A 144,179-nucleotide genomic window follows, 5' to 3' on the forward strand; every position below is an offset into this window, starting at 1 on the left:
AAAACAATAAATTTTTGGGGTTCCCCATACTTCGAACTGAAACTCAAAATTTTTTTTTCATCAAACCCATACGTGTGGGGTATCTATGGATAGGTCTTCAAAAATGATATTGAGGTTTCTAATATCATTTTTTTCTAAACTGAATAGTTTGCGCGAGAGACACTTCCAAAGTGGTAAAATGTGAGTCCCCCCCCTGTAACTTCTAAAATAAGAGAATGATAAAACTAAAAAAAATATATGATGTACATTACCATGTAAACTTCCACCGAAAATTGGTTTGAACGAGATCTAGTAAGTAGTTTTTTTTTATACGTCATAAATCGCCTAAATACGGAACCCTTCATGGGCGAGTCCGACTCGCACTTGGCCGCTTTTTTTGTGAAGCGCTGGTGGCCTAGCGGTAAGAGCGTGCGACTTGCAATCCGGAGGTCGCGGGTTCGAACCCCGGCTCGTACCAATGAGTTTTTCGGAACTTATGTACGAAATATCATTTGATATTTACCAGTCGCTTTTCGGTGAAGGAAAAACACCCTATGGGTTGGAAGGTCAGATGACAGTCGCTTTCGTAAGACTAGTGCCCACGCCATTTACTGGGATTAGTTGCCAAGCGGACCCCAGGCTCCCATGAGCCGTGGCAAAATGCCGGGACAACGCGAAGAAGAAGAGAGTATTTTTTTGTGAAAAATCTTAACGTCTCTGTACGTACCTACTTTTAATGACATTTGCTTAGTTGTTGTTATTCCTATAAGTATGTTGTACTTGAATAAAATTAAACCTAGTAATCAAATACCCTATTCTGATTTAAAAAACACCTGAAAAGTAATCGCTTCGCGTATCAATTAAAAATAATTCACGCTCGCATTCAACTTACTTAATTAAAAACTCAATCCAGTTGATCGAATAACCAACCGGTTAAGCCCGAATTAACGGCCCGTTAATTACCCATTGATCGGCAAATGAACGTTAACGAATTCCCGATTGGGATCAGGGGCCAATTCAAACTTACGTTGTGACACCAAAACGATATCTAAATTAAATCAGTCGTCCGTGCGTTTTGCTAGCGCCAATACATGTACAAGTACGAGGGCAATTTATATTTAAAACCGTACCCTTGCATTTTAGATTTTAAATTTTTATATGTTTTCCATTCAGAATCACTAACACTTTCGATGCGAATTTATACGAGAACAAAAGCTAGTGATCCCAAATTTCTTTTTTTTCTATCCGTTTTGTTACGGTCATAGAAGGATGTACTTATTGAAAAAGTAACCAAATGGACTAAAAAAAAATTAGGCACATTTTTATTCTCAGTAAAAATGGCAAAATCTCGTGATTTTTTTACCTCACCTACATGGAAAACTTCCATGAGTCAGGATCTGTGCTCATGCCCTTACTAGGATTCGAACCCAGGACCATTGGCTACCTAGGCAGAGTCACTACCAACTACGTCAATAGGTTAGGTAGTAGGTACATGACTGTATATACGGACAATTACGAGCGAAATGCACGCGCGGCTGATGATATGGCAATCAAAATTTTCAATAAATTACCAGACGTACTTAGAAACGAAGAACTAGATTTTACCTTCATAAGACGCCTAAAACAATTACTTGTCTCAAAATGTTATTATACCATAACTGAGTATTTTGATGATAATTTAACAAACTATAACTGTAACGACTTGACATTTAACTAATTTTTTTATTATAATTCCAATTTACTATAATTATTTCTTGACGATAAATCATCAATGTTCTATATTTATTGTGAATTGTTTATTACTTATTACTGTTATATTTCTACTACAACTAACAATTTTAAAAATGATCGTGTTTTGTAGGTATAATAAACTTTTTAGTTTTAAACTAGTTTTTAAGACAGTGCTACGCCCTTGCAGGGCGACCATGTACCAAATGTTTATGTAACACCTTATTATAACCATGGTTTATGCATAAAATAAATGAAATGAAATGAAATGAAATATCATTAAGATATCATTTTGAGGTAAGTTTGAAATTTGAATTGGGCTCGGGGTCGGGCGCGGCGGGGACCGCGCGCTCTAACTCTAATCCGCGCCGACCAACAATATTTGTTTTGGATTTCGATTCTAACGGAGTTCAAGCCAATAGTACCATCATCATCATCATATCAGCCTCAATCGCCCACTGCTGAGCATAGGCCTCTCTTCGAGTAGGTACGCCACTTATCCCGGTCCTGAGCTAACCTCATCCAGAAGTGACGCGCAATCATCCGAATATCGTCCACCCAACGAGCCAACGAACGCCAGGCACTACTTTCGTCTGAAAGCGGCCACCATTCCGTAAACATTTTGGCCCACCTGCCATCACTCTGCTTGGCAATATGTCCCGCCCAATAGTACGAAATCCTGTTAATTAGGATTTTAATTTAAAAAAATAAATAGAAAGAAGATTGTAGATACTTGTTTATACTTAACCATCACAAATTAGGTTCACAAACACTTGCATAAAATCGACGTCTTTTAACTTATTGTCCATAGGTATTTTTCCTTAGTTATAATGTACTAAAACTGAAATCTTTATTAAAACATAATAAATCCTTAACGTTCGACGGGCGATTTAATACTAAGAGGCATTCTCCACCGGACGATTTTAAGACAATGCAGAGAATTTGTGGGCAGTGCTACTAATTTCTTTAATCTTTCATTCTCATCCTAAGTAATTGTACCTACTAAATACCTAGTCATAAATATAAATTAGTTGTATATCGACCTCGGCCCGCTCACCGCCGGCAGTTGACATCCCATAATTGTTGAATGGGCGCATTAAAGTCCGCACTTGATTGGACAGGCCCACGTACACACACATGACACACACAAGGTACTTGTGTACACATGGCAGCCGAAGCGGCCAAATATACGTTTATCAGAATTCGCCATCGTTAGCTCACTGTAGAACCGACAAAGAGCAGTGTGCTTTCTTTGCAAGTGACAGGGACAGGAGTCACAGGACAGTGTAAACTGGTTTTAGTAAGTTATCATCATGGATTTACAATCATCATGGATAAGTTGCCGAAATGTATCATCATCATCATCATCATATCAGCCTTTTATCGCCCACTGCACTGCTGAGCATAGGCCTTTCTTCGAGTACGCCAAGTCATGTTTTGTCAGTACCTGCTTGAGACTCAAATAAAAAAAACGCGATATAACTTAGTCTGCCTTAGTGCATGTCTTAGTCGTTAACTTTTATTGTATTGTTAACAGAAGAAATCTTTTCCTGAAATGTGTTTGAACTTGGACTAATAATTGTGGAACTTAATGGACGATTCCAAGGAAATACCTAAGTATCTATGTAATGTACTTACCTACGTTCAGCAAGAGAAATAGATCGGTAAAACATAATTAATAGTTGTAGGTTTTTAATTATTTATAAGATGAAATTTTGTAAAGAGTACTTTCCATTAAAGGTCGCGGATTAGGAGGTCGCGGGTTCGAACCCCGGCTCGTACCAATGGGTTTTTCAGAACTTATGTACGAAATATCATTTGATATTTACCAGTCGCTTTTCGGTGAAGGAAAACATCGTGAGGAAACCGGACTAATCCCAATACGGGCCTAGTTGACCCTCTGGGTTGGAAGGTCAGATGGCAGTCGCTTTCGTAAAAACTAGTGCCCACGCCAATTACTGGGATTAGTTGCCAAGCGGACCCTAGGCTCCCATGAGCTGTGGCAAAATGCCGTGACAACGCAAGGAAGATGATGAGTACTTTCCATTTAATTTTTTTATCATCCAATCAAGATGTCTTATTTTAATGAGTCTTGGTAGACGGCCTAATAGAATAATATTTAACCCGCGCGGCAAATCTGAAAATTAAATTATTTCCCTTTTATCTTATCTTTATTTTTTTATTATCCTTTCCATCAGTTGTAGTTGCGATTAGGGATACCATTAAGCATTACGATTTTTCTTGACGTGGCAGAAATTTTGGTTATTTGTTGGAACTTTTGGTGACGAAATTGCGGAAACAAAAATAAAAATACCCCACAAAAAAATTGTACGAGAATGTTTAAGTACTAAAGTACCATGTAGGTACTAATAAGTACGAAAAGTGAGGCTCTATCGGGACTTTTTTGTACAAGAATCTGGTGATTTGTTTGAAATTCAAAGGAGACATGAATTCACAACTGCCGAATTTTATACAAAAGTACTACGTGGCGAAAATCGACAAGTATCAGGAATTTTGTACAAGAATCAGGTATTTCGTTACCGGGTAACCCTACGCGGCCAATCATGTGCTAGCCTGACCTTGTCAGCTTTGATCTTTCGCCGCAGCGGGCCGCTAATTGTGATTGCCGGCAAAAGAGTTGCTTTGAACTGCTTTGAACGTTATTGTCGCCAGATTGGGGCTGCTGGTGCCACGGGGTAATTGATTTAGAGGCTTTTTTTGTGATGTCATTAATATATAAGCTATCAAGCGTTTTATTATAAGTAGGTGAATATTCGTCAAATTACACACTTTTTATAAAAAAAAACTTCTCTTAAAAGTTTTTAAAAATGGGACACATACTTGCCTTTAACTTAAAATCCGCAGGTAGGTATCCTAATTTGTAATCAATTTCAAACAATTCCAATAATCAACAAATAAAAGATAATATTTTATGTCTCTGTTCAATAACCCTACTATGAAACATGCAAAATAATCGTTAATGACTAGCAAATCGCCGTGATACAAAAAATCTATTAGTTGTACCTAATGGAATTGTGGAGTAATGAAGCTACCTGCACACAATTAAATTAAAAGTGCCACACACAGAACTTCTATTCACAAAATAAATACGTGCGATGGGTGACCAGAATAATTAGAACCGGTCACAATATCTTACTTCCAAAGTGCTGCTAATCATTCTAATGGGGTATTTCAGGCGCAGTGAGTTCGGTCCTTCTCCGAACGTACATTTTTAAGTGTATGATATCGCCTGACCTTCTGAAAGACGTTTAAACGATTGTTGCCCTTAAGATGGTTCACCGCCAATGAGCCCGATTGTACCTAGCTCGCTGAACACTGATCGGAGTGCGCGCACAATTTAACAAAAAATCTAAATAATCGATGAGTTCGATCAATAATTGTATTACACACTTTAGAAGACATTTTCATGTTTGCGTTTGTGAAAATATGGTACAAAGTTTTTAAATGTATTTATATATACATATCAGACCTATGTTCGTATTTTTTTTATATTGAGCAATAGTCTAACTGTGGTCTCAAGTTAAAAAACAGTCAAATAAAAAAAAATGTTTACGAATTCATGTGCTCGTAAGGCCCACACACTGACAATCACTCATAGAATCTACTCGTAACAGTCGTAACGCCGTATGGCGCAGTAATTAAACGACCGCCAATAATGAACCATGCAGCGGTATTAGCTCACCTCACTGTCGCGATGTAGGGTTCCGCGGGAAGGGGACTAAGAAAAGAACTGACTTCAAGTATGAGGCGTAGGTATACGACAGAACTAGCCACTAAAAACAATTAAGAGAAGGCTATTAGCGCTAAATTGTAGTTATATTAAAATGCCATTTAAAAAATCACACGGAAACTAGACTATCTGATCAAACTTTCGAATGCAGTTTACCTTAGTAGTCAGCAATATACCTTACGTATAAATTGCATGTAAGTTCTTGCTAGTCTATTACGCCTCGCTTTTTACTTAGATCAAAGTACATAGATACAATATACCTAAATCAATATTTGTCTAGGTAGACTGAACGGCCGAGCGAACCCGCAGCTAAAAGCTCGCGTTGCACCGTGCAGTGCACGGCTGCACGGCGTGCACGCTAGCGCATGAAATATGCAGGCCAATCACCGAAGTGCCCATCAAGGTCGCTAATCTTTACGGGCCTCACGTGTGGCGAATCGCATGCATCACTAAATTACATTAAAAAAATTCAAATGTATTGGTGCCACCAATTTGGTGGGTGTTTAGAAAAATTATACAATAGGTAATACAAATTATATAGATAGGTATAAATACACTATTAAGCTAGTTGGTTTATTATTATGGGCTGTATTATGTAAAATAAACTTTTATTTGTGCTATGCAGATCCTATGAGAAAGTAATTATGTTTTATTCATTTTTACAACATATACCTATTAATACATACAATAATAACTAAATCTGAAAACAAAAGTTGTTAAACTAAAATTTAAATAGAACTAAGGAAGTAGATAATATTAATCTAACATTTAAGTGGGAAATTCATTCCCACGAGAATAATTTACGACTCTATTAAAATAGAAGATAAATCGGAAAATCCCATATTCCGTACATTTAGGTAACGAGGGTTAAATGCACAATGCACAAAACAAATCCAAAACACGACAGCAACTAATCGTAAAAGTTATCAAAAACTTGAAGTTCGTCAACTCGCAACTTCCAGTGAAGTCAACTATGTAGTTGACTAACAAACATACAAACATGGCGGCAACAATAGTGCGTCGATAAGTCATTAGCGCGTAATCCGCTTACGGCTGGCTGTTACGGCTACCGGCACAAAAGAAACGCACGAAGATCGCGCAAAAAACGCGCGCGCGCCATTGGCCCGCGCCCGTGACGTCAGCGCCCCGCCCCTAGCAACCGTCTCCACACCTGAGATGAGAGCGAGACGACGCTGCCTACATGTGACAGGGATGGGTAGATATTGATGTGAGACATTCCAAATCCAAACGGTATACGTTATGTAGTAGGGTCATTTGAAAATAGACTGTTTTGAGTCGGAATAGGGTAGGTTTTGGATTGTTTTAAAGTTGGCTCTAAGTTGTAAGGGTTAGTGGATGTGGTCAGTTGGAAAAGCTGTTATTGTTTGGTTACGGGTTAACCGATTTGGTTAAATTTGTGTGTTAACAGCAGATGTCCGGTGCTGCGTCTCGCTCAGTCGCGAGCGGTGTAAGCGGGACGTAGCAAACTAATTAGTGGAGTATTGATTAGTATGATTGTTTGAATTGAGTTAATTAACATTATGTCCGACTAATTACATTGAAAAACAGTTACTGTGAACGATTGCTTGATGAATTAAGGCTTCAATTTTGTAATTAATATAATAAATGATTGCCTATTTCAATTACTTATTTAACGTACTTATTTGTAAATTATTAGGTAGCTACTTACAACGTGATGGTCTAAGTTAGTTCCAAGTTTTAAATTTTTACATGTATGTAATTCCCAAAACAATTACCTTGGGTACCTACTGTAAAAACTTCCAAAGAAAATGTATTTCACATCATATTCACAATAAAATTAATAATTCACGCTATAAGAAAGAATGTAAGTTAACAAACCGCTATGAAAGGCTGCACCGCGACACCTCGCACAATCAACCCAATCAGAGGAAAAAACTATTCAGGCGAGGGGGCTAATGCCAAACAAATCTCGACCCCAAAATTCGCACTTTCCCCCACCCGAGGCCACGCCCCGTGCCTCCGTGCTTCAGTGCTCGCTGCGCCGCGCGCGAAGATGGACGCTCCCCGCTACGGGAGCGAAGAACGCGACACGAGCAGTCCCGCGTCCCGCGTTAGCACACCATGTTCGAACTCCTCCATAAATGTGACAGAGCCCATGAGCTTAACGCAACACCAACAGAATTTAGAGACTTTAAATAGGATGGGGATGTTCTTCCACGCGCAGCAAATGCAGCTGAGTCAGTTGGATGCGGTGAAGAGCAGGCTGCTGACGCCGCCGGGGCCGCGGCACACCATCGACGCCATCTTAGGGCTGAGCGGGCGGCCGCTGCACGAGGAGCCGGTGCCCGTGTCGCCGGATCCTGACCAGAGTGCCGGTGAGTGCTTTGTGGCTTGTGTTGTGTGTGTAGTCAGGACAAACAGGTATAGGTCTGAGACAGCTGGACGCGGTGAAGAGCCGGCTGCTGACGCCACTGAGCCCGCGGGGCACTATCGACACCATGTTGGGGCTGAGTGGCATGAGGAATCAGTGCCGGTGTCACCGCATCTGGATCGAAGCGCCGGTGAGTGTGTGCCTCGTGTCGTGTGTGTAACCAGGACAGATAGGTAGGTTTGAGATGAGACAGCTGGAGGTGAAGAGCCGGCTGCTGCCGCCGCCGCGGCACAGCATATACACGCCAACCTGGGGCTCAGCGGACGGCCGCTGCATGAGGTCGGTGCCGGTGTCTCCCGGTGATCAAAGCGACGGTTAGTGCTTTGGGTTGTGATCAGAAATCAGGACAAATAGGTAGGTATTTTTTTGGTGGTTGTTCATTAGGAACCTATGGACCTACGATTTGCATGTATACGCGTGAAGCGCGGTCAGTTAAGGCATAAAGAATAAGTAAGCTTAGATCACTATATACAATGTACCTACATTTATAATTTAGTTTTCATAATAGAAAGAAAGAAAGAAAGAAAATACATTTATTTAACGCCACAACATATTACATAATTGAAATGAAAACATACAGGCATAAAAAAAACATTGGACGCTAAAATAGGACCCCCACTCAGCATAATAGTAAGGTGCATTACATATAAACATTCAAAGTTCACCAAACAATAACTTTTTGCAGCGAATAAATAATTAAAAGTGGTAATTTAAAAATTCAGTAAGCTTAATTGTTTTTGTTTAGTGTAACTGTAACCATTATCATCTACATGAATATATAAGTGAGAAATTATTTCCCAGTGTACCTCCTATAGGTACTAAATTAGTGTTCAAATCGTTTTTCAATCAATACCTAACCAAGAATGCCTTGTCACCAATTATATTATGAAAGTACCTATGAAGATATTGTTTTAATACATTTACCAAATAAAAATAATCCGCAAATCTACAATACCGGTGTGTGGACAGCGCGGCGCGGCGCGTCGAAGTCTTTCGCGAGACGCGACGGCGCGTGCTTGTACCTATAAAACGGTGTCATTTTATATATTTCCTGGAAAATACATAGATTATTTTATAATGTTTTTAAATTTAAAAAAAAACGTCTTATTTAATGTTTGTTTATTTAATATATTGGTTAAAACTTTATCAACATTTATTAGGTAGGTAACGTACCTACTTCCCAATTACCATAACTGTTTGGTAACATAACCAAATTACCTACCAAAATGTCATTTCAATGTTCCGCCTATGTATCGTTATTTAATATTTTAATTTAAAAATTATTAGTACTTAACCATACTAACTAGTAGGTAACTATAGCCTAACCTAATCAAAGACATTTCAATCGCTGTAATTGTTGTTTATTTCACAAAGGTAACCACACTTACAAGGAATTTTAAAATATTAAATCGCAATGAAAACATACAGGCTAATTCGAACTTACACTGATATTATTATTAAATTATTAAATTAAAATTAAAAATTAAAAATGTTTATTTACTTTCACAATAATCATCTTAAACTTAGTGATTGGAACCTCCTTTTAAGCTTTAAAGCCTGTGCCAGGAGGTACCGCTCTTCCTTATCTGGAGAATGTTAATAAAAATTGTGCTACATTTATGAGTAGGTATGTTAAAAGGTAAGTATTTCATTTGCTTAATTTAAGTTACAATTAAAAAGAAAAGCTATCCCTAAGCTAGCTAATCCCCCGTGGTGTGTGTGTGTGTGTGTGTGTGTGTGTGTGTGTGTGTGTGTGTGTGTGTGTGTGTGTGTGTGTGTGTGTGTGTGTGTGTGTGTATAAGTAAAGCTGTGCGTATTTTATGTTGGATAGGTTAGTCGAGTGAGTAATTCTTCGGTTTCCTCGTAGGTATGTGTCATAAGCCAAGCCGGTATAATCTTTTTGCACTCATAATAGTGTTTACTGTATATATTGAGTTCTTTATTAAAATAGTTATATAAGTGTGCAGAAAGTACTACGTAATGCCGTTTTGCAAATTTAGTTTTATTTTGGGGTGCAGTAGCAACTTTATACATTCGTCTTTTATGTGTGCAAGTGTCATCATATGGTAATAATTTGTGTTTTCTCAGAACTATGTGAAGAATAAACAATCTTCTTATGGAAAGAAGATTTGTCATACTATATAGTCTTTCAGTGGGAAATCTTATTCTCTTAAAATACATGACCTTTAGTAGGCTGCGCTGCGCACGTTCTAGTTGCAAGAAACGCGTTTTGGCCGCGCCTCCCCAGATAGCTATACAGTAAATTATGACAGACTGTACCAAAGCAATATATATTTCTTTTAGTAGATCTTTGGCAGAGTCTCTAGATCCATCCACTCCCCTTGGCACCACATACCTCAAAGTTTTGAAGATATCAGGCTGATATCTAACTGATGACGTTCAAATATAGTGCATTTCGCTCGTACTTGTCCGTACTTGTACATGTATTGGCGAGCGAGACGCGCGATACCTAAATAATATTTTTGATTCAAATATTTCAGTGTATGTATGTATAAATACCTATTACAAATTATTAATAAAAAAAAGCCTTTTATTTCTTGCTTGCAAAGATGCTTACAAATTACTATCAGATTCTAAATGTTGGTTTTCTAACTATATTACGTTCTGAAATTTATCATCATCATTTAGCCTTCTGTTGCCCACTGCTAAGCGTAGAGCCCGTACCATGAGTCACTGACAGTGTCAAAACTGACATATAGGTACGCTATCGAGAACGTAATTTACTTTCTTAACATCTCGTTCGCACTAATATGCGAGTACGCGCGAGATGTATACAAAGTAAATTACGTTCTCAATGGCGTTTATGTCAGTGCCAAACTGATGGTAGCCGTATAGGGGCCCGATTCGGATTTTGTAATAGACATCTATTAGATATCTTTTAGACATAGCCAAGATACGATAACGATATGTTTAAGATCTAACCTGTCAAATTTGACATTTCCGCGATTCTGGAGATACTCTTGAACGATTTCCACAAGATATTACTTAGAGATCTAATTCACATCTAATAGATATCTAACACGATCTATCATAAAAGTGACATTGGTTGCCCGAATTGCGCTGCAAAAGAGAACTAGTTGAAATTTAAACTATAACGTATCTAGAATGGATCTAGTACGTGTCGTCTCTTGTGAATATCTTGAAGTTCGAATACGGCAGTTTGCCTGCGACGTCGCGTAGCTGTCGTTAAGTTCTTAACCACATTTTCACGCCCTCACAGCTAAATGTTTAAAAATTCTCACTTTCATTCTAAGTCTACCACACTACAGCTGATGCAACTCAGCTGAAACGTTGGAAGTTAAGGTAAAAAAAAACAATGAAACTATATCGTGGTAGATCCAATTGTGTAATGAAATTTTAACTAAATTGGTTCAGCGGTTTAAGCGTTAAGAAGAATAAAAAAAAGTTTTTTTTTGTTCATTATTTATACATATGTTTTTACTTCGAATTGTGTCAATATCAATATGATAGGTAGGTATATCATAAATGCCAACGCATCGTATTGCATGAGCTGCAACTACGGTAATTAATCGTTAATTCACCAATTAAGATTTTTTTATATTTACTGCAGATGACTGGTATTCTCTTTATTATTAATTTTAATTTAATTTCATGTTAATCTCAGTGCATTAAATCTCGTTCGATTGTTTTCTGCATTTATATATGTAGGTATAGTATAACCACAAAATATTAGATTACCTATAAACTCAAATCAGAACGTAATGAAATTAATATTATTAAGGTTAACTGGAAGAAATCCCTTAAAGGGATAAGTTAGCCTTTGTACTACCTATCCTGTGCCATAAATTTGTGTTTTGTGTTTTGTACAATAAAGAGTTTATACATACATATTTAGGTATACATATCTCTTCATTTTTGGTCTGATGATCCATCACTTGATTAAAAAAAATAAAAGCTGGTAAGTACATATACAAGACCCATCGCCTTCCATTCTCAGGAAATATCAAGAGAGTAGCATTTTCAAATAACATTTCCCTGAAACATTCCAAAATTAGGCTGTAAATATGGCACTTCCTGTACGGGCTGGTAATGTCTATCTTTACGGCGGTGATCGGCTGCTTCCCGCCGGCAATCACTTTGCCTGCCTGCGGAGAACGGGAAACCGCCATGGAAATATACCTCATTTCCTGTCACACCTGCTGTAATATAATGTATTTATAGCCTGTGGATTGTTTCAATGACCTTCAGACCTCTCATTTCCCAGTGGCTCCAATATGAGTCGGATTTGTATGGATTTGAGAGGTCCTGGGAAATGAGGGGAAATGACCTTCAGGCTGAATCAATAGCAAATAAGAATATCAGTAAATAATAAACAGCCTAAACGGCCTATCCCATTGACGGACCTAGATTGGAAACATGTTTTTAAAATGCTGTAGAGCTCTATAAAAAGTTTATTGTAATTTATCCCCTAACGAGGTGGAAAATGATTAATGGTTACTTGTTTTACAACGAGGGAAAATTTTTGTTAAATCCCTCGTGCTAATGTGTGTCTTTAGCGATAAGACCGCCTGTTGTCTGTCTCTACATTTAATCAATTGTTCTTTTCCTTTGTACCTTTTTACTGAGGTGAGCCAATAAAGAGTATTCTACCTATTTATCTATCTAACCTGAAAGAAAAATTCCAAAAATGTTACCACAAGTGAAACACATTCACCATACTAACCCGAGGAAAACACGAAGAAAAGACCAGAGGAGTCAATTCTACCAGCCATCATGAAGTAAAAACTCAAAATTTGCATCAACTTACTTAGCCACTCTTGTGGATAAAATGCAATTTTTTCATTAGATATGAGTCTTTGCGAGCCGGTGTGGTAAAACGTTTTGAATGATTTGTACACGGACGAAGTCGCGCGCAGAGGTTAAAGTTACCTATAAGTACACACACAGTGGTACATTCGTATTAGAATCTCAAGCCTTCTTCTGTCGCAACACCGGATCAATAATGTTGCAACTGCATTACTGGCCGGCGCCGGCGCTGACAGCCGTTTCCTGCGCACACGCATGTTTGGATACTCTGGCTACATTAGGTTGCGAAGTATAATTATTGTTTTAAAGGTGTTATCGTAATGAGGCGATTTTGAAACCAAAAGGGATGCCTTTTGTTTTAAGTTAATTGAGATACATTCGATTTGATTAGCCTTTTTGTCTTTCTTTTGCTATAATGGTGTTTTGTTTTAGAATGAAGCAATACCATTCTTCAAATAAGTCGTTTGCTTTTTGCGATATAGGTATTTCATTCTAAATTTACTTCCAGAGTAGTATTTCATTGATAAAATAAAATATTTTATACGGAGACTACTTATTTATTTAGTCGTATGGCATGTTTTACAAAATAGGCAATATTTTACATATATACAATTATCGCGAAACAATAAAAGATGTCCAAAACAATACAATTATAGGTCAACATTTAAACAGTTGAGCCTCTAGCTCCAGTGTATGCGTGCAGAGGGCAGCGTTCGATTATGTGTTCTATGGTTTGGATGTCCTCGCCGCATTCACACAAGGCCGAATCCTTCCATCCCCACTTATTTAAGAAATAATTGCAGCGGCCATGGCCCTTTCTTAATCTGTTAAGGCGGCACCATATTTTTCGGGGAAGGTCGAACCCTGGAAGCTGATGTGTAGGGTCCACGATTCCCGGGCGAAAGTCTGCATTTGAAGTGGCCCATTCGTTTTTCCATGCCTCGAGAATGTTGAAGCCCTGGAGTTTCTGAGCAGCAACACATGAAGGGCTTCGGGACTTCAGGCGCTGAGGTGGCGGGTAGCAGAACTCAGTATGAATGGGTAATGAGGGAGCGGCCTCGATCTTTGCAGCTTCCCTTTTTAGTGCACACTTCCTTCGCAGGTGCGGCTGGGCTATATGGCAAAGTGTCGGCAACCAGTGTGTAGGAGTGCTCTTGATGGTACTCGAGATACATCGCATCGTGTCGTTTAGCCTGGTATCAACCTTCGCCACGTGTGCGCTTTCTAACCAGACGGGTGCACAGTATTCTGCTACCGAGTATACCAAAGCTAAGCCAGTGGAACGCAAGCAATCGGCAGATGCTCCCCAGGACGTACCACAAAGTCTGTGCAGGATGTTGTTCCGTGATGCCAGCTTCAGCGACAGTTTGGTGAGGTGCTCCTTGTAAGTGAGGGACCTATCCAGCGTGACTCCGAGATATTTGGGACATTGGTTGTATCTGAGCTTGTCACCATTGAAGTATACAGCTGGTTGGTAGTTTGCCAGTTGGTTGCTTAGGTGGAAGCACGATACCTCGGTCTTGCTTGTACTAGGGATTAGACGCCAACACCTGAAATATTCTGCCAGCCTCTCCAAGTCCTTTGATAACGCCATTTCCCCGGCGGAAAACTTAGTACTTTGGGAGACTAGTGCAATGTCGTCAGCGTAGATAAACTTAGTAGCCTGGGTAGGTGGTAGGTCGTGGGTGTATAAATTGAAGAGTAGAGGGGCCAGAACCGACCCCTGCGGCAGGCCGTTATTGAGCTTCCTCCTTTTGCTTTTACAGTCGCCCAGAAACACCTCAAATTCTCGCTCGCTCAGCATGCTGGTAATAAGGTCCGCTACCTCTCTGCTTGGGATTACGGATAGGACCTTGTAAATCAGGCCTTGCTTCCACACGGTGTCATATGCAGCAGTTAGGTCTATAAAAACTGCTGTAGACTTGAGCGCATTCTGGAAACCTGCTTCTATGTGGGTTGTAAGGGCTAGGACCTGATCTGTACAGCTTCTTCCAGTTCGAAAACCAGCCTGTTCGGGAGGGGTGATGGAGTCTATGTATGGTTCTATTCTGACCATTAGAACTCGTTCTAAGAGCGTTCTAGGAGACTACTTAAAAAAATGGAATATAGTGAATATAGTAGTAGTGTGACTACTTAAAAAAAGAAATCAAAACATTGTCATAAAAATTATTTGAATCGACTTGAATTGAATTGAATTGAATTTGTTCCCTAGTTGGATTTTATAAGTACCTATGCGAAAATAATGTAAATTTATCAGGGTAAAGCAATAAAATCAGAGAAATCAAAAGTAAGATTGTAACTAAAGTAGATTGTGAAACATATGACAAAAGTAACTTTAATATCTTTTTGATAATACGTCTCATAACAACCTCCTTATTAGACTACGGAGAACTTTTACATTTTAAGCAGTATTTTTCTACCTTTCATAAATTTTATTTTTTTCAATCTGCTTAAAATTAATGAATTCTTCACAAATCAAAAGTTAGGCTTGTAGTGCAGCGTAGCGTTTTGCTCTCTCTTTTGACTATTCATTGAACAAAGATGTTATTGAACAAAGGTAACTGGTGGCCACGGGAGCCGTGCGCCATATCAAGATCGGGTCCCATAATAGACGCCATCTTGTAATTAAGGTGCAGTGGGTTAAGCAACCAGAGTTTTTGAAAAATTGCAGCGCTTTTTTAGATTATAATAATAAAATACGAATAGCAATATTCAAGACCTTTGTCTAGTAATTTCATAAATCCTTAATTTAATTAACAAATTTCCGCTCCATAAGAAAAAAAAAGCGACCAAGTGCGAGTCGGACTCGCCCATGAAGGGTTCCGTATTTAGGGGATTTATGACGTATTAAAAAAAACTACTCAAACCAAACCAATTCAAACCAATCAAACCAATTTTCGGTGGAAGTTTCCATGGTAATGTACATCATATATTATTTTTAGTTTTATCATTCTCTTATTTTAGAAGTTACAGGGGGGGGGGGGACACACTTTACCACTTATTAGAAACCTCAATATTATTTTTGAAAAGCTATCCATAGATACCCCACACGTATGGGTTTGATGAAAAAAATTTTTTTGAGTTTCAGGTCTAAGTATGGGGAACCCCCAAATTTTTTGTTTTATTTTTTATTTTTTGTGAAAATCTTAATGCGGTTCACAGAATACATCTACTTACCAAGTTTCAACAGTATAGTTCTTATAGTTTCGGAAAAAAGTGGCTGTTACATACGGACGGACAGACAGACAGATAGACAGACAGACATGACGAATCCATAAGGGTTCCGTTTTTTGCCATTTGGCTACGGAACCCTAAAAACACGAACATAGGTCTACAACGCACCATTAAACATTTGAAACAACTTTTGCACAAAAGCTCAAAATAAAGAAATTGCTTTTAAAAATGCGCATTTTTTTTTTGTTATAAAGTACTAATAAATATAATTTTGATATCCTCGATCCCGGGCACTCATGGTTGTCCGCTCAGTCCTGAGCGAGCTGCAATATGAAATCACGACGCCTTAATACAAAGTCATCGCCGCTATAGGCGCTATACTTTCAAGTCATTTTGACCAACTTCGATGAGGAGGTTCTCATTAGGTACTTCCAAGGCGGCTTCAGCGACTTAAATTATTGTTTGGCATGAAATGATATTTATTATTTACCTACTGTTAGTCACGTTGTCTTGAAGTCAGGATCTGGTGTTGATATCCCCGAAAAATCATATAATTTAGTTATATGTCTGTCACTCTTAAGAACACGGATTTGTTGAAAGTTTGGATTCAAGCTGCGTACAGCTGAGGCAACGCTAGCTTTATTGAGCTTGTTGTCGGATTAGGTCGACTTGTGTTTCATTTCTTAAAAATTAAACACCAATAACAAAATTAACCTCCAAGTCCAGACCATTGATCGCCAAAACGGGGTCACTCTCGGTATAATTTGTGTGAAATTATTAATTAGCCCATTAATTTAATATTATCGCCGATCTACAATCAGCATACAGTTGACTGAGCGAACATATACCTTATGCAGTGGGAATAGGGATTGTGAGTGGTCAGGTGAGGGTGACACGCGACCAGGTCGCGGCTAATTCTGGTTGTTATTCTTTTATTTCCGACACAGATTACCTATTTACTAGATAGCGCACTCGTCATACCTATACACCAAAAACAAAAGCCGAACTCATCGGGTAAGAAAAAATAACTTAAACTAATTTTGTTGCTACAAACCGACACCTGTTGACCGGTATACCACATTAAGTAGGTAGCCCGCATGTCCCAAAACAACATAAAAAAACCTTTTATGCAATTATCAGTACCAGTAATTTAACCAAAGTTATGCCCCATCCGTTTTTTTTCTTTCATTTTTGTAATTATTATAAGAGTTGGAAGCTTTTCAAAATTAATAGAGAATTAGTTTTTCGTCCCCAACTCTTAAAATTATTAAAAATCATATTTATGCTATGACAAAGACAAATGAGTACCTAATATACAATAAATTGTGTAGAAATATTTTCCATAATGTCAATGTCCAGGGAGGAAATTGGACTCTGCGTTTGTATGGAGACGCGGTCGTCCACTATCGTCATAAAAACGCAGTGTCTATGGGAGGCAGTCTTTGACTTCCCCGTTCCAGATTACGAAGCTTATTTGTTTGTTATGAAGTTAATTGGGGGAAACGATAACCTGAAAAGGTTATGCTTATAACGGAATGAGTGTGGATGTGTCACGAATGTGTACGTATAATTGGGTAACCATTATAATTAGTTCCACTTAAATTATAAACTGATTTATTTAGCATCACACTTTAAAAAAAACACAATTTTGAATTAGGATGATTAAACACCGATGACCTTCGAAATTGTGGTTTCAACATCTACTTTTATGTAGACGGTATCTTTTAATCTCAATTACTCGTATATTGTAAAATGTAATGTGTTAAATTTGTAACAAAATCATCATATATTGTATACTACTGCTGCCATCTGTTAATGGCTAAGCAACAACTTTTATCTTGGATAACGGTATATTTGAAAAATAAATTTAGTCTGTTTGCAACTGTCAACACGAGTTTTATTAGGTTATGTGTCCAGTGCAATTTTTTCACAAAAAGTAAAGTAAAAGCGATCAGATTAGTCCAGAATTATTGTTCAGTTGTGCAGTGTTAAATTGTTAAAATATGGCTACAAATTTCATCGCGAATGTGCCAAAATTGAAGGGCCGTGAAAATTACGATGAGTGGGCGTTTGCGGCTGAGAATTTGCTCGTCTTGGAGGGAATGACTGATGTCATCCTAAGCAAAAAAGAAGACGAAAGTAAACCGGCTACGGCGGCAGCGACTGCGGCAGCCGAAACGTTGGACGCAAAAGCCAGAGCGAAGCTAGTTTTAACAATAGACCTGAGCTTATACGTCCATATTAAAAGTACGAAGACCACGAAGGAATTATGGGACAAGTTAAAATCAATGTTTGATGATCGAGGTTTTTCCAGAAAAATTACCCTTCTTCGTAATTTAATATCAATTAGGCTGGAGAATTGTGATTCAATGACGTCATACGTAACCCAAGTTGTTGAAACATCTCAGCGGTTGAAAGGTACGGGATTTGACATAAACGAACAATGGATTGGATCGTTACTGTTGGCAGGATTGCCGGACAAGTTTTCGCCAATGATAATGGCGATCGAGCACTCAGGCATTTCTATCGACGCAGATGTCATTAAGTCGAAACTGCTCGATATGGAATCGAGTGAACCGCAGTCTAGCGGGGCGTTTGCAGTAAAAGGTTTTCAGAAGCAGAAACCTGGCAACACTAAAAACGAGTCTATGGCGAGAAACGTCAATGTCAATGTCAAGTCGTCGAACAAGAGAAATATTGTTTGTTATTCGTGTCACCAGCCGGGTCACTACAGAAATCAATGTAAAATGATCGACAAAACTGAAAAACGGAAGCAATCAAACGCATTTAGTGCAGTATTTTTGAGTGCGCAATTCAGCGCGTCTGATTTCTACGTGGATTCGGGAGCGAGTTCAAATATGAGTCCGAATAAAGAATGGTTGACAAATGTGTCAAACAATCCTCGAGTTAATGAGATCGTGGTTGCAGATAAAACCGTAATACCAGTTGAATGCAGTGGCGATTTGTGCATCACCACAGAGGCTGAGGGTATTGAATACGAGATTCCAGTTAAGGACGTGTTATATGTACCGTGTTTAGCAACGAATTTATTGTCAGTTAGCGAACTCTTGCGCAAGGGCAATACAGTTTCATTCGAGAAAACCGGATGTCGTATTTTCAACCAAGATAACGTATTTGTGGCTACAGCGGACTTAGTTGAAGGTGTATATAAGCTGAATTTACTTAAATCGAACAGCTGTTTTTTGTCATCGACGACGGCAAGAATTTGGCATCGTAGATATGGTCATATTAATAGTGACGACCTTAATAAAATGAATGAAGGTGCAGTTACAGGAATGTCAGTGAAAGACAAGATAAATATTACCAAAGAAAACTGTGTGGTATGCTGTGAGGCTAAGCAAGCTCGGCTACCATTTTCTCACATTGGTACCAGGAGCACGGAGGTTCTTCAGAGGGTACATATAGACTTATGTGGGCCTATGGAGTCAAAATCTATAGGAGGCTCAAAATACTTTATGCTTTTAGTAGATGATTATAGTAGAATGACTTTTGTTTATTTCTTGAAAACAAAAGATGAAGCTTTCGAACACTTCAAGCAGTTTAAATTGTTGGTTGAAAACCAAACTTCAAAGAAAATTCGGTCCATTAGGATAGACAACGGATTAGAATTTTGTAATAAAATCTTTGATAAATATCTACAAGACTCAGGCATAGTACATCAGAAGAGCAACCCATATACGAGTGAACAGAATGGCCTTGTTGAACGGCAGAATCGGTCGATCGCAGAGAAGGCTAAAAGTTTGGTGTTTGATGCAGAACTAGACAAGAAGTTTTGGGCAGAGGCCGTTCATACATCTGTGTATTTAAAAAACAGGTCTATAGCATCAGGTTTGAATAACAGAACACCATATGAGATGTGGACGGGGCAGAAGCCAGATGTAAGTAACTTACGTATCTTCGGAAGTAAAGTTATGGTCCATATACCTAAGGAGCGTCGTCTGAAGTGGGACAAGAAAGCAAAGCAGTGTATACTTGTCGGCTACGCTGATAATGTCAAAGGCTATAGAGTGTATGATCCTAATAGCAACAATATAATTACAAGTAGAGATGTAATTATAATTGAAGAGGGAGTCGAGAAAGAGAGCAGCGTGCAGATTGATATTTCATGTCCTGAAAAGAAGGTGGATTCGGCAGAAGTAGAGGTTCAAGCTGAAATGGAGCAAAATGCCCATGCCTCAGATCATGGCGGACAAGAACTGAATGCCTCAGTTGAATCTGATGAGGCAGAGTTTTTTGAGGTTCCAAGTGGCCCAGATGACCATGGGACTAACCCCATTGAGGTAAGCGTTTCAGCGACTGAAGACGCACCAGTTCAAGATGCATCCAGTGACACACCTACCAAGAGAATAAGAAGGAAACCAGAGAGGTATGGATTCACAAATATGTGTGTGGAATCAAGTCAAAGCTCAGTTGAAGGAGGTATTAGTCTTCAAGAAGCTCTGAATGGCCCTGAATCTTCATTTTGGAAGGAGGCTATGAGAGAAGAATTAAATTCTTTTGAAGAGAACAGTGCGTGGGAATTAGTGGACTATCCTGAGAATAGCACAGTGGTTCAGTGTAAATGGGTGTTCAAAAAGAAAATAGACTTAGAAAATAAAGTGAGATATCGTGCGCGGTTAGTTGCAAAGGGCTTCACCCAAAAGGAAGGTGTCGACTTCCATGAGACATTTTCTCCGGTGCTTAGATACTCTACATTAAGACTTTTGTTTGCTCTTGCTGTAAAACTTGATTTAGATGTAAGTCACTTGGATGTAACTACTGCTTTTTTAAATGGGTTTTTAGATGAGACAGTGTATATGAATCAGCCTGTTACTCCTGACTGCAGTGATGATAATAATAATAAAGTTTTAAAATTGAAAAGGGCTATCTATGGACTGAAGCAGTCTTCTAGGGCTTGGTATCAAAGAGTAGAGGAGTACTTGCATAGTCTTGGCTATAAAAAGTCTAAATTTGAGCCATGTTTGTTTACTAAGTTTGAAGGTGATACTAAAATTATCATAGCTCTATTTGTTGATGACTTTTTTGTTTTCTCCAACAGTAAACCAGCTACTAATCAATTAGTACAGGAGCTAAGTGTTAATTTTAAGATCAAAAACTTAGGTCAATTAAAACAATGTTTAGGAATGAGGGTCAAGGTCAAAAATGGCATGATAACAGTAGATCAGGAACAGTATGTAACTGAATTGCTCCATAGATTTAATATGACTGACAGTAAGTTAGCAGAAACTCCTATGGAAGTTAATCTACAGTGTGAAAAATCTGAAAATGTATGTAAAGATAAGAAATATCCATATCAACAATTGTTAGGTAGTTTAATGTACCTATCAGTTTTGACCCGACCTGATATTTCATATAGTGTGAGCTATTTAAGCCAATTTAATAATTGTCACAATGAAAATCATTGGAAACATGCTAAAAGAATTTTGAAGTATTTACATAAAACAAAAAATTATGGTCTTGTGTATAAAAAGGACAATTCATCTCTGGAATGTTTTGTAGATGCTGACTGGGGGTCAGATGTCAATGACCGACGGTCATATTCTGGGTTTTGTTTTACATTGTCAAATAGTGTAATATCCTATGAATGTAGAAAACAGAGAACTGTGTCACTCTCTAGTACTGAATCAGAATTTGTAGCCATGTCAGAAGCGTGTAAAGAAGCTATCTATTTAAAAAATCTCATTACAGAAATTTTAGGTAGCTGTGATCCCATTGTTTTGCACAACGATAATCAGAGTGCACAAAAATTGGCTGCAAATCCAATTTTACACAGGCGGTCAAAGCATATAGATATACGTTGTCATTTTGTCCGAGAAGCTGTGGCAAATAATTTTGTTAAAATTAAGTATATGCCAACAGCTGAAATGCCAGCAGATGTTTTAACAAAAAGTTTGACTTCTGTCAAACATCATAAATTTGTTAAATTATTAGGCATTACAGCTGTATAATAAATATAAGTTTATTTTTTGATTTTGTTAGGTGGTGGTGTTAAATTTGTAACAAAATCATCATATATTGTATACTACTGCTGCCATCTGTTAATGGCTAAGCAACAACTTTTATCTTGGATAACGGTATATTTGAAAAATAAATTTAGTCTGTTTGCAACTGTCAACACGAGTTTTTCGAGTTTCAAGTATGCCAGTCTAAGAAGTTCATTTAAATATTTGCCCCTGTTATACGCCACCCTGTATAGTATACAGGGTGGCTTGATCTATTCTGTTCTATACAGTGACACTTGTTTACTCAAGACTAGCGTAGATGTAGATATACATACACAAGAGCTCTCATGAGTCCAGTATTTGTGCAGTACTTGACCCTTCGAATCAATCTCCAATAAAATTATTGTACGAATGTTAGTACTTTATAAACCAATGATTAGGTTTAAATATTTACTTCTGTTAATCGCCATCCTGTATAATACAGGGTGGTTTGATGTTTGATATAATAGAAGAAATACAATATATCCTCTAATATATGTACTTAACTTGTTTACCAAGACTTGCGCACTCATGCACCGAAAATACCAATATCTGAGTCGTCCATTCAAATATTTGCTCCTATTACACGCCATCCTGTATACCTACAATACAGGGTGGATTTATATATTAGTTTATATACAAATGTAGGTACAGTATACCTACATATAATATATGCAACTTGTTTACCTGAGACTAGCGCAGACATAAGAGCACTCACAAGTAATATTTGTCCAGTACTTGACCCCACCAATCGATCCCCAATCAAATTAGGTTAGGTTAGGGCACAGACCATAAATTAAATAGATCTAGCAAGCACGGTACTCTCCAAAGTAAAACTTTTTTCTTTCATTGTAGTGTTATTGTTTTTGCGTACATATTTTAATGTCCTCTTGTTGTGTGACATTTATATCAATATACCTACATACCTACCTGTCGGAAAGCGTTTTAACTTTAAAAGGCAAATTTATCTTTTAGAATTTGTACAATGAAGTATGGCGCACTGAGCGTATTCTATTTTAGCAACAAATATCTGATAAAAGGGACCGTGTCTAAGCGGTTTCTGTGCATTGCACCGGACCTGTAAAAAAGACCGGAAGATCACACTCCGTGATTGTTGAGCCATTTAGGGTCCTAGCTAAATTGGTTGTCCAATACTTAGTAATACTTACCTGCGCTATAGAATATCTAATTTAGCTAGAACCCTAAGTGACTCACAATCACGGAGCGTGACTGTACTTTGGAGCACGAGCATTTTTGCCCCGTCTAGTTCAGTGTATGATCTATGGTACCTCCGGTTTACAGCCTATGGGCATCTGTTGTCAATGTAGTGACATGTAAGACGTACGTATGTGTGCGTTGATTAAGGCTGCGTCGGTGACTCGATTGCAGCGTATTACCACGTACTATAAGGCTGCGGCTAGGGAGAGGGATGTGGTGAGCGCGGGAGCGGTAAGCTGTATACATGAAATCAACTTGTGTTCGAGTTACTGCGATGATTTTCCAACCGTTTTGACATTATAAATTGACGCCAACACAAAAATCGGCATTGGAGTTATGTAATGTGTATTTTTTTTTGGTATTTACAACTTGTCGTATTGTACTCTACTGTGAAATGTCTATTTAAGTAGCTCTACATTTATATCTATATCATACGTATTATATTTATCTCTATAATAGCACCCTTGGCGTATAAATTTATACCTATGTACAAACAACAAGCGAGTCGGACTCGCGTTCCAAGAGTTCCGTACATTAAGTTCGACTCACGCTTGACTGCACATTTCTAATAAGTTTTCCTGTCATCTATAGGTAAAGAACTATTTTGTATATTTTTTTCAAAATTTTAGACCCAGTTTCGGAGATAAGGGGGGAATGGTCATTTTTTGCCTATTTTCTTGAATAACTGCTAAACTATTAATCCTAAAATTATAAAAATATATATATTTGAGATTATTACAATGAGCTCTTTCATTTGATATATAACACGATATGGTTTGATTTACCCCCCAAAATTTAAAATTCATTTATTTACGTTACACGTCAATCTTTGGGTCACAAACTTACACATGTGTGCCCAACTTAATTGCTCCAGTAGTTTCGGAAACAATAGGCTGTGACAGACGGACGGACAGACAGACGCACAAGTGATCCTATTAGGGTTCCGTTTTTTTTTCCTTTTGAGGTACGGAACCCTAAAAAGGCAAAAAGTACCTCTTCAAACATTGACAATTGCCAAGGCTAGTTTTAATTAGATACAAAATCAAATTCTCAATCTAAAATAAACAATGTTTCAGCTGTTTAAACGAAATTAAACAGTTCCTGATCTGCTTATTCAATATAAACCATAAACATCCGATGACTTGCTAGCAAATATTATTTATTTCCTGAAATAAATTGAGTCATGTAATATCTAGTTACCGAGGCAATATGGCGATAGACGCCATAGTATCTTGGTGAGAATAACACGTTGAATACCAGCTACGCCATCAACAACTACTTAAACAATGTGTTCTATTACATTTCCAAGTTCCCGTAACAGCATTCAAAGCGACGAAGATCATCAAAGTTGTGCGATCAAAGTTCCCGCCGCCGCAACACCGCAGCCTTATCCCATTCTATTATAGTCCGAGCGCCCCCATTATAGTCCGGGAGCCGGCCCTTGCCGATGATTCCTCATTCGCCTCGGTTTTCGATCATGATTGGCTGCCATCATTCGAATCAAGTCTGTAATGAAGTCAATCCCAATTCGGTTTGATGGAATCGAATGGTTACCCAGTGGTTTCAATTATGGGAACAGGCAGACACAAACAATATCAAACTTGTTTACATGTTGCTGTATAATTTTTGAGCCTTAGTTGTAAACGACTAAAGTCGTCTAAATAGATATGTATGTATTTTCAACTATCTTTCAAAAAATTAGCGAACTATTAAGTTTTTTTTTTCAAATAATATTTTTTTGTTACTCACAGATAATTGAAACTCAAATTACATAATTTTTATTTAAGTATTATACTTCACCCTGTCGATAGAAAATTAAGTATTTAATACTTAAACAACAAAAACTAGTCTTAATATGACTTACGAAATTAGTTGATTGTCAATTTCTTAATGCTGTCAGTCGTTCGCCAAATCATTACCCAACCTCGGCTCTAATTAAAATTATATTCAGTACTCTCAATTAGCCGACGGACAGACAATCAAATTACGATTAACATGTCCAGTCATTAAACTGTCAATAAGCACTAGCTAAGATACACTTTAAGACGATGTGATATGGTTTAAATTAGAATGGGAAGATTGATGTGAATAATGATTAAAGCCGAAGAGCTTTAATATGTAGCAAAACGACAAATCTGACACGTGATTAGGGTTGGCCGTAAAAACGGCCATTATGCCGAGTGTTGCCAGATTACCGATAATTATTACAAAAAATAGATCCTATCATGATAATGCACGTCTTAATGCGTTGCCCATAATATTTTTATTTGTTTTGTCGGTCGAACAGTTGTAATCGGGCCGATCTTAATGCGTAAGGCTGTCTTGCTCGCACAGTGGGTTTGATTATACGAGCGAGTGAGACAAAATAAAATCAAGTTTGATCGCTCAATTTGTTAGTAGTTGTCGCTTTGGTTTTGTTAATCGGGCTCGTAAGTGACAGTTGACATACAAATACATGTGTTTGTGAAACACGGTTTTGTTGTTGGTTTGTTGTAATTGCCGATGCTGCGGCCACTCAAGTGTGGGAGTGAGATTTGATTAGCGATAATAAATGAAATTATAGATACAGGTGTTCTACTGCGCACTTTGAGGTTATACGTTTTAAAAAGTCATCACGACATACATATTTGGTATTGGCTGCCTTTCATAAAACTAGCCGATAGTCATTTTCTAAAAGCCTGAATTGTTACTTTCTCTTACCGGCTCAAAAAAGCAAATGCGTGGGTGGGCACTCAATAAATTAAATTTCAATCAAATAAATGGTGTTTAATTACACAAACGGGTCTACCCCGATATAGTTTCATTAACATTATTAAATTATACAACGGGACTTAATCGCGTATCTAAGTTTTAAAAAGAAGGTCTTCTCCGAGACCACGGGGACAACGCCGTCCTCGAAACGTCGGATGTAAATCTTAAAACTTAGATACGCGATTAAGTCCCGTTGTATACTAATTTCGGGTAGTTCAGTGTTGTTTTATTTATATCTCCGTTGACGTTTGCTGGGACGTCAGTCTTTCCGTGACCACAGCTGGTGCAACTCAGCTGAAACGTCGGAATTTAAGGTAAAAACAATGAAACTATATCGCGGTAGACCCGTTTGTGTAATTAAAAATGTGTACAAAACGCGAGAGTTTAAAGTGTCAAATTAATGTTGTATTGTCAAAAAATATTTATATCCATTGTATAATCTACATATTTACTCTAATCAACATACGATCTCTGTTATCTTTTCTTATTTAGCATATGAGAATTTTCACTCTTTTATTTGTTTTGTTTAAACTTTGTTTGGGTCCTTTTTACGTCGTACATTATTGAGATTCATTGACTAAAAGAGTAGGAATAGTGTATACAGATATGTACTTATAAATAATATCTGCTCACTTGGTGCGTCTGTTTAAAGGTGCAACACAGTTGTGCAACTGCAGTTGTGGAGCAACACTATGCAACACGGTAACATTAAGTAACTTTACCTAGTTCCTTACTATTGCACAGTGTTACTCCACAGTTGTTCCATAAAAGTTAACTGCAATGTGTGGCAGCACTAGCGTAGACAAGACAATTAAATAAACATGCAAAACAAAATAATCACTTGCATACTACATGCATCCCCAGGAAATCATGCGTATTTCACTCCACAACCTCCATAATTCCCTACAAAGTAGTTAAACGGCGAATTTTCACCGAAAACATTCATAACAATTAAAGTTGGGCACGGAAGGCGATGGCGCGATACGCGATGACGAATGATACTCCGCGCGATGGTATCACTGTTTGTTTAAGTTTTGTGATGATAGCGCGGCGCGGCGTACCACTGTGCAGTGTGCCTGGTCTAGTGGAAGTGCTCCATTCATTTGCATAATTGGCTGTTATTTCCAGTATAGAAAGGATCAGATATTCATATTTATTTGTAACATTTTTGTCTATCATCTTTTTAGTGACATTGACATGAATCTTTAGGTTACAGTTTTCGCACCAAGTCAGGACCAGTTGCACCAAATCATTAGTCAGTGTTATTAGTAGTTCTTTAAAATGTAGGTACTTATAAGTATGTAATGTTTGACAGTTTCATAAGAGGTGATATAACAGTCACCGGCGCCATATTTAACATTGTGAATAGTTCGTTAATTGTATGGTGCACATTAGTTACATACTCGTATTTAACATTTCTTCCAATTAAAAGTTAACATTGTTGTCCCGTCGAGCGTGTAGATCGCTTTTAATAGTTTTAATTCACCCACCATGCATTTCACTAGCACATGCTTATTTTTTCATTATTTAACTCAAGGTATGGTAGGTCAAATTATTTTGGTTTTAGTACAACTAGTACAAGTTCACCTCCAATCCCACTCAGGATCATTACCCAACAGGATACCGATCCATTTACCTACTCGAACACGTGTGTTGATTTACCGCACGTTAATACCTAACTTATTATAGTTAGTAACTCGCACATGCATGTACCCGCAACTCGCACATGTGCTTGTACTGCAAGTGTAATGAGGGCGGGTGATATATGATCAGTATATTATGGTAATTATGAAGTAAGCAAGCGTTTACTTGTTGTTTACGAGAGTTATTGCGCATTTTCATGAAAACAATGATGATTAATGATGTTAAAGTAAGGAAGAACGAGTAGACTTAAATATTTTAACCATGCAGAAGTCATTGTTTTAGTTAACAATATACAGTGATGAGATACCTGTTGTATGATGTTGAATACTCAATGGTTATTTTAAATATGTAATAGCCTAATTTTTTTAGGTTTAAGATTCTTTATTCTCATTAAGAATTTGACAATTCACTTATATGAGAACTTAAAACTACACAAATACATTTATTTTGCATGAAATTAGCGAAAGAACTAATAACATGGAGGGTATTTAAACATACAGTAAAATAAAATAAAATCTGCCGACACACAAAACAAGGTGATTAGTGGTGCATTGTACGGTTAACATTCCATCTACTTGAGATGTACACAAAACGATTTGTAGTTGACAGTAAGCTAAGGCCCAGTTTAACTTGTTTTCGAGGTTCGTGATAACTATGCGCTAGCGGGGATCATCCCTGTACTGGTCGGTATAATGCATAAGTAGACAGTATAGGTGTCACGAATATCGGGACTGGTTTTTAGTTGCTATGAGCTTATTAAATATTCAAATATGCAAATATCGATCTTATTATCTATTAAAGTTAGGGTCTCTTTTGTAATGGTCATGTATTTTATTTATGGCATAAATGGTATAATGCAGTGCAGCAAGTGCGCTTTTAGAATTATTTAGGTCTATAAAAGCCCTTAAAATCAATCAATGGTGATGACTCAATGGAATCTTAACTCTAAACTTAAATTGAAATTTGTATCTTACCCCGTTCCCGTGTTCCAGGCGAAGGTTCCTGTAACAGCAACGACGGCTTCCACCCCGACAAGTCCCCGGCGGCCTCCGACGAGGACCCGGCAGCCGACGGCAAGAAGAAGCACCGCCGGAACCGGACCACCTTCACCACCTACCAGCTCCACGAGCTAGAACGGGCCTTCGAGAAGAGCCACTACCCTGATGTCTATTCGAGGGAAGAGCTCGCGATGAAAGTCAACTTACCTGAAGTCAGAGTTCAGGTATGTATTCACTATCCACCATAAGTAGGAAAAATCCCGTGGTAAGAAGCACCGAGCACCGGACCACAAAGGTATCAGATCCATGAGCTAGAACGGGCCTTCGGGACACGTTCTGATGTGTATGCGAGAGAGATTAAAGTGCAGGTATATGCCTACTCACTGTCCCATTGTTTCCACTATTAGTAGGACAACGATTGACCGAAGAAACCGCCGAAGAAGTACGGAGAAGCAAGACCGGAGTTACCGTCAGAATCGGTTCAAGAATTAGACTTAGAATTAGAACGAATCCTCGAGTTGTGTCTGATTTTTAATATCATAAAAACTTTGCCCTGGGACTTTGTTCCGACCCTACGTGGTGCTCGGTCGTCGCACACCTTCACGTTCACCATTTTATGATGACATTAAAGTTATACACAATAAGTTCCTTAAAAGGAATCTGACGTTCACGGCAAAGGAGAACGACAAAGAAAGCCTTTCTGAAGCGCTCTATTTATTAACATAAGCTAGTGTTTAACGTGTGATAATATTTTCCAACTCGCGCCCCCGTCTGTGACGAACGAGCGTGAATGAGCTCCCAAATTCAGTATAAAGGTAATTCATCCGGCCCACAATGCTAATCCAACAATTTCTATAAAACTTGGAGCTTACTCTATCCGCGACCCTTTGCACGAGATTACTGACAACCGCATTATTTAACAAACGCCGCCGCCACGGTGGGGCTTCGCAGCTTTTGTGTTTTATGTTTTATGGAATAAAAACGAAATTAGCTTGCACGCACGCACTTTTATCTTGGCGTAAGAAAGCAATTACTTGATGGCCAATTTAGGAAGGTCTTTCGCTTTAGTTCGGGAGCCCCCGCTTTCGCTTTTCCAAGTATTTTCAAAGAGGGGTAGGATAGGTCTATATTGACTGGCTCTCGGAGTACGCTTGACATATGTTAGTCTCGAAGGGTACGAGCCCCCGTTATTGCCCTCGATGTTTGCCGAGTGTCGTTTAGCTTAATACACTCAGTTTTCAATTTGATATTAAATGGGGTTTAATTTGATAGTTGGCGGGGGTTGCGGATTCTGCTTGTCTTTTGTTTGATGTTTGATTGGGTAAGTTTGAGCGTATTACGCGAAACTTAATGGTAATCATGTGAGAAATATATTTCAATTATTATGTAAACACAGTATATATTATAATCGAGCACATATGATCTAAAAAAGCTGGTTCAAGACATCCACGGAAACCTAGAAAATGACTACTTATTCAATATATACTTTATAATCATGGTAAAAAAATCCGATAAAACCTTTTCCGGATCGATACGACCTTCAAACCTTCAAGAAAAGAACGCACTCCCATCTTTAACGCCGCAACTCACTTGCATTACCTCTGGTGTTACCTACAGGTATCCATAGGCTTGCCATCAGGCGATTCATGTGCTCGTTTGCCTCCTGTATCATTTTCCTTTTTAGTAACCAATTACTGTCAAAAATAGTGGCAACCACGTGGACATGAGAATAAGAGCAAACACTCGGAGCAAGACGAATGTAGTTTAATTGCAGTGTGTTTGTCTGTCGCCTGCCGCCACTGCACACTGCCGACTCCGGGACCCTTTGTAATTAACTGAGGGGTTCAATGTTTCTCGAAGCTACGACTTTTGAAAACAATTAGATAGAAATATCTTCTTAGCCAAAAGAGCGATTGGTCCGGTGTTCCAAAAGATCGCAAGTTCGGGTCTTGCCCGCAGTGATGAATCATTCTTAGCCACTGTGGAGGTATAATATTATAATAAAGATGATTGAATGATTTATGCTTGTAGGAAGTAACCGAAGCAACATTCTTTGTTATATTATATTACCTAGAATTAACGCTATTGTTTAATATAATGAAGAAACATCTTTCACAAATGTGACTAAGCGATAAAAATGTGCTTGGGGCTCGTTGAAAACAAGCCTCGGTTTCGGTATCGGCAGGTTTCCGCGTAAAAATCATATATTGTATATCAAAAGTTTCGGCAATAACTCCGGTTTCGGTCAGACACTAGTGGGAATCCGTCTCGCACGTGTAGTGGCGGAAACGAACGTAACAGGGTAACGGCGCCGGTAACTGACACCGCGCCGGTACCGACACATCATAACGAGCTCACATGATCCGCCAAGTTATGTAACTTAGCTTTTATATAGGATACACAACTTATGATTATGATACAAAGATTTTTCTTAAACACTAACTAATGACAATTTGGACTAAGTAATATATCTAAACCAAAACAGTAAATTTTACAATGTATACTCATAGTTATAATAACCACCCACCTTATCTCCTGAATTCAGCTTTTCGGTTTTTTACAGTATACTAGAGTCTGTGCGAAAAGAGAAGAGTCGTGAAATGTATAGGATCCAATACATTCTACGACTCTTCTCTTTCCGCACAGACTCTAGTATACTGTCTCTAACATCACGTTTCATTACATTCCAGCGGCTGTTTTGAAGCTCAAAAGTGGTCACGTTTTCTCTTTTGTAGTCTGCCTCTTTCGCACACATGAAATGTTCATGTACATGATGGCTTCCCTTTTGAATATTTCAATAATCATTAAGTGTAAGCGTCATTGTAGATTTGTAGGCTCGGTAGTTGTTTCTCGAAGTCCACTCAATCGCATTTCAGTTCAGTCATACCCACACGAAACTAGTACCGATGCGGGGCGATCCTTATCACTCCGCTGATACTATCAGGCTATCTGCAATCTCCACCTATTAGCGGGCATTCGGCCGAGAAACTATTGTGATGCGATACCGTACTTTAAATGGACCCTTGATATGTGATTGAGTCGCTCCAGTCATTTTACTCATGAGAAAATTTCTGAAATATTGTGACTTAAAAAAAAACTTAAATAATTTATTGTTAGGGCTTTACAGACTAACATATACTTACTTACATACAATAATTAAACTTAAAATCATTTTGGTGACACAACAGTAGGTACGTGTTTGATTAGTCTCCGGGCCGCTGCGCTGCTGGAACACCCTCAGTTCTCAACGTGTCTTCTAGCGAAGCATATTCCACCACATCGTCTGCTGTGCCAGCGTGATTTTATTGTTAGATTCGGGTTTGCGTGTGTTATATACTTAGTGGAGTGGAGTCATGGAGTGACTCATTTACACGGTGCGAGAACTCGCATGCGAGTTTCATTACATAATTGAGTCATTTGATCGGTCGGCTGAATTGATGTAACTTCAATGGTCTGCAATGTCTCTAAAATCGTATACGAGTAGCCCTAACTGTAGACGTGACGTGACGCAGACGAAGCCGTGGGCAGAAGCTAGTTATTACGTAATTTGAACACGGTTACAAATAAACTGCTACATCCCATTTAACCGTTACTCGATAACAGCGTAATTGCACCAAACAAAACAACGAAAACACCATTTTATTCGCAACAGAAACTCTATCGAACAAAACACACTCCATAGGGTTGATGGTTATCCCGCACGCTCGACTTGCGCCCAACGCGCTAATAAACGTTTCTACCCTTTGCGACAACCCTAGCCTCACCCTATACGATCTAAAGACAACCTTATATCTATAAAGTGAAGGTAGAGTTTAGTTTATTAATTATGTGAAGTCCTCTCGAGAAGTGAGTAAGTGTCCAAAATGCTTTTAAGTGACAATGTTGTGTTGTGCTGTAAAAAGGATAATGTTTTTTGTCGTTTTAGGCAACAATTATGTTCGCACATTGTTGCAACGGCTTTTGTGACAGTTCGATTAAAGGTTAAGTGTGCCTTAGTATAATTCCCATTAGTAAAATGTAGCACATTTTCTAAAACATGTTACAAAGAGTTGTAAGCAGTACAGGTAGGTAATGACTGCACAAGTAATGTCAGGTAAAATTGACGGTTGAACTCATTTAATCCCTATCTCTACATTTAATATTATAAATGCGAAAGTAACTCTGTCTGTCTGTTTGTTACCTCCTCATGCTTAAACCGCTGAACCGATTAAGATAACATTGGGGTGGAGATAGTTTGCGGCCCGGAAAAGCACATTGGGGTACTAGTTTTCATCAATCATCATCATCTTCATTGCACGCAGAGTTACCTTGGTCCGACTCTATCAAGATCAAGAATAGTTTTCCCACTAGTTTCTCCTTCCGACACCGTTGGTCCATTAAATAGCTGTCTGGTAAGTAGCCGCTCCACTGTCGGTTCAGTTTGTTTGTGGCCGCAGTTAACTGAAAACTGAAACACTTCCGTGACTCGCCTAATGTAGGTAGGCTGCCAGTTAGGATAGACAAAAACCAGCTCTTAAAACCTCTATTTATTGTGAACTGATGAGAAAGTTGCGTTTTATCCACAAGAGAAGCAAAGTAGATGCAAATTTTGTGTTGTTCCCTCATGTTGGCTGGTAGTAGAGTTGACTTTTAAGTAATGATTTTGAATTATAATTATCTAATAGCGATCATTTGGATTCCATTTATAATGTACCTATTACAGTTAGCAGTTCTATTTTGGAATCTTTCGCTTGCTCGAGTATCTATCAATATTAGCACAAGGAGTTAACAATAACTTTGCAGGTGTCCAATTGTCCATGTGCGACGGTAATTGCTTACAATCGGGCGAACCGTCTGCTCGTTTGCCTCCTATATCCTAAAAATGCATGCGAATTAATATACCTATGCCCCAGCTGCAACATCCCACGCCGTATCATTCGCCGCGGTCCATACAGGGTGTAATGATAGCGAGGGCTCGGAACCAACAACGCCGTATGTCGCAGTAGTAACCGTAGGCACATAGGCCGTTGTTCTACCTAGGTAGAGTTGATCCCCGAAAATTGCGAAATTATACATAGCAAATTATGATCTTATTGTGCGTGTAATAGCTCTATTTATTGTTAAGTGCAGTTATTATCATAATCATAAACTTAGGTATGTACCTACATTTATTTAGTTTTCCTTCGATAATAAATATATTGAAAAAAGTGAATTGGTGTTGTAGGTACTTATACCTACTATATCACAGAGTTAGCACATCTGTCATACAAAAAAGAAAATCAACATGATATAGGATTCAAAAAAAATACGTTTTTTATATAGTTAACAAAACTTGAAATGTGTTTAAATGTCCTTCGCAAAATTGTGTTTTCCACTACTTTTCATCAAACGAACTACTACTGTTCTGTAGATAACTTTGGAGGTAGGTGCTATGCTAATATGACTACTAAACAGGTCACAAAGTTAACACAAGAAAAATTAATTGGCCAGGTTCGTGATGGAGTCGCGAATTCGAGTCTCGCCTTAAGTATGTAAGTACCTACTTTTTTCTGTATTTCAAACGAATATTCTGTCTTAGGCCCTTAAACAGTCTTACGCCTTGCTTGGAGTGTAGATGATACATACAGAGGCGCTAAGTGCATTAGCCTGCGTCGGCACTTACCGCGCAATCACAAACTACTCTAACTCGATCATTCACACACTGTTGTAAACCACTGGAATCGTCAGTTCAGCTGCCTTTTCACTGAGTCGGAGATGAGCGAAGATGAGAGGAGCGCCACTCAGCTGTCAACTATGAAACTTCCCATAAGATAAAATTTAGCGAATGCTTCAGCGGTGACAGACAGTTTGGTGCAACCGACCCAGACAAACGATTAAAAACTAATTGAGGCTTGTCGCGCGTTTTTGAATAATGCCATAATTCACAAGGATCCAGAACGCTTACAAATTAACTCGTTAATAATATCAACTTTAGTTGGTAGTCTCTTCCAGTGAACTAAGGTAGTTTGGGCGGCGCTAACTCGGTTAGCCGCCCACTGGCGGTGTCAGCTTAACTTGTTACTCTACATGTGTGCGTGCGTGTATGTGTGTACATGTGTGTGCATGTGTGTGCATGTGTGTGACTCGGTCAGCTAGGTAACCATGCGGAGAAGTGGATAAGATTGTGTCAAGAGTCTAGTTTTCGCGTTTACATACCTGGAATTGAATAATTTTGATTTGTAGATATAATTATAATACCTATTCAAAGTTCAAGCATTTACAAATTTTGCGAATGCAGTATTGTGAATAAAGATAAAATTCGGATAGCGAATTCAACAACATTACGTTACTGCTACGGGTAATGTTACTGTCAATGTTAATTTCCTTGATAAAATGAGCGACGGAATGAACACCACAATCGCGGCAGTAATAGTGCAACGAATGTCACTCGTTTTATCAAGAAAAATGACAGATACAGCGGCGGCAACTGAGTACAGTATACAGAAGAGTAATGTAGCCTCGGTTGACATCCGAACGTCACCTTACGGGGGTAAATGCGTGGGATCAGACGGCTGCAACTATAGTCTTAGAAAAATTGGCGCCATTGCGATATCCCCCTCACGGGATAAGTATTATTCGCTTATTTCTGCCATCTGCGATCATCCGTGCCAAATTGCGATATAAACCGTGAAAATGCATTTCAGAAATACTTTACATCAACTTTTAGCCATCCAACAAAAATTTTAACCACGTAGAGTTAGACTCTCTAATTTGAAAAATAGCAATCATGTCATTTAACTTTATGGTCATGTAACTCATAGATTGGCTTTAGGTACAATTACACACTTTAGGGGCAAGATGACAATCTTACATCGACAGCCGCCAAAAGAAAATTTGAAATGTATCCGGATGACAGATGCTACGAAGTCACGTGACTATTTTCATACATTATTTAAGTTTCGATTGGCATTTTCCTCCAACGATTGTTACGTTGGCTAGGCCCCTGATCTAATGAGACCATTAGGCAATATATAGCAATCATCCAAAACAAAATTAGGTACCTAATCAAGTAATCATAAACTAGGCTACGGTGTTCCCTATTTTAAAATCCTATAACGTTACTCATTTAACACGTTTTGTACAAGCTTTCAATTAGAAGGTAAGAATAAAAAATAAAAAATCATTTTTTCCTCCCTCATGTCAGCTAATCAATAGCCTGATTTCAAACGAACCTAATCATAATTCGCTTTGTACTATAATTTGATTAAAATTTGACAGCTCCTTCCTGTCTAAAAAACAGGAAACTATATGTAAGGGTAATTCAATTACTCATACCAACATTTCCAGTATATCCTGAGCTCTCATCAGCCTAGAGATTGATATAGGTAATCGTTAAAGATAGGCTGGTGAGTAACAATGGTTTATAATAATGATGATTGTGAGTATAATGACGGGTTCCGTAGCTACCGTCGGAACTGTGAACTCGATATTTCCGGCGTCTTTGAAGGGCGTTCGCGAAATCGACACCGAAAACGTCTTGGGGTAGTTTGAGATGGACATGGGCGTTGTGCAACTTTATACGTAAGGTCAATGTGGCGAAGACCAACCTAGACCAACATATACAATTTATTGCAGGGACGACTGTCGTAAGGCAAGAACTCTCCTATATACCTACCTACGTCGCTCAGATACTCTCAGAAAGGAGAGCTTCTCTCCTGCCGATGCTGTATCTACTGATCTTCTAAAGTAGAGTCCGAGTATTTAGACAAACGCGAGAGTAAAGCGACGAAAGAGCTTAGTAGACGGTATTTATAGACATCATCATTGGCCTTTACATCCTTTTCAGATGTTTATTACAGCTGCTGTGTATTCCGAGAGTCGCATCTTTTCTTGTGACTGAACAAACCGATGCGGGCCCTGCACTGCTTCCCACAACGGTCACAAGTAAATTTGGCGTTAGCTGGAGGTGCAGGTCGTTGTCTCTTTAGACGACGCTCCTTAAGACGGATTTATACTATAGACGATCTCTCCCATATTGACCTCACTATTGCTTGCTAATTCGACTCAACAATCACATGTAACTAACGATTGTCTAAGTCACATGTACTTATTTGCACGATTTTGTTTCGTTGTTTCATCTTTTCAATTCAATTCAATTATTTATTTCGAATCCATATAGATCCATAATTGTTAGTACAACAAATCTTAAAATTAATTAAGGTTAATGACATTCAGAAATACAAAATAATAATAATAAATCCAATAATAAATCCACAAGTTCTAACAATAAATATTATATAACTAGACAACCTAAATGCACCACTTCCTGAGCTCATTGAAAATTAAGATAAGTATTCTCCATTTGGAATATAGAAAAAAATGAGAAAAGACGTCTATACCCAAATAAATACATACATTTCTTACAGCTTTATAGCAATATGCTCTACCTACTTATAGATATTTTAAGCCTTTGTTCCCAGTTCAGTAGGTACCTACTTACTTATTTACTTAAGCACATTTTTGACTAGCCTCGCAAATATTTATACAGATACAGATATTATAGTCTAACTAACTTCACTCAAATAAGCCTAAAAATATTACGTCTTTTACCAATGTCCGCTAACACACAGAATAACTTAAGAAGTTGTGTCCATTTCTATGAAAAAGTAGGTATCCAACAAAGTTTGTACAAATCCGCCTAACTCTGCACTGTCGGCTAATCTTTTACTCGCCCGAATCCCAGCGTATCACACACTTCCCAGAACTTTCGGCCGCTTTGAAAGACATCCCTCTCATGACCATCTCAAATATCACCATCACAACCAGACCTGCGCCAACCGAATACTCAACCTTATCATCAAAGGTACAAAGTTTAATTTTGTTTGTCGTGAGTCCAAGTTACGCTGGATGTACTGTCGTGCCGATTTGTAAGAGCTGAATGGATTGTGCTCAAATTGGTCGGATAAGCTGCGCTTGCGCTATTGTTGTTTCAAAATGGCGGCGCTAAATGCCTGTTACTCGATAGCCGATGAATAGGTGGAACACTAATCATTGTTCAATTAGCTTGCTTAATCTCTATTGAGGAGATCTTCGTAGTAATGAACCAAAGAGAAGTATCCGCCGATGCTAAATTTTCACTACTTGTCTTATGACATGTTCTAAGCACCTTCAGGCTTCAACTTTGCAATAATGAAATGTAATGGGCTGGAAAATACCAATGGTTTAACTTACACACGAAATACGACTTTAGAAAGAAAGAAAGAAAGAAGAGATGAAGGATACTACAATATTGTAACTCTTTATTGCACACTTCAATAAAAACAATATAGAAAGAAAACAGCAACATCATTATTGATTTTTTCTATGGAAAGCGTCCCTTAAATTCTTGTGAAAATGATCCGAATAGAGTCAAGATATTATCTGAATTTTTGCAAAATGTTCTACACTGCCGTATTCGAACTTCAAGATATTCACAAGAGACGACACGTACTATCCATTCTAGATACGTTATAGTTTAGATTTCAACTAGTTCTCTTTTGCAGCGCAATTCGGGCAACCAATGTCACTTTTACGATAGATCGTGTTAGATATCTATTAGATGTGAATTAGATCTCTAAGTAATATCTTGTGGAAATCGTTCAAGAGTATCTCCAGAATCGCGGAAATGTCAAATTTGACAGGTTAGATCTTAAACATATCGTTATCGTATCTTGGCGATGTCTAAAATATATCTTATAGATGTCTATTACAAAATCCGAATCGGGCCCACAATTTGTGTTTATTGTATACTAGACAAGGTGGGTGTAAAAAATAGATAAAAAAGTGCCTGCCATCGCGTGACAAAATATCATTTCATAAACGTATTCCTTGGAAAAGTGTAACTGAGTCGTTTTACGCACAACATTCTCATAACTTTAGGGTGCTCACCTTACACGGTTGCTCTTAGGTACTGGCTATAAATCACAAAAAAATTGTTTATTCCATAAACTTAATGTGGTATTTAATTCTCTGGAGATTTTAATAACAATAAATTAAATTGGCAGCCATTTTGATCAAAAACAAAAGAAACCCTGCGTTGCGGTAATAACGAATTAACAGCAAAGCAAATCGCTTAATTACATAATTGCCTAATTAGTCTCGAGCGCCCTCTCGCGCTTTATTAAAGACTTAATCATACTCAAGTAAATGAAAGATTCTGCACAACTTGACATTTAGAATTACATCTCCATATTTCTCCATTCAAAAAGCAACTTTGCACCATTCCTATAGAGTCTGTTTTAAGTTAGTTGATGGTGTGAGTTTTGTCGTTTTGGGTGGTGTGTCGCCGAGCTGACAAATACTAATTAAGCTCTTAGCTCGGCAAGTATGGCGGCGGCTTTGGATTGAATTAGTGGAGGCAGACTTTTGCGACTTAGGTACTCGGTGTAGACATAACACAAACACATTCGGGGAGAAACTTGGATTAGGTTAGCTTGAGACAATATTATCTATTTTACAAAGAGACTAGGACTACTATTACTACATGTTAATTTCAATTAACTTACAATTTAGCTACTACACTATGTAAATTACATTTTCTTAAATAAACATAGTGTCACTAGGCTTGTCTTTTGCTTTAAACTTTTAAGCAATAACAATTGTAGAGATATACATATCTCTATATGGAAAATAATTCCAGGGAGGCAGATACTTTTGGAGCGTTATTTCATCCGCTACTATTGATGCTGACTGTACTAACTCGCCATTATACTTAGGCCATACAATATACTTAGGCCATTTATACATTTTGGGTGCTAATAGAAATCAAGAGTTTATAAAAGTAAATATTTACACACTTAAAAGCTGTCTCCACGTTATCCAACTGAATTAATTAGAGCGTCCGCCTGTCTGTGCTTTCGCAGTTATGTATATATACCAGTACGTATATACAGTTATATACTACCACAGCTACAGCTATGTATTTCTCCGGAAATTTTACTGAACACCCCCTTTAATTGTGAAGATTGGAAAGTTTAGAGTTCGGTTGGGCTTACCCATGTTATTTCTCAAATTTCTAATCTTGATTTGTAAGGAGTCATGTTAAGAAGTAACGATAAACAATTTCTTAATACTGCATACTAACATATATTACCATTATCGAGATATTTATTCAAAGTTTACTTTAAATGCTCTTAATTATATGAAAGTAACGTAATTATTAGATCTATGAAGGTTATTGACCGGAGAGTGAAAGTTGTCGACGTTTTAATAGCCTGAATTAATGTATATGTTGCCAACGTTTTTTTGTGACAATTGTTATTAGACTCACTGCCGTATTCGAACTTCAAGATATTCACAAGAGACGACACGTACTAGATCCATTTTAGATACGTTATAGTTTAGATAATATCAACTAGCTCTCTTTTGCAGCGCAATTCGGGCAACCAATGTCACTTTTACGATAGATCGTGTTAGATATCTATCACGATCTATTAGATGTGAATATGTAGATCTCTAAGTAATATCTTGTGGAAATCGTGCAAGAGTATCTCCAGAATCGCGGAAATGTCAAATTTGACAGGTTAGATCTTAAACATGTCGTTATCGTATATTGGCGATGTCTAAAAGATATCTAATAGATGTCTATTACAAAATCCGAATCGGGCCCATAGACATAAAACATTTTTAACAACATTTTTATTACTACATTATTAAATTGTACACCGGGACTTAATCGCGTATCTAAGTTTTAATATTTACCTCCGACGTTTCGAGGACGTGGTCTCGGAGATTTTTATTACTGTCAGATTTTTCACTTTTAAACATTTATGAGCACATAAAATGTAAGAGTATCTCGAATTATTAGGTACGTATATCTAGAATGAAATTAGTGAAATAACCGAACAATTACTCTTGATCTTTAACCGAATATTTTAGACGTCATACCCCGTTTAAACCATTATGACCCTTAAAACCACACAATTAAGAATCAAAACATGATCAACACAGCATCAACTGTAGGTAAAGTTAATAAGCCCTCTCATTAGTAACCGGAGACGCAACGCCGACGCAAGCCTCATCAGGGCCACGTGCCGACACGTGGCCGCGACCAGCCTGGCTTGACTGTGGGGTGCTGGCGCGCTAACACCAAATCACTTTTAAACTGATATTTTGTTAAGAAAAACACATGCTTAAATATTATATTTTATATCAATTTAATAGCTAGTAAAATTTTTTATAATAGTGTATAAATTTTATCAAAATTGGTCAAAATTTACTTAAGTAAAATGAGGCTGAACGTTTCATGTAAATGGCTCCCGGAAAGTCAAGGTTCAATGTAAGTTGGCAGCAGTAATAAGCTATTTGTTTTTGACTGTTGAATGTTGGGCTTAGCTGCGATTGATCCGACTGTACCTTGTTTATCCGCCTTTTAGTTGCGACTGCGTTTCTTTGTGTAAACTTAATATAAAGTTAATGACTTTTTTCTTTGTGCAATGTTTTAAAAGGTCGCAAATTGAAATTCACTTGCGTCGGGCTACATTGCAGTTAGTCTTTTTCAATGATTAGCTTGATTTCAAATATTACATTTTGGCGGTTTGTTTACATAGTTAGCAAGTTCCATAGAATGATACTTAGTACAAGTATTTTCTAGGAAAAGTCATACTAAATGGGATTCCTAGCTTGACCAACTTATTACCTACTTGAGATCTACGTGTCTCTCGCTTCATACACGTTAAGTTTTAGGACACTGCTGTATAACGGAATAGTGTAGGTATATTCTCTATTTCACATTCTCAAACCTCAATATGGCTACATCGACCAGCCCTCCCTCCATCCCGTGACGTACACAGTGTACCCTAATTGCGTGTAACAGTAAGCTAAACGCGTGCAGTCACGCCGCATTCGACATCTCTCCCACGCTGGGGATCATTAGTTGATAATTTAGAGATTCCAATTTGTGGTAATACTAATGGCAACATTTATCTGGCACATTAGTAGTATCCATATTCAACGTAGCAACAACATTAAAAGTACTGTACTATTAGGGACTTAAAAATAAAGACAGGCACTTAGTAGGCTAAAACTTTACCAAGATTTCTATATTCACGTACCTAATATTAATTACCTACCTATATTCAAAAGCGAAAGTTAAATAACAATGCATTAATGTTATGCCACAAAAAATAGTTAATACTTATGTATAATTAATTGGTTATGCGTAGATAACCTAATAATATGCGAAAAAAATGTTTTCTTAAATTTGACGTGAACATAAGTTTATTTCTATAAAAGAACAGTAAAACTAATTGGCAATCGTAGTCGCACATTTAAAAAAGCCTGCCCGCGACAATGTCGCTAAGTAATTTGTTTTCGTTCGTAAACCTTTGTATGTACCGCAAAAACTCTATTAGGGGGCCTCCAAATTGATTCGAATGCGTTTGAAAGCTGACTGTCCTCTACCTTGTAATTGTTTGGAAACCGCTATGTCATAGTGTAATTGATATTACACGGAATTGGTTTATTTGTGTTATTCAGTCGTGTTCTAATTATGATATTACTAGCGTTGACGGGTTGATTTGATGATCTAACGTTTTATGTAGCTTTAAAAGTGTATTAGCTTTATTAATCAACTGATTGAATGATAACTTAATGTATATGCCTGTAAAGCATGTTCCATTACCATTTGAGTCGTCCTTCATAAAAAGGGGAATAAATTGCTATAGAGACAAAGTAACAAGAATTATTTAAAAAATACCCCAAGTAAAATTTCATCAAATCAACGTGGTGTCAGTTAGTTTAGTAGGTAGCTGGTATCTGTACGTGGTTGTTTTCCTTTGAATTATTACGTAAACAAAATGGGTAAAAAAAGCAGTTCAATGGGGAATACTCTGAAGAATCGGTGCCACCATCTCGCTTTTATCACCGCACCTCCCGCCAAAAGAGCAAAGCTAATTCCCACTTCGTAGATACATGGGGCAGTTAGTACACCAAGAATATCCGGGCGTAATAAGCGGGAATATCCAAAAACGGCGCAGAATATGGAATTAGTGTATTGTGGAGATCTCCAACAGATACATAGTCTGTATCTAATTCCTGTCATACATTGACATCGATCACTAGCATATGAATACCAGCTATAATAGCTAAGTTAAATTATACTTACTTAACTTACCTTAGTACTCCTTTAAAAATAAACTGGGGTTCAGATAATTTCGGACCGCTCAGCCGCTTAGTGACTTCTGCAGCGTGTGCTGGTGGGGCATTCTTCAATAAGAGTGTGTTTGCGATCGCGCATGAGCGGCGCAATTACGACCCAGCAAATAAACACTCCATTAGGGGTCGCGCCACTAGGGATGGGACGCAAGGCTTAAGTTTGCGTACGAGTACGCGAGTGTGCTCATACTCGTACTCGAACTTAAACTCAAGGCGAACTCAAGACGCCAATCGTTTATCGACAAATGAAAATTAAATATCGGGGTTCGCATCTGAACGACAAGTCAAGTGATTATTTCCATAAATTCCAATTGGCGTGTTTCTTTAAACTATTATCACTTTGCTATGCTATGAAAATAAATTAAGTATCTTGCAATATTTTCAGTGTTAATACCAAGCAAAAAGCAAATACGAGTAAACACTACTAGTAGGTACTTACTGTTATTCATACTCAAACTGTACTTACTTACTTACCCCTGGTGCTTTAATTCTATAGCGTGACGGACGAACGCGTTTGCACCAAGTCTCATTTTGTATGGAATTTTGAATGCTTAAATGACTTGAATATTAGTATAAGTATGAATATTCATTTCGAGATGCTCGCCTAAGATTTCGTCAAAACAAACTTGTGGGACTGTGGGGACTTGTGATTCTTGTGAAGCAACAAACATGTGAAGCTCTAGGTACCTTACAACGCCGACGGTGATGAGTAAAAGTAACTATTAAATAAAACATTACAAGCCTAAATTAGTTAATTTATGTTTTATCTTTTTCTTACAAATACGTACATTACTCAAAATTACAGATATCTGCTTTGCACGAAGTTGACTGGTGAAGAATGCCTTGTAGCGTTAAGTCCGCCTTTGTACGTTTGTATTTTCTAAATAATAAAGATTAATAAGTTAAATACCTAAATAAATTATAAAAACAAAAAATTACCTAATATAATAGCTAATTGTGGCTTAAAGCGCGTTTATGAATAGCACCATTAGATACGGGTACGAGACTACGCGAGTAAGCTATAATACTCGTACGCGGTGTCCCATCCCTTAACGCCTTGCAATAACGTGAAGACATATTATTTGCTTGAGTTTTTATTGAATTTGCGCGATATTGCGCCGTTTGATCGCTTATTGGGTTTGTTCCAAACCTAATAACGGCTACTAATAATAACTGCTTAGGCGATTTCGCAAATTACGCGAAAAAACTTTAAAGTTAACACTTTCATTTAACAGTCAAGTTAACTTTGTAAATTAATTAATCAACATCTAAGATCTTTTAGCTCATATGGAGGTAAGAAAACTGTCAATAAGTATTAGTAATTTAGTGTTATTATTGTCTTTGTGACAAAGTGGTGGTATGGTGCCTATTTTTCAACATAGGTAAATAGGTTATATTGGCATGATTTTTCCCTTACATTTTTAAATACAATAAAAAATCCACCACACTACTAAACATTACGAATTTTCTAATATTAATCTTAATAAATTTTTTGTAGCAAAATTTGACTGATTTTTTTAGGTCATGTCATTTGTTGTCACTAAAACATGTCAAATCTTGCTCCCGTTAAATATATTTCCATTTGAATATGAGAGCGTCGCTAAAGCCAGCGTTAAACACCTCCAGCGCCGGGCTCTCATAAAAAGCGCTTACTTACGCCTAATCGCGCTTAAATATCGCCCTAATGAATGGAATAAAAGCGTCCGACCTCTGCCCGCAAGCTCCCTCTTACCAAGCACAAACAATTATTAACCTTAACGCAAACAGAATAAGGTTGAATATCAAGCGAAGTCTAAGTGGCGCTTGTGATGTTTTGGGCTTAATCACTGCTAAATGATGGGAAGATAGAATGAAATCAAGAGATGAACGGGCGCGCTGCACCGAAAATTGAACCTTACTGTGCCGTAACTAAGTTGATTCCAGATTAAAGCCGCCGGCTGATAGTTTACTCGAAATTAAACTCTGCTGAGTGGTAACAAAGTCAATTATTGCGCGAGTCGGCGCAGTTAAGGGGGCGCTCTGTTTGTCGAGAGTTAATTTAGTTGTGGATGAACTCGGTTTGAGTGATTGATGTTTTTGGGCGATAGTGAGGGTTCGCTTAAACGGGTTTGGTGCCTTAACAACTAAATCTATTAACTAATTTGGAGACTTGTTTGCAAATGTCTAGGTTTTGGATAATATCACTAATTATTCTGGTTAATTATAGGGACGAAGATACCCCGTTTTTATAGCCTATAGTTTAGGCTATAGGCTATAGTATAGTATAGTACTTATAGACTATACTGTCCTTAAGTTTATTTTAAGTCCAAGAGTAAGACATTGAAATAACAGAATATCAAATTGAAACCACTTCTTAGAGTAACCGTCTCTTGTTTGAGTCATTCAAATGTACATAGTTTTTTTTATTGGAATTGGGGCTGTGAAAACTTTTTTTTAAATAGGTACCTACACGTATTTTATTTATTGGGATAGGTTAAGAAATGATGGAATTTAAAGTCAATTTTAGAAAAATATTGCACTTGAATTTTATATATCAGGGATCATATAAAAAAATATCTCATTCTTTGTTTTGCCGTTTAAATCTATAAAATTGCATGTCGATAAATCAAATTTCAGTATAAATATGCTACTACGCTTGTAAATATTGCAATAATTTATAACATCTATGAATCAATATTGTTCACGCCATTTTCACAATAAAGTAATAAAACCTCCATTCCCCTCTATGTACGTAAGAAACAGTTACCTAATCTCCAAGGAGTCAGGCCTCCTCCATCGATCGCCGATACCCCTCCCAAACACAAACAAAAGAAAGACAACACTTATACAAGAAAAACGGGTGCGAGCGAGAAAGGTACTTTAGATGCAGCCAGCGGACCCAATAACCTGCCTTGCGGGACACCAATACCGCGCTAAACTGAATTAGACTTTGTGCTAAAGAGTTAAGGTTGTTTTTTGTTTGGCATGGAGTAATAATGTTTTGTCAGAGGGCTCTGATGAGGCGGGCCGCTTATTATATTGTCAGCGACAAGCCGTAGTTAGTTCTTAAATCAAAAGGAGTTCAGAGTCGATTACAAGTTTGGCGCGCGTGGCGGGGACGAGGGCGTTTATTGTTGCTTATTTGTAACCTTTACATCACAAAGCAGAAGGTAATTTAGTTAACATAATAAGTGAAAAATCACGAAGCTTCCCTTCTGTGTTTGTATAGAAAACTGACGTGAAATTAAAGTCAAATTACAAAATAATTTGAAAATCGTAACTTTACTATATTTTTGGATAGCTTAATAGTAACACTTTTAAAGGGTAACATTATTGTAGAATTTACACATCCCTAAGTTTCGAAATAATTAGTACATGCATGCAGCATTGAGTATTGAGTTTGAGATTATGTCATTAATTACCAAATAAGGTTTTCTCTTCTTTTTTGCGCGCTCCTATGTGCAAGATTCCAAGTGACTTTTGCAGAAACACTAATAGGTACCATCACTAGTCACGTCTTTCGAGTAAGGTTTTACGAAATGAGAGTGAACGGTGTTGTTCGGAAGCTTCACGTCAATTAAGGGGGGTCTACAGACAGCAATCAATCGGCTGCAGCCAAAAACGTCCGCTCGACAGTTCGCGGCCGCGGGCCGGCTGGCAGCAAAAAGGAGGAAAGGAACCGTTGTTGGCGGCCACGCGGAAAATTGCTGGACCTAGTGGACCTACTACACATAGCTCCTATATGTGTGTGTGTATTGTGTATTGTATGTGCAGTCTATCAAGAGATATAAAATTTTTCCTATCGTGAGATACTGAGATAAAAAGTAACATAATCACAATTTTATAGTACAAAATAGGTACGTTATTAAATATGAAATTGTCAGTCTACAATGGAACTGATTGTTGCAATTTATGGAACAGAACACACAGTACTGATTAAATTATTCTTCGTGAATATTTAAGCTTCAACTTAAACTTTCCAACTCCTGTAAAATACAATAAATTGGCTACATTATTCCCTTTATTGCCCTACAGACTTTTATACACCTAGGTCATTTATTTTATCAATAAAATGTCTAGAAGATACTTGTGAGCTATAAGATACTTTCCCACCTACATTTAAATTATACCTCTATAATGTATCAATATCTTCAAATAATTTACTTTTAAATAAACAATTCAGATTCGCTAACAAAATAAGTTAAGAGATCTAAAGAAAATGAGAATATATTTTGATAAATATCAATGCGACTATTTCAAAAATAAAAGTAAACTAAGTATGCTTTCTCGAGGAAGCAACCGAACACTTCAATCATTGCCTTTATTGTCTCACGCAATTTTTATACAAAAAATACTGTCTAAACACTGGCGCCTGATTTATATCTCAGCTAGAAAAACCCGCCCACGAGGAAAACGTGTGGCTATTGCCGTCTAGTTTTAAAATACCAGTCGTCACCTGTCAGACACACGACAATAAGGCGAGTGGCGGAATATACGTTATTCCTTTTGTAAACTCGGGACATTGTCAGGCCGGACAATTGAGAGACAACATCGTGCGCCAAGAGTGCGTTATGTTTGTTTGAAGCGACGGGCGCCATCTAGTGAGACTATTGCTTGAAAGTATCTGCAAGAAAGAAAGAGTCGGACCCAGCTAACGCTGCCTGCATGGCATTTGCAATGACAAATCATGAATAATCATAATGACAAGTTTCTATTAAAATATGACGTTTATAATGACACTCCGTCACTTTAATTGTTGTGTTCAAGTCGGTGCAAAGTTAGCTTGTTGACTCTATTTTGTTTTTAGGGTCAATGGTTAAAAAGCCTTTTTATTTTTATTACTATATGGAGGTATGTATTCAGAAATATTAAGTAATTTTGTCCCAATTTATTTAGCATGTCTCTTCAAAATAATCTCACCTTTCTAAAAAATTCTGTAGTAGACAACTAGAGGTGAACGCAGACGTACGTAATGCGCATGACAAGTCAAGATAAATATTGTATCGTGTGCTGTAGGTGATCTATTAATAACCTGGCGTATTATACCTGTGCTGTGTGGGGCAGGCGGGAGCGGAAACTGAGTGAAAACAACGTGTTAGGACTACGTCTCTTTAATCACTGTCTTACATGGAGTCGCGTCTTATGCTTAAACTATATCTATACTTAACTTACTAGCTACATACCACTACACCTCTGGGGTGAAAAAGAAAAAGAAAAAAAAATAAAAGTTTTTTTTTTTTTTTACATTAAGAAAATGCTATTATTCGAAATACTGTTTTATTCTATTTTTATGAACTAATTCCACTTTACCGTCCTTCAATATTTTAATATTAAGTCCACAATCTTCGACGACACTGTATGGTCCTTGAAACACTTTGTCCATTTTCGTGCCTTTTTCACTTCTTAACAAAACTAAACTGTCTTTTTCGTACACATTTGATTTAGCGTTTTTGTCATGCACTTCTTTACGCTTAGTTTTATCTAAAATTAATTTTCTACGTGCGTCTTTATTAGCTAATTGTATCCTATATCTTAACTCTATAGCATAATTGTCAATATTGTAAACCGGTTCAACAATATCATTACTTAATCTACTTGGTAAAATACATTTCTTACCGAAAACAAGTTCAAAGGGTGCATAGGATGTTGAAGTATGTACAGTGTTGTTATATGAAAAACACCAAAACGGTAGCCATTGTCCCCAAGTATCTATATGTTCATCGCATTGTATGCGCAAGAAGTTACGTAAGCTTTTATGAGAGTTTTCGAGGGCACCCAAAGATTGGTGGTGATAAGCTGTGGAATACTGTTTGTCAATTTGCAATAACTTACATACCTCTACCATGACTGAAGACATGAATTCTGCTCCTCTATCAGTCGCTATTGCCTTGGGAACACCGTATCTTAGTATAAAATTACTTACGAACGCCTTTGCGACGGTCACGGTGTCCTTCGCGGGTAATGCATACGCCTCCACATACTTACTGAGCTCACATTGTATTGTATTTACCGTCAATATCCTTATCTAAAGGGCCGACGATGTCTAAATATATTTTGTCAAATGCCGATTCAGCCGTTGACGTTATGGCCATTGGCTCCTTCAAAATAGGTGAGTGTTTCATTATTTGGCATTTGGAACATTTTTTTATAAACATTCTTACATCGTTCTCTAAAGTAGGCCAATAATATTTCCGTTTTATATTATTCGTCATTCGCCTTACACCCGCGTGCCCACTCGTAGGCAGCAAGTGATAGTCTTGTAATATAAATGTTTTCTCATCATTGTCGACAATTTTCCTAACACCTTCAACAATTAATAATTGAGGACCGGTCCATTCTTTTCTTGAATATATTTCAGTCGAAATTTCTTTTATAAATAACGCGTTTTTAATATCTTTTACTATGCATAGTTTTCTTATATTATTTTTTTCGCAAAAATCTTTCAATTCGCTCACAAATACGTCTCGCGTGAAATGTGACTGGAATTTTAGATTTATATATACCGCTTTTTCGACTGCTACAAACACTAAACATTTTTCTTCTGAAGTTACTTTATTTTGACGTCTTAACTCGTTTATAGTTTTTTCGTTCACAAACGTTAAATCTATTATATCGCTCGGCTTCCGTAATATATCTGCAACTCGAGGTTGATCAGGCCTCTCGTCCGAAGATATGTTAGGGTTACCTTGCGTATCCTTCCTTACATCATCTAATCTCTTTTTCTGTGCTCTATTCAATACTGCTAAAACGTTATGGTTTATCTCTTTTAAATCATCGGAAGTTATAATTACTCTTGACAATGCATCTGCTATTACGTTATCCTTTCCTTTTATATATTTTATCTGAAAATTGTATTCTTCTAGCTCTAAACGAAATTTTGTAAGTCTACTTGAGGGATCCTTCATCCCAAAAAGATACAATAATGGCCTGTGGTCGGTCATTATTGTAAATTTTCTACCATAAAGATAAGGTCGGAAATATTTTATACTCCACACTATAGCTAAAAGTTCTTTTTGTATTGTTGGATAGTTGAGTTCCGCTTTATTAAGGGGTCTGCTCGTATATGCTACTGGTCGCATATTTGAATTACATAGTACTGATGCAATTGCGTTACCGGAAGCGTCTGTCTGTAATATGAATTCGTTATTTTCACTGAAATCCGGGTACTGCAAAATTGGTGGAGTAACTAATGCATTCTTAAGATGTGTAAACGCTTCCTCACACTCCTTAGACCATACGAAAGGTACATGTTTTCTACTTAAATAATTTAATGGTAATGTTATTTCTGCAAACTTGGGTATAAATTTTCGGTAATAATTACAAAACGCTACGAATCTTCTTACTTCCTCTGCGTTTGTGGGTACTGGGTAATTTTGTAGTATTTTTGTTTTCGCTGGGTCGGGTAAAATTCCTTCGGCAGAAACAACATGGCCAAGGTACAAAATATTTTTCTTAAGAAAGTCGCACTTTAAGGGATTAAGCTTCAAATTAACTTGTCTGAATCGCTGAAATACCTTGATTAAATTTTTGTTATGCATTTCCAGATTTCTACCAAATACAATGACGTCGTCACAATATACGAAGCATTTTTCGTAAGTTAATCCTGACAGTGCAACTGACATTACCCTTGAAAACGCATTCGCTGATATCTTTAAACCCATCGGGAGACGCTTCATATGATATTGCCCTGTACTAGTGTTGAATGCTGTGATTTTCCTACTTTCCGGCTCTAGGCTTACTTGGTAAAACCCTTGACTTAAATCTAGATGACTGAAGTAAACACTTCCTGACAGTGCGTCGAGAATTTCCGTAATATTCGGGAGGGGAAATTTGTCATCCTGTATAGTTTCATTAACTTTTCTAAAATCCACTACTAATCTCCATTTTTTATTACCTGTGCTATCCTCTTTTTTTGGAACTAATAATATAGGACTTGACCATTCACTATTGGATTTTTCAATAATATCTTCTTGCAACATTTTATTAATTTGTTTATTTATTTCTGGTTTTAATGATTCTGGAAGCCTGTATGGTTTGGTATATACAGGTTGAGTATTGGGTTTTAAAGTTATGGATTGAGTCATGATATTTGTTGTAGTTAATTTATCTCCTTCTAAATAAAATATATCTGAGAATTTTGCGCATATTATTTCTATTGATTTCCTTTCTTCTAACGATAAGTGACTTAAATTTATAAGTGGTAATAATTGTTTCACCCTATTAACGTCCGGTTTAATTTTATTGTCCGCGAGTGTACATAATACAAAATTATCCAAAATATCCGTCTCTATGTCAAATACCGGTAATCGAATTTCTTTTTCACTTGTATTTAAAATTTGAACGGGGATTTTCCCATTTTTCGGTCTGACTATACCTCCTGCCAAAAATATATTTTCCATAAGGTGTTTATTTCTAACTACGTAATCGCATTGTTTATTCGTATGAAATGGTAGTAAATGCATTGATTCACTCCGCGCTGGAATTACTAAACAATCATAATCGCTACTCTTATGAATTGGTACCACACTCTCTCCCTCACTAGTAAACAAGGTTAAAGTATCGTTTTTATAGCTGATATCCGCAATGTAAGTTCTCATGAAATCTAAACCTATAATACCATCCTCTATAAATGGTAATTCGTCGAATAAGTGGAATTTATGTTCGAACACGTCCTGGTTCTCAAGCGTTATCATTATGTCAGCATAATTATTCGAGCGAAGCGGTCCACCTATGCCGTTAATTATAACAATGTCTTTGTTTACAATATCGGTCTCGGATATCACGTTTCGTTTTAATATAGATATACCTGCTCCAGTATCTAAAATTAAAGTTCGTTTCTTGTTGTTAATATAGATCGTAATGAAATCGTAACCGCCGTTATAAGCAAACACGTTAAAATCGAAAAAACTGGATCGATTCATTATTTTGTGAATGTTCCCTATTTACGTCGTTCGGCCTGGGGATTGCTGTTAAAATGGGTTTGCCTCGGCTGCCTCGGGAACCCCTATAATAGCCGTATCTCCCTCTAAAGTTTTGCGGATGTTGTAAACGAGGTTGTCGCACATACTGGTTACCTCGATGAGCGAAGGTTCCGCGGCCTGGCGCTGCACCTGGATACCTAATATCATAGCCTCGGTAGCCTCTGTTCGTGTAACCCTGATAAACGGGTCTGTGTCGGTTATAAAAATAGTTGGACTTACCTCTGCTTCCCACGGAGTTCAGAAATATGTTTTGCGATGGCTGCTGGGCCGATTCTTCGTCTTCGGCCGCTCGCACCGCGTCCTTGAGGCACTCGTAGTCCCGGGCTGAAATTATTGTTCCTAGCCTCCTATTTCGTAGGCCATCTGCAAATCGTTTAACCGCCATTTTCTCGTTTATAGGTCTCAAAATTTCGTAAGCGCTGTCATTGGAATCCGCTTGCGAAATCGTGAGATTTACAAACATTTCCTCGATTCTGTCACCGTATTCCTTTACCGACATTTCTTTCTGAGTGATATTGTTAAGCTGTGTTAAAATGGAACATGCCGATTTTTTTGTAAGCAGGTATTTTTTCATATCTGAAATTAAATCTGAAATCTTATCATAATTTTGTTTTAACTTAAGCTTTGCAGCTTTGTTGAGACGTGTTTTTAATACGAAAGGAATCAGCAATTTTTTACAACTATCATTTGTCAAACATGTTTCATACATTTCTACGCTTTCTATAATTTTTTCCGTAACTTCCTCCGTGCCATTCATTACGGGGATTAAAGTGGCTGCCGCTTTGATATCGAATTTATCCATTGTGGCTGTTTTACTAACAATTTCTTGATTCTCAAATGACAAGATTTTTTTATATATTAAATTTATATTTTCTATAACTAAATCTAAAATATACGCACTTTCGACGACTATCTCACTATCTAATAAGCTAACAATATTTTCATAACTATCGTAAAGTGATTTTGCTCTATCTATTTTCTGTCGTACATAATCTTTTCGCTTTAACCGTTTATCAATACCTAACTTTCGTAGATTAACATGGATTAACTGTAACTCACTGTAAATGTCCTGTAACCGTTGCTCCATCTACGATTATTTTAAACTTCCGCTTCTCCTTCTGGTTGCTCCGCCTTCCTTTTCCATGACAATCTTCTTTGCAGACCTTGTAACACCTCCGATCTAATCTGGCGCCTAATCCATTTCTTCTGTTGCTCCTTATATTTTCTGAATAAATACACAATTACGGCTAATCCAATAACAGCCAAAATTGTACCCAGAAGCCAGTTATTGATGTGTATTTGTTCTGACTGGTCCGTAGTTGCTGCATTACTCCCGGCTGCATTTTGAGTGATGATCACCTCCTTTTCTTCTTGTTTTGAATATGACTTGCCCATATTTTATAAAATAAATTATCCACGACGTTTGAAAATGCACCACAAGAATGAAAAGTTCATATAACACATAATTAATTTGAGTCCTGCACTTTTATATATCTGTTCATTTTTAGCACTTCCTTTTAATTACAATTAATGTCCTTGTAGCGAAGCGAAACGCGTTCGCGCGTCAATGGCAAGGTCGCCATGTGCTGTGTGGGGCAGGCGGGAGCGGAAACTGAGTGAAAACAACGTGTTAGGACTACGTCTCTTTAATCACTGTCTTACATGGAGTCGCGTCTTATGCTTAAACTATATCTATACTTAACTTACTAGCTACATACCACTACAACCTACATGTACAATCTCCTCCAACCTAACAGAATCTACTATAATACCATTTATTCTTGATAAATACCAGCACCGATATGATGGTCGCTCTTGTCTACTTGACAGCGTGATAATAACAATGTATGTCTCTTTCAATCGTGCAGTGTTAAAAAGTGACGCTTATTTTATCACACGGATAGCGCCACCCACCATGGAGTACGCCCTTGTCTTCCGGCCGCGCTGTATCGCCACAAAACGAGGAGATTCCATTTATTCCTCGCACTAATCTCATCGGCAACAAGAGGGGAGTTTGTGTTAGTTGATCTGAATCAAGTATTATAGGTAGATACTTGGACATGTATTTGAATAGACATAATTAACTAACTAACTAACTATTTTGGCTCTTACCGACGTGAAACTGAAGCAGATCCGCCGTCACATCAATCAATCCAGCGATTCCTGGGCCGACCCACCAACACAAACATAATTGTCTCAATTTATAAGTTACAAATCAAAGCCATATTACATTTTCTCTTTGTTCATGGTACAGATATTGACTGTAAAAGACGCCGTGTCATATATTATAACAATACCTATACATAAAATTGTCAGCGATATTTTAAATACTTTTTACCTGAGCGTGATTTTTTATTCGTTCACCGTTTGATCCATTTGTCTCTTCTAAAAATGCAATACATAGATCAGTGAATAGATCAGTCAGTCAAATTTAATATTTTTTCAAGTCAAATTAAATTGTATACTTAAGTGGCGCGGTCGGTAGGATACAATTGAATCGAGCATTAAAATTGTTTGAGTTGACGGATGTCATTTTAACGATACAAGAAAGATAAATATTCCTATTACCAAAATATGTGAGAGCTTAATTAAGCACAATATCATATAAGTTTGTAATTAACATAATCCCCAAAAAAGGGCTTTTACTTAGATTCCATTTCTTTATTTTGTTTGGTATCAGAATTTCGTAATAAAATCTTCCTCGCGTTGTCCCGGCATTTTGCCACGGCTCATGGGAGCCTGGGGTCCGCTTGGCAACTAATCCCAGTAATTGGCGTGGGCACTAGTTTTACGAAAGCGACTGCCATCTGATCTTCCAACCCAGAGGGTAAACTAGGCCCGTATTGGGATTAGTCCGGTTTCCTCACGATGTTTTCCTTCACCGAAAAGCGACTGGCAAATATCAAATGATATTTCGTACATAAGTTCCGAAAAACTCATTGGTACGAGCCGGTGTTCGAACCCGCGACCTCTGGATTGCAAGTCGCACGCTTTTACCGCTAGGCCACCAGCGCTTGTGGTATCAGAATTTCGTAATTTTTCTTATTTTTCTAGTAAAATACATGAATTACTGAAATGATTGTGTTCTAACAACCTTTAAAACTTAAGGCTGATTTAGACGCCGCGCAAACTCGATCGAATCGCGATCGATCAAATACCGCAATGTTATATGTATAACTCTCACTCACATATTTCTCTCTAATAAATAATGTTATTAATGTTCTCTAATATAAATGTTAAATGAGCCCTTATTCTAATTCAGATGAAAAGGTTTAAATTGTCCTCTCCACGCTGTGACCCTCACGTGCACGTACTCAGTCACACTTTTAATAAAACAGTACAGCTGTGTGTGTGTGTGTGTCGCCGCAACTCAAATACCGCGAGCTATGTGACACCCTTCTGTCATGAAATGCAATAAAACTCTTTACCGACGTTTGTGTGTGTGGGTAGGTATTTACTTAGTACTGTAATATAATTGTTCTCCGTTTTTCATGATGTCGTTCGAGCTGGTGACATATAGAAAAGTCGTACTTATGTTTATAAAAACTCGTTTTTAGGATTCCGTACCCAAAGGGTAAAAAACGGGACCCTATTACTAAGACTCCGCTGTCCGTCCGTCCGCCTGTCACCAGGCTGTATCTCACGAACCGTGATAGCGAGACAGTTGAAATTTTCACAGATGATGTATTTCTGTTGCCGCTATAACAACAAATACTAAAAACAGAATAAAATAAAGATTTAAGTGGGGCTCCCATACAACAAACGTGATTTTTGACCGAAGTTAAGCAACGTCGGGCGGGGTCAGTACTTGGATGGGTGACCGTTTTTTTGCTTGTTTTGCTCTATTTTTGTTGATGGTGCGGAACCCTCCGTGCGCGAGTCCGACTCGCACTTGGCCGGTTTTTAAATAGGTTTTTTTTTATTCCATGTTCATGTTCATGTGTCATCGACCTGAAGTCGTTGACTATAATAAACTAAATTGTGTACTACTTGCTTTAAATTAGTTTATTGTCTACTCGCTTTAATTTAGTTTATGTTGAACAAATGGGCATAATAATATTTTTGCTTATAAAGATTTTGCTTAATATATCAATTAGTGAAATCCGTTTAATAGTCTATTGCACTGGATAATTGATTAGCGGCGGAGCTGCCCGCGCGGGTGGCGATAAAAATTAAATTAGCGTGGCGCTTCTACGCGTTACGACACGACGACACGACACTCGTACGACACGGGTTGCTGCGCCAAGCGTCGCTACACACCGCACTCACGCTGGTCAACTCTGTGCTTAAACTGGCACCGCACATTGTATGTTCGCATCCAAACATCAGGTTCAGCAAATTCTACGACGCAGTGTTGTATTAATTGTCACGTCCAGAGTCCATGTCGTGTGTCGTAGGTACGTATCGTGTAGTGTAAAGTGCAGAGGTGCTAATGGGGCGACTTGTGCTGGTTATTGGTCCCTCGACACAAGTTATCGCGTCCGTTGGGCTTGTGTAGGCCTTACTTTAGTATTTAAGGGTATACCTTCGTAGGAAATCCTCAATTAATTCGATCTAAAAGTCTTAGACATAAAACTGCAAGAAGCACTGCTGACTGTACACTTGCTCAGTACGAGTAATGAGTATATTATTTATGCGTTATCTTTTATTTAAGGAAATCTACCCAAAGCCCTTTAAAGCGACTCAAATTACCTAAAATGACGAAGTGTAGGTACCTACTTACTTAACACTAAAATGAAATCACCGATCACTAAGTTACCATTTTGCATTTATTCATCCATCAAAACTGCATCAAATAACATCAACATTCATCAAGCACAAAGTCAAGTGTGTAAAAAATAATGAAAAGAATCAATTACTCTTTGTCCTCTCCCTCTCAAACCCATATGTCCATTCCACAAGTCAATTTACTGGTCGATTACAGCTAAAACACAACACAAGCACGACTAATCCAATTGCAGACGCAATCAGATTCAAATTCCACCAATCAGCGCGCGGCGTTTTGGCGCGCAAATCTGACAGCTGTCATGCCGCCATCACTGTTTTTTGAGCGACAGTTGGCGCGGGCGGGATGTTGTTTTATTTCAATTATTGTCGTTTTATTCAATCAGAACTTGTAACAAATGTATTTGAGAGTTGTTTCTATTAGTTTGTTTATTTGAGTGTCAAGTTACTGGCACTCTTAGCGACTATTACCTACAGACACAATAGGAAGCATTTTTTGACGCGATACTCTTCACTAATATGATATAAGTAACATTATTTTAACACCCACCTATTGTGGGAGGTCTAGTTATCTTTAATGTAATAATACTTTATACGATCTCACAAAAATAAAGAATTAATAAACCTCCAATATCATATGACATATATTATGGAAGATAAAATAAAACTTGTTTGCGTTACCTACCTATATCTACGCGAAGAAAATAACTAAGTTTTCGTGGTTCTAACTCGACAATCTGCTCACGCTTCCCTAATACGAATAAGCCAGTCCAAAATGAAGGCCAACTAAAAACAGTGACTCACAACAATAAAACACTAATTTATAAACGCCATTTGTGTAACTTTTAAACTCGGTACGAGAAAATTAAAATTACAGCGCCATTCATTCTGAAAGTTCCAGTACTAAGTGTTAATATCACGCAGAACGCCGCTTAGGCGCGCTGCCACGCCGATACAGCCCTTAACACAAGCAAACAAGGTTTTAATGACACATTATCATAATAAGAAATTAGTTGGCCTTTGTAACTGTCGAAACCTCGCTTCATATTCAGCCATATCGCTCAAAACTAGACCTAATTTAAAGACCAGAAAGTTTATTTTAGTGTGGCACGCGTTTGTTTTAAAGACATGGTGGAGGTCGCAGGTGGAAATCGCGTGAGTGGCACTTATTAATAGCCATAACTGGTCGCGACAAATGTCCACGTTAATTCTTGTTAATTCTGTTCATTGGCGAGTCGCGGGAATTAATGTTCGGACTTAATGCTATAATTGTTGGGTCCAATGCGGATTTGTTAATCAACGCGTATTTTAATAACGGTTTCGGTCGATCTTAGTATAAATTATATTAATGGTTTTGCAAAAATGGTTGATTAATACAGTTTTACTTTCTTTGATTTACTTAGATGCATTTATTTCTTATTGAAAATTGACAATACCGTTGACCTACAAATTATCACTTTTACAAATAATTAAAATGCATACAAGCAAGATTGCAATAAATAGTATTTAAACACATCGACCGGAGCCGGAGTAAAATTTGATATTGTGTTAAAAAACTTGTTCTACATTAAAAATGTATAACTAATAGGTACCACCACTTAATAAGTCCACCGTAAAAGTTATTTAGCAAACATATTCAGACAAATTCAAATACATAGTCATTCTCGATTACCAAAACGGCTATGAAAAAAGCCATTTTGCCTATTCTTACCTCATAATATATGGCAAATAAAAAGCATCGCGTGACAGATAGACAAAAGCTCGCGTTACACCGTGCCGTCGTCGATCGTCGGCAGACGAGAGAGAGCGTTTACGACCGAACGATCACACGATCAAACGTCGGTAATTGATGTGCCAGGCATTAAACTGCTTTACGGGGTATAACTCGACGACACTACCCGAAAACTAACTTGTATATTCCCATTGGTAAGAGAGACAACTCTCTATAGTGCCAGCGAAACTTGACCTCTTTGCACAGAATACCAAATGCTCACTGTCCAACAAAACCAATGTTTGACAGCGAATCAAGTTCTCTCTCCAACATATGAGACACATCAGGTGTTCTTTCTTACTTAATAGATTGCCTTAATGACTGATTGGATAAGTCATGAGATATGTGCAACTAAACAATTGAGTGAAGTCAAGGAAGTCAAGGAAGGTTGAGGAAGTTAAGGAGGATTGAGTGAAGTGAAGGAGGTGAAGTGATGGAAGATCCAAATTACTACGCTTACTTACGAGGGTAATTTGAGAAGTAATTTGTTTCGCCTACGTATAGATGGCGTTGGCGTCAACTCTGTATGTATTGATTTAGTTTAGTAATTAAACATATTTAATATGTGGCGTCATGTCATTTTTGGCAGGAATTTGACATTTGACAGTAGTTCAAACAAAACTGGTCTGAGTTACGCGGGAAAATGGAGAAAATTGGAATTCGTGGAGTTTTTCAGTTCTTTTTTTGGAAGGCAAAACTGTGAAACAAATCCATAAAAGGATTTTACCTACGTTGGGTAGTTCGTGTCCTTCCTAGGGAACGATTTGACTTTGCGTAAATGAGTTTAAGCGAGGCAGGACATGCATTAAAGATGCACCTCGCCCTGGAGTCCCGAAAACAGCACTTTTACCCGAAATCGTCGATAAAATCCATGATTTAGTTTTAGCCGACCGAAGATTGAAAATACGCGAATTAGCTGAAGCCACAAACATCTCTTCTGAGCGGGTGCATTTTATTTTACACGACTATTTGCACAAGAAAAAGCTTTGTGTAAGGTAAGTGCCGCGATTACTGACTCCAGAACAAATGCGTATTCGCATGTGAACATCTGATGAAGATATGCAGGTGTTTAAAAAAATCCAACAGATTTTATTTGCCGTTTTGTTACTATGGATGGAACCTGGATCCATCACTACATCCCGGAGACGAAACATCAGTCGAAACAATGGGCTGGTCATGATGAGCCGACTCCAAAGAAAGCCATATGCATTTCGTCTGCTGGAAAGGTGATGGCGTCTGTGTTTTGGGACGCAAAGGGATACTTTTAATTGCTTACCTGGCCAAGGGAAAAACTATAACTGGAGCATACTACGCATCACTTTTGGATCAGTTACAGGCGGCAATAGCTGAAAAACGTCCAGGTTTGGCAAAAAATAATGTGATTTTTCACCATGACTACGCTCCGGTGCATTCAAGTCGTGTCGCTGCACAAAAATTGTCGGAGTTACGATTGGAACTTCTTCCACACCCTACTTATTCACCAGATTTGGCTTCGTCGGACTATCACTTCTTCCCGAAACTGAAAACATTTCTCTTAGGGCGAAATTTTAAGTCCGATGAGGAGGTTATATGGGAGGTCAATGCGTATTTTGAGGCCCTTGAAGAAACGCACTTCCGTGAAGGCATAGAGAAGTTGCAGACTCGTTGGGACAAGTGCGTAGAACTTCGGAGGGATTACGTAGAGAAATAAAATAAATACATTTGCAATATTATTATTTTTTGATATGAAACCAAGTTACTTCTCAAACAACCCTCGTACAAGCAGTTTAAAATGCCATCAAAATAACATCTTAGATAGACGGGTCTATTGTATAACATTTGAAAAGTGATGGTTGCTTGATCCAAGATTTCATTGGGTTTTACTACGGGAGTGCGACACACGCTTGTGCGAAGTATTGTTAGTGCGACGTATGATTAGGCGATGTACGATAGTACGACATGTCATTTGTGGGAACTATTGTTCGTGCGAAACATTATTAGGCGATGCACGACTATACGATGTGCCGTTTGAGCGAATATCGTTTGTGCGAAATATTCGCGTTTTAACCGTGGTCGCACTCTATTTTTATTTATTTTTATCACAGTCCCACCGTACTAAGTGTTTCTTTTCCAAAAATATTTCCCTCACAACTTAATTAGACGGAGCCCCGCGGGGCTCCTATTTCTGGGCAGTTTGCCCTTCGGGCATCTGAAGCTACCTAAAGAACCTGACCTACCTACCTATATTTCCCCCAAGTGTAATGTTTTCACGGAGGTCATACTAAATCAATAGGTAGGTTAGGTTCGTTAGGTAGCTTCAGATGCCCGAAGGGCAAAGCGCCCAAAAATAGGAAGTTCAGTTATGAAGGAAATGTTTTTTGAGAAGAAACAATGTAAGTACCGAGACCATGTTAAAAATAAATAGGTACCCGTAGCCCCACAAATACTGTCGTGCACTAGAAGTATTGTCGAGCCGTAATATGTCGCACAATTTAACTTCGATCAAAAATACTGCCGGACTATAGTATGGTCGAGTAGTGATATGTCGCACAATATCACTTCGCAGAATTGCAGTGTCGTTAAAAAAATATTGTCTCACAATCGTGCATCGCACACTTGAGGTCGCACTTATGTAATAATCCCGATTTCATTACATCGAATTCTCACTCGATGATAGTGATAGTGACCTTCCCAAATAAATAATTTAATCGATCCAGCATCTTCAAGAAATCAAGGAATGAACAGAAAGAGGATTGAGATCCGTTTTTTAAGTCGGCTAAAAGCGTACTTACGAGTATACTGAGTCACTATAGTTTTCGTTCGACTCGCACCGCTAAGGAGTTCATTCGTCATTTGACTCATTTGTATGTTATAAGAATCAGTTCGAGCTCGATCACGACCATTCTAAAGTTCTAAACAACTAACATCGAATTAGCAGGACCAGCTCGGAGGACCAAGGGATATAATATTCTATATCGCGTAAGCTAAAGGACATTTTCGAACATTACCATACATTCGCGGTGTCAAATTGTAGTGTGAAATGATTCAGGGGTGGCATCGCGTGCCCGGTTCGATTCCGAGGGACATGCACGGCTGTCAAATGTATTAAATTCGGGTAATATACGGCGAGTTGGGAAAGTTGGCGCGTCGTTTGGAACACGTTAACAAGTTCCAAGAGCTCCATCGAGGCAATGACTTCTGGCGAGACCGTCACTTGTGTTTTATTGTAACTATCGTATCGAAACATTAACAACTTGTCTCCTAAAACGAATGTCAGCTACACATTCAATATATAATACATACTTATTATTGAAGACTACGATACACATCAACTACCTAGTAATTACTAATCAAATATTTACTTTACAGCCAAAAGTAAAATACGGAATGAATACAATTATTAATCCATTTATCGACAAATCAAAAAAAATCGTGCGTTCAAGCCTGGCTTATTGATAGAGATAGAGTAATAAGTGCTCTACTAAACAATATATAAAAAGAAGGTATACAGATATACAGATCTTTATTGGTAAAATTAACTACATTTTACAAGTCATACAATCGTTCTTAAAAATAGTATAATTATAATGGGTATAAGTATAATGATGTATTATGTAACATACGTTGCCTATAGACTATCTTAACCCTTGTATTTCAAAAAGTTTAAAATCAACAAAATAATAAAATCAAATTAACTTTAAACCATCGTTCAAGTTAAATGCCACTAACACAAGTTCGCAACGCCAATTGCCATTAACCACTTAGTGGCGATGAAGTCAAAGCCGTACAGCAATAAAACGGCGCGGGTCTTGCGCGTCGCGCGACGCTGTGGTGTCTGTGTCGTGTCGTGTCGTGTTGCCATATCTACGACGCTCGCAAGGTTGTCACGCGGGAGAAATTATTGTGTTTGTTTTGAGATATTATTTCATAGGAATTTTAAATGAGTGTGACGATTGTTGACTTGAGTAGGTTTGTTAAGGCTGACGTAATACATGAAAGCGAATTTGAATTATTTGTCTACGTCACGCAGAATATGATATATCTACGCCTGACCTGACCCCTTGTGGTTCATGATATACTATTAAAGTGTAAAGTATCTTGTCTATTAACATATTTTCATACAAGAAAAAATAATGTCTGGCTACGCAATAAATATTTCTGATTCTGATTCTAAGAAGTTTTACATAATGTTAATATGTGTTAGTAATGTTCCAATGATCATTACAATTGTTAGGTCTTTCATAACATAACAAAAACATGTTGCATGATGTATATTTCTGTGTATTGTAACTAATCCAGTATTTTAACTAGCAAGCCAAACTTCCTCAGACTCTCGTGTTAGTTAAAATCGCAAGTGTTGGCCACGGAACCGAAACGGCCAATTAGGAACTAATTGGGTTAAAAAGTTAAACGGCATAAATCTGAGGCAAGTTGGTAACCCTGCGGGTGAGCGATGGTGTCGGCCCGTGCCATCATGCCATGTGGGGCTCCGCCAACGTTGGGACATGGCACAGTGTTACTAAATACAGTAACATATATGCGAGCATTTTTGATAGCTAGCCGCAGTGTTCACATGTTGAATGTAAGTACCCAAAGGAGGATGCAACGACTGATCTTCCTTACCAGCCATAAGAGTCCACTAGACTCACTAGAGTAACTTTTGCACGGACTTGAAGAGAACAAAGTGAGGGAGTACTTTTGTGGACGTCATATTTTCATAAATGACATTATCACACTTTGACATTGCAAAAGCCATGTTGCGTTATCTGCCCGACCCTGATGGGTACTGAACACGTGAACATCATAAGTAAGTACATCGATCACCACAAAGGGTAATCCTGTGCAGACCTTATCCATAGGTTCCCAGCGACTTCGACCGAACCAACATTATGTACTGTCACGAGTTGAAGAGCGAGGTCATCTGTCAGTATGTCATATCTTCTTCCCCGGAACACTGTTCCAAATAGAGATATGTATCTATCAAAAAATGTGCCACAATCTAAATCAAAATAAATTTTTAGTTTTAATTTTGTCACAACTTGACTAACATTTAGCTTATAGGGTTTCGAGTTTAAGTGATACTTATAAGATATGGATTAAAAAAGCGGCCAAGTGCGAGTCGGACTCGCCCATGAAGGGTTCCGTATTTAGGCGATTTATGACGTATAAAAAAAACCACTTACTAGATCTCGTTCAAACCAATTTTCGGTGGATGTTTACATGGTAATGTACATCATATATTTTTTTTAGTTTTATCATTCTCTTATTTTAGAAGTTACAGGGGGGGGGGGACACACATTTTACCACTTTGGAAGTGTCTCTCGCGCAAACTATTCAGTTTAGAAAAAAATGATATTAGAAACCTCAATATCATTTTTGAAGACCTATCCATAGATACCCCACACGTATGGGTTTGATGAAAAAAAATTTTTTGAGTTTCAGTTCGAAGTATGGGGAACCCCAAAAATTTATTGTTTTTTTTTCTATTTTTGTCTGAAAATCTTAATGCGGTTCACAGAATACATCTACTTACCAAGTTTCAACAGTATAGTTCTTATAGTTTCGGAGAAAAGTGGCTGTGACATACGGACGGACAGACAGACGGACAGACAGACAGACAGACAGACATGACGAATCTATAAGGGTTCCGTTTTTTGCCATTTGGCTACGGAACCCTAAAAAGTCTGTTTTTTAACCGACTTCCAAATCTAAAAGGAGGAGGTTATCAATTCGGTTGTATGTTTTTTTTTTTTATTTATTTTTTTTTTTTTTTTTTATGTTTGTTACTCCATATCTCCGTCATTGCTGGACCGATTTTGAATTTTTTTTTTGATTGCATGTATATGCTTACAGATTGGTCCCGTTTTTGTCAAAACCCAGTTCTGATGATGGGATCCATGAGGAATCGAGGGAACTCCTCAAATCTTAAAGGCATACATATAGTGATTTTTGTATTTTTATCAACAAATCAAGCATATACATTCAAAAAAGTGACATTTGATGAAGTGGAACTGCTGATGATGATCAGAACAGAACTCTTCAACGACGCATAGTACACGTTTGACGATTTGTCCTCTTCGTTATGTTTGTTAAGCAAGTTAAGTTTTTAAGCCACATTTTTGTCAAGCTCGAGTTCTGATGATGGGATCCATGAGGAATCGAGGGAACTCCTCAAATCTTAAAGGCATGCATATAGAGATTTTTGTATTTTCATCAGAAAATCGAGCATTTTCATTAAAAACTGTCGCATTTGATGCAGTGGAACTGCTGATGATGATCAAAACAGAACTCTTCAACGACGCATAGTTCACGTTTGGCGATTTGTCCTCTTCGTTATGTTTGTTAAGCAAGTTAAGTTTTTAAGCCACATTTTTGTCAAGCTCGAGTTCTGATGATTCCCATCATGTGGCCACGAGGAATCGAGGGAACTCCTCCAAAGGCATGCGTATAGAGATTTTTGTATTTTCATCAGAAAATCGAGCATTTTCATTAAAAACTGTCTCATTTGATGAAGTGGAACTGCTGATGATGATCATAACGGAACTCTTTAACGACGCATAGCTCGCATTTGGCAATTTGTCCTTTTCGTTATGTTTGTTAAGCAAGTTAGGTTTTTAGGCACATTTATGTCAATATCAAGTCCTGAACATGGGATCCATGAGCAATAGAGGGAACTTCTAAAATCTTAAAGGCATACGTATAGAATTTTATATATTTTCATCAGAAAATCAAGCATTTACATTACAAACTGTGGCATTTGATGAAGTGGAACTGCTGATGATGATCAGAACAGAACTCTTCAACGACGCATAGTACACGTTTTGTGATTTTGAATTTCGATTTTGACTTGGACTGGGCCCCGGACTCCGGACTCGGACCCGTACTCGGTCTCGGACCCGGACTCGGATCCGGACATGGACCCGGACCTTGTCCCGGAAAATCACTATGGTACCTAAACTAAATATACCACTATGATTACCATAAAATGTATACATATTACCAAATAAAGTATAAGCGCCATTAAGTGGGTCCAGGCTAGTAGTTAGAGAAGTCGGTTTTTTTCTATTAAAGATTATTAGAGATACATAGACGTATCTCTTTTAAAACTATTAGAGAATGGTACATTTGCGCGTAGTGTGATGCTACGACAAGCTACTTTTGAAACTGAACCACCATTTCAAACTGAAGATGTGCTACCTTAATTTACTTTGTGTCGGTATGTATAGGTACCCAATGTTGGAGCCAATATGCAAACGTAGAAACATGATATCTGTTATGATGAGTAAATACGAGTAGTTCTTGACAAGAATGTGCACGCTTACATGAAAATAACAAACGTATCCTTTCAGTTTATTTTTATGACTGTTTGTGTTCGTTTCTTTTGTACATACAATAAAACACATTGTTGATGTTGGTACCTACAATATGTCCCAAGTTTAACTAAGTATGAGATTGTGGTGTTATAATTTTAAGAATGAGAAACCATTTTTCGCCACGCAAATATATGGTGCGAGTTACAAAATATACCTATAAGATTTACAATTATCACGCGTGATAAAATAAACGGGCTCAACATACTAAGCTGTGTCAGCCGATGGCGCAGCGTTGATTTTCAGTCCGTCCCCCCTTTTTTGGATTGTTGGTTGTATTGCAAAAATAGTTTGGTTTCATACCAGGATTGATTTAAGTAGGTATTTGTTATTCTCTCGGAGAATTGCCAGCTACTTATAGAATAAGCGTCATGTAATGTATCGTTCTACAGCGTTGTTTTCAATTACTTCCAGGTGTGGTTCCAGAACCGGCGCGCAAAATGGCGACGCCAGGAGAAGATGGAAGCGGCTCGGCTCGGCCTCTCAGAGTACGGGTGCGGCGGCGGGGTCCCCAGGCTAGGTGGACTGGGGCTGCCCGTGGACCCCTGGCTCGCGCCTCCCCTACTCACCGCACTACCAGGTGAGCAGAGATTCTTCTTCAATCTTCTTTTCTCATCTCATAATTGAGGGTCATGATCACATGACGTTTTCTTTAAGCACCTCAGGCTCTCCAATCCGCATGAGTTTATGCCTGTCGGATAAACGCCTGTATTATGTACGCACATTTATCAAAATTAGTGCAACGGGTCATTGATTTTCCACACTCCTTCATGGAAATCTTGGTAATTCATGAAAACCATAACTAGAACTCATTTTTATGTCTCTACAAGTCCATTTTATTTATCGGCAATTTTTTGCAGGGTTTTTTTCCCGATAATGCGTATTTCGGGTGTTATGAACTAAAACTCAGCTGAGGCTAGAATCAGAACACTACACATTTTAATTATGAACATTATACCTAACACGATTTTTAGGGTTCCGTAGCCAAATGGCAAAAAACGGAACCCTTATAGATTCGTCATGTCTGTCTGTCCGTCTGTCTGTCCGTCTGTCTGTCCGTCCGTATGTCACAGCCACTTTTCTCCGAAACTATAAGAAGTATACTGTTGAAACTTGGTAAGTAGATGTATTCTGTGAACCGCATTAAGATTTTCACACAAAAATAGAAAAAAAACAATAAATTTTTGGGGTTCCCCATACTTCGAACTGAAACTCAAAATTTTTATTTTCATCAAACCCATACGTGTGGGGTATCTATGGATAGGTCTTCAAAAATGATATTGAGGTTTCTAATATCATTTTTTTCTAAACTGAATAGTTTGCGCGAGAGACACTTCCAAAGTGGTAAAATGTGTGTCCCCCCCCCCCTAACTTCTAAAATAAGAGAATGATAAAACTAAAAAAAATATATGATGTACATTACCATGTAAACTTCCACCGAAAATTGGTTTGAACGTGATCTAGCAAGTAGTTTTTTTTGAATACGTCATAAATCGCCTAAATACGGAACCCTTCATGGGCGAGTCCGACTCGCACTTGGCCGCTTTTTTTTCCTCAGGTTTCCTGAGCCACCCGCCCTCCGGCTACCCCAGCTACCTGACGCCGCCGGCGCCGGCGCCCGCGCCGCCGCCCGACCCGCGCTCCTCCTCCATCGCGGCGCTCCGCATGAAGGCCAAGGAGCACGTGGAATCCCTCAGCAAAGGCCTGCAGATGGTCTAATCTTATCAGTACCTACTTCCGTAACTCAGATAGACGGGATCTCGAATGCAAGTTTAGTTGCGTTGCGCATGAGTGCTAAAAAGAGCACGTTATCTAAAGGTTAACTGGTGCGGGAACTCGCATGCGACGATACTCCAAACGCCATGCATGCTCCGCATTAAGGCACATTCACATTTAAAATTCAACATAAAACAATCATGTGAGTTCTTGCATCGTCTAAATAACCTGTAACTCAACTAATAGATGTGGGAACTCAAAGAATCCAAGAAAACCGGAGAATCGCTCCGAGTCGCTATAATTATATTTCCTTATTATGTGTATGAATTGCGTTACTATTGTTACCGCATTAATTAGTCTATCACTCGGTTTTACAAGGAGATCGACAATAACATCACCCGTTTTCCGCTGCTGCAAGTGCTGCAGTAACGTTGCAGCAGTAATGTTGCTTACTGCAGCAATCAGAATGTGACATTTATGGCAACTATTTTTACAGCATTATCATGTAGACTTCAATAATATAATATTGGAAGGTTAAATAGTTAATTATGAAATTATTTGATAATATTAAGTTCAAGAGTTCCTTTTTCAACGCTAACTAAACGGAATTAGGTACAGAGCGATTTGTTTCAGCGGACCCAGTTCATGGTTTTATAACAAGTTGTGATATTGCCAATATGACATTTTTTACACAGACTTTGCGTTTCCAGAAATGAAATATTTTGCTCGAGTTTTTTTTGTCTAGATATTAATATTTTGAGTAAAATATTCCACAGCCTATCAAAACGTAAAAGAGCTTATAGCACCGTAAATAACGTATTCTTATCTTTTGTGTAGTAATTTTGAATGTTTCCTAATTGTTTCCAAACTGTTTGTTTAGATCTCTTCGTCAGTATTCCTTACTATTAAGACTTGCGTGATGAAAGCAATACTATTATATGTTTAAGACTCCGAAACTGTACATAATAAAGGAGTCTACCAAATGGGCTGCGTTTCCACTGAAGCGGACATGAGAGCAGACGTGCGGGAGTACTGAACATCTTTTCTCCGCTCCGCTGGATCACAACCAATGCAATTGGTGGATACCTGCACGTCTCCTCTCATCTGCGCCTCTGTTAAAAGGCAGCCATATGCATTCCCTTAGTTAATGTATATTTCATGTTTATGTAAGACCTTCACAACCCTAGAAGTCCCTACTAAAATCTGTATATATTTTTATTTTTTTGTAATATTTTTACATTTTTTACACTTTTTTCCTTCTAATAATCAACGTTAAGGCATTTCATATATTGATTCACTACAACATGCTACGTTTCATAGATCGACTGTGTCTGGATGTATTGAAATTCGAGTATTTTTATTACTTAAGAATTTGAAGAAGTTTTTGTCCAAGTTGTCACTCCTATCGCCGCGACAGCGCGCTATCAATGTGTGAATTGCCGTAACTCTGGTCGAATGACGTTTAGTAATTTTTATTTTTCCATTTAATTTTTTTTTATACAACAAGCTAGAATTTTTTGGATGGGTTGTGACTGGTTTGTACCTTGATATCGGTCAGTTCATAGAATGTATTGTAAATAATGTTTGTATTAAATTGTACATTTATTGTAAGAGTAGGCACCTATTTAAATTGCATATAGATATTATTTAAGAATATACTGAGCTAGAGCTAGAGCTAGGTTTTAATTTTCATTATGATTAATATAAAACCTGTTCGTTCTAGAGTAAGATGCATTCGAGTGATTCCAAATGTTTCAGAAAGTCGTGTGATTCTGAATAAGTAAGCGGATTTTTAAATCTGATAGACTGTATTCAGGAGATACGATATACGGTGGGTGGTTATATTTTGGAATACACTTTTATAACAGCAAATAATTTAGGCAAATACCTGACTATCATATTATATCTCAATTCAATACTTCCACGGACACTTGACATCATTCCGATTTTGGTCGCACTTTTGATAGCACGCCCCGCGATTGCTGAGCCATGTCGGGTCTAGCTAAATTAGTTATTCAACACTTACCTACCCTATGGAATGGATCTGTGGAATTACCAGATATTCTAAAGTATTTCGGAATTATTCGAATACACCTTAAATTTAAATGTTGTCGCTGAATTTTAAGGCAATTTCCAATGGGTTTTGTAGCATTTATAAAGGTCGATTCTAATTTAAGACTTTGTTATGGTTTTGAATCAACGATAGATGGTGATGGGCGCGCGTCTCACGGATGACTTTCACTTTATTTCGCATGCACCAATCAGCGTGAGCGATCTTTAAGGTCGTATCAAATTAAGATCAAAACCGTAACAAATGATTAAATCTGAATCGGGCTCATGGTCTAAGACTTATTTAGAAGTGTGATTTATATGGAAGTTTTTACAAATGCAAGTTTTCGTACTATAAAAAAGTTTTTCTTTCTAATACTTTTCAGTCTTAAATATAAGGTAATTTTTTCCACCCTGTATACATTTAATTACCTGTATTTACTAAGAACTATTTGCTCACTTCACTTCACAGCTACTTGTAAATATTGAAGGCTAAGTAATTTAATGTTAGATTATTATTTATGTGTATATATCGGTGTACGTAGTTATAAATACAATAATAATAATGTAAGAAAAATATCAAATATAGTACGAGAGATTAATGAATAAATGTGTTCTTATAACTATGACTATATTTATTATTCCCTTTAATCAGTACCTGCGAGTATTTAATAAGTTTTTGGCAAAAATTTCATTTTTGGTACAAGCTTTTATCGTTGACTGTACTTTTCTTACGACAGACAACTAATACTCATCGAGACAATTCTAAAAACCCCTAACACAATAAGGTTGCGTTGTTTCATCACAGAGTACCTATGGCCACCTCCTGTCTCCATCATCAGATCAGCTCGATGGTACCATAATATTGCATTGTCACCCGACTTACATGTGTATGCAAAATTTCAGCTCAATCGGAAACCGGGAAGTGGATCAAATTTAACTTGCAAGATTCCATTACATAGTTAATTACATACAGGTCGACCTAATAAAAGCGTGTTAATAGTAGTTTATGCAACAGTGATATAATAAGGGTTCTTAAAATTCAAGGGTCGAAGTTACAAAACGAGACGTAGTCGAGTTTTGTAAAAAAAGACCCGAGAATTTTAAGAACCAATTATGAGCTGTTGCATACATTACTTTTTCTATGACAGCTGCAAAAAAAAAAAAAAAGTTATTATTAAAAAAAAAAGTTATTATTCAAAAAAAGAGTTATTATTAAAAAAAAGAGTTATTATTTAAAAAAAATTGAGTTATTATTTAAAAAAAAAAAGAGTTATTATTGTAAATGAAAACATACCTCTTTCAATCAAGATGATCGGAACTTGTATCTTTAAAAAAAATAAAGCAGTTGTATTATACTCATAAGATGACTGCTAGTAGTCATCTTATGAGCCTATAGACAAAGCATTCAAATGACATTGCTTTAGATATCACTGTCAGTCATTTAATTGACACATTTAAGTGCTGGAGTAGAAAAAAATGTATTACAGTTTTGATGTTGATACCAATACAAGATATGGATCAGATTTAAACATTTGGATCTTATTTTGATAATATCTTAATAATCGCTCAAGTTATTTAGGCCAATTCGTACGTACTACTACTAGTGTTACACTGACATCAGAATGATATTTGACTGATGTGATTTAGTTATCTTGCATCTCGCTCGCGCCGATGCATGTGACAAGTACGACCGAAATGCACGATATTTCAATGACACCATTTAAATGTCATTCTGATATCAGTGTACGTTTCGAATTGCCTTGATTAACAAATTGTTAATATCTGAATACATCTCGAGAATAAATCATAATCATAACAGACTGCCGTATTCGAGACGACACGTACTAGATCCATTCTAGATACGTTATAGTTTAGATTTCAACTAGTTCTCTTTTGCAGCGCAATTCGTGCAATCAATGTCACTTTTACGATAGATCGTGTTAGATATCTATTAGATGTGAATTAGATCTCTAAGTAATATCTTGTGGAAATCGTTCAAGAGTATCTCCAGAATCGCAGAAATGTCAAATTTGACAGGTTAGATCTTAAACATATCATTATCGTATCTTGGCGATGTCTAAAAGATATCTATTAGATGTCTATTACAAAATCCGAATCAGGCCCACATATCTAACAACTACAAAATATATCTTCGCTACAATCGTATACGTTTGAGCTATAAATTAACTTTAAAATTAATTAGATTGATATCCAATGAGATATTTACGTAATTAAAGAAGCGTAATTGAAAATGTTTAATTAAATTTGTTGTAGTTGTCGCTGCTACGAGCCGTAGATGCGAACATCGTAGCACGCCTACGCCGCGCCGTAGCAATACAGTCGCGTGAAGCCTATTCGAAGGTTACGATTTTTACTTGATTTGTTTTTGATATGATGTGCTTCTCACTGATAATCTGTTAAATGACTATTTAAAAGGCCTACTTGAATAAATAACATTCTATATCGTCTTGCAGACGCTCATCACGTTCCTATCATATGAACAACAAATCAATTCACTGCAAACCCTAAAAAAAACAGAAAGTTATGTCAAATCAAAATAATGTTTAAAACTTGAATGCCGCTCCTTGATTATCATAATAACGACATGTTTTTGCAAACGTAAAATATAATATTATTGCTTTTGAAAAAAATATTAGGTAGGTATTTTTTCCGTTTATTGTCAGATTGAACATTGCAACTTAAGCACAAATTAGGCTTTATTCAACGGGTTTATATTTGAGCGAGAGGGCCTAATACATTCCGTGTACTCGAATAGTTAATAGCACATTTAATGACAGCGTTGTTAATGAGCGTGGTGAATTAATTAGTGCACGCTGACGGCTGGCGAGGCGCGCTAACTGCTCTAATGACGGTCATCGGGGATCAACAGAAGCGGAGGGTAAGCTTGTAAGTAAGGAACCTTTCAGAAATTAAAAATAGTAACTCACAGCCGTATACGTTTTTGTTTGAAGAAACGTCACTTTTGACACTTGTTTGACACTGACATATCCGATCCATATCGTTTCAAAATCGAATATTTGACGTATCTTATTGTTCGAATACGGCTGTTAATCTATTATTGTAAAGATTCGACATTGGCACTATCAACAGTATGCTGCAGCGCGACACCACTGCAATACTGCTGCAGAAATGATGCCGACGCCATTACTGCAGGAAACGTCCAATTTAGTACAAATGTATTGATAAATTTGCCATAAGGAAGAGATAGTTATCCTCGACCAGAGAAACGTGCGACAAAACGTCGGAAAGAAAGGTATGTAGATAATAAATACGTAACAAAACAAATTTGCGATAGACCCGGATTTAAATATGTTTTAATCTGTGTTCAAAACGCGAAAGTTTTAAATATAATTTATTTTTTGAACAAGCAGAAACATCTGCGAACGATGCTATCAAGCCTAGAATAAATCTAAAGTGGAAAAATTACTGTCTTGGGTTAGACTTGAACTCAAGGATACTCTGATGCCATCAGAGCAAGCTGAGTTCAAGTCTCACACAAGACAGTAATTTTCCCATTTTTAAATTTGTTTTAAATCTATCTATCTAATCTAATACCTTTAAACGAGCAATTCTTGCATATTTATTTATTTATATGTATATATATTTCGGGGATCTCGGGAACGGCTCTAACGATTTCGATGAAATTTGCTATATGGGGGTTTTTGGAGGCGAAAAATCGATCTAGCTAGGTTTTATCTCTGGAAAAACGTGCATTTTTGAGTTTTTATATGTTTTCTGAGCAAAGCTCGGTCTCCCAGATATTGTAATATTATAAAGTAGGCGACAATAACAAGGGTTTGCTACGATAGCTTAGATAGGGAGCCACTTGAGCTTGGTATGTAACAAGACATGCTCATATTTATCCTTAATGCCTATAAATTAAATTAAAAAATTAACCGCTTATTGCTTATCGGCCATCAGGCATGTAAGCTCATTAGCCGCCTGCGCAATAACCACTACCTACAGTTAAACATGAACAAATCGCGCCGCACACGCGACCAGGTTAATCGTAATCTTATGCACTCATTACCTACTCCCGCGGCCCCAAATATTGTAACTCGTGCTAGATGGTTGGTGTTTTACGACGTTGTGGGTTGACGAAGAGAATTACGGTCGTCGCAGCAATTATCATTAGTAGTTTAGCAATTAGAGGGAGTTAAAATATTGTAATGGCACAACAAAAGCAGCAACGATGGTATAATAGTTATTTGTATGAGAAGGAAGAAAATTCGAGTCAGAATTTTTCTACCGAGCAAGAGAAAGGTTCAAAAATTCTAAAAGTGGAATCTTGAGCATTACTTACGAGATTTTCAAGGCACGAGAGGTCAACGGAATGTTCCACCGCACCAATACGAGGAAAATAATAGCTGTAAAAGCTTACAGATCTAAATCGAATCGAAACAAAATTATAAATCCCTTGCACTCTAGTTGTCTCCACATACGCTCAATTAATGTTTTCGATATAAATATAAAGTGGCAAAACGGCAATAACATTTGTTAGGTAGGTATTCTTTTAGAGACGATAGAAACCTTAAAAAACTTTTGAAATCCCAAAATAACATGGATAAAACTGAAATAACTCAAAGTCTAGTAAAACTGAGTTCTTTTAATTTAGACTCCAATTGTTAAGTCTAGTAAATAACCAACACGCAAATTACAATTTGTTCAGTAAATCAATGCGACACTGGCTCTGTTTCTATTCTCCAATCGCCAGCGAACAGCAGTCTCAAATCTATCAACGTAACTCGACCCCGGAATTCATAGTACTACTCACAATTGGGACACGCAATATTCTGGTCGTATGATCGCCGCGCTCGGCGAGTGAAACAACTTCTAAGTAAGTTCCGCTACTCGCCGCTGGGGGCGCTGTCGTCGACGAATTTTTAATTACTCGGCGGGCGGCGTGCATTTGCAAGTCAAAGCTGAAAAAACCTAACACCGCCGGTGCCGTGGAGAGGCGAGGGAGCTTTGTATTTGATTAGTTGTGTCGGCGGGAAGTGGGACTTTAGTTATATGGAATAGTGCAGTACAGTCAGAATGATAATTATGTTACACAACGAAGGCCGCAAAAATATCTGACACGATCTCATATGTAGAGCCATAAGAGCGTGTCACATATTTTTGCAGGTGACTGTACCTACGTGGAATATTTACTGCAAATCAGTAGGACGATGGTTGTCGACACAGCTACTCTAGTGAGCCAACTTCGTCAGTAGAAAACGCTGCGAAATTCTAAATTTGTATGGGAGAACGATCCTTCCCTTCTACATTTTTCAATTCTTTCTACTGACGAAGCTGGCTTTATACAATATAATTTTACATTATAAATTGATAAAAGGCACAGGAACCAAACATTTAGGGAGACTGAAGCCAATTGGAATCTCTAAATTACTTTTTTTGTCGTCAGATATCGATTAAATTTAGTAAATAAACTGCAGAGGGTGCAGAGTTCCCTATTTTGTACAAGCGCAATTGCACTGTAAATATGTCCTAAAAAATCATCCTCTGAGTTACGAATACGTATAGAAATTTCGTAACTTAACGGAAAATAACATACATTATTTTATGTCCCAAATTTTGATTTCATATTTATTCCGCCCAAAATGAGGAGCTCTACAAGATTATCAAATTTAATCAAAAACAGAAAAAAATCGGCAAGAAAATAAAAATCGTTCGGGTTACTATTAAATGTACCTTATCGCTAAAGGACAATAGCTGAAATGTCTGGATTGTGTTATGTCTTTGTGACAACATAGACATGAATGCTAAATGCCTCTTTAGCAAAACGTCTGGATCTTAGAATGTTACAATTTAAAATGACCTGGCAGCAAAAATTCTTTATCTTCGAATGTCTTTATTACTTAATAGACATAAACGCTAAATAGTCTGTATTGTGTAATGTCTTTTTTTACTAAATGGAATAAACGCCAAACGACCCGTTAGCAAAACGTCTTGATTTTGATATGACACTTGATAATTAAAACCTTCCCGCGAATACTTTGTATTGTAAACCAGTGACACATTACATTTCATGACGATTTGCTACTAACTCGTTCTGTGTTCACGTCAATCAAATAATTTTACTTTCGGCTTATTAGGTATTCTAATTATACGGACTATTTATACAGGGTGCTTCCTGTAACAGGAGCAATAAATTAAACTGTAGGCTGTACTCCTCAAACTGACCCACATTTGTTCAGCAACTTTTGAAAATAACTCATGTTTTGATTTTGATTACACTTTAAAGTTTATTCTAAGACGCAATGTATTGCAAATTTTGTTATGTTTAAAGCGTGACAAGCGACGTCAAACACACTGATGTCAGCGTACATTGAAGGCAATATTTATTTTGTATGAAAAAGAGGAAGTCTAATGGATTCATAATTTTTAAAAGTTGCTGAACAAATGTTGGCCAGTTTGAGGAGTACAGCCTTTAGTTTAATTTATTGCTCCTGTTACAGGAAGCACCCTGTATTTCCAGACGTTTGGCTACTTAGTCATTCTAATTCTTAGCCATCCAGCTAAATTGACTCTTTGCTGACTGAGTATTCTACTTTCATGTCGTCCAGCTGAATTGACTCTATGCTGACTGTGTACCTATTTTACTTCTATGTCATCTAGCTGAAATGGTTGTTTAGCGATAAGGTAATTTTGATAGTAACCCAATCGTTCCACTTAAGAGCCTCACAAACTGATTTCCCCTGCGCGTCGACTCCACGCCACCCCTGCGCCGATCTCTTGAATTTCGTTAGCTCTCATTTGTTTAGAGGTAATTGCTGGAGATATGAGCCTCCCCCCTCCCGCGCTGCCACGCCCCGCCGCCTTATTGCCACTTTTATTTAACCGGTTAACCGGTTCCGTCGAGTGGAAACCGGTTTGTACCTTTATTGCTTTAGTTACATTCGTTTTTGCGAGGAGCTCAATGTGGGGAAGATGTTTGTTTATGTCAATCAACTCCCCTAGTCTACAATGCCAAGTAAGCTTGAGAATTAATTTAAAACTTACCTTTTTTTTATTGATAAGTGTAGTGCAATTTTAAGCGGTTGAAAGTGTAGATTTTAGAATAATATTATATACCTAACATAAGTACATACTACCAACTCAGGTTTGCCTTACATTTTAAACGTCATTAAGATGAATCTGAAAAAAAATAGGTTTCTTCGTTGTCGCATATCAATAATTTCTTGTTGTTTAGGATTTAACATTTATACCCGATTTATGTTTGTTTATAGGGATTTTTTTAGGTTTTAATTTAAGCTAATTGAATCGTCAATCACATTTTACTTAGGTACATGTCAAAATATATTACACGAGATATTTTTTATAAGAATACAAAAAATCTGATTAATTGATAAAATAAATATCGGTGTACTCGTACTAGTGTAGATAATTCAGTTTATTCAGACTCACCGCGCCACCTAGCGTTGAGTAGCGGAATCCACACGAATCCTCCCTGACAGCGAAATAGTCGGCGTAGTTCCTGTGGGAGCTTGTCCCTGTTAGTAAGATCGCTCGTTAGTTTCGAATGGAGGCCAAAGATGACGCTGACGATGCAAGCAGTGAAATATTATAATTATTTTGTTTCTTCGCAGTTAGGTCACAAGAAAAATATTTGTATTTAATGAGTATTTCATATTTTACATTAAGTGACATTCAAGACGCTTGCATTCTTCTTCCTTGTCGTTTCACTCTACACGGAGTGGTCGTGGTCATTCTAGCGGTTGGTGACGACTGTGACGAGCTAAACTTTACATTTACAACACGCCCCCTCTGTTGCCGGCCTTCCTGGCACATTCGTGTGGTGTTCGTGTGCTAACCCATCCACTGCAGCTTTGACCTGTCCGTCCATTACATTGTTCGTGGCCTAGTACCATCCACTGTTCTCTGGACCACACTTCGCTTGCCATTACAACTATTACAAGTTTATAGCTCGACACAGAAGTTGTTTAGAGAAATAACATGCTCAATTTACTAGTATTTTATATTTCAGACTTCTATAGTAGAGTCGTTAGTACCGAGTCGATTCTCGTGAAGGCCGTTAATCGATTCGTCTCTACAGTGCGGATGACGTTTAAACTATTTTTCTCCTATTTCTAAGAAGTTACTCATCTAGTCTAGTTTAGGTTCACTTTGAAAAAGAGATAAGAAGGTAATTGGGTTTAGTATTTGAAACGATGTAGGTACTTGCTTAGCTAGGTTTTAAAACATACCATTCACACACAGCACACACGTACTATGTAAATACAAAACTACATATCTACCTCAAAAACCCTAATAATCACAAAAATCCTTCCCCCAACTAATCTTAAATACCGCGACCAAATGACTTTTCATATCTCCTGATTGTAAGCGGCATATTTGAGTTGGCAGTGTAAGGAGTGCACCGCAATTGCCACCGCATTAAAAACAGCCTCGCGTTACACATGCTTACATCTGTCTGGCGAATAAAATGTTCAACGTCCAGTATAAAAAATCCAGTTTGATATGAAGATCAGTTGTTCATATGAGACTAGGGTTTGCAATCCGGATCCGGAATGTAAGAAATTATCCGGATCTGGATCCGGATCCGCGGATCTTCCCATACATTTCGGATCCGTCGTGCAAACCCTATATGAGACCAAAGAGCCAGGAATTATAGTCAAAGGCTGACATTCGTACTTGATGCACGAAACGGTAGTAAAGTAAGTAAGAACTTAATTGATTGTATTGTACCACAATGGAAAAACAGGAAAATTGCAACCTACTTCGACGAATATTGAGTTTATGTCAATATTTGCTGTACAATGTAGGTATAATTCGATAAAACGTCCTTACGTTTTATCGAATTCGCAACGAATCGACATAATTTTGCTCACTTTAGAAGTTAAAAAAAAACTGAAAATATTAAAGCATCACCCGGTCACCCCGTACCCCCCGCTACCAGCGGGGTAGGTACCTATATTTTTTGACTAATTTTTTATCCACTGAAGCAGATCATTTATAAAATTCAACATGACGTGTCAACATCTTTACTGCTACAGATCTTGGGGTCCAGCTATACTGGTCCGTCTGAGACCTCGGGTGCGTGTGACTCACAACCAGCGCGGGCCGCGGGCCGTTTACTGGCAACTTATTAAATTCAGCGGCTTTTCGAGACTAGGGAGGGGCTTAGCTCGTTTTGAGGTGAGCTTATCGAGTCCTGTATGAGGTTCCAGATCACTTGGTAAAATCATTGACTGACTGAAGTCTTATCACCTAACGTCGTACAGTATGATTGAGGTCAATTGTGCGTGCATATGCCAAACGTCCTTCTGTATTGTGGTAATTCATGAGGTAAAACTCGACAATACCCCAGCCAGACCTATCAGCCGCTAACTGCAATGTTTTTTGAGCGAATTTGTTTAAAATCCTTTCGTATAGTATTGTAATAATTTATGAGGTAAAGCTTGACAGTACCCCAATCATCCGCGGTTTGCGACGTCTTTTTGTGCCCATATGCTGGAAAACTCTAAACTCTTCTAATAGTAAATGAGATAACTTATGAGGTAAGACTCTTCAGCTCCCAGCCCTATTAACCGCGGTCTGCGACGTCTTTTTGTGCGCATATACGCGGGTGAGAGCCTTTTGTTTGTTTATCCGTTTGTTAACCCCCCCCCCCCCCCCCCACGGCGCAGCCAAATCTTTCATTACGGCTCTGCAAATAAATCAGGGCAAGAAAAACCTTTGCTTTCCTCTAATAAATTTGGCATTTCTGCGGGTAAACAGTTTCCCGAGCTGGTGTTTGGTGACTCTCATTTCTGCTGAATTCAATTAGATAGGGTAAAACATACTGTCGCCCCTTTAATCCTTGTCATAAAGACAAGGTAGTGACTTTTATATAGAAAAATAGGAGCCAAGGAAAAAGTGCTTATCTCCTAAATTAAGCTAACCGGTGGAAGTTGAGTTCTATGGACTATCTCTGGTTAAATATGAATCACGCATTGTTTAACAGATTATATTCCCTTAGTCTGTATTTGATGTAAAGTCGACTTAATTTCTAAAAGGTACTCAGAGTCGTTCAAGAGACACGTGGAGTGCGAAACCTCGAGAGTTCTCGTGAACGTAAGTAAGAGGGATCTGTCACGATTACGAGTACTATGAATGAAAGTAAATGACTATGAGCTATAACATTTTTATTTCTCTCAATAAAGTCATTCTTTATTTTATGAAAACAGCGGCCAAAATAACTGTTTTTATTTTTTTATACTTTAAACCATTGGTTCTGAACCAGTTGTCCACTGACATCAAGTATATATGTTTCTGAAATTCTAATAAGCACAGCATTAGGGTAACATTCCATTTCTGACCGCAGCTGCACTACTGGTACTGAACACGTCGCTGTTACTGTCAATTTCCATAGTAAAATGAACAGTAGTGCAGCTGCGGTTGGAAATGGACTGTCACCTTTAGAATGTCTCAAATAATAAATAGAAGGTATTAAAATATACCTTACCTAATAAACATAACTTATGGAGCTCGCTGTGAACCCCCCACCCCCGTGTCCCCCCACTCCCCGCCAGGCACTAATAACAACGTTTGTAAAAATATCCGCAGTCACGTGCTTAAGGCGAAGTCTTGCTGACGAATACTTACTGTGAGTGATGAAGTAGGAAGGATTATGCTATCCAGAGGGGCAATGAGGGGAGGGGCTTTCTGGGCACCATACCAAGCGATCAGGCCATGATTAAGGCATTTTATAACTAATGTGTCCCATACCCGCAGGAGTGGTGCCATATTCATGCACATAGCGAATAGGATTCGAAACCAAAATAACACATTTAATAATTAAACTTGTTGTCCAGTGCTTCCTCAGAGGTAAAAGCACAATAAGCGACCGACATAATTCCCAAATCAGCAACACTCAGTCAATCGAATCGTGGACAATAACCTTCCCCTTGCGCTGTTTGCCGTCGCCTTAACCCGCGCTATATTAAATCTGCCCGCTAGTGCGAGCGCCCGCCACGAGTCACGATCACGACACAAGATACTCCTAGCTAGAATATATATTTAATTCATTTATTGCGACCTTGGTAATACAGAGATGTTAGGTTCAGTCGAAGAATTTGATGTGAAACAGTGACAAAATGCCCGTGAGTAAAATTGTTACGGTACAGTAGTCGTAGCAATATTACCTTATAACAAAAAACAAATTAATATAAGTTGTTTTTAAAAACTCAAAAGTACATAATTATTGAGTAGATACTTTTGGAAACTGTTCAATAAAATGTGCATGTTGCCTGGAAGAAAATAAAAGCAAAATCGATACTATAAATTTAATCGAGAGCTCCTCCGAGAGAGTTTAGTTTCTCAAGCTTCATATCTGAAAATTCAAGCCGCCAGCGCCACATGTCTGGGTTGTTTTTTTTTTACTTTTTTTAGGGTTCCGTACCCAAAAGGTAAAAACGGGACCCTATTACTAAGACTCCGCTGTCCGTCCGTCCGTCTGTCACCAGGCTATATCTCACGAACCGTGATAGCTAGACAGTTGAAATTTTCACAGATGATGTATTTCTGTTGCCGCTATAACAACAAATACTAAAAACAGAATAAAATAAAGATTTAAGTGGGGCCCCCATAAACAAACGTGATTTTTGACCGAAGTTAAGCAACGTCGGGCGGGGTCAGTACTTGGATGGGTGACCGTTTTTTTTTGCTTGTTTTGCTCTATTTTTTGTTGATGGTGCGGAACACTCCGTGCGCGAGTCCGACTCGCACTTGGCCGGTTTTTTTGTATACATACGCAAACCATTTAGAAAGTTAAACAAAATTAAGCTAATTTACCATGAACTTTGAATATTATTTTCTGTAAAATATTTGACATATGTACTACGTATCTTTTTAGCGCCTCTGTGCACCAACGTGGTGACAACCAAGTTAGTCATTCGACTAGACTAGTAAAATGATAAATTGTTTGATGAAGCTGATGATCCCCGCGTGCCTCCTGGCCTGTACCTGCGCAGAATCAATTACGGGGTGTTTGCGCCGACAGTTTGCGCTTATGACTAGCGGCTGATATCGGGTATTAGTTCAGAATTGCCCGCACCCCCGCACCCCGCGCCCCCGCACCGCGCACCCGGGGCGCATTCATAACAAATACAAGTATTCGTCCAGAATGTAACCCCCCTGTGGCATTCATAGCAATAAGGCAAGGGTTAACAGCCGATTTTATTGGAAGTTAATTTGGTTGGCTGTCTGTCCATGCGGAAAGATCTAACCCATATAAGCCAGCTTACGTGATGTGGGCTTTTCGATTTGATTTCTTATCGAGAGGATTTCATGTAATTACAAGTAGGTATGATTGCAATTTCACTTGTGTAAGTTTCGAACTACGAGTTACGAGTAGTGATGTTCCTGAGCTCACGAGCCAGATAATTTTATTAAAAATGATTTCAGTCCATCTCAGCTTAACACATTCCGTGCCAGCAACTCGCTAGGGGAGTTCACTGTTCGTAGGCGCTTTTCGCTACATACCGGTTTTCCCGTGTTATCGGCCACGCTCGTAGCGCGTAGCTCGCGCTGGCACTGAATGTGTTAAAAACTATTGAAATCTTGTCTAAAACCAATGAATATGAATTTAGATTTGTGTCAAAAAAAATCAATATCATTGCACTATTGAATTCCCAATACGGGCCTAATTTACCCTCTGGGTTGGAAGGTCAGATGGCAGTCGCTTTCGTAAAACTAGTGCCCACGCCAATTACTGGTATTAGTTGCCAAGCGGACCCCAGGCTCCCATGAGCCGTGGCAAAATGCCGGGACAACGCGAGGAAGATGATGATCATTGCACTATTGAAATCGTAAATTACCTGAATCTTAATAGGTACCATATAAATATGTAATCATATTACATCTGAGAAAAATAAACGTATAATATATCTGATAAACAGGCCAATTCTAATGTACACTTACACCAGAATGATATCTAGATGATGTCATTTAGTTCTCGTGCATTTCGCTCGTACTCGGTCATTTAGATATCATTCTGATGTCAGTGTACGTTCGAATTGGCCTGTAGGTGGCCACCAAAGCTCACATTCAAATAAGTAACACATGACACTCGAACAGAAAACATCGGCTTATAATATCGCAGTGATGGCATGAAGGTATTGTGGCCTGTTGGCATCGACACTCGACGGCGAGATCAAAAGACTCGCGTAATTGGCACCACCTTCATCCGAAGGTAAAAGTATCTCGGCGAAACCAATCATGATAATTCGTTTTTGGTTAGAGGCCTTCTAAGCATGATTTTTATGTGCTCAAATGATATTTATTGAGGCCTTTTTAAGATAACGTACAAACTTAATTCAATTTTCCATTAGGCAGTTCGTGTTTGATTTTTATTAACGTTTTATTAAATAAGTAAAGTACATATGTAGTTATTATAAGCGTTGGTACAACGTTTAATTAGAGATCACAAAAACAGTTTCTCTACGAACTTTTTTCGAATAGGTATATCACCTATTATTAACTAGCAGCCAAGGTATAATAAGCTTAATTAAAACTTTGTGTAGATATAAGATCGTGTGAAAAACTCGACTAAGAATTGGACAATAATTATACAAAAAGCGGCCAAGTGCGAGTCGGACTCGCCCATGAAGGGTTCCGTATTTAGGCGATTTATGACGTATAAAAAAAAACTACTTACTAGATCTCGTTCAAACCAATTTTCGGTGGAAGTTTACATGGTAATGTACATCATATATTTTTTTTCGTTTTATCATTCTCTTATTTTAGAAGTTACAGGGGGGGGGGACACACATTTTACCACTTTGGAAGTGTCTCTCGCGCAAACTATTCAGTTTAGAAAAAAATGATATTAGGAACCTCAATATCATTTTTGAAGACCTATCCATAGATACCCCACACGTATGGGTTTGATGAAAAAAAAAATGTTGAGTTTCAGTTCGAAGTATGGGGAACCCCAAAAATTTATTGTTTTTTTTTTCTATTTTTGTGTGAAAATCTTAATGCGGTTTACAGAATACATCTACTTACCAAGTTTCAACAGTATAGTTCTTATAGTTTCGGAGAAAAGTGGCTGTGACATACGGACGGACAGACAGACGGACAGACGGACAGACGGACAGACAGACAGACATGACGAATCTATAAGGGTTCCGTTTTTTGCCATTTGGCTACGGAACCCTAAAAACAACATTAAAAAATAAAAAAGTATTTTTTTAAATATGTACTTATCTTTAGAGTATCTTGTAGTGTCTGAGGTCCATTAGGTTTTTTGAGGTTATGTTAGGGGCTTAGCGCTACGCCTCGTAGCACGCTATAGCGCGTAGCAGCATCTTTCCTTTGTAGCGGAATCGGCTCGTAGCAGCGTAGCAACCTTAAACCGGGTATGGTAGTAAAGCAATTTGAGTTAGGGTGTGTTTTCTGTATAAAATGTTTAAAGCTAACCGCCGTTTGGTATTTTTTTACATGTAGTTTGATATTTTTTTAGTGTGTAAGTAGACAAAAAATATTACTTTGCTAAACAGTGAAATTATTTCGCGGCCCAGGAAAATAATATTTTATCTTTTAATTAATACTAGCGACTCGCCCCGGCTTCATAAACCTTATACATAAACCTTCCTCTAGATTCACTCTATCTATTAAAAAAAACCGCATCAAAATCTGTTGCGTACTTTTAAAGATCTAAGCATAACGTAACGCCTGATTGATTCTATTTATAAAAATTTGGTTTCAATATTTTATTTGGCCGTAATTGCGCGTGCAACGTGACCGAAGCTCAATTGAAATAACGATGATATTAATGATATTGAATTCCGTCAGCAAATACCATTAGGCAGAGTTAATTAATATGATTTAGTAATCTATCGAGAGCACGATGAGAGCAACTATTTACTGGAGCGGGGAGGCCGAGCGAGACTCGCGGTGTATGGACTCTCAGTTCAACACAAAATACCATTAAGCAGAGTTAATTAATATGATTGAGCTACGAGTAGCTGAGTAACATATTGCATTTAAATTGAACAGAATTTTAAGGATTTTTTTGCGTCAGGATGAATATTTGAGCGAATTATACACACGTTATTTATCTTTAATACTGAGTCCATATTGGTGAGTCCGACGGCGCGGTGGCGCCTCCCGGGGGTAATGATTATTAATATAGTTTGGCGGTCGCAACTTGTCTAATATCGCCGGCACTCGTTCCCTTGATGACATACTTGTTACAATACCGACCCATTTACCATATTACGCTTATTAACACTAGTACAGTCGGAACGATCTGTATTCTCTGAATTATTTTCTTCCATTAATGTGCAAAAATATTAGAGTCTTGTACTGCCGTATTCGAACTTCAAGACGACACGTACTAGATCCTTTCTAGATACGTTATAGTTTAGATTTCAACTAATTCTCTTTGGCAGCGCAATTCGGGCAACCAATGTCACTTTTACGATAGATCGTGTTAGATATCTATTAGATGTGAATTAGATCTCTAAGTATTATCTTGTGGAAATCGTTCAAAAGTATCTCCAGAATCGCGGAAATGTCAAATTTGACAGGTTAGATCTTAAACATATCGTTATCGTATCTTGGCGAATCCGAATCGGGCCCGTACACTCTGCAACAGCATTGTATAAATTCAAAAATGTTGCATTTTTTACAACAAGTTTTCTTAAACTATCGCAAGTTTAAGTATGAGTAAGTGGAAGGAAAAGATTCGAGCCCTAATACACCCCAGCAGGGGGTAACAGGATGGAAAGAAGAAAGTTTAATGTATGAAAATATTTTTTGTTTTGATTTGCATAGAGGGTTTCATTTATATTAATACTTTAGACTATACTTAGGTATAGATATAATATACATAGCTAAAAGAAACTTACACAAAGATACATAGTTAAATAGGTATACATATATTATTTATTGACTGTACTTTATTAAAAAAGTTGTAGGCATCCCTCGCACGAGTAAGTCTCACTCGATAATAATATAATAAATTAAATAATTTCCATCTTTCTCAAAAGCTTCACAAATTCGACGACTTTTGTATTGAAATCGTGTAATTTCATGTTTCGTTTGAATCCCCGACAACGGAGCCACACACGCGGAAGGGCCTCTGCTCTGACTCGCATACAAGCCATAATAGCCAATGAAAACTCATTCTATTGTCAACCGTATTCTCAGGCTTTAAAGGCTAAATTCAAAATAGTTTTCTAGTGGTACTTATGACTGTTAGGTGTGCGTGAAGAGCGCTGTAGAGAGTTGATCATTTTGTAACATTATCAATTAACTCACGGGGAACATTCTAATTATAAGTCTGTTATTGATTTGATATTCAATATGATACCTATTCACGCGCACGTATAGATCAACTTTTTTATGTTGGAAAATTTATGGAAAAGAATAACTTAGCATCAGCCAGCCGATAATAGTAGCATAGTTTTAATTAAAATAAATGTTACTTACCTATACTAATAAGTTCGACTAATACCTATAATAAGAAGATGAGTGATGACCCAATATTGAAAGGGCTTATAACTGCCATAAAAATGTATGTATGTGGTGGTTATTTTAAGTACCATAAAACCGGGTTATAAGAGTGACCCAGGCGACCGTAACCGTGGCAACGAGTGACAAGAAACAGTTGATTTACCTGCTTATAAAATAAGCGCGAGCAAGATCCACTGAGATCAGGGATCGGATACCGGTATTTTTTGTATGGGAACGGAAACGGTATTTTTTCGTAAACACAACTGAGTCCTACATTTCGAGTATAAAATAATTCGAAAAATATGGTTATTTCTAAGTTTTTGCAAAAAACCGGTTCCGATCCCTGACTGAGATTACTTGATTATCAAATCAATAAGAATTTTAAATTTTGGATTGCTCCTGTCTCCCTCCGACATTCAAAGCATTGTTAAGGGCGAAATTAATAAAAAGTTCAGCCTTTGGTTCAAAAGCCTTTTTAGGCGAGTTCACTGGAATGGGTTATTTATTATTTAATAGGTAATAAATAATAGGTATTTATTGATACCTAAAAGATCAAATAGGTACTTATAATGGAAGAAATAGAATCGTTACTTTGAGATGGAGGGTGATTTAAATAGGCGTAGCTTTTAAACGTTATTTAAGATGAATTTACTGATTCCATTACTTTCTATTAATGAAAGATTAATTTTATTTTTAGTTTAACTAGTGAAGTAAATATAACGCGACTGTTCAACTTCTGAAAATTTTAAATTTAGAAAAATGTATAAGTTTCATTAATACTTGTATTATCGGTACTAAATGGCTATACCTATAATAATAGATAAATACTTAATTACTCGTACATGTAGGCGTCGTCCGCGTCTCTCTGTGCTATTATATACCGGCTAATGTCTTCATGAACATATTGTGTCATGTTCTAGATGATAACCTCGATACCTGCTAATAATACAGTCTGTAACGGCCTTTGCATGCCTGTCGTCACGACAAATGTGTGTCATATTAACTATCCGCCTACAAATGATCGTCGTTGCCGTTAAGTTCTAAGTTAATCAGTCGCTGCCTAAATCGGTCAGGAGTATCTTCATCATCAATAGTAGGTATCCACTCGCTACTAATATTATAGATGTGAAAGCAACTCTGTTAACTAAGTCTGTTGACGGGGTACTAAGGCCGTTATTAAGCTTTAGTTCGCTGAAACTACAAATTTAAAAAGTTACCATATTATTTATTCTGTGTTTGTGAGAAGGAGATATTATAATTAGGTACAGCCATAGTGACTTTTGGAAGTAAATGTAACAGGTGCCATCTTTTCAACGGCATTAAATAAATTAGATAATATTAAATATCCGTGTATGTATGGTAACTCCAACAATTTGACAGTTAATGGACAAATAATACTAGGCACCACCATTAAATAACGTTCAAGAAATAGCCCATGAAAGTTAAAACATAAATAAATATATAGAAAGATTAGAGGATTCCTGTAACACAAACGCAGCAGCCAAACGAGCGAAATTGACTGCTCAGACCGCGTTGATCGCTTTGACAAACTCACTTTGCTCGGCGACATCATGTGGATCTAATAAACCCCGAACATCTCTCGCCCAACCTTTATTACTGCGTGTTTTTATACACCGCCATCACAAATACACCACTCAACTAAAAATCAAGCTAATCACAAACTTTTCCCTTTGAAATAGAGACCCACACTCTTTTTGAGAGCGGTAAACACAACGCTGTAAATTCAGCGCCTATTATACCATTCCGCGGCACATGCTATTGGATTTTAACTCTCATTCCTTGGGAATAAGAGGAGCAGTGGATGTTGATTCAGAAATAGAAGCGGCGGGAGTTGTTCGGCACTTAATTACTTTTCGAGGATCCACTGATTCTATATATTTGATTGTGGACTATCGACTCCGTTTAACACAAGCTCACGGAATGTAAATTCATTTCATTACGTTTCGATTTCCCGTTTTAGGAGCGTTCAAAGTACCTGTATTTTGCTTTGAAAGTACCTTAAGTAACTTAATATTAAATAACACGTTTCACGACGTTGAAAACTGTCATTCATCGTATGTACATTGCGGGTCCAACTAGTACATATCTGGGTCCGTATGTAACAACGTACCTGGCTCCTGTTTCAGCACGCTGATAACTGTAGCCTGACTGCATTGCTGGTCTTACAAGTAAATATAGAATTACTTACTGACTATCTTACGTACTGTACAGAAAATTGTCAGTATCTGGAGTCACTGCTGGTCCAATGGGTGAAATAGGCACCTGACATCAATGTTTACTAGTTGAACTAACAATTAACGGAGATTGTTATTGTCAGCATTGGTGAAAGTGGCGGCTAGACTGTTGATATGAGATGTGATTAATAGTAGATTGTGTATTTACATTCAGACAAAAATATCTTCTATCAAACACGCATTGATTCTCTTACCATTAAACGGATTGTGCACTTATTATTATTTAGCAAAACGGGACTATAATCGCGTAACATTTTAGTTTTTCAATTCAACACACTACCTACACTAAACACCGACCGAGTAACATCCAAGTTCATTAACAAAACGTTCATAGTTGATCAACAAAACCAAGTGCGGGTAGTTCGTAAATCTCGCGCGGTTGGAAGATGTTGATGTCCACTTTAGCCAGTCTTCTCCGAAACCAAGGGGACAACGCCGTCCTCGAAACGAGTTACATTTTAAAATGTAAGTATACCCGTTTAGCTAAATAATAATGAGTAAAAGTGGTGAAAGTTTAAATTAGTGGATTGTACACTTGCTTACCACCATTAAAAAAAACAAGAAAGCTCTTAAAATGAGTGATGGTAACATTTAATAATGTAATCGATACTGAAAATACGATACGACGATAATGAAATCGAAAAAGTAACCTAAGTATAGTCCGTCAACCAAATCTTGTCAGTAGCAATGTAAAGCAAACTAAAGTAGGGCAACACTCAAAGAGCAGTATTGCGCTAAGAAAAGCAGCAATGTACATCGAACCAAAAGATTATTTTTTCCGCTGAGCGCGCCCTGCGTACGTCAATTCAAATTGTCACTCGCGGTTTATTGAAAAAATTTGACTCGGACGGACAATTTAAAAGCGATGTTAAAACAATGTTAATCAAAATGATGAACAAATTTGAAGATATCAAAAACAACTCCCTATTGTAGTGCTTATATTCTCTTTGTTCCCTATCTATGTCTTCTAAGTTTACTAAAATAAAATCATATCAAAATGCAGATAATTAGATAGTGCATATATTTGTTATTTACAATATCATATGCCACTTGTTAATGTAAATTAGTGTACTCTTCTGGATGAATATGACATACCTGTGTAATTTTTTTGATTGGTATATATTGTACAATAGGATTACATATTAAAAATAAAACAACTGATATTTGGGTGTTTATTTAATTTAAAGGTAAATAAGATAAGGGTCACTTTAGCTTACACTATAATTCAGGTCATTAATTGAAAAAATATAATGAAGTTACCAATGTTACCGGGTCACTTCAACCAAGCATAATACTCTGTAGTATTCTATTGCATCTTTGTAAATAGTCACAACTGATTGCTGAAAATATTAGACATGTGGGCCTATGGACGGTTTCCAGGACACAATTTATGGTCTTGTTGGATAGATTTAGGCATACGTTTTAATTTTATTTATGCTTTTTAACCCTAAAACAAAAAAAACTGAACATAATCTTAAAAGTTCGAAAGAGTTCTTCCAGTATGTACTTGTCATAACCTCAATTTTTAGTAATGTTTACTATCAACGAGCATGATTGTACATTGTAGGCTCCTTAGCTTTGCTTATTCTTATTTAATGTATTGGTATTTAATGGTGACAGCAGAAATATCTCTTGAAACAGAAACGATTCAGAATGAAAACCAAATGAAAACAAATAAGGTGACGGCTGTCGTTCACGATCCACATTCCACAGATAAAACACAGATGACACGCATTTTGGAATTATTCGAACACAGTGTTGCTAACCCGCGATTTTTCAAATTTGCCGCCTTTTACTACTGACAAGATTTGGTTGACGGACTTTATTTATCTAGAAAGTGACATCTCTTAAGAAAGTGACCTGCCTCGAATGTGACATAATGAAGACAGGCGATGTAATGTGTGCCAAACTTCAGATTGAACAGTCATAATCTAAAACTTTCATAAACGATTGGCCTATATATTACCGAATTTAAACAAACAAAAGTGTGTAAACATGTTTACACGGATATTGTTATTCAATACCAATTCAGCACTGTGCTTACAGCAAAGTAAATTAAAATTCAATGAACCCTGAAAACCAACGAAATAAAAGAATAGCTGTCAGATAAATCAATGTTCCTAATGTGACAATTTAAGCATGCTAAGCCTTTGACAGTGTTGATGTTGATCATAAGATAACACCGAACCAGCATGAGCCTGTACAATAAAGTGGCTGGCAACTACTAAACAGAGTTTACCATGAACTTCGGAAATCAAAATTTGTCTATCTCTGTTCCACATGTAAACAAAACCGGTACCAGCGGCAGGGACGGATAAAGACAAAGTTCGCGGTAGGCCAGATCCGAGGTGGCGCCTCGCACCAAACAAGACGACGCGTCGCGACGCATCGGGCAGATGCCTGGCCTGACCGAGGTAATTCAACAAGCTATTTATATCGTTATCGCGGACCAGTATATCCCCAGCCAACCGTAACCAACAGCTGACACGGACCGAGGTGTCAAATTAGCACGGACGAGAGCGATTCAGGAATAGGGCCGGGAACGTGCCCGTCGCAGTGAACCTGCCATCACCTTTTTAGATCGCGCGCTAAATATAGACCACTCCGTTGTTATTGGTCACTGGAAGCTCCAAAAGCTTACAAAAGCTAACGCTCTAAATACTGTTTCGAAGTTCCGAATGTCGATTATGTTACGTCACACTTTCAGTTTTTACCGGTCAGTCTATTAGCGGCGCGACTCCCGCCGCTCCAGCGCTCTATTAATAGTCGAGCGGAGCGATTTTTTCTTAATGTATTTACGGAACGGCTTCATGTTCCCTCCGCCGCGGGATTCCGATAAAATTAGACAATGCTCGTCTTTACTATTTATGGTAGTGCCGGAGGGGCTATATCGGGACGCGGCGGGAGGCGCGGCGTGGGGTGTTGGCGGTGCCGACGTGGGATAGACGCAACACCTGCACCGGACACTGGGCCGTGACATAACGTAATCGAGCATCGAGGAAACTGACACCGCTGACGTGGTGACGCCTTGTCAAGGATCTCGGCTCCGAGATAACGATGTGAAGGGAAAAGAGGAGAGGAGTATGTACTTATGAAAACCAAAATAGATCGGTGTATAAAAAGAAATGATTGTAATTAAAATAAATAAATTAACCGTTTATTTATTAATTACATTTTGGCGTGAGATCCATAACGATCCCGAGTATAATAAAAATAAAAAAGAAATTAAATTTATATAAATTTTACAATAAATTACATTAATATAAGATGGCGTTATATTTAGATGTTCAGTTCTGTCAGGTATCACTACGTACAACGTACAAAATGCTGATGTCCCCACTGGGGACCGATAGCACAAACACCACGTACACGGCACGGCCGCGGGGCGGGGCGCGGGCGGGGCGCGCGCGCCGCTCCGCCGCTGGCCAACCACTGCTGGACGCTTAGAAGCACTTGCGGTGGACGATGCCGGGGCCGGACTCGTCGTACTCCTCCTTGGAGATCCACATCTGCTGGAAGGTGGACAGGGAAGCCAGGATGGATCCACCGATCCATACGGAGTACTTCCTCTCGGGGGGAGCGATGATCTTGATTTTGATGGTGGAGGGAGCCAGGGCGGTGATCTCCTTCTGCATCCTGTCGGCGATACCGGGGTACATGGTGGTACCACCGGACATGACGGTGTTGGCGTACAGGTCCTTACGGATGTCGACGTCGCACTTCATGATGGAGTTGTACACGGTCTCGTGGATACCGCAGGATTCCATACCCAGGAAGGAAGGCTGGAACAGGGCTTCGGGGCAACGGAACCTCTCGTTACCGATGGTGATGACCTGACCGTCGGGAAGCTCGTAGGACTTCTCGAGGGAGGTGGAGGCGGCAGCGGTGGCCATCTCCTGCTCGAAGTCGAGGGCGACATAGCACAGCTTCTCCTTGATGTCACGCACGATTTCCCTCTCAGCGGTGGTGGTGAAAGAGTAACCACGCTCGGTGAGGATCTTCATGAGGTAGTCGGTCAAGTCGCGACCGGCCAAGTCCAGACGAAGGATGGCGTGGGGAAGGGCGTAACCTTCGTAGATGGGGACGGTGTGGGACACACCATCTCCGGAGTCCAGCACGATACCGGTGGTACGACCGGAAGCGTACAGGGAGAGCACGGCCTGGATGGCGACGTACATGGCCGGGGAGTTGAAGGTCTCAAACATGATCTGGGTCATCTTTTCCCTGTTGGCCTTAGGGTTGAGGGGAGCCTCGGTCAGGAGAACGGGGTGCTCCTCGGGCGCGACGCGCAGCTCGTTGTAGAAGGTGTGGTGCCAGATCTTCTCCATATCGTCCCAGTTGGTGATGATACCGTGCTCGATGGGGTACTTCAGGGTGAGGATACCTCTCTTGCTCTGGGCCTCATCTCCTACGTAGGAGTCCTTCTGACCCATGCCCACCATGACGCCCTGATGACGGGGGCGACCCACGATGGACGGGAACACGGCGCGCGGCGCGTCGTCGCCGGCGAAACCGGCCTTGCACATGCCGGAGCCATTGTCTACTACGAGCGCGGCAACATCGTCGTCACACATGTTGGCGGTTGTGTTGGGTGTCGGGACGCGGGATGTTGACTCTACGGCAGCGAGACTGCGAGTGCGGAGAGGACGGCGCGGGAGGCTTATATATGCGCGGCCGCGCTGCGCTCGCGCCCATACAAGGCGCGCGCTCCACCGTCCGCGGCCGCTGCTTCGCGCCGCCGACCCCTGACCCTGGCGGTCCGGAGTGGCTAGCTACCCCAGAGATCACCCTCTAAGATCGATCCTCGATCAATTTAAGGTCCTGAGGTCCTAGGTGTGACCCGCCGCCTTATCGGGCGCTCGCCGCGCGCCGGTACGAAAGTACGGTAAGTGGTAGCGAGCCCTAATCCTATTTTATTCGCTTTTTATATGGCACTTTTTTCACCTATCTCTTAAATATTTATATTTTCGCAATTTTGGCACATAAAAATAATAACAAACACATAAGTTATTGCTAAATAAGTTTCCACCTATTTACGGATTGATCAAATTCTACGAAGAAAACATTAACTAAACATCATCCCTTTCCTTAAGATCCGTTTATTTTAAGAAGTTTCCGAAATATGTACCTACGATCACTTATTGTATGTACAATGACTAGGAAGTCATTGATTTTGCTCAAAATTATCGTCAATTCAGCTCTAAAATCTTACATGCCTAAATTGCATCAACATTGCAACCGGTTATTTTTATCCGATGTTACCGTGTCGCATACAGATCGGAAGCGCTCGATCAAGTGCACGCGATTGGCAAGGGCCGATGCGTCCTATTGATCTATTATCTATTGTTTACAAAGTATTAATACAATCGGTTCAACAGCGAAGTTCAGTGCGACAGATATATTTAGCAACCATTCATTGATCACCCTCAATCAGATACCAATACCGTTACAAAGCTACTCTTGATTGACTTTCCACTTCGAGAAGCATATTATGCATTGCTGGCTCTAGTTCCCTTTGGTCCTTTTGTTTTCAGTTTAAGCGCGCATTGGGACGCGTGCGCAGCGGGATGGCCGTGACGGAGCGGCGGCAGCGACGAGGTGCGGGGCTGCAGCGGGTGCATTGGCCGGCTATTCGCGGCACGGCAGGTGCGCGCGCGCTGCACTAATATACTTATAACAAGCGTAACTGAAGTATGTGAGATGCGCGTAGATCGAAACTACCTTACGGTTATACAGGTGAGAAAACGTTTCAGTACAGGTTGATTGGTGAAGAGATTGTCAGTGATATTTTGTTCATTTTACTTTTTTTCCTTCTTACATGAAACTTAAGGTAATGTTCGGATGTCAACTGCAGCTGCATTACTGTTGCGTCGTCGTTGTTGCCGCCGTTGTATCTGTCAATTTCCTTAATAAAATGAATGACAGTCGCCGCCGCATTATTGTCGCGATAGTAACAATCAATCTGTCACTTATTTTATTTATTTATATTAAACTTTATTGCACATCAAATTTTATCAAGGAAGTTTTCATGTCGACCAGTCTCTCTGTCTGTTTGCGGCTTATAGTTATTAGCTTGTGGGAAAGTTTTATCAAATTGGCTGTAAACTCATTAAGAGGGTCCACTAGGGTTTGATCCGGATCCGAAATGTATGAAATTATCCGGATCTGGATCCGGATCCGCGGATATTCCCATACATTTCGGATCCGTCATACAAACCCATGGGGCTTTTTGTTTTTGTTTTTAGGGTTCCGTAGCCAAATGGCAAAAAACGGAACCCTTATAGATTCGTCATGTCTGTCTGTCTGTCTGTCTGTCCGTCTGTCCGTCTGTCTGTCCGTCCGTATGTCACAGCCACTTTTCTCCGAAACTATAAGAACTATACTGTTGAAACTTGGTAAGTAGATGTATTCTGTGAACCGCATTAAGATTTTCACACAAAAATAGAAAAAAAAAGAATAAATTTTTGGGGTTCCCCATACTTCGAACTGAAACTCAAAAATTGTTTTTTCATCAAACCCATACGTGTGGGGTATCTATGGATAGGTCTTCAAAAATGATATTGAGGTTTCTAATATCATTTTTTTCTAAACTGAATAGTTTGCGCGAGAGACACTTCCAAAGTGGTAAAATGTGTGTCCCCCCCCCTGTAACTTCTAAAATAAGAGAATGATAAAACTAAAAAAAATATATGATGTACATTACCATGTAAACTTCCACCGAAAATTGGTTTGAACGAGATCTAGTAAGTAGTTTTTTTTTATACGTCATAAATCGCCTAAATACGGAACCCTTCATGGGCGAGTCCGACTCGCACTTGGCCGCTTTTTTATATTTGATAGAAGACACAAATAGGTACAAGCGTGACAGAGTGGTCGGAAACAAGACAGTATATTAAAATAATTTTAACCCAAGGACAAGCATACCCAGAAATAAAATTTTAATTCGATCTTTGGGTAAGTAATATCATAATATGGCTCTATCGATATTGTCGATAATTTAGCCAACGTACCCATGGGACTCTACCTACGTGAGATCGGAACAATATTTTAATACTTATATCGATCCTACATTATTAATAATCAGCCAGTTTACGCTATAAAACTATAAATACCCTAAAATAACCCTAGCTCACCTATAACTATCTACGAGTACGTCCAGTAGCAGCAGGTTGTTGTGATCTAAGTAGACCTCAGTAGTTAGGGGCGGCGCGACAAATCGTGTAGCCTTGTAAATAGTTGGGGGACGCCCGGGCATATTTGTACAGCCACTAATATAGCGAACGCATGAGCGGAGCGGCGAGCGGGTGGTACGTGAGGGTGGCGCGACAAGTAGTGTAACCTTGTAAATGTCGGTATACTCGATACGAACTCGGTATACACGTTACAGCGATCTCTACAGGTGGATTGAATCCTATATCCAAAACCGATGCCAGGCAGTATCACTGAGGGGCTTCCAGATACTTAACCATTGATTCAGGGGTCCCTCAAGGCTCCCATTTAGGACCGCTTTTATTTATCATATATGTTAACGACATGGGTACATCATTTTCTAGTTCTAAACATCTAGTTTATGCAGACGACACAAAAATTTTCAAAATCATAAAAACAAAGAAAGACTGCCTGGACATGCAACGTGAAAGATCACGTTGCATGTCCAGGCAGTCGTTCTTAATGAGCTATCAAGAGATAGCTTCGCCACATATTGCGGTAGCAACCAATTACTTCTAAACCCTGATATGTAAATGCAACTGTATCACTTTCACTCGTAAACGTAGTCCCCTTCTTTTCAATTATAATTTTTCAGGAAAGGTCATTAATAGAGTTACAAAGGTTCGAGATCTTGGCATTATTTTAGATTCTAAGCTCAATTTCATTTCATACATAGACCACATCACCACGAAGGCCTACCAGAAATTGGGTCTGATACTTAGACTATCTCAACCATTTAAAGATCCAAACATCGTAAAAGTGTTATACTCCTCTTATGTTCGTAGCATTTTAGAATTCGGTAGCGTCGTCTGGACCCCTCAATATATCGTTCACATAAAAAGAATTGAAAAAATTCAAAATAAGTTATTAAAGTCGCTCCACTTCCGCTACGGTTTGAATATGTCAGAGAATAGCACACACCGTCGTGGTCTTGGGCCACTAGAAAAAAGACGTGTATTTATAGATCAAATGTTTCTTTATAAACTCCCAAATAGCCTCATTGATTCTTCTACTCTTCTTGAAAAAATTGTTCTTAAATTGCCTCGTCGTATTCCCTCTCGCCATCCCCAAACATTCCATATCAGCTTTTGTAGTTCTAATTTCGCCAAAAATACTTTCTTTAGACGAGCCTGTCAAAATTATTATGTTAACTTCATAAATCTAAATATCTTCTCATTGTCTTTCGGTAAATGGTCGGTAAGTGGTCTGCGGAGCCAAATATTCCCATAGCAGTGTAATGTTATTATTAACTTTGTTAAAAAAAAAGAGAAAAAAAAAACATTGTTTTACAGTCTTATGAAACGTAACTATGTATGTTTGTAAGCATGATCGATACTTAGGTACTTTATAAGTTGTACGTATCCAATTGTTACTTTTGTGTATCTTCCTATTAATAGGCATAAGTCATAACCGAACTTGCCCTGTTTCTACTTATTACCAATATCATTATTTTATACTTAATGGCACTATAGGTCTTATTGTATATATACAAGTTTAAACATATTTGTATGTGACTGTTTGTTTCCTAAATAAAAAAATAAAAATAATTGTTGAAGGAAGCCCATGGCATGTTGGTATAATCTAGCGGGTTCATACTGCATGAGCGGAGCGGCGAGCAATAGCATACAGTTACAGTACGGCGTAGTTAGGGTGTCGGCGCGACCAATTTGTAGTCTTATAAATTGAATAGTTGTGGGTTTTTAATGGAGGCACCTTCAGTCGTCGGGCCGTTGCTTTCCAAACTACGAGTAGCAGTGAAGGAACCTCGAATAGGGATGTTGACATGAATTGCGAATATATACCTAATATGTTATGTTTTTACCATAGCAGGGAATATTAAAACGCGGAAAATCATATTTTGCAAGAGTAAATATCAAAGTTCAAAGTTCAAAATTTTATTTGCTAAAATGCACGTACATAATGGATGTTACACAGGATGCAGCTATCAGCGCATTTAGCCCGAAGGCATGCAAAGCAGAAGATAATTATATTAAATATAAGACATATTTACATAATCATATTTACACAATCATATTTACAAGACATATTTACAGTTATGCGTAATATGCGTAATAAATTAATTAAAAACAATCAAAAGTATTTAAAATAATGCCCAGTATCACGTGACTGCAAACGCCAATCGGAGCGCGTGACGTCATAACATTTGAATCACCACAGACAAGTCGTCAAACCTGACCGTAATCCATACGACACCACCAAAGAGTTTGGATGTTCAAAAACTGTATGTATTTTTTATTTCGACATTAGACATTTATTACGTACCAAAAAGATTAAAACATGATATAAATTATATATTTGTTATTAAATAAATAAAATGTTATATAATACGATATTTCACTATATATATAGACACACATTCTTAATAAAAAAAATTAATTTGCTTTGCTTAGTCCTAGAATATATTTAATGCTATCCGTGCACTCTGTAAATAATGTATATAATGTTTGTTTGCATTTCTCTATGTAAGTGAATGTAATATTCTTTTGGAGAAATAAATTCTTAAACCATAAAACCATATATTTACGTAATAGTTATCTTTTAGAAAGAGAGATAAATTAATATTTTCGAGTTCGTGACGTCATCAAGATCACATGACAGCTTGCAGCGTTTAGGCTCGAACTTTAAACACTAAACCAATTAAGCTCTATTTTGTATTTAAAATTAATGAATAAAAAATTTAAATATTTTTTTTTTGTAATAATTACGTGTCTATCTATAAAATGAATACAGTTCTAAAAAATTGACAACATCCCTATTATGCGCTACCGTAGCCTTTACAAGGCTGTTGATTTACATATACACATTTCGTGTCCGATAGTTTTATTTGGTACCTATAAAAATAATACATTTATTCGTCTCTCGTTTCGGGGCCGTCGGGGTGTGCCTCTCCAAACTAGCGGAACCCTTCATTTGTAGACCGTATACGACTGTGAAGGAAGCTCGAATTATGCGCAATCGCGTCCTATACAAGGCTGTTTTACTTATACTTTCTGGTGAACGATAGTCTACGTATCAGCGTGAAAATAAGCGTTGGTAAACTTGGTAGCCTAGTTGTACTTAAAAGTATAATCGGACGTTGAATAGATTAAGGTCGCGGGTTCGAACCCCGGCTGGCTCTTATAATCTGGACCGATAAAAAGCTTATACAGGGTGGCGCATTTAGATCGGTCAGTATGGGAAAATCTGAAACTATAAGACATACGACGATCTCTTCTTAGGAACCATGTCATCGATTTTAGTAACAAGAAAAACTGCATTCATACATTTAAATTTTTTTTATGTAAAATGTATTGAAAAAAATGGTGGCCATTTCGAAAACATACTAAAATAAATTAAAGGATATGAAAACAATGCATTTTATTCATTTCAGACATCATGTTTCATAGTAACATTTACTGCTTAAGACCTACACAATCGATATCTAAATAGAAATAATTTTAGATTTTTTTTTTTCAAAACGTCCGGGTTCGATTCCCGAGCTGAGTACACATTTTTTTTAAATGTATGAATGCAGTTTTTCTTGTTACTAAAATCGATGACATGGTTCCTAAGAAGAGATCGTCGTATGTCTTATAGTTTCAGATTTTCCCATACTGACCGATCTGAATGCGCCACCCTGTATATCCATGGTATTGACTATTAGTGATTTAGTTGCTAGTAGATACGTGTATACTTACCTAACTTTTCTTCGTACTCGCTCCAAAACAGCAAATGGATTCTTGTGATGTTAACACTAAACTAACACTGATAAACTAAACTATTTCTAGTTTCTGCATATAATTTCACACATTGACTGTTTTTGCGGTTATTATTTCGTTTTTTGGCTCGATGTGCAAAACATGCATCGTTTAAACTGATTACCTACTTACTGTCATTGCTGTCATACTGTCAGTTAATATTTTTAAATTATTTGCCAGCCAAGCAGTAGGTATTATTTAAAGAATCAACAAAGTTCGTAGTTCGTAGGTATTCTTCTTATAATTACTAAATATTAGACGTTAACATATTATGATGCCACATACGACTACGTAGCTAATTCAAATAGACATTTTTCCCGAAGTTTGTCGTCGACCCAATGGTGTTGTCATCTGTCGCCGTCACTTTCTAAAAATTATTTAAATAACTGCGCGAGTGCATAACACGATAGACATTATAATTTTACTACCTAAAGGCCAGTGCAATCAATGGCAAGCATAATATCTAAAGGCGTAGCCATGACATTGGCAAATTGTAAAATAAATCCCATCAAAAACATTACATGTAAAAAGGTGCAAGTCTCGCAACGCTTTTACTACAAAAAAGTTTTGAGATTTAATGTAAAACCAAGTCGGTTATTTTAATCAGTGCCAGGGGGTGTTAAAAGCATATCAATAAGATATCTTTAATTTGTAATACATATAATGACTTGGCAACTGCGACCCTCGCAAAAAAGAAAATATGCATAATAACCAGGGGTCGGACAAAAAGTGCGGATGACGTCAAACCACTTATAGGATGATTTCAAATAGTATTTTTGATTTTCATAAACAATTATCACTTATCATTTATCAACCTCTTTATTAAACGATATCGCCACTTGAAATGAGTAAGTACGTTTTTGACTGACGCATTGTCAATCAGATGAACAATAAATTGACTTCGTTATTGTTTAGCTATTGTATCTTGACGATTATATTTAGCTAAAATTTAGCTATAGAAGTATAATAACATCAAATTATCTTTTTTTATTTTTACTAATCTTACCTACTGTTCCCACTTTTGACTATTAAACCTATTTATCTGAGGATCCCACAGACTTGTTCTAAGTGTTCTAACTAATTTCAAATAATTATACCTTATGGTAACAAGTTTCGTGAAATTTATTTTATTCACTACATCACCCTACCACCTGATGTATTATTAATTCCATGGATTTATTTACGATTATTTTGTTACTTCATTAATACTACTTTGTTACTACATGTCACACGGAAGTTTAAATACAAACTCAAACATCATCCTGTGTGCAAGATTACGTCATTTTTACGTCATCCGCACTTTTTGTCCGACCCCTGATAATAACATTAGGATAAGTAATCAACTAATCAATATTAGGATAACCAAAATTAGGGTTTTTAGTGTTAGGACAACTGATCATTATGACAAACAATATTAGGGAATGCATCGATAGGAGAAAAGACTTTAGGGATTTAGATATAGATCCAATATCTATTATATTTTGATTTAATTTCATTTCTTTTTAATTTCAATTAATTTATTTATAACATTGGTAGCAAAATGACATTGTATAGTTTATAGAGCATAGTACTAACAATATTTCATAAGGCATAGTCGTAAGTACTAACAAAAGCGGCCAAGTGCGAGTCGGACTCGCCCATGAAGGGTTCCGTATTTAGGCGATTTATGACGTATTAAAAAAAAACTACTTGCTAGATCTCGTTCAAACCAATTTTCGGTGGAAGTTTACATGGTAATGTACATCATATATTTTTTTTAGTTTTATCATTCTCTTATTTTAGAAGTTAGGGGGGGGGGGGGGGACACATTTTACCACTTTGGAAGTGTCTCTCGCGCAAACTATTCAGTTTAGAAAAAAATGATATTAGGAACCTCAATATCATTTTTGAAGACCTATCCATAGATACCCCACACGTATGGGTTTGATGAAAAAAAAAAATTTGAGTTTCAGTTCGAAGTATGGGGAACCCCAAAAATTAATTGTTTTTTTTCTATTTTTGTGTGAAAATCTTAATGCGGTTCACAGAATACATCTACTTACCAAGTTTCAACAGTATAGTTCTTATAGTTTCGGAGAAAAGTGGCTGTGACATACGGACGGACAGACAGACGGACAGACAGACGGACAGACAGACATGACGAATCTATAAGGGTTCCGTTTTTTGCCATTTGGCTACGGAACCCTAAAAATGATCCCTGATGGTCCTGAAATAAATGAATTAAATTTAATTTAATATATTTATATGGGATTACAAACTTACTTATGCAGTTGTTATATCTTTAAAACGCGACTGATATTGCAATATTTTTAGGTTTTCTATGGCTTGATAAGCTGAAAACTTCTTATGTTTAAAATTTGAAGCTTGTGGGTATGCTAGAAGTATGAGATCGAGTATGATGATCGGTGAGTGAGTGCATGAGTGAGTGTGTCAGTGTCGAAACTAAGGAACTTTGACGTACAATAATTCTTAAACTACAAGTTCAGATTTAATGTTTTTGAGAATATATCTAAAGCATGTTAAGCCCTATATGTCACTGAAAATTCAGGGTTCTAGCTTCAGCTAGCACAAACTCACAGGACGCCGAAAATGGCCTGAATCGCTTCGAGAAAAGGATGCTACGACCGTGCTTCTTTGTTTTGTTCGACTTGGCGTAGATAGATAGAGTCTGGCTAACCAAAAATTGTTGACAGATATTTCGTTTTTGTATCAAAGCTAAAAGTCAGTTGTCAATTTATGTCATTCATTCTAAATTGTTTGCGGTTTATAAGGGGTTTATTTTAAATAATTTTATTAATGTCTATACTGAGTGAGGTCCGCAAACTATTATTTAAGCTCGTAAATAATTACGACAATTTGCGAAGTCGACGTGTAGCATTGCATAACGAAAAACAATGCGAAAAAGTGCAATGTTTACAAGTCCTACACAAATGTAAATAAATTATGATTTGGTGCTCTATCAATATTTTGATATACTTAGCATTTAGCATATTTGGCATAGTACTTATGTAATTTTTTTGGTGATGGATTTATATTACGGTATTATCGAGCTAGGTCTTATTTACACTACTACTACTTACTGCCCTATTTTGAATAACGTAATAAATGGCATACTACTGCAATACCTAATTAACGATATACATTATGTTATTATTGGTATAATGGTCATAAGGTAATCCATAATTATTACATATTATAAAGCATATTATTTGTTATAACAAGTGATATCACATAAGTATTTGTGTGGCATAATATTTGCACGACATAAATGGGTTAGGTTAGGTTAGAACTGCGACTCCGCACTAACGAATAACTAACTAGCAAAAGGAGGGTTAGGTTAGATTAGAACTTTGACCCTCCGTAGAATAAAATACCTAGCAAAAAAATGGTTTAGGTTAAGTTTGAACTGCGGCCCTCGCAGAATTGAAAACCGTGAAAAAATTGGTTAGGTTAGGTTAGAACTGCGACCTCCCTAGAATAAAAATAAGAAGTTTGTAAATCTTTACGTTATCATTAAATGAAATATGACAAAAAAATTATACAATATACAGGGTGGTCCAAACATCGACGTCCAATTTTTTTTTAGATTCCTCACATCGTGGGCTATCAGAATATACCCCATGTATGTTAGCCGATTTTTCGTAGTTTTCGAGTCAAGAATTTTTTAACTTTTGTCTTTGTTAAGAAATTCCGGGGTGAACCAATTAATTTATTATAAAAACACTATTGAACTTTTTTGAATGTTTTTTTGTAACATAATCCTGTGTAAACGATGCAGTAGCCAAAAAAACATCAGCATCCTCACTTGGCTGCGAGTTGAAAAAAAAAGACAAAATTCAAAGTTTTACGCTCAAGCATGTCAAGTTTAGATTTTGCGCCTACCTTAATAAAAATTAATTACAAGCGATTTAAAGGATTTTTGGTAATTTTCTAAACATATTTCACAAAAAGAAACATTCAAAAAAGTTTAATAGTTTTTATTTACATAAATTAATTGGTTCACCTCGGAATTTCTTAACAAAAGTTAAAAGTTTAAAAGTTCATAACTCGAAAACTACGAAAAATCGGCTAACATATATGGAGTATATTCTGATAGCCCACGATGAGAGGAATCTAAAAAAAAATTTTGGACGTCGAGGTTTGGACCACCCTGTATGTATTTATACTTGTTAAATTGTATAAAGTATTACGTTATACAAAAATATAATATAACAAATGTCATTATAGCACATGTGTAGGGTCACTTGTCGAACATTGAAACAATCGTACACAGTGAAACTTTGCGATATCTCGGAAACTAGGTGTTATCAGCTAGTGCCATCTGTCAAGCAAGGGCAGGCTCAGGGGCCCCCACACCTCCCCAATACGCGAGCGCGCCTCGGAGAAGGAGCACGTTGCTACGAGCGTTATTGTGAATTCGTGCTACAAAAGTAATATTTTTCATTTATGTTTCGCAATTTTTTACCAAGATATAGGGTCTAGTTTGGCGTTATTTCATTTTTTGTTGTGTTCTATGTGTATTAAAGTTACTTTGGAGCTAAATATTTTTAAATTTCGTTCACTCTTTGGTGCAGTTTTTTTAATTGTTTCAAAAAACACCCCCTAGTCTCACAATGAAACATGATGTCCACTGAACACCAGTATCAGTACACAATGAAACAAACTCATTATTTTTTTAATTAATTAAAGACTATGTGCGAATTTTGTGAAACTAAAATACCATGAAAATTGATAATAATTTGTCTATCATATGACAAAATATAATATACTTCACTTTAGAAATGGCCGAGATAGGATAGTTTATATGTTGAATGTTTCATTGATGGCAAGGTTAAGGTCACATGTCTAACATTCAAACAGTCGTTTATAAACACTATGTTGCAAGAAAGTGTATGATATCAAGCATGGAGATGCTTAAAACCCTCCCGCGTCCACCTAGTTGGCAATCATGCTCCGTGGACATAAAAGGCGCCTTTCTCGCAGCATGCCGTAAGTGCCGACCAGATTTTCGATTCACAATGAAACTTAGGTGTGCGTACAATGAAACAAGTCTTTCGCTTTTAGATATTTCAGCAATCTTATAACGATTCCATATTTCGGAAACCTTTTAAATAACAAATTTCAGCATACCACTATTTTCTCCTTTCCTTTCTCATTAATTGATTGAAATGATGTATGTATTAATGTAACTTATTTATTACAACGTTTTAATGTTTATTAAGGATGTTTCATGGTAGACTATATATATTATATCTGTTTCACTGTAAAAATTAGAGTGTTTCATTGAAAACATGCACAAGTACACAATGAAACAAAACTCATTTTTCAAAAAAAGCTTTATAATACAGAAACTGTTAAAAATATGTAGAAACCAAAAACGCCATATGATAGCCAAATAAATTGTTTATCTTCGTACGAAATATCACACTCATAACTTTAAAAACACCAGAGATAGGAACGCTTGAACTTTTAGTGTTTCATTGATCAACAACTAACCCTATATGTTATTTAAAAATTATATTACAATAGGCATTATATCAATGACAGTTTAGATGAAATCACAATAATAACAAAGGAAATGTATAATAAAAATTGCATTATAACATATAATAATATATATCAAATGGCGTTCTAACAAATGTATGATAGTTTTTTATAATTATATTAAGCATTACACACCCCCGATTGTCACCTTGGCTGTGCCACAGTCGTTACGACCGTCAAATGGCTATTTGCTAATGTTATCATACCTGTACCACGCGCGGGGACCCTAGTTTGGTCGGCGTCGACAAATGGTCCGCGCTAATTGTCGGCGGCATTGTCGACGGCACGCGGCGCGCGTAATTGGCCGTCGGTCACAGATTTAGTCGGTCGTAGGACGTAGATAATAATGATTTGATTAGCATCGATCAATTAAATTGGCAGGCTAATCGTTTGCAATAATAGCTTGCACAATCTGACGACTGTTTGAGTTGATTCAGAATTTTTACTGTACGTGTTTATTGGAGCTTATTTTAAAGAAGTTAGTAAGTACCATTTACGCGTCCGCTGATTTTTAAAATAAAGTCCTAAACTTAACCAATTGTTTAGGTGCAATGCCAACGGCATACCTAATGCCAACATCTTACAAAATATGTTGTATTATGTTTCTAATGATATTATATTAGTCAACGGACTTTTGAGCCAGACCAGAGTAGTTATTTTGCATTTTTTTTTTGTGGTGACAATAAGTTTTAGAAGAATAAGTAAATGCTTCGTTGTGGAGTCGTGAGACATCTTTTCGAAACGAAAACACAAAAGGTTCGTGAGTTGACTCCAAACAGACTAGAAACTTGTGAAGTTTAGGTTCAAATCTCCTTGGTACATAATTTAATTTTAAATTTTAATTAGTAGGTATACGATACATTTCATACATTTCAGTTCTTAATAGAGCCAATTCGTAAATACTTTAAATGAAATTTGATATTGTAGTGTTAAGACTATTTCTGACAATCATAGCCGCCTGCCGCCTGATGAGAACTAATATTATTTTGAACATCAAAAATGGCGTCACATATCAAATTATACAAGAATCTTCGCACCGACTTAACAAAGTCATTTGTACCATTTCTGGCGAGGCGATGTACGCAGGTACCTATTGTAATAGCTTTTCGGTTTATAATTTTTCAGTCTGCAATGTAATGAATAAGCAATATGATGCAATGTAAGTGGCGGAAGGCCGTCTGGATTTTGTATACGGAGACATTATGATACCCTAGACATTTTGATACTCTAGCTAGACCAGATGCCACTGAAGGGGACGCCCTAGGTACCGCTAGAGACGAAGTGCAGAAAGACCTTAGCGAACTCGGCGCCGTCGACTGGACAGAAACGGCTTTGGACAAAGTAGCGTGGCGGTCTTTGGTGTCGGAGGCCAAGATCCACTTCGGGTCGTTGCGCCACAGCAGTAAGTAAGTAAGTAATGTAATCAATCGTCGCTCTTTAAAGATTCCATCCTAAATAATAAACCAAAAGGTTGTTCTCATACCTTATCTCAAGACAAGCCTTACGTAAAAGATTTTTCCTAAATATGTTGCGAAAAATCATTAAAATAATTCCATCACCAAAAATAAAACGAGTTTAGCTAATCACGTGATCAAGGCTTCCACATGTCTCCCCTCGATACAATATTTTCATTAAGTCTGGTTTAATAATGTCCCCGGCAAATCCCTTTTAATAACAATTACCCGTGGGAACCCGGGAGCGCCGCCGGCGGACGAGGCTGCGAGGACTGACACAAACACGAGGACACGTGACGTCTGCTCGTTTTATTTTATTTTATTGTTGCTATTATGGGACTGCAATGACCCGGGATGGAATGATTGGAGTTTTAAATTAGGTACAAATCTTCTACTGAAGTAATAAACTAACGCTAATGTGCGTGTTAATAAGTTTAATCATTTGTTTCAAATACTATTAGTTTGACATTAATATCAAAATCAAAATGCTTCTTAATTTTATGATAGTACCTAATATTACATATTACAATTGTAATTTAATTTATATAAAATTATAATACATAACATAATCCTCTTTACGAGTACTGCACACTTCTAAAATTAAAGAAACACAGCAGTAGCAGCCTAATAATTAATAAAAATTAATATTTATTCATTAACTTAAAAGCTTAACAATATTCAGGTTGGAGTCTCTTTTTAAGTACCTATTCAAGATACCTGTGTCAAGGGACACCGCTCCTTTCTTACTGTTTGCTGAGAAACAATACCTAACAAACATCGGTTAAAAGAAACAAAAACAAGACCTAAGAGATTTATTAGTGGGCTAAAAGTCTGATGTAGATAAACAATATTTTTAAGACTGATTTTTCGTTAGCCACATTGAAATGTTAGAGTTAAAATCTAACGATGGCCAGATCAACATACCGTTGTTTGTTAATATAAAGATATAATCAGCTTCGGGCCTCCCTTGACTTACTGCTGGTGGGCCGTGCGCGCATTAGCCGCCTCGCTGGCGTAATTGGCAGCGGCGCGTGCGCCAGCTTAGTTGCTCAGTTAGTTAGCCAGGTTTGGGGCTTTATTGACCGGGATTGATTTAGTGACGTGTGGCCGGAAAAGGCAACGCGCTTGTGTAAACGGGTCATACAGATTTTAAAACTAAATATGTAACTCCTGTGAACAAAATGATTCTATCATACATATTTAACGTCTTTAGTTATGTGGATAAAGGAAAAGGTAATATGTATTTGGATTCAGACTGCACAATCCTCACTTCTGCATTAGGTATTGCTGCGGACAATCACACAATTCTTCGGGCATTCGTGGATTTGATACATATTCAATTTGAAGTCCCTATAAGAAATAAGGAAAAATCTTATAGTAACTCCCATATAAGAATTATTTTGTTTCCACTTAGTGACACTTCCCCAGGAAGTATCACCAAATATAGCCGCGGGGGGCAATAGCAACGGATTACCGTGTTGTTGCTGCTTATTTAATAACTCTCCTGTTTGCTTAACCGCCTTTCAATGCGCTGTTGACTCACGTCAGGGGAATAGTTTCATTAGGATTCCATCAGAAGGGGATTTATACTAAAATTACTAATAGGATTTCATCAGTGTCGTTTACGAGCGCTAGGTACTCTTTGGATTGTTCTGATAATGCCAATTCTAATTCCAAGTCCCTATCTTCAATAATGACTGCTGTGTAATGTCTGTCAGTATCTACAAATGTTACTGCTTTAGATATTTATTAGTATTTTACTACAATTTTATTGTTCTGATCGCATGAAAATCACTCCGAACATCAAATCACTAGTAAGAGTTATTAAATACATATGTACTTGTACTCTAACGGCGGTGTTGTACATCTCAATATATAGTATAATATGTATAGTGGTCTCAATATAAAGTGGTTCTGAGACGGTTATACTAATTACAACACCGCCGTTGAAGTACTCATTATTATAAGAGTACCTATTTAATAACTGTGAGGCGTGAGCTGAGGCTCTACATACTAATTTTAATAAATTTAATTACTTAATCAATCATCGGTCTAATCGCACGAAGGCCACTCCAAGCTAGTAACAGTTAGTAAATACTCGCACTCCGCGCGTGTGTGTGTTGTGTGTTGTGAAAGCGAACACCGGCTATTCCTGGCCCGCCCACGCGCGACACACTGACACACACCCCGTACGGTTTACAACGTAACTACTCGATAAATTGTGATATATAAGTACCTACTGTGGTTCTGTGAGATATACACCTCGTGAGTTTCAGTGATTGAGAAATGCGACAAGTATGTATAGAATAGCCGGACCAGTCGTATACCTATACGAAAATTTTTTTGCCCAAACTGAAACGAGTACCTTCGCTAGCGCTTCGCGCTTGCTCTATCGATTAATACCTACCTCCTTTAGGACTAGGTTTGAGTCCAGCGGGCGCAGCATGGTTCCATTTTTATCGGCTGTCACTGTGCCCGTCACTTTCGTACTTACATACTTGTTAGAACGTGACAGGCATGGTGACAAGCGATAAAAATGCAAACGTGCTACCACCGCAGACAAGGGCATGTCAACGACTTACTGTAACAGTTTACAGTTTACAACGTAACTATTCGCTAAACTCTGATAAGATAAGTCTTTGGCCTTCGCCTATAGCTAGATAGTTGGTATAATTCTGCCTTTAAGGCCCATTTACATGGTGCGAGTTTCTCGCACGTTTTGGGGCGAGAAATCGTATGACATTATCGTATGCAATAATCGTCAGGCGATTCTCGTACAAAAATGTTTACATCCACGTGAGAAATAATAACTCGCCTACGATTATGTCATACTATACTCGGACGGAGATTATTGGCAGGCAAAATAGTTTAGGATATGCTTGATTGCGACAAATAGAAAAAATACGCAGCTTGAAGGAGGATTGATTGTAAATTAGTCAAATGCGCCTGTCTGATTTTCTAAGATTAAGTTCGCCATAGTCTTAAAATCGGACAGACTAATATATAGACTACTATATAATTAAGCTTAATCGATTGATGCGGTACATATCACCAGGGATGTTGCGGACATCCGCATCCGCATCCGCAACCGCGGAACTTCCGCATTATTTTCAACATCCGCATCTGCATCCGCATCCGCATAAAATCGATGCGGAGCTTATGCGGATGCGGATGTCGAACAAGTTGGTACAGGAACGTCTTAGCGGCGGCGTAAAGTGCTAGGTAATTTCGTCATTACCTATAACGAAATCGTCTAGATCCAGAAAAGTCGGCAAAGTTACTATTTATTAAATATAACGCACCTATATTCTTGCTCAAATACTAAACGTTTCATTTTTTTAATAAAAAATTACTAAAAATGTTATATTTGACGTTTTCTAAGTACCTAATCTTGACATCCGCAGCCGCATCCGCATCCGCGGATGTGAGCCTTTAAATATCCGCATCCGCATCCGCATCCGCGGATGTCAAAAAATCTGCATCCGCAACATCCCTGCATATCACATCTGCATTAAGCTTATTTAGTTAATCAGTTGGAATATCAACTGATTAACTAAATAAGCTCTCCGGGAGAGTGTCTCCGGATATCGTTGCCATTTTGTATGGAGCCAACCTCATCGCTTTAAAGAAAAAGGATGGAGGCATCCGCCCAATTGCAGTGGGAAGCACGTTACGGTGCCTCACCTCAAAAATATGTTGCCGTGAGTTCCACTCCCGCCTTATGGAAAAATTTAAACCCACACAGTTAGGTTTTGGACTCAAAGGTGGTTGTGAGGCGGCAGTGCACGCAACTCGGTCTTTTATTGAGAGGGAGATTTCGAAATTCTCGTTAAAATTGATGTGACTAACGCTTTCAATTCTATCGATCGAGGTTCCCTTCTTTCTCAAATAGAAAGTGAACTTCCAGAGATCCAGGGCTACCTGTGGCAATGTTACGGTGCACCCACGAAACTTATGTTCCGGGAACACGAGATCTCATCCTGTGTAGGATGCCAGCAGGGGGATCCGCTAGGGCCTGTAATTAATTTAGTCATCCATCCGATAATCACGCAACTCACGTCGGACCTGAACATTTGGTATCTCGACGACGGCACGATTGGCGGCAAAATATCGTCAGTCCTTGCCGATTTAAAAACCATCTCGGACCGATTTGCTGAGATTGGCCTTACGGTTAATTCTAACAAGTGTGAGGCATTTATTTCTGAAACTGGTTCGGCTGACACCAGGGCAAAAATAATTAACGATATTAACAACCTCACACCAAATATTTCAGTCGTTACTCGTGAGAGCCTTACACTGTTAGGAGCCCCTATTTTGGAGGAATCCATCCCTTTTTCTGTAAACTCCAAAATAGAACAATTTTATAAGTGTTCCAACCTATTTTATGAAATTAACCCACACATGGCCCTTTACATCTTGCGACTTTGCCTATTTTCACCAAAATTTTTGTACATCCTACGTTGTGCCCCTCTCTGGAAATTCCCCCGAGTCACTGCAAACATTGACCAAATTTTAAAAGACACCGTCGCCAAAATTCTTAATGTTACATTCACACCCTCCAGTTGGATTCAAGCTACCCTTCCAATAAAATATGGTAGCTCTTCCAGCCTTTTTATCGTCTGCCTATGGCTCGCTCACCCTCATTGGCGCTATATTACGTATCCCTCCCTTCAACCGCTAATGTGTCGGTGTCGTGCCTGGCGGACGCGGAATCGGTTTGGCGAGCGGACCACCCCGTCGAACGGGTACCAGAGGAGAAATCCAGCCAAGCAGCTTAGGACACCATTACCATAAAAATGCACCACCAACGCCTTTTACAGAGCTGCGACAACGACCATGAACGGGCGAGGTTACTGGCCGTTTCAGAAAAAGAATCTGGGCATTGGCTGCACGCGCTTCCGTCGTGAAACCTTGGCTCAACCCTAGAGCCACCAGCCCTGCGAATCGCTGTTTGCCTCCGCCTGGGTTTAAAGGTATGCGAGCCACACGCGTGTAGGCGGTGCGCCCAACCGGTGGATGCGTTGGGACGGCACGGTCTGTGCTGCCAAATGAGTGCAGGGCGACTTTACCGGCATGTCACTCCGAATGACCTGATCCGCCGCGCTCTTAGCACCGCTTCCTTACCCGCGACTTTGGAGCCGTCAGGCCTCTCTGCCACCGACGGCAAGAGACCGGATGGCTGCACTCTGGTTCCTTGGAGCCTTGGCCGTCCTTTGGCGTGGGACGCTACTTGCGTCGATACACTGGCCCCGTCCCACGTCGAAGGGTCTGCTCGGAAGCCCGGGACCGCCGCGGACCAGGCCCAGACTCTCAAGCGCCGCAAATACGCTTTCCTAATGAACGAGTACGAGTTTGCGGCGCTTGCAATGGAAACGCTGGGCCCATGGTCGACTGACACAAAAAAATTCATGAAAGAAGTGTCCGTCCGGCTAACAGGTGTCTCGGGTGACCACAGAGCAGGCTCTTTCTTTGCCCAGCGTTTAAGTCTGGCGGTGCAAAGGGACAACGCCGCCAGCATCCTTGGCATCATTCCAGAGGCAGGAGACTTTGGTGAGGTTTTTTATATTTAATTCGTGGCTTAGGTTAGTTTTAGCATAGAGAAATATAGTAAGACAAGAGTGCTCACTCCATACATCAGTTCAGACTATTAATTTCAGTGCCTACATCTAGCATCGAGTAGCGGAGCTATCAGTACTGCTACTTGACAATAGATGTAGCACCGACCGGAAAGTCTTATCTCAACAGCATAAGACTTTCCGGTCGGTGCTACATCTATTCTCAAGTAGCAGTACTGATAGTTCCGCTACTCGATGCTAGATGCTAATAGTCTTTTTGGTACTAAAACTGATGTATGGAGTGAGCACTCTATGTATTTTTTTCTCTATGGTTTTAGTATAAGTTAGTCAGTAAGCTAGATTACTTAGTAGTTTTATGATCATATTGTATTTAGTTTTCTTTGTAATTTTACGTCTTAATAAAGGTTCTTCTTCTTCCTCGCGTTGTCCCCGCATTTTTGCCACGGCTCATGGGAGCCTGGGGTCCGCTTGGCAACTAATCCCAGTAATTGGCGTGGGCACTAGTTTTTACGAAAGCGACTGCCATCTGACCTTCCAACCCAGAGGGTAAACTAGGCCCGTATTGGGATTAGTCCGGTTTCCTCACGATGTTTTCCTTCACCGAAAAGCGACTGGTAAATATCAAATGATATTTCGTACATAAGTTCCGAAAAACTCATTGGTACGAGCCGGGGTTCGAACCCGCGACCTCCGGATTGCAAGTCGCACGCTCTTACCGCTAGGCCACCAGCGCTTTTTACGTCTTAATAAAGGTTATAAACAAATAAAACACAACGTTGGAATATTGAAATATGAAAATCGTTTTCCTATCCTTCCATTATCATTAGACAGAGTGAGAGAGTAATATATTACTCTGACGGGCTGACTCAAAATCTAACTTGACCTGTGAAGTTGCAATGTTAGGTATTTCGGTCAATGTAGTTTAAATACCTATAACTTGTGGTGCAGTTACCTTTTAGTTAGCATTATACTGTTTAAAGACTTTATCTATTGTCAACGAAACCCTTCTCTAACCTATACTTAATGAGTTCAAATCGCTGAATCACCACATACTATACTCATAGTAAATTAACCCTTGTTCATATTGACCATGTCGGAAAAGCATTTGAAGTTACAAATACCTATACTTACCTGAGAGTGTTTTATCAATATACTCGCCTACGCCAAAACAATCATTAAATAAACTCTCCTGAAATACTACGTAATTCCAAATTCAAGCCAAATGAGTCAGTAGAGGCCAATTCGGAATATTGGCATTCCCCGTGTCGATGCCATATAAAGCTTACCCGAGTCATTGACTCACATGGACGTAATGCGCGCACGCTTACACAACTCCCGAAATACCACGTGCCTACTCAATAAGCCCGACAGAGACAGCTGCTGCACCCGCAGGGGCGAGAGGGACGGAGGCCTGCAGGCGATACCATTTCAGGAGATTTCAAATATAAACAACCTATGTGACTGTAATTGATAACCAAGCTGATTTGAACTTTAGGGTACATGAGGTTCGGGTTGGAAATCGTTTGTTAAGTGTAAGTTATTCCTGTGTTTACTGAAAACGCGGCAACAAATTTCATTTCAACCGCTGAAAGTTTAGAGTGCAATTTAAATACGGGGCGGGGATTTCGCGATTCAATGAAAGGCCTTTTTACTCGACTGCTGAAGGCTGATGTTTTAACCTTTGCAATTTGCTCGGATCGGAACGAGTTGGGATTTGCTTGAGATATGACGCGTGGAGATTGGTTTTGAGTTGAGATGCCACTTGAGTTATGATTCATTCGTTTTGGAGAATTGGTGGGTGTTTGCTGTTTTGTATTTAGACGTTCTAGTCATCTTAAAAGTATGTAGGTAGACTTTCAGCACGACCTACCAACGTATCTTGTATGTGTATGTCACTAAGGCCATAAAATGTTATATGTTGACAATTGGTTTACTTATTTAAACAATATCGTCCAATATAAATTGCTAAAATCATAGCTATTCCAGTATCGGATAAAAATAAAGGTACATATTTATTTGTAGGTACAAATCGCTACGATGTCTATAATCAGGATTTTCTGGACTCGTTTCAAGATCTAGCGTTATATATGAGGTAAACGTTTTAACGTCGTTAACCTATGCCTTGTTTACAGATTGAAGGAGAAGGGTTTAATTAGGGTGGTGTAACGTAACTGCTACTGGTGTGGTGTACCAATTTAAGAAGTGGCTTCATTCAGTGATGCTACTTCTTCGAGTTCATGTTAAATAATAATTTGAGTAATTATTAACTATTAAATATGAATTATATGTTCTTGACCCTACCATGTTCTTAAGTAGCGTAGTGTTAGGTTTCGCAATGTTTCAAAATAAGTAGAAAACCGTCAACCGGGAAAACTTTTCACGCTCAAGGGCCGATGACTGCACGCCAACTGCAACGTCGGCGTGCAGTTCCCATACAAGTTGCATTCGGGTTGCAGTCCGTCTGTATCGGCCCAAAGGGTTGTGTAGGACCAGGGGAAGCGAGAACGAGTCTTTGGTGTACATTTTAAACTTCTTAACCGTAAGTAAGTATTAGTATTACTTTATTAATAGTAGGTAAGTAGTATTTCTTTGCCTCCCCATACATTAAAGTCATAAAATGACAGTGTAATTAGATTAGCACCTTATCTAGAAATGCTTAGGGACTCAATCTTATTAAAACCATTTTTCTAGTTCTATCCAGTGATACTGAAAACAGTGTATTTAGAAAGCACACAGACGCCGCGGACCGCGGAATACAATTTATAACACCGCAGGTAAAGAGAAAATTAAAACTACACCCGCAAGCTATTTCCAATTATATTTACTTCTCGATTAAGTCCATTTCGTATTACCACTTGTCTCTTGGAGTAGACGGAAAGGACGCGAGCTGAAATGAACCGTATTTAATAAGGATATGGTTGAGAATCGGTTCGCAGGGGACGTAGGAAGATATTAATAGAATGTTGCGAAATGCGCACGAGAGGGCTTATTTGGTGAGAGTCTGAAGCAACTCGCGGTGTAGTAGGGGTAGCGGTAATTAGTTATTATCTATAGATAATTAGTTTTGAGTAGTAAACATTTTTAGGTAACTGATAATTTCAATAACAGGGTCCTTAACATGATGTCCTTATGGCTATTCTGTTTAGGACCTAAACTGAATCGCAATATCATTGTAAGGCCCCAGAAACAAGTATGTTGCAAATAATGCCTTATGCACCAATTTCACAAAATAAGAATGTAATAAAATCAAACTATTTCATGAGTAACTATCGCGGTAACCGAACACAATATTAAGAATTTAATAATTTAAACTGAAACGGGCCCTAATCGCGTGAACTTACTTTTATTATTTGGCCTCACGTTTTGAACGTGATGATGGTAAGGGAGCCCATGAGGGGATTAAGGGAGATACTCGAGCGTGTCAGATTAAGAAGATACTTAGATACTTTGCATCCTTAGAACGAAGCCGCGCGTCCAGGACAGCCAGCACGTCAGAATAATAAATTAAAATTGATCTTCAGAAATATTCTAGCTCATCAGATTAAGTTATAGTGTATTATTCTTCTGTATACTAATCTGACACACCCGAGTATTTCAAGTTGGAGGTTTTATTTATTCTTTTTCTAAAATTCAGTAGGTACAAGCTTGCGTCACTTCCGAATCGTCAGTCTATGTGAATGGGAGCATTTTTTAGAGTCTAACGTCCGGGTACACTACATAATTCCGAAATATTTAATGCCGAATTTTAGAATATCAAACTTTATTATTCCGATTTTTAAATGCTCGATCCATAAAAATTCCGACTGCCGTAATTACGAAGGATGAAAATCACAAAGGTATATATTTCCGAATAGCAAAAAAGCCGATTTTTTAAAATTCCGAACCACATAATTCCGAATATAAAAATTCCGATAGTGATAAACAACGAATTTAACATTTTCGATTTTTGATATCACGAATTCCGAATTGTCATTATTCCGAAATTTTGAATTCCGATTTGACGTGATTCCTATTTTAACTATCCCCATTTTTAAAATTCCGAATTTATCGAGTCGTGTTCCGCATCTGCTCCGGCGCTACGGGCAAAGCAGCCCCTTCGCCCTTGCGTAGCAAAGCGCAGGCACAAATGCTCGCCTCCGCAGCTTCGGCCTGCTGGTCGCCTTCGGCGACCAGCCTCAGCCGCTACGGCTCGCGTTGTGCTCTGCGCTTTGCTACGGCGGGCGTGGGCTGCTTCCCCTCCGCGCCTCCGGCTTTTTACATACACTCTAGGGGTAGGATAGACAAGACCACGTGGATAGTGGGATGCTCCGATTCGGATTTTCGTTAGTTATACATACAGACTTTTAAGTCTAAGTGCGTTTAAATCTTATTTTGAAAAACACGAATTTCATTATTCCGAGTTTACAAAAGATCGAATTTCTGAATACCGAATTACTTTTTTTCCGATCGGTCAAAGATTTTTTTGGAATAGACAAATTCGGAAAAAATATTTTCGGTTTTTTTTTTAAATCGGAACTTTAAGCTTTCGTGCATATGACAATCGGATTTTAAGTTTTCGGTAATAGCATAGTCGTGATTTTCTTCTTTCGTGGTTTTAAAAGTCGTAATTTCGATATTTCGGACATATAAAAAATCGAGGTTATGAAAGTCGGAAAAACATATTTCGGAATATTTGGGTGTTCCCCTAACGTCCTCTGTAAATATCTGATACGCTCGAGTATCTTTCTTTCCTATTTTTCTACGCTTCCGTATGACCACCCCGACCATATTATTATGATGATGATGTTGATGATGCTCATTCCGGCCAATTTCGGCCATGGCGACTACCTCGACTCCTAATTTGCTCGGCGCTCCAACAAAACTGACGTCCCAGCAAAATGTCAACGAAGATATGTGTAAACGACACTGAACTACCCGAAATTACTTTATAAAAAGAAATTTCAAGTACCCGTTAAATTTTAATGTTTATTGTCCACGGCACGATACGCAACACTCACAGTAGGTATCTGTACACTGGTCCGAAGATATATTCGCTGGTTTCAACATTTAAATCACTGGTCCCCAATTAGACGATAATTCAAATACCAATAAGCAACCAAAAACTCAAATACCAAGTCTAATACAGACGGTCGCTGATTTAAATGTTGACACCAGCGGATATATCTAGTCCGATGTTATTGTTAAGCTTATAAAAAAATAGTTACTAAAATATAAGTGGGTTCTTTTTAAACAATGTTTGGTCAGTAAAATAATAAATTAATAAATTAATAAATAAATTTAATCATCCCAAATCCCCAATAGTTCTAAATAACTAATATGCTACCACACCAGACGGCGAGCCGCTGAATCTCAGGACTCTAAATAAGGTGCCGCAAGACGTTAACTACAGCAGAACACAACCAGAATACCAAGACCTCTCCATCCTTGATACCTCTGTACAACCACGGGTCTGATTCACTGTATACCTGTACTAGTTACAGAAGACCTGTGGATAGCAGACATGTGTATGGTTTGAGGACTCTAGTTCGCTGGCCGCACTGTGTAGGGTAAGTGTCTGTGGATTTCTACGTTTGCCAATTATAGTTGAACCGTGGGATGGAGTAGGGTGTATAAATGTGAGGAGTCTAGCTTGATGGTCGAGCTGTGTACGGTAAGCATCTGTGGCTAATTACGTCGCAATTTATATTTGACCCGTGCGAAGGAGTAGTGTGTATAGTGTGGCAGGTCTGATAGGCTGGACGGGCTGTGTAGGGTAGTGCCCGTGGGCATGTCTGGCATGTGCGTGTGGGTGCCGGCCCGGTGGTGTCGCGAGCGGTTAAAGTGGTTAAACTGTAGCTAATTTGCATGTAGTTGTAACGGTTCAAACGCGTCTATTGTCACTTTGAGCTCGTTATGATACTCCTATCGACATCTAGTGGCGGTATTGCGGAATAGCTGTCGTCACGGATTAATTTTAGCACCATCTGTTGGCATCCAGGGATACTCGATCAGGTGAAAGTCAACTATATTTCTATATTGTTTATGGTTATTTTCTTTAGTGGTTTAAATATTTAGGTTTAATTGTTCGAAAATATTAATACGCAATATAATTTGTTGTTTTCTAATATTGTTTGGGACATCGTTTGCTACATGGCAAAATTTCTCGACTCCGCGTCATAGACGCAAGCTTCAAAAAAAAATAATGAAAGGAAATCGATTGTCGAACGCGATCCGGAGATCACTTGAGATCCGGCGGCATGTGAACAAACAGCGTCGTGGTCTTTGGATCAATTCGTCCTGGGAGGCATCCCTTAAAAACATGCACCCACACTTCTTGTAGCAAGGTAAGTAGCAACTCGAAAGTTTAGTGTTACAAGAATGTAATTCGGTCTCTGCAACGTTACTGATTTTCCATTCCTTTTGTTACAGCACACACATGGCGTCGTGTACCGTCATTCCTTAGGAAAGCCAAATTAAAACTCATTCTTACATATGTCGGGATTTTAGTATCGACAGTTTCAATGAAAATCCGGGTAAGAATTCGCATATTTATTGTAGGAAGTGTAGTTTTCCTTTTTTTCGTCTTTATCCATATGTGGCAAATGACCACGTGGCAGATTGTAAGTTTTCCTCTAAATTCTTGGAGTAAGATGGGAGTTTTAATTATTGCTGGGTTTATTTCTGTAGAATATGGCAGGAAATGCACATGCATAGTCAAGGTGTGACATGTTTCTTATGATAATTCTTTTCTTTAGCCTTGATGCCGGTCCATCCATCCACCCATCCATCCATCCATACGTCCATTCGTCCACTCCGCTACTTGGGTACGCTCACTCTTTCTCCGGGCACGTGTCGATGCTGGATGCCGCTGTAGCCTTGGGCTCGTGGTCCATGCTGCTCACCGCGACCTTGGCGTGACTGGGAGAGTCAGCCGACTGGACGCGCGCCGACGGTTTCGACGTGTGTCACCGCGACTTTTGGCTGCATCCTCAGCACGCCACTGGAACAGCGTGGCTACGGCTCCCCTGCCTTCTGCTACAGACACGTGACTCAGGTGTGGTCCAATCTAATCTCTCAGTTAATTTTAAAACTTTAACAAACACAACAGTGGCCTCTCTATAGACTTTGAATGCTCGGTGCATATTTTAGTGACTAGAACTTGATAAACTTTAATTTAGACTGCGTGACCAGTCCACTGTATTAGTATTAAGCTTAGATACATAAATGATAGCGTAAGGTTACCCGTTGTATTACCTGATAGTTCTTTTTTTTTCCAATATACAACTATCTCAAGCTCAAAGAAACTTAACCTTCTTTTGTACGCTGTACAGCGTGCTGGCGCCCATACATAGTTATAAGTACGTTTAGTAAGTATATTTCTTAAGGAATTTCACAGACGGGTTGTGTGACAGCATAGCGTCGAACCTACGAACCCTGAGAAACACCACCGATAGTCTACAGCTCAACAAAAGTGACAAAACCTGTTACATAGTTGGAACTGTAGCTAAAAAAAGTTGTGTGTTGCCTTTTCATATTATATCGATCGGGCTAGGTCGATTTTTGGAAGGTTGTTCCATAATATTTAGAATAGAATAGAATAGAATAGTTTTTTATTCGTAAACACACAGACAAAAGACATACATAGAAATAACATAATAAAAAATAAACTGTCACGAAATGGCCCCATCTCAGCATGTTGCTGGCTAGTAACAGACAAAAAAAAAGAAACAAAGGAAAGAAACATAAAATAAACCTAAAAATAAAATTACACACAGTTTACACAACTAATACAAAAAAGAGATACAACATGACGACATAAGTAAATAGATACATGACATGACATTAAGTGACAGTAAAATTACAACGGATCAACCGATCGAACTTGTACCGATCCGGTCGGATCCTATCGTGGCACGGCATTAAGCGCGCGTAACTAGCGCCAGCGGTGGTAGCTACACGTAATTAAATTCAATGACAGATTTGACAAACAATAAAGTGAGTGAATCTAATACTCTCTTAAATTAATATTCTCTTAAATCTCAATCCGTTTTTGATCATGAAAACAATTAAACAATGTTATAAAGTTGGCTAAAATACATAAACAAAACAACACCAAAGTTAAACGAATAGAAACATATATTATAATGACACAGATAAAAAGGATGGCGTGTCGGGAATGGTGTCGACTCCAATGCGGAAGGAACAAAAACATTGTGGTAAGTAACAAAATATACAATACAATACAACAATAGCAATATTAGCATTATTAGCAATATTAGCAAAAGTCTTGAATACAGGCAACTCGTTTCTAATCTGCAGGTTTCCTGGTTAAGCTGGTCTTTGAGCATATACTCTTTGAGCTTTGTCTTAAAACTATATATACTTTGCAGGTTTCTCACCGGGGGCGGAATGTTGTTCCAACAGCGGGACGCAGAATATTTAAAGCTTCCTCGGAAAGCGGCTGAGGCATGACGCGGCGTCAACAGATGAATCCCACGATCACGGCGTTCGCGGAGCTTGATGCAAGATAGCTTGTTGAAGAGATATGAAGAGATATGAAGGTATTTAGATATTTAATGAACGAGCGCTAGCGAAGGTCTACGATTCAGCTTGGGAAATGCTTTCGTATATCCGGATGTTCTCCTCTACAGGCCGGAAGTTTGTGAGCAGGTTCGATGTTATCTAAATATTTTTTTTGTTGAATCAGTTTTTTTTTTCATTCATCCATTAGTCATAATTCTGAAACCGTTAACTTTTCAAGATCTTCGTAAGGTTATCCTATAGATATGTTAGGTTAGGTTAGGTTTGTTTTATGGTCTAATCTGTCGCCGGGCGCCGGGGAATTTTCTGGCGTCCGTGGCTTCCTTGTGGCGGGCTCGGGGGGGTCCGCTACAGTGCAGAACGGAGGCCGAGGAGGAAGGGGCGCCGAACCATCTGGCGCGCCTAACGTGAAGGGCATTCGGGCATTCGCGAAGGAGCCGCTCGTAGGCGGCTGCTGCCGGTAGGGTCGCGGATGAGTACGTAAGCGTTTCCGTAACCCCACCAATAGGGCGGCGAGGCGGCATATGGGGGGTTTTTAGTGGGTATACCGTGGGCCTCATTAGCCTAGACGGGAGTCCCACATAACCACTCGGGTTACCCCTCGCACCCGTGTGGTATGCGGAATGCATTTTTCCCCCTAATAAAAAAAAAGGTTTGTTTTATGGCAATTCTGAAAAGTTACGCGTTTCTCAAAAACACCAAATTATGACTAACGAAAATGCGGACGTACAATACATTATGACATAAAACTTTATAGAAACCCAGGTTAGACAGTTAATTACTCTACTTCAGGGGAATCACGACCCTTGAGTAATAAAATCTTTAACAGCATGACTGTGTTATATTAATTATTATATTGTTATCTACATGTATAATAATAAATACTAAATAAACCCAATTTTCTCCCACAGTACATCGTTTTGAAAGTAATCTATTTAAAAGAAAACAGCCAGTTCATGGTCAATATTATTGGTAGGTGGAGTCTTAATTAATTAATTACTATTTTGGAGTATGAAACATAAAGCGGCATTGATGTATATATATATTTTCAATACAATAAATAAATAAAATGTAGTGAACAATTAACAATTTAGAATGTACACACCTATTTCATTCTAAACGTATAATACTTTTACGTTACACTGATTTAAACTTTCACGATTTTTACACATTATTAAATTGTACAACGGAACTTAATCGCGTATCTAAGTTTTAAGATTTACCTCCGACGTTTCGAGGACGGCGTTGTCCCCGTGGTCTCGGAGAAGACTGGCTTAAGTTTACATCAGCATCTTCTAACCGCGCGAGTTTTTCGAACTACCCGCACTTGGTCTTGTTTATCCGCTTGAACGTTTTGCGCACTAGGGATGTCACTCTGTCGACACACAACACTAACGATATTCGATTTATCGACTGTCGATATTCGTTGACGCTTACATCTACTAATGACTGGATTCCATGTGGTTGAGATCTTGAAACCCTCGTCCCGATTGAAATTACTATGTTTTTTGATTTCAATGGCTTCCCGTACTTTCCTGCTGTAGAAATGACAATTCGTGGCCAGGATTTTAGGGTTATGCAGCTCAATTCAGTATTTTGGTCCTGACTCCAGTAAATGCTCAGCCACCCTAGCCCCAGTGCGCAAAACGTTCAAGCGGATAAACAAGACCAAGTGCGGGTAGTTCGAAAAGCTCGCGCGGTTAGAAGATGCTGATGTCAACTTAAGCCAGTCTTTTCCGAGACCACGGGGACAACGCCGTCCTCGAAACGTCGGAGGTAAATCTTAAAACTTAGATACGCGATTAAGTCCCGTACTTTTACGTTAGTTTACTTTCTAGTCCTTTGTACCTGACCAACATGTAAAAAACTGATTAAACGACGGTTAACGCCAAGAACTAAACGCCAGTTAAGCCCACGCAGCACCGGGCCATGCGTACGCGCCGCCTTCAGCTGTTTCAGCGCGCAGTCGCGAGCGCCGTCTGCGCCTGAACACATGCCTGGAAGAACCTGGTATAATACACTACACGGTGTTTTTCAACGTTTAGGCCCCATTTGCGAAGTGAATAAGTCGGTCATACTTAAACAACTTTTCCTATGGTACCAAGCCCAAGATCGAGCTTTTTTTAACATTGACATATAAAAATAAGAAGCTTATTTATTTATGAAATTAACACCTAATCAACCGTTTTTAGCTATGACTATATGAAAATGTGTTCAGTGTGACCTACATATTTAAGCAGCACTCTGAACGTTGAAAATAAAACAGCCTGTATTAGGGATTTGGTATTTTGGTGATAACGGTGATATACAAACTTCATACTATAAGAGTTTTTTAATTTGGTGTAGTGATTGTAGTGGTGGTCGTTATTATGGGTTAGTAAAACGCAGGTCGTCTACAGCGTCAACTCACCTAAAAATCATTGACTTATTATTAACCGGGCAACTAAAATATTAAACAGGAACTTTCATTGGGCATATAATAATATAATTTGGCTGTGCATTAATATTTTAGCGCCAAAAAAAATATTTTAGCCTCAAATATAAGCATCATAATATTATTAAAAAAACTGGCAGCAAAATCAAGCCACCTAAAAAAATAATAGGGAACTTAAAGTGATAAGTTGGCGTCTAAAATAATAAATTGGCAACTAATATTGTAAAGCGATCATAAAATTTAGTTGTCATCTAGTTGTTCACACCTAAGTAATCAACTAATCATAACTGAGCATGTCGTTTCAGCTAGGTAGTATTTTAACACGAAAGCAGTTAAATTTAATGAATATTGGTCACTTTTTACACAAAACACCTCAAATTAATTTACCAATACGCAATGGTCAGTATACTTATAGTCGAAATTTCTAATCATGAAACGCCTAGTGGCCATTGTACCATTAGATCTTTAAATTTTTTATTACTAATTTCAATATAGTTACCACTGTGTTCTGCTAGAGTCAACAGATAGGTGCGACGACGAGCGAAGCGAGGAGGAGCGTGTTAGGTTGACCGTGTAACGACCAAACAAAATATTTTAAAAGAACTTCATTTTTAGGGTTCCGTAGCCAAATGGCAAAAAACGGAACCCTTATAGATTCGTCATGTCTGTCTGTCTGTCCGTCTGTCTGTCCGTCCGTATGTCACAGCCACTTTTCTCCGAAACTATAAGAACTATACTGTTGAAACTTGGTAAGTAGATGTATTCTGTGAACCGCATTAAGATTTTCACACAAAAATAGAAAAAAAACAATAAATTTTTGGGGTTCCCCATACTTCGAACTGAAACTCAAAAATTTTTTTTTTCATCAAACCCATACGTGTGGGGTATCTATGGATAGGTCTTCAAAAATGATATTGAGGTTTCTAATATCATTTTTTTCTAAACTTAATAGTTTGCGCGAGAGACACTTCCAAAGTGGTAAAATGTGTGTCCCCCCCCTGTAACTTCTAAAATAAGAGAATGATAAAACTAAAAAAAATATATGATGTACATTACCATGTAAACTTCCACCGAAAATTGGTTTGAACGAGATCTAGTAAGTAGTTTTTTTTTATACGTCTTAAATCGCCTAAATACGGAACCCTTCATGGGCGAGTCCGACTCGCACTTGGCCGCTTTTTTAATTAATAGATAGGTGTTTTCTTTTTAAAATGTGCTTCATAAATGGTCTCCAATATATTAATTCAGTTGCCAAACTAAAAATAATCAAAAGCTGTAACGGCATTAAAATACAACTCATATTTATATATTTTAAGGCTCCGTTTTTGTTGCCAAACTATTAATTTTAGTAGCCATTTCTATTTTTTTAAACTACCCAAATTCGATTAATTAGTTGGCCGGTTAAATACGTGGCAAAATCATTTGGGCAAATTTGCAGATAGTCTAAAACGTAAGCGGTCCATGAAGCAACTCGTCACAAAATGATTTCGTCTAATGTCGTATTATCAAATCGTCTTACATGCACATGGTCTAAATAGCTGGTCGCCGACAAAGCAATTCGTCTAAAATGTATGTGGTCTAAATAGCATGTCGCCCAAGAAGCAACTCGTCTTAATCAATCGAGTCGTTCTTAAATCGGGTAAAAATTATTAAAGTTAAGATTTTTGATTAATCTAACTTAGTTTTAATGGAATAACTAAAATAAAGGTTATGTAGCATATACTATTAGGTGTCCTTCCATACGTGGCCAGTCAATCCAAGATAACAAACCTCGTCTGAGTATTAAACGACTTGTACGAATTAAATTTAAGACGAGTTGCTTTATCGACCGATTACTTTTTAACCTATTTGTGAATTGGTCTAGATGATCCTAAGGCAAGTAGCTAAAGTGACTAGTTACATATCGGACAAACCACTTATTTATCGGGTTGATTTTAGTCGAGTTGCTTCATGGACCGCTTACGTTTTAGACTATCTGCAAATTTGCCCAAATAATTGTTAGGTGAGTAGACGCTGTAGACGACCTGCGTTTTTGACCATTATGATACTAACCCGTTATTATATTGCTATAATAAGTGTTTATATAATATTTGATAGCAAGATAAATCTGTAGGTGTTAGTAGTGTCGCTAGATGGCGTTCGTCCCACTTATCACATACCTTTATGTACCTACTGCGAGCTGCAAAATTGTACGGATACACTAAAATGAATTCATTGATAAAGTTGCCATGCAATTTTGCGGCTGGGTTTATGTATGTATGTAGGTACACTGCTAGTAGCAGTCTGCTACACTATACAAATAATTGCGTATCGCAATGTCTAAATTCGTGTATTGTATTTTTGACACACTTATAAAGTAAAAAGCGTTAGAAATGGAGTTTACGGTTTTCGAAATCGATCATAAACATGCGAACCACTAACACTACCTATGCAAAAAAAGGTTTAATTAGGCACTGAATTACAGCACCTAACGTAATTTTAAAATTAGTATGTACATAATTATCATTTTATTTGCGTTCCTATTTTGTTTATGAAGTATATCTAAAATCTTTTTTTTTATTCGGTAGACTAAAATGACGTTTCATAGTATGAACATCATGTGTCATTTCATACTATGAAATGTCATTTTAGTCTACCGAATAACAAAATAGACTTTAGCTCGAAGTTAATAAAAGTCGAAGTTAAGTTTAGTTCTCAATAGCAAAAATACGTCTTAGTACTTTAGCAGTCGTTTCGTGTGTTTAGATTATTTAAATTAGTTTCAAGTCAAATTACATCATCAGTTGCGTCTCTACCCAGGCCAGGCCAGGTCAGATGACCACCAAACTAAAGTGTAGGTAATTCTATGGAACTTGCTAACTATGTAAACAAGAGTTACTAGTACATTGACATTCAGAGACAATTTCAATATGGCGGTTTGTTTACATAGTTAGCAAGTTCTATAGAATGACACTTTAGATAAACCGTACGAGCGCTAGATTGTTCACGTGCTGATTAATTTGGCATCTGTTTTCATTCCCAACTAATAAGTAATGTTTGTACATAATTAATGTGTGCTACACTCAACACTACATGCGACACGTGTTTTGTTTGTTGCAATCGAAGAAGCTGCCAAAAGTAACGATTTGTTGTAGTACTATTTATTAATTCTGTGGCAATGTTGACAGTAAGTTTTTGTTGCCTTCGTTATGTTAAAAACTTCTTGGCGTTGGAGTTTGTTCCGGAGCCCGAATAAAGCCCGATTCAGTTAATACTGAATCGGGCCATAAAATACCATAAAATATTTTTTATGGTATAGGATCCAAACGAGCAGACGAATCGCCCGATGCGCTGAAGCAAACATCATGTAACGTTTTTGATATTGTTTTGATACGACTTTGACGATCGTCTTGCACCAATCAGCGTAACCAATCGTCAAGGTCGTCAAAATAATATCAAAAACGGAACATATTGTTAAATCTGAATCGGGCTCCCGGCTCCTAAGTAGGTATTACAGCTCACGCCAACGCTTTCAAAACATATATTTTAGTTATAGTTTAAAGAGTTCTAAAACACGTAGTGCCGTACAGCGTGTATCTTGTGGGTGTAGCTCTCAAAATTGGGTTACAATTTTTCTTATACCTAGTGCACTCGTATTTGCGTCATTTAACACATTACAGTGACACTGACAACAGCAATAGAACGTAAAATATCTTGCACATCGAAATTACAAAGGAAGACAATAGGCCACATGACTAATTTTCATTTATGGTATCAATCGATCGCGTTTGTTTTTAGGATCAAATGTCTATATGGGACCCATTGCATTAAAGTAACACAAAAGTCAGAAATTGTAGTCAAAGGCCGACAGTCGCACTTCACTCGCGAAACGCCCTAAACAAAACGACAAGGGAACGTCACATCAAGGTCTCTGGGAGCCCATCTTGTAGTATGGACAAAACAAGGAAATTGCGTTTTTGTCGGTGAAATATTGCGTTTATGTATATAGTTGCTATACAATATTTTTTTTATGAAATGTAAGGAATCGAATGGTACCCTTACTTTTATCGTTTTTGGAAGTTAAAAAAAAACTTAAATTTTGAAACTTTCGGGTCCTGTATTTTTGTAATTTTTCAATATTTTATTTTAATATCCACATTATTGTGATAAATTGCTCGTTTGCTATCTATTTTACTAGATTTTGTTATAAAATTCAACATGTGTCATCATCCCTGTTGCACTGCGAACGTTTACGTTCTATGCCTTTTTTAGGGTTCCGTAGCCAAATGGCAAAAAACGGAACCCTTATAGATTCGTCATGTCTGTCTGTCTGTCTGTCTGTCCGTCTGTCCGTCTGTCCGTCTGTCCGTCTGTCTGTCAGTCCGTATGTCACAGCCACTTTTCTCCGAAACTATAAGAACTATACTGTTGAAACTTGGTAAGTAGATGTATTCTGTGAACCGCATTAAGATTTTCACACAAAAATAGAAAAAAAACATTAAATTTTTGGGGTTCCCCATACTTCGAACTGAAACTCATAATTTTTTTTTTCATCAAACCCATACGTGTGGGGTATCTATGGATAGGTCTTCAAATAAATGATATTGAGGTTTCTAATATCATTTTTTTCTAAACTGAATAGTTTGCGCGAGAGACACTTCCAAAGTGGTAAAATGTGTGTCCCCCCCCCTGTAACTTCTAAAATAAGAGAATGATAAAACTAAAAAAAATATATGATGTACATTACCATGTAAACTTCCACCGAAAATTGGTTTGAACGAGATCTAGTAAGTATTTTTTTTTATACGTCATAAATCGCCTAAATACAGAACCCTTCATGGGCGAGTCCGACTCGCACTTGGCCGCTTTTTTTAATTTAGGGTTGGCCGGACACCACCGTTATAAATCGGTAGTCGTCTAAGTAAATCGATATAAATTTTTCATTTTAGGTCGCAACAATTCAATTCAACTCAATGTTTTATTCATAAAATATACATTTAACACGTCAAATTTTTAAACATTATTAAATTTAGGTAAATTTCGTTATAAACCATTCATATTACAATAATTATTAGATATTTATAACAAAGCATTATTAAATTGATTATATCTTCTTATTATTATTTATTAACCATATAATTCTAGCTATATTTAAATCTCAAATAAAAATTCATTAAACGTCACAATTCGATACCTCAGTCTAGTCATAGAGAAAAAAATACATAGAGTGCTCACTCCATACATCAGTTCAGACTATTAATTTCAGTGTCTACATCTAGCATCGAGTAGCGGAACTATCAGTACTGCTACTTGACAATAGATGTAGCACCGACCGGAAAGTCTTATCTCAACAGCATAAGACTTTCCGGTCGGTGGCGACATCTATTGTCAAGTAGCAGTACTGATAGTTCCGCTACTCGATGCTAGATGCTAATAGTCTTTTTGGTACTAAAACTGATGTATGGAGTGAGCACTCTATGTATTTTTTCTCTATGGTCTAGTCTAGGTGCCATCCAACCGTAATCGCTTGCTGTGACAATCGATTTGGGTTAGTTACATCTCTATATAGGTACGTCAGTCATAATGTGTCAAAAGACGCAAATAAGAATAATTCCACTATAGACATTTCAATAACAAGCAACAAGGCTTACAAATAACCGTGTGGACGACGATACGATACATTTAATGTAAGCCGCCGAGTCGCTGCTAACTTCCTAAATACTTCACAATTAGACGACGAGTGACGATGACGGCTAGAGGCAGGCGTGAGCGTGACGTCACACAAATATTTCAACGACGAATCTTAAATAAATTGCAGTTATGCCATACTCAGCAATTAGGTTCAAGAGCCTGATTCAGCTTCATTTTTTTTTGTTATGAAACTAGAAACTATAGATAGAATATATGACATGATCTATCAATTCTATTACTCCAGAAATGTCGCTACGGTCAGCTGACAAATCATATCATCAACCGTTCCATAACAAGAAGCTGAGTCTATAATAAATATTATTTATCTACTGATTAAACCATTATCCTCATACAGGGGTAGTCCTATTGTGTTACTAGCTGTTCACTATTGTCCACAAGCGTGACATATTCCTAAAAGTGAGCTAGATTTCCTGAGTTTCAGAGAATCGGATCACAACTTAACCGTGGCTTATTTTCTAACCATCCTGTATCCATTGACAATAGCCAAACAACTCAATCGACTAGAACTCTATTCAATATTAAGATCACGTTTTTTGTGTCAACCCCCACTTCAATATAATTTGCTCCATATTCCAGTACAACAAGACGGAAAATCTAAATATGTCTTCAGAGGTGTAGCTTTTCTCAGCCAGCGTACAAATCGCTTTTTTGTCGTGTGAATGCGGTTTCTGGGCCATTTGTACGATTCCACGCATCTGTGTGCAATCGAGCGTGTGGACACGCCTTTATACACCATTATAACCTCCTAATAATGTCCTAAAAATAGTACAAATGGTAAGTATGACGGAATAGCATTTAAATAGACAAGCATTGTGCCACTTGAAAGAGCAAACTTAATAAAGAGATATTGTTGGGTTTTAATAAGCACGGTGCGCTTTTAAACGTGTTCTTAAATGATTCTGTTACAATTCGGAGTCGCTGAGCAGCGATCCAGCAAGCGTGGTTCCGTATAGGCATAACAAATATTCATCTACTCTGTAGTATTTACTCTTTTAACACAAGGTAATTTGTTTTATGTCTACAGAGTACATCTAAGCTAACTCTGCATTTATTTACTTGTAGAATTAATTTCTGATCGCACTACTCGCTATAAACGTCATGTCTCCTAGGAATTTGACGTTTATTCTGGCATTACCACAATCAGAAGCACTACCATGAGTTCCGTAAATGACAGTCGATAGTGAGAACGTTAAGGAAAATGTATGGAGTATTTGTACAGTGCCTCTACCGGTCACTTAAAGAACTAAAAATTTCAACTGGTACCATGAGTTCCTAACGTTTTTACGTAAGTTTTCTATCCATGCCTAACTTCACACCTAAAACGCTCTCTTTCTAACTATATAAAGAAAACTGAGCCAGAATTATACAAGTTAATTACTTTACGCCGTTTACGCGAATAAACGTGACAGATGTCATCGAAAAATACGTGCGTTTTCGACGTTACATTTCTGTCAACTTGTAAACACAACAAATAAACATATTTTTCACGATTATCTTTGCAATTTTCAACGTAGTATGTATTTATTTATAAGAGTTACGTGAACTCCAGGCAAAACTAATACGGAATAAATCAATTAGTAGCTCGAAAAAAGGCTGATTTGATACAAAGGTAATGAGTTATATTTACTCCTATTTCTACTGTTTAGTTAAGTACATTTGCAAAGATCACATTACTTACGAGCAGTTTTTGCTTTTAGGCATGAACCTATGATTGAAAACAACATTTCCATACAAACCCGGATGGCATCCAGCGGTACATGCGTGCAAGCAAATCGTTCATTGTTGTATGCATTGTAGAAGTGATTAGTTGGCAAGTGGCTAAATGCCGGGACAACAACTTGAGGAAGATGATGATGTCAAGGAGCGGTACATAGACATGTTGTGTTGTTGTTGCCGGGTGCACATACCACATAGTAACACAATATACATACTTACTGCAAGACCTGTTGTTTATATGTGTACACAGAGAGAGTTCCTACGTATTTTTTATATTATTACCTATTATTTTATATCTTAATTAAAATAAAACATACAAATGTTCTGTGAGTTTATTTATTTTTCTTTACTACCTATATATTATTTCCCGATGTTCAAGTTCAGTTCGATGTTTCATGTGTGTGGTGATGATGTTTCATGTCTCGTCAGTTTGGCAACAGGAAATATAAAACTTAACATTTTTTGCTGGTAGTTCACAATCTGAAAATTAAAATAAGGTTTAACACATTCACTGCCCAAAAACCCGCTGAGTGGGTTCATTTTGTATTGGGAAGGGGCGCTTGGCACTGAAAGTGCTAAGATCGAGATCATTTAGGTACCATAAAATTTAGATCGCTGTTAAGGCCGTATAATGTTACTTACTTAGTACGCCGGCACGTACAGCAACCTACACAAAGCGAGGCCAGGGCAAGACCTAACATATATACATACCTATTTTAATACAGATTTCTTCTCACGTGTGTACTATTTTCAACATAAGTACATAATAATCTTATTTATGTAGCCAAAAGTAGCCCGTATAATTTGCTTCATATTTTTTAACACGCAAAGGTATAATTCTAACACGATTATTAATGGTGTTTACGTATTTATCATATATTATTTTGCATTTTTTTCTTGAACACAGCACTGTTTATACATTGTTTACTAACATTGATATGTTTAATATTTTCGTAACTATGGCAACGTCAAATCTTTATAAATTGTATAGGTGAACCAGGATCTATTGAGGGTGCGCCATGTTGCGGAATTTCACTGGAACTAATTTTTTCATACTACACTGAATTGTCACCCTATACATGAGAATAACAGCGCCCTCTTGACAATCATCATATATTACTGGTCAGACTATAGAATGAATGTTGAATCTGTAAAAAGTGACAAAATAGCTCGCACAAATTCAAGAATGGCGGGTAGCGTGTCAAGCCAAGTTTAAAAGAGAACTGGCGACTCCGCGGCTATGTGTTATATTAACTAGAAATAATTGTTAAATAGAAATAAATGTTAGTTTCGAAATCAATTATGATGAATACTAATAATTTCTGTACAAAAAGTAATGATAATGCATCAAAAACATAAAATAATTTGAAATGAAAGTCAAGTTCAATACTAGGTACTTATAAAAAATATGCGTCGTTGTTGACTTCGCCGGAAAACGAATTGAAATCTTTACCTATACGGGGTATTTTGCCAGTTACTGGCCCTAAACTAAAAATGAATTATATTCACGTATAAACAGAATTCATTTTAGTATTAGGTGGCCAGTTATTGAAAGCTGACCAGTTATTGAACCTATACTACATTGAATTCTGTTTATAGATGAATAGAATTCATCATTAGTTTAAGGTGGCCAGCTGGCCAGTCACTGGCGAATTACCCTGGGTGCAAGTCCTAGTTCGCTTGGGATGAAATTAAAGTTCAGGATTTGTCTTGTCTAGTTTTTATACCAACAAACTAAATTCTTAAAAAAGTAACATAGACAAATATAATATAGCGTGTACGTAAAAACTAGTCAAGTAAAATCCTGAACTTTAATTACATCACAAGCGAACTAGAACTTGGCACCCATATAGATATCAATTCTTTTTTCCGCAAAATCAACACCGAGGCATATTCTAAATATTGGACTTGGCTCTCATTTCACATTTATGTTTTTGATCACCCTATTAGAAACCATAGAAACAGCTAAAACATTTCACAGTTCGCAATATGCGGGCATGCTTCTCTTTTACTCTAATTAAGGAGTAATTAGACTGACAGAGAAAGATGCCCGCAATTTGCAAACTTCGATGTTTTCGGTAGGTTACTTTGATATTTAGTTCTTTAGGTGACTCCTAGGGGCGCTGTACAATCCTCCGATATAATTCTTGCACTGTTTTTTAGTATAATTAGAAAGGGACAGCATCGTTTCTAGTGGAGTGAAGTTAGGCACATTAGACCGTAAAGAAACGTAAAACGTGACATAAGGCACGTTTATTCACATAAAGTAAGTGAGAAATACTCAGGCAACTGATGGTAGAGGCTCTGATTTCGCTCGTGAAGTCGGTGCAGAATTCGTTTTAACTTTACTTAGTTAAGTATATAAGTACCTTAATTTTTACCCACGGTAACAAAACCGTAGTGATTTCTCAAAAAAACTGATGTTACCAAACATTAGCTACAATTTAATAAATAACAAAGCCGTAAAAGCACTCTTAAGCACTCAAAAACGTCTGAACAAACACGAAAGCATGATTACCAACAATGGCGGTCTCATTAGCGGGTCCCGCGCAGACAGAAGGGAGTAAAGGCGGTTATTATGTTGTAATAGGTGTTATTATATTTGGACAAAGCCGCAATATTGATATTTTATAACGAGTGCGTACGCGCCGTGTGTTACCAAGGGTCGATAACTCACTCTACACTACAGCATCGTAACAGGATAAACTTTACAGAAATTAAATTTCTTGACTGTAGGATTTGATTCCCTCCACACATAGAATTTAAAACATTTTATTTATTTAGGAACTTCACATATACTTTGGTATTTCCTCGCAAACGTATTCCATTAGTATAGGAACTTCTCAAGGTGTTTTCCGACGTGGAAAATCGCGTGATAAACAATGAAGAATCAAACGATACTTATTACATAGGTGTAAGTTCCGAGAAGCGATTATTAGTAGCCAGGAAGGTTGATTTGATTCTAATTAAGTACTTTTAGGGTTCCGTACCCAAAGGGTAAAAACGGGACCCTATTACTAAGACTCCGCTGTCCGTCCGTCCGTCCGTCCGTCCGTCTGTCACCAGGCTGTATCTCACGAACCGTGATAGCTAGACAGTTGAAATTTTCACAGATGATGTATTTCTGTTGCCGCTATAGCAACAAATACTAAAAACAGAATAAAATAAAGATTTAAGTGGGGCTCCCATACAACAAACGTGATTTTTGACCGAAGTTAAGCAACGTAGGGCGGGGTCAGTAGGTACTTGGATGGGTGACCGTTTTTTTGCTTGTTTTGCTCTATTTTTTGTTGATGGTGCGGAACCCTCCGTGCGCGAGTCCGACTCGCACTTGGCCGGTTTTTTTTATGGTTTTAAACTGGTGTTGATGAGACCTTGAGGGCAGGGCCGGATCTAGGGTAGAGCGAGTGGAGCGGCCGCTCTAGGCGCTGGATGGTAAGTTGGGCGCCAAAATGGCAAATGAGAAAAAAAAAGTGTTAGTGGAAAATACGCTTGAAAACTTCAACGAAGAGCGCCAAAACCCGATTTCGCTGTACCCTGATCAAGGGCTCAGGCCGGCACTGCTTGACGGTCATCTTGATGATTGGCGCGCATGACGCGCACGACTTTCACTTCATTCCGCATGCACCAATCAGCGTGTGCGATCATCAAGGTCGTATTCAGAATAAGACCAAAACCGTAACAAGTCATTAAAGAATCGGGCTCCGGGTTCCGAACACACGATCTACTGGACGCACGCTTTCCCAATCTGCTACCAATCTCTTCCGATTCTCGTCTGAATCTCGCAAGATGGTCTCTCGAGCGCACAGTAGAAACAAGTCCAATGGTAGTTCCGCCTAAAGGCGCGTTCACAATGGCGCGGCGGGCGGTCCAGACTGCGCGCCGCCAGCACACACACACACACATACTGTCGTTATTAAAGCCAGAACACACTGATGCACTTTGTAAGAGTTCGAGTAGAACGGGTTATTGATGGTTACTTGTTCACACATGTGGAGAAATATTGAGTACCTAGGACGTTATTCTAAAAGTAACAAGTTAATCCATTGAAATTTTTATTAGTCAATTCGTACACTGCTTCGTGCTAATATAAAGAAAATTTTACCTTGTAAATGTTTATTAATATTATACTAGGCATACTGTTTCATTCAATGTATCTAAGAAACACATAAATGCTTAATAAAAATCAAACTCTAATAGGTACTTGTATATGTAGTACTTGTACCTATTTGTTGTATTTATAGTCATAATTAAAACATCGTAACAAATACGTATACATCATTTTCATTCCAGTTGCAATTAATATGTACTCTCCCAAGCGTGTAACCTGTTTAACTATAAAAACATAATATTTAAGGAATTGTTTCGAAAGCTAATACATATTAGTAGGTATAATGACTTACAGATTTCCTTTAAAACATTCATCCTAAAACGAATAATCTATAAAGTAACTAAATCAAGACCAATTACATATTCTGTAACTGAAACTGCCTACCCTACCTGAATCCTCGTCGTAGTCGTCACTTTATGACACTTCTCACTTCCGCTCACTCATTCACCATTCCATTCACTCGTAACAATGTGCAAACCGCACCCATTCACTACCATTATGCGTAATGTAATGGATACCATACCGATATGTTTTTGTCAACAAATGTGTTTCTATTGCGAAACGGAAACAATTTATCGTTGGCATCAAATAACACGCGCCACAAAAGAATTGGAACATTTTTTACAACTTTTTTTACGATTATTATTTAACTTACTAGACCCTTTTAGCGGCTCTATTTCTGTTCAAAAATATTCTGTAAGTAATTGCTCTATTAAATAGCTTTTGGATTTTTATCTTTCTAAATAGAAGTAAGTATCTAAGTATGTAATCATATTTTTATTCGTGCATTTAGACGAAGTTATTATTAGGGAGTAAAATAAACGATTGCTCAATTACAAAGGTAGATTTAAGACATTTTTTGTAGTTAAGGGCAAATTAGTCATCGTAACCATCTTAACAAATAATGACCACTGCAGTCCACACTCAAACAATGCGTAATCCGCAAGTACCCGGTAGCGAGTAGCGACTCAACCTTGCGGCCACCCAGACCGATAATCCTAATGCCAAATAACCATCTTTAAGCCGCAAGGATTGCAAACTATTCCTTTCAATTAGCTAGGTAATTGTCAAAATATTGCAAAAAATACGAGTTAATTTAAGTAACTCAAATGCAAACTTATAAATGAGTATTATTAGAGCCTTTTGCGAGGCCGGACATACGAGTGAGTAAATAGGTTCTTTCGCGATCAGAGCGGCATCTTTGTCGGCTTCATAAGCTCAGACCATATACTTATTTCATGTTCAACAACGTCGTATGCGCTCATGTGCCCGATAGCTTATAAAGGAAGTTAATGTGAAGTCAAGCTTGGCTTCCGTAAACTACAGAAAGTTATTGTAAGTTGACATCATACGGATCGTTTCACTCCTTCCCTATGTGCCGTTGAACTCAATCGCTGGACGGTGACAATGATACCATCACTGATATTGAATTGCTTTAAATTTGGTGTTGAATGTGTTAGAATTAGTGATGAAATAGACCACAGGGATAGTAATACTTCCCACGGGAAGCTTTTGTTACTACATAAATATTACTACGCCTCATGGATTAAGTAAATGTACGTTTGTATAGAAAACATTATATGTAAATACTAAAAAATATATATATAATTACACGTTAAAAACCCTAATTAAATAAGTACCTAGACTTAGATAAATACGAATTATCAATTTAGTTTAATGCAGTTTTGCTAAGAGGTAAGTATGCATTGCCTAAGTTAATGTTACTTGCCTCACACCTACAAACAAAATATATTTATCTAAGTTGATTTTTTTTTCTGTTGGAGAACTTTTGTATTTACGAATCCTACGACACAATTTTACCAATATTAAAAAAGTGGATAAAAATTGTCTAAGCGTGGTGTCTGATGTTGAGTACTCAGTATAATACCTACTTAGTTATATAAAAAATCACGAATGAATCCGAGGGAAAACTGACTAAACTATAATTAAGGGAAGCCACAATAAACTTGTACGGTTTTGTTAGTTCAAATAAATATAATATTAATAATCCTCTCGCTCGGGCGCGTGCTTTGTGTCCATGCGCACCCTCGACACAAATTGCACTTAATGCACCAACTCGTCTCGCTAATTTAAATCCTAATACTAGACGATAAAGTCTAGAATTGTACTCACTTTAGTTGCACGTAGGTTTTTAGTTTAGTAGTGTAGATTATTATGATGTAGCAGATTATCGTAGGTAGGATTATCGGTGATGTTTTTATAATGAAGTCTGGCTTCTGGCGTGCAGATAGTGCAAATTACTCGTACTGGTGATAAAGGAATACAAAGGGGCTTTATTTTACCACCCCGGTGTATTTTTACTAGGGGTTATGATTTTACGTCTATTTTGAACAGTGTAATGATGAGGGACAGACGGTAAAAACTCTACATCAGCGGTCTCCAAATTTCCAATTCCATGGTCGGATCTGACCATGAGCCTGCTAATTGTCATATTTCATGCCGGATTGTATTTCTCAATCCAAAAAGGTTACCGACGAAGACCAAAATTTAAGAGAACATTCAGCACAAGCCACGGCAAACCTTCACGACCTGAACGAGATAGATAATGCGAAAATCTCTCTCTGGTCATTCGCTCATGACTGGATCATCGCGATCAATCAGGACATTAATGGTTGTTCTGATATTTGAAGTGTATGATTTGCTTCTATCGGCTATTGTTCATCGTGTCTCTTATAATACCTACGAGTATAAGCGAGCAAATCTTAGAGGAAGTTGAGTTCTTCAATTGATTGGACAAGCTTCACCGCTCGCCTTCTGTGTTCTCAACCACTATAAATACAGACTTTCATCACCTCCCATTCGACTTGGCTTCGAAATATTCAAGAATTCGTTGGAAGCACGTATAATAAATCCCGTGAAATGTAGACAAATATAGTATATTGTTGTTAATAGTACTCGCCGTCAGAAAGACGAGCGGCGTAGATGTGGAGCGCTCTGAACTCGCAGAACTGGTTGGTGCACCAGCCCGAGTGGCCGTCGATGCAGCGGCACGAGTCGCACTCGTCCATGTACTTCTCGCCCGGGATGCACTTGAAGAACGGGTTCTTGATCACTGTAACAACAGACACAGCATCAGAGCATTGCAACCGAAAAATTACCGATTCTGCAATGACCTATACCGTCAATGACGAAGATGAAGGTAACGTAGATAACCTTCACCCAATAGTCTTGTCTTGGCCGTTGGCCAAACTTACATAGACATAAAGTACATAGTAGGTACCTAATAGTCGTAAAATCTTCCCTGAGTTTTGTTGCCGATGAAAGGCACACGATGGGGGAGTGGCTCTAGCCACCCTTCTGCTTACATATATTTTGCTAAGACATACGAGGTAAAAAAATATTGTCTGTATTTAGTATGGGTCCTATTTCCTATCACGAAAACGCTATATATATTTATATTTGTTCTTGAGCCTTCATGCAGTTTTTGTTCGCAATCATCATCGTCGCATCAAAATGTTAATAGTTTCTTATTAAAATGAAGTAATTCTATTATGACCTACTTATTCCACTTGCATAGTACAACACCGTCTGTATTAGTAGAAAAAATGGCAACGTCACCTGTGCAGCGGAGACATGGCGTGGAACGCTCACACAGCGCAGTGACAGTCGGCTCACAGTACACACACGAGGGCATGGACCGGCACGCGCCCGTGTCTACAGTCTCACACAGCAGGCAGTTCTTGTTCTCCGGGACCATGGTCAGGGACGTCTCCTCCTCCCAGTACTGGTGGGGAGGCTTGGGCTTCACGAACTGGGAGACCACGTAGGCCTGGCTGCCGGGGCGGTAGATGGGGGGTGAGCTTTCTACGTCGCCGACGCTGCTGAGCGTGCCGGGCATGGGGGCGTTACGGATGCGCCCCAGGCGGTCGTTGCCCTCCGCTGCAAATTGATAAAACATGAAAACGTTGAAAAACAAACTCAAGCTAGTCCAGTAATTAAAGAAATCATCTTCGAGAAGCTACGAAAATAATATAAAACCTCTTCAAAGGTAAAAATCTATCTATTGAATGTGTGGTTTCTTAATGACCTTTTTAGGGTTCCGTACCCAAAGGGTAAAAACGGGACCCTATTACTAAGACTCCGCTGTCCGTCCGTCCGTCCGTCCGTCTGTCACCAGGCTGTATCTCACGAACCGTGATAGCTAGACAGTTGAAATTTTCACAGATGATGTATTTCTGTTGCCGCTATAACAACAAATACTAAAAACAGAATAAAATAAAGATTTAAGTGGGGCTCCCATACAACAAACGTGATTTTTGACCGAAGTTAAGCAACGTCGGGCGGGGTCAGTACTTGGATGGGTGACCGTTTTTTTGCTTGTTTTTTTTGCTTGTTTTTTGCTCTAGTTTTTGTTGATGGTGCGGAACCCTCCGTGCGCGAGCCCGACTCGCACTTGGCCGGTTTTTTTTTTTACTTTGTGGGTAAACAATTATTTCCAAAAAGTTTACTGTCTTAACTTTCGCAAATCTAAAGCAGAGGCAAAATGTCCTTTTGTGTGTGTGAAAATATTTCAGAAAAGTTCTTGTGGAAAAGTTAATTTTGGAATGTGTCGATCCGACGCTTTTGAGCCTAAAAAAACATAAAAAAACTAAGATACGCACTCCATACTCACAGTCCATAGACGCCGTCGCCATCCCTACCACAACCAAAATAAGGGCCACCAAAAAACGCGCCATTGCATCTGCACGAAACTCCAGCAGGGAAATGCATCGAGCTGCCACACTTGATTGCCCAATTAGCCTTTATCCTTATCGAATATAATAACGATCCCTTTAATTGCTTATCCACAGGCCAATCAGTGAGAAAACATGTTAAAGTAATCCCTTTTTTATGCGCATTCAATTTGTCTCGTTAGTGGGATCATAACATCCAGCACGATTCGCAAAGTCAAAGGGAGGTGGGGGTCAGTAATTGATGCGCCTATACGCTGATTGGCTTATCCTGTGCGGGTGTTCAACTAAATTGGTTATTATGATACCTAAACCTGCTTAGGATAAGACTAAATAATCAATACATAAATAGTTGTATCTACAGCTGATAAAGCCGAGATTTTTGTGTTCAAGGTTCTAGTCTTGCATAAGGTGAGATAGGCTTTTGGTCACTTCTACTTCATATCATACAAAGTACAAAAAAGCGGCCAAGTGCGAGTCGGACTTGCCCATGAAGGGTTCCGTATTTAGGGGATTTAATGACGTGCCTATTAAAAAAAAAAACGACTTACTAGATCTCGTTCAAACCAATTTTCGGTGGAAGTTTGCATGGTAATGTACATCGTATATTTTTTTTTGTTTTATCATTCTCTTTATTTTAGAAGTTACAGGGGGGGGACACACATTTTACCAATTTGGAAGTGTCTCTCGCGCAAACTATTCAGTTTAGAAAAAAATGATATTAGAAACCTCAATATCATTTCTGAAGACCTATCCATAGATACCCCACACGTATTAAGTCGCGTTGTACAATATAATAATGTGTAAAAATCGTGAAAGTTTAAATCAGTGTTACTAACTTGTAGTTGAAAAGCGGCCAAGTGCGAGTCGGACTCGCCCATGAAGGGTTCCGTATTTAGGGGATTTTGGCGTATTAAAAAAAACTACTTACTAGATTTCGTTCAAACCAATTTTTGGTGGAAGTTTGCATGGTAATGTACATCATATATTTTTATTAGTTTTATCATTCTCTTATTTTAGAAGTTACAGGGGGGGGGGGGACACACATTTTACCACTTTGGAAGCGTCTCTCGCGCAAACTATTCAGTTTAGAAAAAAATTATATTAAAAACCTCAATATCATTTTTGAAGACCTATCCATAGATACCCCACACGTTTGGGTTTGATGAAAAATTTTTTTTTGAGTTTCAGTTGTAAGTATGGGGTACCCCCAAAATTTATTGTTTTTTTTTCTATTTTTGTATGAGAATCTTAATGCGGTTCACAGAATACATCTACTTGCCAAGTTTCAACAGTATAGTTCTTATAGTTTCGGAAAAAAGTGGCTGTGACATACGGACGGACAGACAGACGGACAGACGGACAGACAGACAGACATGACGAATCCATAAGGGTTCCGTTTTTTGCCATTTGGCTACGGAACCCTAAAAAGTGCCTAGCTACCTATAGGTAATAGGTAGCTTCATCTTTAACACCCCTTCCGATTCTGAAAGGTAAAAGGACTTCTCAAGTTGGGGTCCAGAACTCCAGATTAGAGTTAGATGAAATTTCCCTGTGGTCTTCTCTTGTATGCGTACCTACTTACTTATGATTACTCACTTTGCCAGGATTTAATATTAACTCAGTCCATTATTGAATATCTCGCTCGTTAAGGATAAGAGGTAATACGCGCAGTAGTTAACCCAATAACGTGGATAATGGTGATCGATGGTGTGATAAGGAATGATAAAGTGCGAACTGTGACGTCACCACACCAGCTGTTTGCAAATTATGAGAGTATTTAGTACTCGTAACATATCAATACATAAGCCTCTCTCTTCTCTTCTTCCTCGCGTTGTCCCGGCATTTTGCCACGGCTCATGGGCAGGGCCGGATTAAGCATGTCGGGGCCCCTAGGCAGTGCAATGCTCGGGGCCCCCTTACAGTTAATTCTGCATACATAAATTAAGTTCAGTTGTTCAGTACAGGGAAGTAAGTTTGCGGTTGCGTAATGAGAACCTTCAGGTGTCGATTGAGCCGATTCGAACATGCCGAACGATGTCTTTTTTGCTCTTGCGTGGACATAAAGGTTTTTTATATTAGTTTTTGCCGATTCCTCCTTGCGTCCAGTGTGGGGAGAGCTCTTTTTAGGGTTCCGTAGCCAAATGGCAAAAAACGGAACCCTTATGGATTCGTCATGTCTGTCTGTCTGTCCGTCTGTCTGTCCGTCCGTATGTCACAGCCACTTTATTCCGAAACTATAAGAACTATACTGTTGAAACTTGGTAAGTAGATGTATTCTGTGAACCGCATTAAGATTTTTACACAAAAATAGAAAAAAAAAACAATAAATTTTTGGGGTTCCCCATACTTAGAACTGAAACTCAAAAAAAAATTTTTCATCAAACCCATACGTGTGGGGTATCTATGGATAGGTCTTCAAAAATGATATTGAGGTTTCTAATATTATTTTTTTCTAAACTGAATAGTTTGGGCGAGAGACACTTCCAAAGTGGTAAAATGTGTCCCCCCCCCCCCTGTAACTTCTAAAATAAGAGAATGATAAAACTAAAAAAAATATATGATGTACATTACCATGCAAACTTCCACCGAAAATTGGTTTGAACGAGATCTAGTAAGTAGTTTTTTTTTAATACGTCTTAAATCCCCTAAATACGGAACCCTTCATGGGCGAGTCCGACTCGCACTTGGCCGCTTTTTTTTCTCAATAAGTAGTTAAATATTTTGCGAGGCTGAACAGCGATTGTCCGACCATACGAGCCACATGATTAAAATTAACCTAATAATAAATATTTTATATGTGTTTAAATGATTATTCATTAACCAGTCAAACTAGCATGTACGAGTAAGTATAGGGTAAATCGGAAAAGCAATAAAAATCGCGAGCGCAGCGAGCGCGAAATTTTTTCTGAAAAAATTGTGAAAACGTGTTAAAAAAGCCTAAAAGTACCCAGTGAGGCGAGCTTTCATGCGAGGTCAAAGCCGTGCTTCAGGATAAGCTCAGCTAGATAACAGACGCCAACCAATGTCCATTATTGTCCATTGTATTAAAAAGCGAGACCGCAGGCCGAGCTTGGCGCAGCGAGGCCAAAGGCTAAGCTGAAGAAGAGATTTGGTAGAGGAAAAGGAGAATTAGGTACCATAAAAAATATTTATGAATTTTGGCCATATGAAACACATTTTTTTTTTGGCGGCTGCCGGGGCCCCCTATACCAGGCGAGGCCCCCTAGCCGAGGCGGGGCCCATAGGCAGTTGCCTACTCTGCCTTAGGGTTAATCCGGCCCTGCTCATGGGAGCCTAGGGTCCGCTTGACAACTAATCCCATGAATTGACGTAGGCACTAGTTTTTACGAAAGCGACTGCCATCTGACCTTCCAACCCAGAGGGGAAACTAGGCCTTATAGGGATTAGTCCGGTTTCCTCACGATCTTTTCCGTCACCGAAAAGCAACTGGTAAATATCAAATATTTCGTACATAAGTTCCGAAAAACTCATTGGTACGAGCCGGGGTTTGAACCCGCGACCTCTGGATTGAAAGTCGCACGCTCTTACCGCTAGGCCACCAGCGCTTTTTCAATACATAAGCCTAACAACTGGTTAATATTTTATAAGGATTCATTGAATGTGAATTAATATAATTTCTTTTTGAAATAAAGGGAACCGCCTTCAAAAAAACCATCCCATTGAAAAGCACAAAATAATTTTTATATCGCACCCCTATACGTGTCCAGTCCCTATCCCGTCGTAAAGCAAATTTCTACCAAAAGGTAATTAATACCTAATAATAAGAAAATTAATAATTATCCGGGTAATTACTTAGTTTTTGAAGTCGGTGCCAAACCAAATTTTAGAGAACCGATATTTTAGCCAACGAAGAACGCTGTACTTACTTGCATAAACAAGACATGTCTTGTACTACTTACTCGTAATTTTTTTTATGATTGGCAGCAAAGAATTTTTTTGTTGGTTTGGCACCGCCTTCAAAAACTAAGTAATTACCCGGATAATTATTAATTTTCTTATTATTAGGTATTAATTACCTTTTGGTAGAAATTTGCTTTACAACGGGATAGGGACTGGACACGTATAGGGGTGCGATATAAAAATTATTTTGTGCTTTTCAATGGGTTGGTTTTTTGAGACGGTTCCCTTTATTTCAAAAAGGAATTATATTAAGTTATTTTGTTTTGGGTTTCTTTTTGTTTATTTTTAATTTTTTTATTCTTTTTTATTTATTTTATTTTTTACTTTTTAGTGATAGGTACTTCATTTATTTTAGGTTTTGGGGTAAAATACTAGTTCGTTAGGCTCTCCATTTAGTTTTGGGCTAGTAACTACTAATGTTGGTGATGGCCTAACTCGATGATAATCGCGACAAAACATAATATGACGTTTCAGTGCTAAACGATTTGTATTTATATTGCTCCCACTGCCACTCCCACTGCCACACCCACTTCCAGTCCCAGTCCCAGTCCCATTCCCAGTCCGAGTCAGATGAAGTGTTCGGCGTTCAGGGGTTATAATGATAACACAAGAGTCGAGTAAATACTGAATATATTGGTAGAAAGCGCTGGCCTTATATACTAAGGTTTTAACAGGCTTAATCGTGTGGAAGTTATAGCAATGGTCGTTAACCATTGTATATCAAATTACAGTAAGTCAAGGTTTATGGCATCGTTAACTTAATGTTCTGTAAAGTAGTAAAGTACATATGTGGGAGATAGGTATCAGCTGTATCAAGTAGCAGTGTGCCAGCTGATAGCAGCTGTGTATGAGCTGACTACACTACAAGACTCCGACTCCCACCACTATTTTATCTAAATCAGTTTCAGCAACTTAAATTTGATGGTAGGTATACCGATAGCATCGCCAGTCGCCACCTACCGGGTCCAATTAGTTTTTCAAACCATCCATCCACTAAAACCTTCTCCAGAATGTAACAAACACTTTCCTGAAAACCGCATCAAAATCGGTTCAGCCATACGCGAGATAATCACGAACAAACATACGGGTCAAACTGAGAACCTCCTTTTTTTAAAGGCGGTTAGAAAAAAGTTGATCGACTCACCTAGTGGAACTCTGCAAGTTGCAACATAGGCACACAACGACAAGTCGGTTAACGAAAACAAAGCGTGCCTATGTCGCACCAAACCTGAGTTCCACTAGGTACAGCCAGGGTTCAGCATCAGCTCTATCTTAGGTACTACTCTCCCAAGTGCTCATCAAGATGTGACGGATGGTCAAAATAGCGTGGGCCTATGTTGCACCAAACCTGAGTTCCACTAGGTACAGCCAGGGTTCAGCATCCGCTCTATCTTGGGTACTGCTCTCCCAAGTGCTCATCAAGATGTGACGGATGGCCAAAATAGCGTGGGCCTATGTTGCACCAAACCTGAGTTCCACTAGGTACAGCCAGGGTTCAGCATTAGCTGTATCTTGGGTACTGCTCTCCCAAGTGGTCATCAAGATGTGACGGATTTCCAAAATAGCGTGGGCCTATGTTGCACCAAACCTGAGTTCCACTAAGTACAGCCAGGGTTCAGCATCAACTCTATCTTGGGT

General features: G+C 38.1%; 3 protein-coding genes across 3 annotated transcripts; 1 reads left to right on the forward strand and 2 right to left on the reverse strand.

Moving 5' to 3' along the window:
* The first annotated feature begins 7,230 nt into the window (after positions 1 to 7,230).
* Positions 7,231 to 67,131, forward strand: LOC134661096 (retinal homeobox protein Rx3-like). Its single transcript, XM_063517038.1, has 4 exons — positions 7,231 to 7,815; positions 28,441 to 28,670; positions 65,817 to 65,982; positions 66,961 to 67,131. The coding sequence occupies exons 1-4, from the start codon at positions 7,323 to 7,325 to the stop codon at positions 67,119 to 67,121; spliced, it is 1,050 nt and encodes a 349-aa protein (XP_063373108.1). The 5' UTR covers positions 7,231 to 7,322; the 3' UTR covers positions 67,122 to 67,131.
* A 24,003-nt stretch (positions 67,132 to 91,134) lies between these two features.
* LOC134660993 (actin, muscle) lies at positions 91,135 to 92,558 on the reverse strand. The gene has a single exon (XM_063516889.1). The coding sequence runs from the start codon at positions 92,485 to 92,487 to the stop codon at positions 91,357 to 91,359; it is 1,131 nt and encodes a 376-aa protein (XP_063372959.1). The 5' UTR covers positions 92,488 to 92,558; the 3' UTR covers positions 91,135 to 91,356.
* A 44,266-nt stretch (positions 92,559 to 136,824) lies between these two features.
* On the reverse strand, positions 136,825 to 138,717 carry LOC134662238 (uncharacterized). Its single transcript, XM_063518498.1, has 3 exons — positions 138,560 to 138,717; positions 137,506 to 137,826; positions 136,825 to 136,999 (listed from the first exon to the last, which is right to left on the reverse strand). Exons 1-3 carry the CDS (start codon positions 138,621 to 138,623, stop codon positions 136,833 to 136,835), a joined length of 552 nt encoding a protein of 183 aa, XP_063374568.1. The 5' UTR covers positions 138,624 to 138,717; the 3' UTR covers positions 136,825 to 136,832.
* Between the last annotated feature and the right edge of the window lie 5,462 nt (positions 138,718 to 144,179).

This window comes from Cydia amplana, chromosome 2 (assembly GCF_948474715.1).
Source record: "Cydia amplana chromosome 2, ilCydAmpl1.1, whole genome shotgun sequence".
NCBI lineage: Eukaryota > Metazoa > Arthropoda > Insecta > Lepidoptera > Tortricidae > Cydia > Cydia amplana.

Bases quoted from the DNA above. Each gene is read 5' to 3' on its own strand.
- LOC134661096 (XM_063517038.1), top strand. From the start codon at position 7,323: ATGAAAGGCTGCACCGCGACACCTCGCACAATCAACCCAATCAGAGGA. The intron at 28,671-65,816 runs GTATGTATTCAC...AATTACTTCCAG, and splicing joins TACCTGAAGTCAGAGTTCAG to GTGTGGTTCCAGAACCGGCG. The intron at 65,983-66,960 runs GTGAGCAGAGAT...TTTTTTCCTCAG, and splicing joins CCTACTCACCGCACTACCAG to GTTTCCTGAGCCACCCGCCC.
- LOC134660993 (XM_063516889.1), bottom strand. From the start codon at position 92,487: ATGTGTGACGACGATGTTGCCGCGCTCGTAGTAGACAATGGCTCCGGC.
- LOC134662238 (XM_063518498.1), bottom strand. From the start codon at position 138,623: ATGGCGCGTTTTTTGGTGGCCCTTATTTTGGTTGTGGTAGGGATGGCG. The intron at 137,827-138,559 runs GTGAGTATGGAG...ATCAATTTGCAG, and splicing joins GGCGACGGCGTCTATGGACT to CGGAGGGCAACGACCGCCTG. The intron at 137,000-137,505 runs GTGACGTTGCCA...CTGTTGTTACAG, and splicing joins GCCATGTCTCCGCTGCACAG to TGATCAAGAACCCGTTCTTC.